General features: G+C 42.5%; 2 protein-coding genes and 1 non-coding gene across 5 annotated transcripts; 2 read left to right on the top strand and 1 right to left on the bottom strand.

Annotated features, from left to right (window-relative positions):
• Positions 1-39,266: 39,266 nt before the first annotated feature.
• Positions 39,267-39,339, bottom strand: TRNAK-UUU. Its single transcript has one exon. It is a non-coding gene; the product is annotated as a tRNA-Lys (tRNA).
• A 5,232-nt stretch (positions 39,340-44,571) lies between these two features.
• LIPT2 (lipoyl(octanoyl) transferase 2) lies at positions 44,572-48,246 on the top strand. Its single transcript, XM_032427192.1, has 2 exons — positions 44,572-45,152; positions 45,696-48,246. Exons 1-2 carry the CDS (start codon positions 44,687-44,689, stop codon positions 45,923-45,925), a joined length of 696 nt encoding a protein of 231 aa, XP_032283083.1. The 5' UTR covers positions 44,572-44,686; the 3' UTR covers positions 45,926-48,246.
• Positions 48,247-58,833: 10,587 nt separating this feature from the next.
• Positions 58,834-68,647, top strand: KCNE3 (potassium voltage-gated channel subfamily E regulatory subunit 3). 3 transcript variants are annotated; one of them, XM_032426949.1, is made up of 3 exons: positions 58,834-58,915; positions 64,710-64,862; positions 67,907-68,647. In XM_032426949.1, exon 3 carries the CDS (start codon positions 67,947-67,949, stop codon positions 68,244-68,246), a length of 300 nt encoding a protein of 99 aa, XP_032282840.1. In that variant the 5' UTR covers positions 58,834-58,915; positions 64,710-64,862; positions 67,907-67,946; the 3' UTR covers positions 68,247-68,647. The 3 variants fall into 3 exon arrangements, with proteins under 3 accessions (XP_032282840.1, XP_032282838.1, XP_032282841.1); XM_032426947.1 differs by lacking the exon at positions 58,834-58,915 and adding an exon at positions 59,024-59,144; XM_032426950.1 differs by lacking the exons at positions 58,834-58,915; positions 64,710-64,862 and adding an exon at positions 59,024-59,144.
• Positions 68,648-107,634: the final 38,987 nt, after the last annotated feature.

Here is a 107,634-nt window from a genome sequence, read left to right as displayed (position 1 = left end):
CAAATTCAACCAGTGGATGAAACCAACAAACTGTCAAAACAACCAACTAGTTACTTTTTTCTTTTGTGGCAATATTGCCTTACAGCCAATCAGTTACGTGACAAAGATGCTTATGGCAAAATTACCTACAACCAGAGGGGTGATGGTAAAAGTGAAGATAATTAGAAATTGGTTATGGGAAGTTTTGTCCTAAGTGCATCATTTCTGAATTATTAAATTGGGGGTGGGAAGGGGGCGGTGAGGGAGGCTTGGCATTCAGGGCTAGAAAGAAACATGATCCTTCTCTAGAGACCATTGCTCTCTGGCCCCCAGCACTGCTGGTTGGGAAGACTTCCTGAGGAAATGTCATGTGACCTCAGCTTTGGTATGGAGTAAAGGAGGGGCAAAGGCCATTCTAGACCCAGCGGATGTGGTAGCTGCTCTCTTTGCCTCCTTGTCTCTCTCCTGGCATCACTGCTTCTCTCTCTGCGACTATTCTGTTTGGCTTTGGCTTAATCACAGTTTCTACTCCTCATGGTTTTAGTTTGAACACAGCCATAAGTTATCAGGGCTCAACCACACCACTACCTCCAGCTTTTCCCCGAATCGTTACAGATGCTCTTGACAATTCCCATTCTATAATTCCTAAATGGTTGAGCCTGGTTTGCTCAGCTTATCTCAGGGTTTGGTCTTTTAAATCTCAGGTTATCAGGGCACCTGGGTGGTTCAGTTTGTTAAGTGTCTGACTCTTGATTTTGGCTTAGGTCATGATCTCGGGGTCATGAGATTGAGCCCCACATCGGGCTCCGCGCTGGGTGTGGAGCCTGCTTAAGATTCTCCCACTGCTCCTCCCCCCCCAAACAAACAAACAAATAAATAAATCTAGCTCAGAGTATCAGTATCTTTTTCAGGATACTGAGCAGCCGTGGACAGGTTCCTCTTGGACAGGTGCTCCTTTACTTCTTCCTCAATCACTCATTGAATTCCGTCTATGAGCCCACTATATACATGAGATATAGTAGAATACAAGATGCTCAGATGCAGAGATAGACTGGCGAGCCACAACATCTAGATGGGCCTTCAGAGGGGAGTAGATCACCCAGGGACAGAGCTGAAGGCAGAACCCTAGGGAACATCCGCAGATAAGGGACATGCAAAGAAGAAAAGGCCTGAAAAGGGAACTGAGAGAGAGGAGGAGCCCTGGGAGGGCTCAGTGTGGAAACAAAAGAAGTGAGTTTGAAGGAGGGAGTGTGCAACAGTGTCAAATGCTTCCCCGAAATGGTGTTAGGTAGGGGTTGAAAGGAAGGCATTGGATTAGGCAGTCAGGAGGCCTCTGATGATGTGGGCCCCAGGAGCAAGAGGCACAAAAGCCAGATGGCAGTGAGTTAGGAGGGAGAAAAAGTAAGAAGGAGAACTAAAGATGGAGAGTAAAGACAACTCTGGCCAATTAACTATGTGGGAATGGAGAAATGGTCGGGAGTGAGGGTGGTCATGAAACTTCACAACATATCTACCCAAGCAATAGGGGTGGGAGGTGGTAGTGGGCATTTGTCTTAGAAAAAAGTATGACAGGCATTCTGGGGTCTTTTCCATCTGGAATGTCCTCAGTAGGGATCCCTCAGAAACTTCAGGCCAGAATCTGAAGAAGAAGGGCATATGGTAGATCCTCAGTTCCCACAGAATGGAAATTTCTTAAAGCTCTTTCATCCTGGATTCCAAGCACCCAGAGTGGCCACCGCTGGCACAGGGTAGGCCCTTAGCAAATACGCATTGACTGGTAACTGAATGGTTGAATGAATCAATGGATGGATAAAACTGAATTAAATATTGTTCTGTTCTATAATCCCTTTTGTTGATCTACGGAATATTGTTTATAGAAGGTGTTGTCTACCTTCCCTTCCACCACTCAAACTATTACATAGTTTGTTATCACAGTGAGCATTGCTGATAAACTAACTGGGGAAATCCAGCTTCCTTCAAAGGACCAGTGATCAGAAATGACGCAGGGTTAGGGGTGCTTTTATGGACAAAAGTTAGGACCAAGCACAGGTCCTAAACAGGCTTGAGAGCTGCAGAGAGTACTGCTGCTGGACCCCAAACGGAGGCTTCATACATTCCTATATATATAAACTTCATACACAGGGTTTTATCTAGTAAATTTCATCTAATAAATACTCCGTGGATTGACTAACTTGAATTATCTTACCTTTCAATATTTTTTCCCAAGACTCTGGAGTAAAAACGAAATTAAGTGGTAAACTTCACCCAAACAAATTCTCATTTCCCCTTTCTCTGTCCATGAGGAGATGGCTCCATCGTACCTTTGATTTCTCTGTACCTGTCCAATTTCAGGACATCCTTATCATTGGTCTGTTTTTCTTAACTTGTTTTTCTGCTTATTAAGGAAATTCATGTTCATCTTCATCTTCTGCAGCCTCATCTCTGTTCCAATCTGCACCATGGTCCATCTTTAACACCAGTTCCAGGATGATATTTCTTTTTCTTTTCTTTTCTTTTCTTTTTTTGTTAGAAAGTGGGGAGGAGACAGGGAGAGGGAAAGAGAGAATCCCAAGCAGGCTCCACGCCCAGCTCAGAGCCCAGTGAGGGGCTCGATCTCACAACCCTGAGATCATGACCTGAGCGGAAATCAAGAGTTGGACGCTTAACCGACTGAGCCACCCAGGTGCCCCCAGGATGATGTTACCCCCTACTTAAAACAACAACCCAATATTAGAATGCTTCCATCACCCCCAAAAAATTCCCGTGTGCCTTCATTCCCCACTTACACAACCAATCCCTGTTCCCATCCCCAACTCCAGGTAACCACTCATCTGTTCTCTGTCTTTGTAATTTTGTCTTTTAATATAGATGGAACCTACAACGTATACTTATTTGTGTTTGGCTTCTGTTATGGGATGAATTGTGTCCCCCCCACCAAGCCCAACCATATATTGAAGTCCTAACCCCCAGTGCCTCAGAATGTGATTGTATTTGGAGATAAGGTTTTTAAGTTAAAATGAGGTTATTGGGGTGGACCTTAATCCAATAAGACTTGTATCTGTGTAAGAAGAGTAAATTCAGACAACATACACAATTAGAGGAGAGACCAAGTGAAAACACAGGCTCAGCAGAACAGCCTCATGGAAGCAGCCATTGTTCAGACGGGTATACTACAGATGAAAAAGTTAAAGTCCCAGCTGTTTAGTGATTTTTTCCAAGCTCACACATCAGAAAATAACTGAACTTGGGACTCACACTGGGACTTCTTAACCCCCATCCAGTCTAGGATTCCTGATAGACTCCTGGGGGGAGAAGACTGGGTGCGGGGAAGGGCATTCAGTGTCCACATGGGGACAGAGTGCCTTGTGTCTGGTCTCATTATGAAGCCAAATTTGGCTGGAGTTAATGAATGACCAAATTGAAGTTTTATAAAAATTAATCTGGTAGCATAAAGTATTACTCATTGGTGGACATTGGTAGTCCCACCCCTTCATTCTGTGGATCCCATGTCTCCCCATGTCTGTTTCTTTTCTGTCCTGTTTTCTCAAATCACTTTTTTCTCATTTTCTTACCTTAGCCCGTGCCCCATTCCTAGAGCTCTGTAACAGCCTCCAACTTCCTTTGGTATCTCCTGCTCCAAGCTTTCTCCTTTCCCCACATCCTTCTCTAGCCACACTTTGGGCTCTGTGCCAGTACATCCCTGATGCTTACCAGACGACAGATTCTATTCATGGATTTTACCCAGGAGCTGGCTAGGAGGTTTCTGGGTATTGGGAAGAAAGACCTCCCTGTGCCTCAGGCACCCATCCATAAAACAAGGGGCCCAGGACAAGGCCTTCCAGATCTGACCCTTTCAGAGGGTGGTGCTCAAACCCTAATAAAGGACTGGCGGGTATGTACGGTCAGAGTCGCCGTTCCTTCTGTCATCTCCCATTAGGAGGCGCTGGTACTCCTTCTCACGGGAAGAGTAACAATGACTATAGGATCTCAACAACACTAATTAGAAAACACTATGTGGGTCAATCTTCAAATTGAATTCATTGCCTGAATTTAAAGAACAGGGGATTTTATATTAAAAATCATATTTCAGGTCTTATTTTTAATCCAAACATCTAGCTGCTATCTTCTGCCAAGGATATTTTGCCATTGGTCAAAGTACTTGTTCTGTTATTTTTCTTAAACCTTATTGTTGTAAGTGAAATATTTCTTGGCCATGTATTCAACAGAAGGAAGAAAGAGCTAGATTGAGAGGACCACAAGTTTCAGAAAAAGAGGGGGAAAGAACCAAGTTTTTGTGAAAAGGAAGTAAGCATAGTGTTGTCTGTGTTGAAAGAATACAACCTGAAATGCCATTATGAAAATAAAGCAAAATAAGAACTAAGAAGACGGGGCACCTGGGTGGCTCAGTCGTTAAGCATCTGCCTTCGGTTCAGGTCATGATCCCAGGGTCCTGGGATTGAGCCCCGCATCGGGCTCCCTGCTCGGCGGGAAGCCCGCTTCTCCCTCTCCCACTTCCCCTGCTTGTATTCCCTCTCTCGCTGTCTTTCTCTCTGTCAAATAAATAAAATAAAATCTTAAAAAAAATTTAAAAAAAGAACTAAGAAGAATATGGAAAAGATGAAAAAGCAACAAAATGGAAGAAAGGACTAAAACATCAACAGAATTTATTCTTTTTAATGCAGATAAATGTTTCTGCTATAAACTGTAATTAAGAGGGAATAAATTATAAGTGAGTAAAATAGAACAGAATAAGTAAAACAGTAGCACCTTACAGAGGCTGTAGGCATTTGAGATTCTGTCTAATTCAATCTCTTCCCCCCAGGATGGGCTAGCTGAGGCCCAGAGACATTAGGTAAACTGTTCAAGATCACAAAGGTAGGAAGTGGCAAAGCTGGGAATAGAAATCATGTCTTTGGACTTTATATCCTCTGCTTCTTCCATATATCCTATGGCCAGAGTTTGACAAACACTTGTTGAATTGATCAAAGGAAGCATAGTATAAAGGGAAGAACTTAAATTGTGATGGGGAGTCCTAGATTCTAGTCCTAGATGTGCCAGTGACTGGCTGTGTGACCTAGGCCAAGTCACTTTCTCTCTTTGGATCTCAATATCCACTTTAAAGTATAGAGAAAGCTTAAACTCGAAACTTAGAAGGTCAGTTGGGAAGTGTGTCACAGTAGCCAACAATAACCCTTTTGTCTTGGGGCTAAGAACTTGGCCCCAAGGGAAAGGAGTAAAAACCTCATGGTTATAAAGAACAGAAATCAACTCTGGCTGATTTGAACAAGAAATAAATTTGTTAGGATGATCTATAGCTCATAGAGTCACCAGAAAGCCTGAAGAATCAGGCTCAAAAAATGGGCTGAAAATGAAAGCATATATCCACACAGATACTTGTACAAAAATGTTTATAGTGGTATTATTCATTATGGCCAAAAAGTAGAAAAGGCCCAAATGTCTATCAACTAATGACTGAATAAACAAGATCTGGAACACAGTGGAATATTATTCAGTCATAAAAAAGGAATGAATTACTAACACAAGATACAGCATAGATGAACCTTGAAAAACTGTGCTAAATGAAATAAGCCAGTCACAAATGACTATAAACTATGTGGTTCCATTCATATGAAAGGAATAGGGAAATCTATAGACAGAAAGTGGATTAGCAGTTGCTCAGGGCTGAGGAGAGGGATGGGGAGGGGGAAGCAGGAGGGGTGGGAGTGATACTTAAAGAGCACGAGGTTTCTTTTAGAGATGATAAAAATGTCCTAAAATCGTCTATGGTGATAGTTGCACATATCTATGAATAATCTAGAAAATGAATTGTATATTTTAAATGGGTGAATTGTATGGTATGTGAACTGTATCTCAATAAAGGTATTAGAACAATTGGCAGAAGCAAAGGGAGTCAGGGCAGGTACAACCTCAACCTAATCTATCATGCTACAGAACCGATTCAATAAGGACACCACTGCCACTTCTACCCCTGCCCTGAACACTGGACCCAGAGGCCACCACTCACTCTACTGGGGTTGCTGCCCTGAAACCTAGATGTTGCTGCCACTGCGCCCACCACTGCCAAACTCTCCACCATCCCTGCTTCTTTGCAATACAAGCATCTTATTCTAAGTTCCAGGAGAATGTACCTGATTGATAGGGTCTAAATCATATACGCACACCCTAGTTGTAAGGGAGGGCTGGAAAGCAAATTTCTGGCCTTTTTGACTTCTATAATAGGAGACAAGATCTGCCTTTCTCCAAGAATCCTATGGTGGAGAATTCTCCACATATAAGAAAGGGGTTTAGAGTTGGGCAAGTGAGCAAACCAACCAACCAAGGAACAAACAAAAATAAAAAATCAAGCCTCTATACATATATATAATCCCAGTTAAAATGCAGGTATTTCAGATTAATCTGTCCTTCAAATATTCATTCATGTATGCTTGCAGTCACTATAAGCACTTATTAAGTACCTAAAAACTCTTTTGCTGGCGCTATGCTAAGCTCCGTGGAATCAAATAAAACACTGACCTTGCACTCAAGCAGGGAGCAGAAGAAAAAATGGAGTGTTATGGGTCTCAGGCTAAAAGTATAAGAAGGGAAATAGGGGCACAAACAAGGGATTAGTCAATTCCCCCTTGGGGAGAAGATTAGAAAGTCTTTGTAGAGGAGAATCTTTGGGGAGAAACTCAAAAGGTGGGTTGGTAAAATAAATAAATAAATAAAATTCAATTTTTAAAAAGTGGGTTGGTGCCTTGCTAAGCAGAAGAAAGGAAATCAGGGCATGGACCAGCCAAGTGCATTAGGTGAAACCACGGACAACACTATGGTGAAGGCTTCGGGTGCGAGACCGCACAGCAAGAGAGGGCTGGACAGGTCCCCAGGGGCCAGATCATAAGGGGCCAAAGAGTTCAGACCATTATGGACTTCCCTCTTTTCCATAGAGAGCTATTGAAGGATATTTTATTTCAAAACATCATTTTGATGCTGTGTAGAGGATAAACCGGAGGAGAGAGTATTGCAAAGAGGTCAGTGAGCAGGCAGCTGCCATAGTCTAGACGTTTGATGACAGAAGAGAACTAGGGTGGTAGCGGTGGCAGTGGAGAGGGACAGAGATGGATATGAACAAGGAGAAGTTGAGTAGACCTTGTCAAAATTGCTTAAGTGATAACAGGACCCTGACAACTCAACTGTCCCACCCACACACTCACCCACTCATGCCCCAACATGTACTGATGTGTATGTGCTGGGGGTGCAGCAATGGCTCCCACTTTTAAGGGGTTCTGTCTAGAGAGAACAGGCATCTCAATAGGCAGTTATAAAGAGCGCAGTGGCTGCTGGGAGCCTGCTGGCTAGAAGATGCTGTGGGGGCATTGTGACTAGGGAGTTCAAGGAGGACTTCACCCAGATTTGAGACCTTTTTTTAAAAGATCAAAAGGAGGGGCACCTGGGTGGCTCAGTCGTTAAGCATCTGCCTTCAGCTCAGGTCATGATCCCAGGGTCCTGGGATCGAGCCCCGCATCGGGCTCCCTGCTCAGAGGGAAGCCTCCTTTTCCTTCCCATTCCCCCTGCTTGTGTTCCCTCTCTCTGTGTCTCTCTCTATCAAATAAATAAATAAAATCTTTAAAAAAATAAAAGATCAAGAGGAGTTAGCCAAAAAGAAAAAGCTGGAAAGAGGCATTGCAGCTGGAGAGAAGAGCATGTATGGGGCCATGAAAAAGTGCCTTGTAGATCTCCAACTATAGGAGTGTAATAGACCAAGGGCCCCAGGTAAAGTCCACTGCTCCGTTTGGGCTGATACCACACCTCCTTTGAGTGGCTACCAGCCAAGAACTGTGTGCAGCAGGGAGACTAAGCATGACAGCGCAACCTTTAGAAGTGGTCTAGGACACTTTCCACCCAACCTTCCCTCCCCTTCTGCTTACTTAGGGTCAGACTTGCATGGAGGATTTATGGTTCAACTAACCTCTCCCTTCTCATTTTTTTTTTTTCACATGTTGCTATATGAGTAAAATCCTTGCATGTTTAATCCCCTCTCGGCTCTGCTTCTTGGAGGATCTGGATTAACACACTGTGTAAAAGCACAAATTCTTTAAGAACTCTGGGCTTCACTCTGGATGAATTCACAACAGTTGGGATACCTTTAGTAAGGTCTATTGAGACAAAATAAAATTTAGAGTTTGGGGGTGGTTGGCCTAGAGGTGTAGAGAAAGTGGAGAAGGGTTGGGATAACAAATAGGTGTAATTGTTTTGGGCTGCTGAGTTTTGGGACCTTTTCATGTTTGGAGAGGTCCCCACCTTATGAGATAGACAGAGCCAGTTTCCCATTATAGAAACTGAAAAGGCCAGACTTGATTTCCCAGCAACCCCTGCAACTAAGGGCCGGCACATGACCTAAGCCCTGCCAGTCAGATGGACCCGCCTTAGGCCGACCGTGAATTGGAAGCTAGTGAGGCAAAGAAGCCGGGGTATATGCAGAATCAGTGTGAGCCACGGCTGGCAGCAGAGGCAGCAGCTATAGTGGTAGAGTCCGGGGTCCGGCATTGGTCATCTTGATGGTGCAGGCAGTGGAACCCACTCCCTAGAGCAGTGGCTGTCACGTGTTCACTGGGCCAGGTCTATGTAGTGAATTTGGGAGTTCATCCTGGGGTGAAAGCTTCTCTGGCCCTCCAGGAGATTCCGTGAGCTACCTAATATCCCTTCAACAATTCCTTTTCTGTTTTTTGTTTGTTTTAAAGATTTGCTTCTTTATTATTTTAGAGTGCATGTGTGTGCAAAGTGGGGGTAGGCAGAGGGAGAGGGAGAGAAAAAATTTCAAGCAGACTCCCCACTGAGTGGGGCGCCCAACACGGGGCTCAATCCCAGGACCCTGAGATCATGACCTGAGCTGAAATCAAGAGTCAGACGCTGAACCAACTGAGCCACCCAGGCGCCCTTCCTTTTCTGTTTAAATAAGCCAGAATGTGGTTCATGTTTACAGGAAAGAATCCTTCTTGATAAAGGTAAGAAGAAATAGGAGCTATCAGCAGCCTCAATGAACGAAGATGGAGAAGGGTAGTAGGACAGTGTGATATGACGTGAAAATCCTTAAGCTCTGCAGCTTAATTGGTATCCTAGCCCTTCACCTATGTATCAGCTCAGGCTGCTGTAACAAAATACTGTAGAGTGGCTAGTTTAAACAAACATTGATTTCTCACAGTTCCGGAAGCTGAGAGGTCCAGTGAGAGCTTCTCTCTAGTTTGCAGATTGCCACCTTCTTGTGGCATCCTCACATGACACAGAGAGAGAGAGAGAGAGCTCTAGTCTCTTCTTATAAGGGTACTAATCCTTTATAAGGAGCTCCACCTTTATGACCTCATCTAAACCTAATTACCTCCCAAAGGCTCCACCTCCAAAAGCCATCACAATGGGGATTAGGACTTCAACATATGAATTTGGGGAGACACATTCAGTCCATAGCAACCTATTAGCCAAGTGACCTTGAGTAAGTCACTTATCTTTCTGAGCTTCAGTTATCTTACCTGTAAAATGGGGATATTGAGTTTTACCTCCCTCATAGGGCTATTGTAAAGATTAACTGAGAAAATAGGTTTGAAAATGCTTTGTAAGTATAAAATGAGTTTTATGAATGTTTACAATTTATCTCAATAGTGCTTAATGCAAAGTATGGCAAACAGACAGTGCTCTTTAAATGTTTGAAGTAAGGGGATGCCTGGGTGGCTAAGTCAGTTAAGCATCTGACTCTTGATTATGGCTCAGTTCATGATCTCAGGGCCCTGGGATTAAGCCCCTGCCTTGAGCCCCGCCTAGGCTCCAAACTCAGCGGGGAGTCTCCTTGAGGATTCTCTTCTTCTCTCTGCCCCCCCCCCACTCTCCAGCATGCTCTCTCTCTCTAAAATAAATAAATCTTTAAAAAGAATGTTTGAGGTAAGAGAAAAGGATAACAATTACCGTAGGAGCAATTACAGCGTGCCAGCCACTTTGATAAATGCTTCATCAGCATTATCTTCCCAATAGCCCAAGGTGACCAGCCTTCCTGGTTTGCCTGGGTGGGACTCTATAGGTTTAGCACTGAAAGACCCACACGGGAATCCCGAGACATAGGTTTGAGTATCGTGCCCATTTTACCCATTAGGAAAATGAGGCTTAGAGAGACTGGGCAACATGCCCCAAATTACATTTAGTAAATGGCAAAGTCAAAATTTGAACCCAGATCTGTCCAGGAGGAAACATGGGAGGAGAAGGGTCTTCAAAGCAGATCAAAACCCTGCTCTTTAGCTGCATGACTCTATCTCAAGCCCAGTCTGGTCTTAGGGGCTGACATTGGGAGGTTGCCTAGAGAAGGCCCAAATCTGGCCCAGCCCCAGGTCACTTGTTCCTCTAGGGCAGTCCCTGGCAGGTCTTTGTTTTGCTTTTTACTTCATAGGAACTGTCCTGTTTCTATAGAGTAATTAAGCCCTCATGCCTTATCCTGTTTATATTTTGCCTTTGTGTTTTGTTTTGCTTGTGAATGAAAGAACAATCAACCTTGCTAATCCAAACCACTTGACCCCTTAAAGCAGGTGTTTTTGGGTCTTGAGCAATAGCATGACTATAAATACTGATGGAGGTGGGGATTTCTGTGCCCAGCCAGGGTCAGAAGCAAAGTGTTTCTCAGATGCTGATGAGAAAATTTTGCTTGGGGTACAGAGGAAGGGCGGTCAGGAGGGAAAGAAAGCCTGGTTAATCTCAGGATTGTACTTCCTTTCTGCTCTCTGATACGTCTGTAGTTGCCCCATTTTACCTCCCATCAGTTCATCCTATGCTGTGCCTTTGGATCTAGAGTCAGGAGGCTGGCACAAGGCCCCCAGCTCTGCCACTAGTGAAGTGTGTGACCTAGACCATCTTCCCTCTCTGAGCTTCAGTTTTCTCATCTGTCAAATGAGGGAATCAGATTAGCAGATTAGGTAGTTCCCTAGGGGTCCTTGTGGTGTTGACACTCTAGGACACTGTAATGATACATATAATTGAACTGCTTCTGAAGGCAGGTTCTGGACTGGTGGGGTGTATGTGTGTGTGTAGATGTGAACATGTGTGCATATGTGTGCATGAGAGTTGGAGTGTGAGTGAGCATGTGTGACTGTGTGAATGTGCATGTGGGTTGTTCTCAAAAACATATACTCAGGGCTTGCTTGAAATTCTAGCTCTGGTCAAAGCCCTTCATCTCACCCCTGCCTAACTTCCCTGAATTGCTTTTCCAGACTCAGCTCTCCCATATCGTGGAAGTAAAAGCATTTCTTCTGGTAGACAGCACCATGGACCAGAATGAGCACTAACTCTGGAGTCAGACTTGGGTTTGAATCCTGACTCCACCCTGTACCTGGTATGTAGCTTTCAGCAAATTATTTACCTAAGCTTAAATTTCATCAATGGTAACAAGGAGCGAATAGTTAGTCCCTAGCTCAGCACAGTTAGAGGCTGGAATGACACAAGTATGCCAAGTACCTGGCTTAGAACCTAACACATGAGACACTCTCAATCAGGACCCGTTGTGCAATTTGCGGGGCCCAGTGCAAAATGAAAACATGGACTTCTTGTTCGGAAATTATCAAGAATTTGAAGATGGCAACAGCAGAGCATTAAACCAAGCATGAGACCCTTTTAAGCATAAGCCCTGGCACCTACAAAGGTCATAATGTTAACTTTCTCCCAGGCAGGTTAGCTCAGCTGTTGGGAGAAGAGTGATGGATGGAAGGTGATGTCACAGGTAAGGATCCCCAAATAACTCAGCAAGCCAAAATTGCTTGGAAATCTCTTCCACCTCTACCCCCTCCCTGAAACTACCCTGGCCATGGGAAGGCATAGATGAAGGTCAAAGCAGGTGACTCACTTGCTTCCTTAACCACTGAGAATATTTTTCCCACTCTGTGAATTCAGCTTTCCTCCCTCCCAGACACGGAGACTTAGCTTAGGATAAGACATCACGCATCCTTTCCCAGAGAGTCAATCTTCATTTCTTATACCTCTTTTACGTCACCTAAGTCCTTCTGGATCCTCTGGAAAGGAACTGAGGGCCTGGGGCCCAATGACAAGGAAGGAGTTTCTGAGCAGAAGGGACCCTCCAGACCAGAGTATTGCTGAACACTTAGAAGCTGGGAACTCAGCCAGTGTTTCATCTTTTGTTTTTTCCTCCTGGGGCTTCCTGTCCCAGAGGTGGATGGACAGGGGTCATGGGGGACTTCCTGATCGCTACAAATAAACCTTTCCGTTGTCGTTGGTCAGGGAGCACTTCCAGTCCAGACAGACCAGAATAATGGGCAGTAGCAGAGAGGGATAGCAATGCTGCCTTCAGAGAAGGCTCAGCCCTAGTTCCATCAAAGGTCCCAGCAAGAGGAGGCTATGCTCTGCTGGGGTGGAAAGGGTGGTCATGGGGGAGGCCAGGACTGACTGCCCATGGGAGTGGGGGGGTGAATGGGAAGTGGGTGGGGGGAAAAATTAGAGAATGTGAGGGCTGGAAGGGCCCTCAGAGGCCATCTAGTTTGTTCTTTGCTGACTCCCAGTGCCCAGAACAGTTCCAGGCACATAGTAGAGGCTCAATAATCATTTACTGAATAAATGTGTGAATCTACTCCAGCATCTTCATTTAACTGACCCAGGGAAGCAAGGTCCAGAATGGAAAAGAAAGTTTCCCAACGACACAGTTAAGTCAGACTAGAGCTCAGAGTTCCTGAATCCCACACCAGTGGTCTTTCTCCTGAATAGCCATCAGTGCATGGGGCAAGGGGTATATTCTCCTCATTCCCTAAGCCAAGGGAGATAGGAGACTTCCAGAGAACCACTCAGAGAGCTTGACATGTGACTCTGGAGTTTGGGGATCATAAGACATAATTTGACACATGCTTGAGGAACTTAGTGATGAGAGACCAAATGAAACTTGTAGGACAGGGACACCTGGGTGCCTCAGTCAGTTAAGCGTCTACCTTCAGCTCAGGTCATGATCCCAGGGTCCTGGGATGGAGCCCCACACTGGGCTCCCTGCTTAGTGGGGAGTCTGCTTCTCCCTCTCCCTCTGCTCCTTCCTACCCCGCTCATACTCTCTCTTTCAAATAAATAAATATCTCTAAAAAAAAAAAAAGAAAGAAAGACACTTGTAGGACAAGGAGAGAGATGGTTGTGCTGAGAGCAAACTGTTCTCCCACTGGCCATGGGACAAAGACAGGTGTGTCCTAAGGACTGATGTTGACTTAGAAGAAGGAAGTTGACTGGGATCTTCTTAAGAGTGACCTGCCCTCAAGGAAGGAGGAGGGCACTGTGATCCCAACAAAGAGGATGGACTGCTAGAAACTCAGGAGCTAACCTAGAGGAGAGGCCTTGCTTTGTCAAGGGAAGTCCAGGTAGAGGCTCTAGGGGAGGATCTCCAAAAGACCTGCTAAAGCCTTCCAAAGAGAAAGAATTGGTTTAGGACATCTGACCCACCCTACACAGCGGCATCATACTGCAGTTGATGCCCTGTGTTCCTCATCTTCTCCCTTCCTTGGAGCCAGAGATGGATATACCTTGAAACTAACAAAGCTTGTGTCTCAAAGCCCCTCCCTTGCATGGGCCCCTTTAGGCCCCTTTATAATTTTAAATTATTTTTCTTAAAGAGTATATTCGTTTTCTATTGATGTGTAACAAATCACCCCAAATGTAGCAACTTAAAGCAACACAGATTTATTATCTCAGTTTCTGTATGCTGGAAGTCTGCACAAGGCATGATTCAATTCTCTGCTCAGGATCTCACCAGGCTAAATTCAAGGTGTTGGTCAGGTCTGGGGCTCAGGGTCCTCTTTCAAGCTCTGATTATTGGTAGAATTCAATTGCTTATAATTGTAGGACTGAGGTTCCCGTTTTCCTGCCAACTATCACCTGGAGACCACTCTGAGCTCCTAGAGGCCACTCCCAATACTTTGCCTTGTGGCCCTCTGTTATGTACTGAATGTTTGTGTCTCCCTCCCCTCCCCAAAATTCATATGTTGAAGTCCTAACCTCCAATGTGAGTTATACTTGGAAATGGAGTCTCTGGGAGGTAAAATTAAGCTTAAGTAAGGTCATAAGTGTGGGACCCTAATCCAATAGGATTAGTGTCCTTACAAGAAGAGACATCAAAGCACACTCTCTCTTTCTCTCCATGCACATGCCATGTGAGCACACAGAGAGGAAGCGGCCATCTGTAGGCTAAGAAGCTAACCATGCTGAAACCTTGATCTCAGATTTCTAGCTTCCAAATCAGTGAGGAAATAAATTTCTGTCGCTTAAGCCACCCAGTCTGTGATATTTTGTCATGGCAGCCTAAGCTGCCTAATATACCCCCTATGCAGTTTCCAACACAAATGCTTGCTTTCTCCAAACCAAACAGAGCACATCTTTCTAATCTTGTCTTCTTTTAGATATTTGAAAGCACTTGGAGAACTCTCATTACCCGAGGACCAAAACAAACAAACAAACAAACAAACAAAAAACCCCAATGGGATCTGTCCAAGGTTTCATTTAGTAGTAAGGAAAGACCTATTCAGTAAACTGGACTTTAGAGAAACTTGGTGAGAAAAAATAAGGTTTTTGTCTGCAGAAGCAGTATGAGCTCACTTTCAACAAACTAGTTCAACAAACTAGTTCAACAAACTAGTTACACTAACATTATGACAGAGGAGACATAATATAATATAATAAAACAAATACACAGCACAATAATGACAACAAAACACATAATAGTTCAGGAAGTGGCCAGAGTAGAGAAAATCCTGGACTGGAAGTTGGGAGATTGGGTTGTAGTCCTGATTCTTTATTGACTACTTTATTTTTTTATTTTTTTATTTTTTTAAAGATTTTATTTATTTATTTGAGAGAGAGAGATAATGAGAGAGAGAGAGCACATGAGAGGGGGGAGGGTCAGAGGGAGAAGCAGACTCCCTGCCGAGCAGGGAGCCCGATGCGGGACTCGATCCAGGGACTCCAGGATCATGACCTGAGCCGAAGGCAGTCGCTTAACCAACTGAGCCACCCAGGCGCCCTATTGACTACTTTAGTTGCAGTGTGGAATGTATATAAGGTGAACAACCCACAGAGAAAAATGGGTAAATGATATGAATAGGCAATTCACAGAAGAGGTGATGCAAATGGACAGGAAACCTGGAAAGATGCTCGAACCCACTAGTTGTTAGGGAAATGTAAACTTTTAAAAATAGGATGCAGTTTTACAAAACATGACTGACAAAAATTCTTTTAATTTTTGAGAACATCCGGCTGTTGTTAGAGAGTAAAGAAATAAGACACCATTATGCATTGCTGGTGAAGGTGTAACGTTATGCCATAATCTCTTTGGAAAATATTCTGGAAGAATCTATTAAAATTTAAAATGTATGTACTCTTTGGTCTATTATCTCTCTTTTTTTTTTTTTTAAGATTTTTTATTTATTTATTTGAGAGAGAGAGAATGAGAGAGAGCAAGCACATGAGAGGGGGGAGGGTCAGAGGGAGAAGCAGACTCCCTGCCGAGCAGGGAGCCCGATGCGGGACTCGATCCAGGGACTCCAGGATCATGACCTGAGCCGAAGGCAGTCGCTTAACCAACTGAGCCACCCAGACGCCCGGTCTATTATCTCTCTTTTAACACTCTGTATTATGGGAGTAAATGTATTAGTACCTAAAGAAAAAAAATACATATATATAAGGATATTTGTAGGAACATTGTTTACAGTGGCAAAAACAAAAAATTGGACATAACCTGAATGTCCAACAGTAGAGAAATGATTGAGTACATTTTTGTGCATTTATATTATATTATGGAATATGATCTAGGTATTTAAAATATGAGTTAAATTTAAGAGCACCTGGGTGGCTCAGTTGGTTGAGCATCTGACTCTTGGTTTTGTCTCAGGTCATGATCTCATGGGTCATGGAATTAAACCCTGTGTGGGGCTCCATGCTCAGCAGGGAGTCTGCTTGAAGATTCTCTCTATCCCTCCCCCCGCCTGTGTGCCACTCTGTCTAAAATAAATAAGTCTTTAAAAATAAATAAATAAAATATGAGTTAAATTTATATATACCAACCAGGAAGAATGAATATGAAATATTAAGTGAAGAAGCAAGTTGCACAGTAGTGTGTATTACATGTAACCATTTTCGTTAAGAAAAAAACTCCTTTTTTAGGTTTATATATTTGTATTAGCAAAAAGAAAGGTGTAGGAAGTTATACAGCACAGTGTTAATATTGATAATTAAGAGTGGGGTGGATGATGGTAGGGAGGGAATGGTGAAGGTATTAGAGGGAAGTAGGGGGAGATTATTAACCATGCTTTATATGTTAATTCTCCTGTTGTTTGACATATTATAAAGAGTATATATTACACCTTTTAGTTTTAAAAAATTATGTTTAGGGGCACCTGGCTGGCTCAGTCAGTAGAGCACGCAACTCTTGATCTCAGGGTTGTGGGTTCGAGCCCTGCATTGGGTGTACAGATTACTTAAAAATAAAATCTTAAAAAAAAAAGTATGTTTAGGGGAGCCTGGGTGGCTCAGTCGTTAAGCATCTGACTCTTGATTTCAGCTCAGGTCATGATGTCAGGGTTGTGAGATAGAGCCCCACATTGGGCTCTGTGCTGGTCATGGAGCCTGCTTAATGTTCTCTCCCTCCATCTCCTTTTGCTCCTCCCCCACTAAAAGAAACAAAAGCAGGCATCAGAAAATGCCTATGAGAAGCCCTACTTAGATATCAGATTTAATAGACAAAGACTTCAAAGTAGCCATTATGTTTTATACATTTAACATTCAGTATTCAAAGTTCAAAGAACTCAAAGAAAAGAGCTGAAAGAATTTTTTGCTAGCAGACCTACCTTAAAAGAAAAGCTGAAGTAAGTTCTTCAGCCTGAAAGTAACTCACCCCACATGGTAATTCAAATCCAAATGAAAAGACAAAGAACACTGGTAAAGGTAATTATGTTATTTTATAATGATAAAAGACAATATAAGTGCATAATTCTCTTTTATTCTACTAACTGATTTTAAAAGCAGTTGTATAAAGCAATATATATATTTCTTAGATATAACATGAAAAGCTAAAACAACAAAAGAAAAAATAAATGGGGCATCATCAAAATCTAAAACTTCAGTGCTTCAAAAGACATCATCAAGAAAGTGAAAACAGGGGCACCCGGCTGGCTCAGCTGGTAGAGCATGTGACTCTTGATCTCTGGGTCGTTAATTTGGGCCCCACATAGGGCACAGAGATTACTTAAAAAAAAAAAAAGAGTGAAAAGAAAGCATACCAAATGGATGCATCAGATAATTCCTTCCATGCTTTTGATTCTCTAATTTAAGTACCATTCTTGTTGATTTTTGCTTCTATTTGTTTTTATATATTTATGAATGGGTCCTGACTCCCCTCAAGGGCAGGAAGTATGTCTTAGTCATTTTAGCATAGCTCAGGGGTTACTTTGATAAATAATTTTTCGTAGCGAAGCTAGTCTGAGCACACCATTGTGGGGAAAGGAGATTTGAGCAGGGGAATGGTTACACAGGGACTTGGGAGAGCTTGCCAAGCCCTACTGTAATGTCCTGTGGGAGCCAGACGGGAGGTACCCTGGAGCCAGCTCTGGATCCATCAGTGCTAATGGATTTTTTTCCAAAAGAAAAAAAACAATCTCACAGGCTAAGGAATCTTTCTTTCCTGATAGCAATCTGTCCACTTAAGTTCCTGGTAAAATGCTCTGCAAAGTCCCGGCAGGAACAAGGGCACTGGCCCTGGGCTCCTGGGAGTTATCTGACCGCAGGTATGTCCTGGCTTCTTAGTGCTGTCATATCTGCAAGACCCCCCCCCCCCCCAACAGGCATGGCACCACTTAGGCAGGTTTGTGAAATGAATCAATGAAACTTCAAGGGAAAACAAAATAATTCAAGGCCAGAAATAGAATCTGTCAAAGAAGCTTTTCTAATAGGAATACATCAGCCTACACGAGAAAACAGTAGGAGAAAATATCATAGTCATCTTCAGGTTTTTATAGCTGGGGGCCAGTGATACTGGCAAAATGTTTATCCAATCTCTGGGGGGGAAAAAAAAGCAGATTTGCTGATTTCCATGGTGTAAATACTCCTAAATGGCCAATTTCAAACTACAACATGCACACAAGCAGCTCTGAGAGCTAGTTCCCTACCGCCTGCACTATAAAGTGTTTCTTTCTTTTTTTTTTTTTTTTTTTGGTAAAGATTTTATCCATTTATTTGACAGAGCATGAGCAGGGGGAGGGTCAGAGGCAGAGGGAGAAGCAGGCTCCCCGCTGAGCAGGGAGCTGGACACAGGGCTCGATCCCAGGACCCTGGGATCACGACCTGAGCCAAAGGCAGACGTTCAACCGACTGAGCCACCCAGGCGCCCCCATAAAGTGTTTCAACACTGGAGCACACGTATGTGGTCACATTGTTTTTCTTTTCTTACTTTGTACTTCCCCAGACGCACTCACTACTTTGCACCTTGATCTGTTTAGCCTCCAGCCTTTTTTCCAATGCTCAACTCCCCATATCTTTTAAGACAGTTCAGGAATCATGTCCTTTGAAGGAAGCCAAATTTGGACTATCCAAATGGAGGAGGTGTCTCCTCTTGCACTCCCACAATCCCCTGCTGTTCCGTTTGTCACACAGCTTGTCACACCTGTACTGTTTTGTTCGCTTGCCTCCCTTCCCAGCCTCTCCCTCCACGCCCACCATGTAGTCCTGGTGGGAGCCGCCTACTACAATATACCTTCTCCTTAGTCCAGGGGGTTACAACCCACGTTAGATGAATTTGATCCTGCCATAGGAGGTCTTGAACCGGAGATGCAGAATCAAGGCTGTGAAGTATGAGACAGGAATTTTGCTCATCAGGGGGAAGGTACTCTGAGAAAATAAATCCAATATGCAAAGTAAAGCAGAAATGGATGGATGGTTACATGATACATTAAATATAGCAAAATGAAACCATTGTAAAATCTAAGTGGTGGTGTACCTGTGTACAGGTCTTTCCACTTTTCTGTAATTGAATTTTTTTTTTTTAATATAAGTTCTATGCCCAGTGTGGGGCTTGAACTCAAGACCCAGACATCAAGAGTCACATGCGCCACTGACTGAGCCAGCCAGGCACCCCTGACATTTTTTATAATAAATTATTGAAGGAGGGAGGAAGAAACAGACAAGAGTCAGAGAGTGAGAGAACCCTGAGGAGATTCCAACCTCTGGGTCCAGTTGTCTTAAAAGGTCCAGCTGCTTTCTTGCCCTGCTCATGATTATATTGGAAAAAATTTCCCTTTATACTCTGCTCGGTCAAATTGGAATTTTGTCACTGACCATCAAGGAAATCCTAACTAAAAGGATAATGTAATGCAACTGTTTTCACACCCATCTCCTCCACTAAACTCTAACCTCTGAGAGGACGAGGGTCCTATACTACCCATTTCTGTCCTTTCACCTTCCCAAACCAGGCAATTCCGTGGAGCGCGAAGTAGCTTGGCTTCAGCCGGCAGAGGATCTGCATGTGGTCCAGGCTGCCACCTCACTGTGGGATAGTGGGCAGCTGCTTCCTTAAATCTTTCTCAGCCTCAGTTTCCTCATTTGTAAAATGGAGATAATATTTGCTGAACAGAATGTGAAGATAAAAGAGGCAGTGCACGCAGAGCTTTGAGCCAAACTTTGGGCCCACAACAAACGCTTGCTAAATGTCAGCCGTCCTCATTGTTAGCAACTGACATATTACCTCACATTCTCTTACGCTCTGTCCTTAGTTTTTAAAATTATTCAATCCCCTCCGTTCTAAACTGCCATTGATTAGAGTGTATCATAAAAATGAGAAAATAGTAACACATTGCATATATGGAAAGACAGTACAATTTGATGGTTTAAAGTGTGGGTGCTAGAGATAAACCACCTCTGCATCTGTTTGTTTGTTTTTAATTCTTTTTTATTCTTTTTTATCTTTCAAGTAATCTCTACACCCAACATGGTCTCAAACCCACAACCCTGAGATCAAGAGTCACATGTGTTCTACCAACTGAGCCAGTCAGGTGCCCCAGACTACCTTTGTTTTAAAGACCTTTGATAAATTACTTAACTTATCTAAACTCAGTTTCTCTACTCAGAAATGGCAACTGTTCCATATGTTCAGAAAGTTAAATACAAGCATGGAAGACATTAAAAAAGACACAAATCAAACTCTTAGAGATGAAAACCTCAGATGTCTGTGATGACAAATACACTGAGTGGGAGTAACAGTAGATTACACATAGAAGAAAAGATTAGTGAATTTAAAGTCACAACAATATAAACTGTATAAATGAAATACATAGATAAAATGAATTAAGAATAACAGAAAGAGGGGCACCTGGGTGACTCAGTCGGTTATGAGTTTGCCTTCAGCTCAGATCATGATCTCAGGGTCCTGGGATCAAGCCCCATAAAGGACTCCTTGTTCAGCGGGGAGCCTGTTTCTCCCTCTCCCTCTGCTGCTCCCCCTGCTTGTGCTCTCTCTCTCTCTGTCAAATAAATAAAATCTTAAAAAAAAAAAAACAACACAAAAACTGAAAAGCAGAAAAAGCATGTGTGAGCAAATGTGACTACGGTAAGTTATATTTTCAATATCCATTTTTTTCCCCTTCTCGCTAGAATTCAGGAAGATACACTACAATAAACGTAGTCTCAGGAAATGCCCTGCTCCAAGAAACTTAATCTGGCCATAGGTCTCATGTCTATGCTCTGGCTACAACTTTTAAAACATAGAATGCTAAAGATGGGTAGGACTTCACCAGGCATTCCACACACACCCACACCCCGACCCCGTTTTACAAAGTATGAGGCCCAGAAAGTTCAAATGACTTGTCCAGACTGGACACCATCATCGCGGGGCTGGGGCTGGAGCCCAAATCTCCTGGCTCCATGCAATTCCATTCAACATAACAAACACCTAAGTGAGCCCCTGGGAACCAGGCCATGGGAAAGGAGTGGTAGGGGTTTTCTGGGAAGGGGCTCTGGATGTAGGTGACTTCACTGGGTGGGGGCTCAGAGCCAGAGAACATTTGATTGTTCTAGACCCCAGATAATCTGTCCCCATCCTCCACTCCCAGTGGGCGTGTCCTGGGTAAACTGACTTTGTATAATACAAAACTAGACTAAATTCCTGCAACCCATGAGGCTAAGCAGAATGTATGAGCACACAGGAGGAGAAGAGCTTAATTCTGTTAAGAATTGTTAAAAGGCAGGAAAGATTTCTGTAGGTGGAGCTGGCAGAGTGTGAGTACTCTGGGCAATGGTCACAAGCGAAGGCCATCTGCCTGAGAGTTAGGTTTGATTCCCAATTCAGCCATTTGAGCAAATTCCTTTTACCTCTCTGAGCATGTTTCTTGAGCTATAAAATTCAGATTAAACTATCTCCATGCAAACTGGGGAAGATGAAATGAGATAAAGTAGGAAAAGTGTTCAATGTTAATGGTGGCTATTAGAACTATTACTACTGTTTCCCCAGGAGCCTGCCCAATTAATCCTCACAACAGCCCTGAGATGTAACATTTTATTAGCATAATTGTTTTATAGATTAGGGAAGTATCTATCGGAGAGGTTAAGGACTTTCCTCAAGTTGCTTACTAAATACTGCTAACGTACCAACCCCTGCAGCCTGGCTGAAGGTACATATTGTGGGGCAGGGGAAAATGGTAAAATAAATGTCAGATGTGCCTAACTCTGGAAGATGGAGTTACTTCCTAGAGGCCCTGTGCACCTTTTCTTGAACTACGTGAAAATAACCCCTTTTTGGAGGTTATTTTGACCTTAGGTGGCAGGAGGAAAGACTCCCTTCAGACTCTAAGAAGAAATTAAAAATGAGAATTGTTCACCAAGCAGCTAACAGAATGTTTCTCAAATTCAAGTAATGGATGGGCCACTATTCAAAATTCTCACAGACTATGGGCACCTGGCTGGCTCAGTCAGTAGAGCATGCGACTCTTAGTTTCGGGGTTGTGGGTTTGAGCCCCATGTTGGGTGTAGAGATTACTTAAAAATAAAATAAAATAAAAAAATTTTTTTAATTCTCATGGACTCATTCCAAAGTTGACTTATTTTTTTTTAAGATTTTTATTTATTTATTCATAAGAGAGAGGCAGAGGGAGAAGCAGGCTCCCCGCGGAGCAGGGAGCCCGATACGGGACTCAGTCCCAGGACCCTGGGATCATGACCTGAGCGGAAGGCAGACGCCTAACCATCTGAGCCACCCAGGCACCCAAAGTTGACTTATTTTTATTTTAATGCCACTTACAGATTTATAAGCACAAAACTCAGTAAACATGCCTTGTGCTTAGAGTTCTTCTACTCTAAACCAAGACAAATGGAAAATAAAACTATGATACCGATAAAATTCAAAAAAAGACTCCAGTTGAATGTGACAGAAGACGTCGTTTTGCTGAAACGAAATTGCTGTGGGAAGCCTGACTGCCTCACCCAGCTACGGCAGAGTTCTCTCAAGTCCGGCCCGCTCCCACCGCTGTGTTACTGCAGGCAGCTGCCACCATACTGCTCTGGTCAGACTCAAGGAAAATCTTCATTTTGATAGTACTCCAAGAACCCACTTGACTTTCACTTGGCACAGCAGCATCATTTACATCCAGTCCGCCTCCCTGTATTCCTGGCCAGGCTAGAACAATGAATGTAGCACTCCCGGGCACCAGAGCAATCACAAACATAAAGTCAATGTCAAAGTGACATGGCAGGTGGTGGTCTTCCAGACAACTCAGAACATGTTTATTTTAATGTATTTGGATTATCACCAGAATGAAATATAATATTTAAAGTTCTCATGGACACATTTTAGGCTTTTAGAAAAATATATCTAGGAGCTCTGAGGAGTCTATAGACTCAGGTTTGAGAAGCTCTGGTCAAATGATTTCCAAAACCCTGGGATGTCTTTACCTAAAGAACTATAAGGGAGAACATCAGTCCCCTGGGATTGGAATGACAAGGTCACTTGTGCATACACAGTTCTTCTGCTTCCCCCCTTTTATCTGCCTGGTGACCTTCTTCTTGTCCTTTGAGTGTATTCATCCTCTGGAAGCCTTTCCTGGCTTCTAGAAGCTGAGTGAGCCTTGCCCACTCTGCACCCTTCCCATACCCTATATGTTCAGTCTCCAGCCCCCTAGGCCCTGGTGGTATAATTATTCATTTATCCTTTTGCTTTACCCCCATTTCATCCCCTCCATCCTTTAGACTGCAAGCTTTGTGAAGGTAAGAACTGAGTCTGATCCATTTGTGGTCCTCACTTCCCTACACAAGGGCCAGGCACAGGGTATTGCTCAGATAGGAATACAGAATAGATGAACAGATGAATGAATGTGTGAATGAATGAGCTAGGTGACCTCTCTTCTAGCTCTAGGATATTCAGCTTTACCATCCAGCTCAGTATTTTCTTTCCTGTCTTCAACTCCCACTGTTGTTCTCTTCAAGGGCTTAAAAAGAGTATATTCTAGACTCACACTGTCAGAGATAGAAGCACCTAATGAAATGAATACAACAACTAAAATGCAGAGAGGGGAAATGATTTGCCCCAGGAAACCTAGCTAGGATGTGAAAGCACTAGATCAGAGCCATGTGCTCCGATTCTCATTTCTAGAACATTATTTATCATTTATTCCTTTATTTATTTCTGGTTAAGCCTCCCTTGGGGGAAAACCATGTTGCCTTGTGACCTCACCTCCCCCATGGCAATGTTTTGGGAACAAACTGGATTCTCACGGTTCTCCCAATGGTGGCAGGGTGCCCATGTCAGGCAACGTATTTTTCATAATGAAAAAGAAACAAAAATAGCGTCAGACCTCATTTGTAATTTCCCCATAGCAGCCAGAATCTTAAATCTCTTTGTTTCCCTTCTCAGTTTATTATGCTGCCCTTGTCCTTGGTAAAGTGGAGGAAAAAAGTGGATTTGAGAGCTTAAAAAAAAAATCTGTACTTATTTATTTACGTAATATTTACTCCCAGAAGCATTTATTTTTGCAGCATAGGCCAATACGGACATCCTGCAATTCCCACCCGCCTTTCCTCCTTAATTTGGATGTCTCACTTCTCTCCCATGGCTAAAAACACTAGTGTCATCCCTGACCCCCGGATATCCTTCTTCCTTCCAGGCAGAAAGGCAGCCTGGCTCCTAAAGCCAGGCCTTCCCAGTGGGCCCTCCTGATTTTGACTACCACCCCCCCCAACCACCAGATCCTCGTTCAACATTTAATCACTTCCTCTCTCAACACCCATCTGCTCTACCTCATCCTGCCTCTTGGCCTTGGCCCTGGAACCCAGGTGAAGATAAATCCAGAAGGAAGGAAGGAGGAAACTCAGACACAGAGATCACTCACTGTGTACCTGAGACCAGGCTTTTTTAGTGTGGGGAAAAGGGGTCTGACTTCTCTCACTCTGGATTGATTGACTGATTGGATGATATTGTGGTAAAATAACATAACATAAAATTTACCATTTTAGCCATATTTTAAGTATACAGCTCAATGGCATTAACGACATTTACTTTGTGGTACAACCACCACTATTATCTATCTCCAAAACTTTTTTTATCATCCCAGACTGAATCTCTGTACCCATAACTCCCCATTCTCCTCTCCCCAGCCCCTGGCAAACACTTCTATATACATTATTTCATTTAGTCCTCACATCTGCCTTATGAGGGAGGTACTACTATACATATCCTTGACACCTGAGAAATCTGAGGCTCAGAGAGGTTAAGTAACTTCCCCAAGGCCACTCAGCTCATAAGAGTCCAGGCTGAGATTAAATTCCAACTGACTAAGCTCTTCCATTCTTTTCATTTGTGTGCCCTTTCTCAGGCTGTGAGAGAGTGAGAAATGATGTGTAAGGAATGGTCTTTGCCATTAAAGAGCCTATTCTTTCAAGAAAAACCAGTCTATCTTGTCTAAATGTGGGGCTCAACATGTACAGAGGCTACAGAGTGAGGGTGGGGCTGTGGTAAATACCATCGGGACTGTGCATTACCACCCATTCCTTCAATGTTTACTGGAAAATTTACTCCCCTCTGCTGAGCCCGGGGAGCCACCAGACCCCACCCTAACCTGGAAGAAGCTGGGATCTGAACAGAAGTGTACAAGGCAGTATGCTCTCCTCTATATGGAGGGCCAGGGTAGGCAAAATAGGAGGCAGAAGGCCTCAGGAGGAGCAGACAAGTGAGGATGAGGAGGAAGGTAGGCAGTGGAGAAGACATGGTAGGGCATTTCAGGCAGAGGGCCTAGCATGTCCTAGAACAAGGCATGATCAGGAAGCAGCAAGAAGGCAGGGGTCCTGGCAGGGAGGTGGCAGGAGATGGAGCTGGTAAGATAGGTGGGGGCTGGATGATCAGCCTAAGGGAGTCTGGATTTGTGTTGGCAGTGGGGAGCCAACATCTCTATGTCCAGACCAGACCTCACCTCTTAATTTCTATCCGTTTATATATATTGTGTTGACATTTCCACTTGGATGTCTTATAGTCATCTCTAACTTTGTATTTCCCAGAAAGAATCCTGACTTACATGCTTCCTTGTCCAGCCCACCAGCAGAGATATTAAAAATATTTAGGGCAGAGGCACCAGCAGATTCCCAGGGTTTGGGATCAGCATCCCAAAGGCCCATAGCTGTGCCCGGCATTAACACTTTAGATGCTGGAGAGTGGGAGGGTCCCAGGGGAAAGTCCAAGCAGCTGGGGTGGCAAGGAGGCTCACAGCAGCAGTGGTTTTCCTAACAGGCACAGCCATACTGCAGTCCTGAAATGCACCAGCTGCACATCATCCCTGCCCCCACCAAATATAACCCTCCTGTGCTTTCCCCATCTCCCGTAATGGTACCATCATCTGTCCAGGGACTCTTGCTGGAAACCAAGGCATTATCTCTGGGCCCAGGCCAAAAATATAATGCCATAATGCTGAATATTTTAAAAGTTATACATCAGATTAAGTCAATTACTTATTTGTTAAGAGAAAAATCTCCTTAACTTTTTTTTTTTTTTTTAGATTTTATTTATTTATTTGAGAGAGAGAGAGCACATTAGAGGGGGGAGGGTCAGAGGGAGAAGCAGACTCCCTGCTGAGCAGGGAGCCCGATGCGGGACTCGATCCCGGGACTCCAGGATCATGACCTGAGCCGAAGGCAGTCGCTTAACCAACTGAGCCACCCAGGCGCCCTCCTTAACTTTTTTTGAGGCATTTTTTACATAGAATAAAATGCACACATTTTAAGGGCATTTTGAGGAGCTTCAACAAATACATTGTGTAACCACGACCCCAGTCAATGACCATTAGCCTAGAAAGTTCCCTTATGCCTATTTGCAGCCAATTTCCCCTCTTCTCTCTTGCAGGCAGCCACCCATCCAATTTCTATCACCATAGGTTAGTTTTGCCTATTACAGGACTTCATATAAATGGAATTAGGCAGTGTACTCTTTTGTGTCTGGCTTCTTTTGCTCAAAAGCTATGGATACTTTATGATTGAAAGCTGGCAAAATATCAAAGGTGACTGAATTTAATGGCATTCTTTTGATGGATAGTAATATATGTGTAAAAAAGAAATATGTGATTCATAAATCATTATATATTTCATAAAATTTGTTCTTGCCTTCATTTTAACAAAATCACTAATTACATTGTTATAATCAAGATTTTTCAAATAATTTTGTTTGATTGGCAATAAAGTCCAAAATTGGTGAATCACTGTGTATTTTAGACTTTTTTTTTTTACTTTTTTACTCTTTTTTACGAATTTCAATTTGGAAAAACTTTCCAGTGGTAACTGGAATTTTCAATAAACTTCTTAAGGCAATATTTTAGATTAAAAAAATGTATCATGAATTTTATATATTATATGTAGGTCAAATATTGTTATGGGAATGCATAATAAATTATATATTTCATAATAATTATATTTATATATAAAAATATAAAAAATTATATTTATATATCAAAATTAATAAAACATATGTAATAAATTATAAAACTGAGAGCTTTTTCCCTAAGGTCAGGGACAAGACAAGGATGTCCGCTCTTACCACTTTTATTCAACATAGTACTGGATGTCCTAGCCACGGCAATCAGATGACAAAAAGAAATAAAAGGCATCCAAATTGGTAGGGAGGAAATAAAAGTTTCACTATTTGCAGATGACACACTATTATATATAGAAAACCCTAAAGACTCCAGAAAAAAACTACTAGAACTGATAAATGAATTCAGTAAAGTTGCAGGATATAAAATTAATGTACAGAAATCTATTGTATTTCTATACACTAATAATGAAGCAGCAGAAAGAGAAAATAAGAAAGCAATCTCATTTATAATTGCACCAAAACTAATAAAATACCTAGAATAAACTTAACCAAAGAGGTAAAAGACCTGTACTCTGAAAAGTATAAAACACCGATGAAAGAAATTCAAGATGATACAAAGAAATGGAAAGACATTTCATGATCATGGGTTTGAAGACCAAATATTGTTAAAATGTCTATACTATTCAAAGCAATCTACAGATTTAATGTAATCCCTATAAAAATACCAACAGCATTTTCCACCAAACTAGAACAAACAATCCTAAAATTTGTATGGAACCACAAACAACCCCGAAGAGCCAAAGCAATCATGAAAAAGAAAAAACCTGGAGGCATCACAATTCTGGACTTCAAGTTATATTATAAAGCTATAATAATCAAAACAGTATGGTACTGGCACAAAATAGATCAATAGAACAGAATAGAAAACCCAGAAATGAGCCCACAACTATATGATCAATTAATCTTCAACAAAGCAGGAAATAATATGCAATGGGAAAAAGACAGTCTCTTCAACAAATGGTATTAGGAAAACTGGACAGGAACATGATGAAGAATGAAACTGGACTACTTTCTTACACGATATACAAAATAAATTCAAAATGGATTACAGAACTAAATGTGAGACCTTAAACCATAAAAATCCTTGAAGAGAGCACAGGCAGTAATTTCTATGACATCAGATGTAGTAGCATTTTTCTAGATATGTCTCTTGAGGCAAGGGAAACAAAAGTAAAAATAAACTATTGGGACTACATCAAAATAAAAAGCTTTTGTACAGCAAAGGAAACAACCAACAAAACTAAAGGCAACCTACTGAATGGGAGAAGATATTTGCAAATGACATATCTAATAAAGGGTTAATACCCAAAATAGACAAAGAACTTCTATAACTCAACAGCCAAAAAAACAAATAATCTGGTTAAATGGGCAGAAGACATGAACAGACATTTCTCCAAAGAACACATGCAGATGGCCAACAGACACATGAAAACATGTTCAACATCACTAATTATCAGAGAAACATGTTCAACATCACTAATTATCAGAGAAATTATAAATCAAAACCACAATAAGGTATCACCTTATTACACCTGTCAGAATGGCTAAAAACAAAAATGCAAGAAACAGTAAGTGTTAGAGAGGATGTGGAGAAAGGGGAACCCTCTTGCGCTGTTGGTGGGAATGCAAATTGATGCAGCCACTGTGGAAAACAGTATGGAGATTCCTCAAAAAGTTAAAAATAGAACTACCCTACAATCTAGTAATTCCACTCCTGGGTATTTACCCAAAAAATACAAAAGCATAATTCAAAGGGATACATGCAACCCTATATTTATGGCAGCATTATTTACAATAACCAAATTATGGAGGCAGTTCATGTGTCCATTGATAGATGAATGGATAAGGAAGATGTGGTATATATATATATATATACAAAGGAATATTATTCAGCCATATAAAGGAATGAAATCTTGTCATTTGCAACAACACGGATGGAACTAGAGAGCATAATGCTAAGTGAAATAAGTCAGTCAGGGAAAGACAAATACCATACGATTTCACTCGTGTGGAATTTTTTTTTTTAGAAGATTTTATTTATTTATTCATGAGAGAGAGAGAGAGGCAGAGGGAGAAGCAGGCTCCCAAGGAGCAGGGAGCCCGATGCAGGACTCGATCCCAGGACCCTGAGATCATGACCTGAGCCGAAGGCAGACGCTTAACCATCTGAGCCACCCAGGCGCCCTCACTCGTGTAGAATTTAAAAAGCAAAACAAATGAACAAAGGAAAAAAGAGAAAGACAAACCAAGAAACAGACTCTTTATTATTATTTTTTTAATTAACATGTAATGTATTATTTGTTTCAGAGGTACAGGTCTGATTCATCAGTCTTACACAATTCACAGCACTCACCATAGCACATATTCTCCCCAATGTCCATCACCTAGCCACCCCATCCCTCCCACCCACCTCCACTCCAGCAACCCTCAGTTTGTTTCCTGAGATTAAGAGTCTCTTATGGTTTGTCTCCCTCTCTGGTTTTGTCTTGTTTCATTTTTCCCTCCCTTCCCCTATGATCCTCTGTCTTGTTTCTCAAATTCCTCATATCAGTGAGATCATATGATAAATGTATTTCTCTGACTGACTTATTTCGCTTAGCATGATACCCTCTAGTTCCATCCACATCATTGCAAATGGCAAGATTTGGGGTCTTTTTGATGGCTGCATAATATTCCATTGTATATATATACCACATCCTCTTTATCCATTCATCTGTTGATGGACATCTTGGCTCTTTCCATAGTTTGGCTATTGTGGACATTGCTGCTATAAACATTGGGGAGCACGTGCCCCTTCAGATCCCTACATTTGTATCTTTGGGGTAAATACCCAGTAGTGCAATTGTTGGGTCATAGGGTAGCTCTATTTTCAACTTTTTGAGGAACCTCCACACTGTCTTCCAGAGTGGCTGCACCAGCTTGCATTCCCACCAACAGGGTAGGAGGGTTCCCCTAAGAAACAGACTCTTAACTATAGAGAACAAACAGATGGTTACCAGAGGGGAAGTGAGAGAGGGGAAAAAACTAAATTTATAAAAAGTAACATACATAATAAATTATAACAAAAAATAATCCAAAATCTTTTCATTATATAAATCATCACCAGTTATACTGTGATTTTCATCATTCCTTAAAGCAATATCTAAGTCCATAAAGAATCAGTATCATGTTCACACATGCTATAACCAGTCCATATGTTTACATATAAACAAATATAAGAGTAGTATGAATTTTTTTATGATCAAATATTTATTAGCTGCCATGTGCCACTGTTACAAATACCAAGCAACTCTTGAGTTCCTCCTAGACCATAAACCGGAACACAAAGAGAAGCAAGCACAAGGACGCTGTTCCTCTGGGAAATGATGTCTCATTATGCACTCGTGCTATTTGAGAGAAGAGATTCCACAGAACCTGTTCATGTGTTTCTCTCTTCCTCTCCCCAAGAGCTCCGCCACTCACATGCTCTGCGTACTCCGGAGCAGTGTCCATCTCTGATGTGGGCAGCAGGACAAGCCACAGAACCTCAAAGCCAAAGACCTCTTTACGGCCATGTAAAGAAAGTGGTCTATATCCATGATTGAGGGGGATGGTGGTTACACAGATGGACACATTCATCTCCTCACACTATGTACTTAAATGTGTGCATTTTATTGCATGTAAAACACACAATTTTTTGTATTGAGGATGTAAAGCAAGACAAATGAAGTGTTTCCCTGGGGCCTGAATGAGGTTAAGCACAAAAAGGAATGTTCGGTGTACAGAACATGCAGTGCCAGCACTGAGCACCAGCTCCTGAGTGTCAAGTCAACCATGCTTTCTTTACTACTGTGGGGGGTGGGGAGTGTGCATGCCAGGGAGGGAGTGGATACATAAGGCCTCTAAAGCGTGGGGCCCAGGGAAGAGACCCCCTCCTGCACTGGTCCATGGGTGGCATTGCATCTTTGATTCCTCCTTTTTCCTCACTCCCCACATATCAAATCCATCAACTGGCCCTGTGGATTCTACCTCCAGAATATATCTTTCATGTCTCTTCTTGCTCCATCTGTGCTGCCCCCCTCCAGCCCAGGCTGCCATCATCTCTCACTTGGACTACAACAGTCTCTTGGTTAACAGGCCTCTCTGCTTCCTTTCCTGCCTTCCTCCTACCTGCCCCCCGCCATAGCAACCAGCGTGATATTAAAACATAAATAGCATCAGAATTGCTATCTTGCTGAAAACCATTCAACTGCATTCCCTTTGCTCTTAAGATAAAGACCCATAACTTTAGTGACCTTTAAGGTTCTCCAGGACTGGCCCCTGTGCAGCTCTCTGGCCTCAAGCAATCCCCCTGATTTATTCTCAATCAGCACGCCCTGTTTAGTGACTTGTATGTTGCCCACAGGTTTTTCTGTCTCACCCACCCACCCAAAGCAGGCAGGGACTATCTGTTTTGTTCGTTGCACTGTTGCCTGTCACAATGAGCGCATTAATAAATATTGTTGGCCAAATAGATGAATGGATGTTTTTAAACAGGAGGATGGCACAGAAAAGTCTGAGTTTTTGGAAGGTGTCTGGATGTAGCATGGAAGGTGAGATAGATGGAAACAGGCTGGAGGGAGGTGGCTGCCATTTATGCATGGGCTTAGGATCTCACTGGACCAATCTCCACTGTTGAGAGCTAATGATAAAAAAAGAAGTGACTTAAAGGCTGAGACAGGGAGAGAGAGGCCAAGAAGCAGAAGCATTCTGCTTTATATAATGGAGATCTATGTAAAATTTCAATAGGAAGTCTCCATACTAAAAATGGATTTCAGAACCCCTAGTGTAACAGAAAGAACACTAGGCTGGTAGTCAGGACCCCAAAGTTCCAGTCTTGTTTCTTTCCCTGAATGCTCTTTTGTAAGTCCCTTGCCTTTCCTGAACCTCAGGGAGGGCAGAGATCTGAATGATTTCGGAGGTTGGTACAGCACTGACAAGCAGAGTCTACACAAGCATGGCAGAGCCCTCACAGGCCTGCTTTGGCTCGAGTCCTTGCTTCGTTTTATCTGTGACTCCTTTGAAGCTGAGAAGAGGGTCAACAGTACTAGAGATCAGGGAACCAAGAGGTGTCAGGTCTATGACATCACATGCTTAGGGTCGTACTGGGCCCCTGGCATTGCCGATTGAGAAAGGGAGGGAGCAGATGGGATCTGGCAAGCGGGCCATGGTTGGCTGTGACCCTGGAGCTAACGATTCAGGATCAATAGTCAGAATCAGGGTCCAAAGGGGTATGTCTCAATGTAGGGGCACAGTAGCCAACAAGAACACCAGGATTCAGACCACAGACAGCGCTATGGATTCTCAGGGCAAGATTGCAGCCAGCAGCTGGGAAGACAGGCTGTTCTGTCTCCAGTTACGTGGACTGAAATCAGGCAGGACCCTGGTCCAACAGGGATCTGGAGCAGATTTTTAAAACCCCAAATTGAACTTCATCCCCCTAGACTAAGAAGTGTTCCCTGACCCCGCCCAGGCAAAATTAGTGTGATTCCCTCTTTTGTGTTGCTCATGTCATTGTCTGTGGATTGTCTGTGGATACCTCCATCTCTACTTCTGTGCCAATCCACTTTGTATCACTGGCACTCACTGTGGGCTGGGGTAGGACAGTAACTATTCACTGAATTAATGTAAAGGGAGGGATGGATGAATGGACAGATGAAATAACACACTAACTCCATATGCTGAGGAAAAGCTGGGGCTCAGTAGGCAGGTGGGTTCTCAGGGGAAGTGTAGGCTCTTCAAACACCCAGCTTCTCAGTTTATTGGTTTTGTTTTATTTATTTATTCAACAAACATTTTTGCTGAGTACCTCCTATGTGCCAAACTATGAGATGCATGCTATGGGGGTATTTGAATCCTGGTTAAGGGCAAGGATTCTGTAGCCTGATTACCCAGATTTGAATCTTGTCCCTAGCACTTACTAGCAGCTTAATAGTAAGCAAAGTATTCACTTTGTGTCTCAGTGAAAATAACAGTACCTACTTTATGGGTTGTTAAGATATTAAATGCATTGATGATTTTAAAGCTTTTTGAGTCCCTAGCACATGGTAAGTGTTAGCTTTACTCTGTATTCTCAAGTCACAGGTCAAGTCAGGGATGGGAGGGTGGTCTAACCCAACACACAATAACCCAAGCAGATTATATATTCGCAGAGGTACAGACAAGTTGTTGAGGGAGGGGCCAGGGTGGCATTGTGGAAGAGGCAGTCTTTGCACTGAGGCTTATAGGTTGAGTTTAGGCTTGATTCAGCATGCTATGAGATACACACCTTTTAGGGTGATGGTAGTCAAACATTCGTCCTCATGTCCTGAAAATTTAGGGTCACTAGGGGCCTTAAGGCTACCTTGATCCACTGTTTCCTTTTAGTTTCCTTTTATGGTCAAGACCCCTGGTAAAAGGTAAAAGGTCATGGTAAAAGGTAAAAGGTCACTGTTTCCTTTTATGGTCAAGACCATAGGTAAAAGGTAAAAGGTCACTGTTTCCTTTTATGGTCAAGACCCCTGGTAAAAGGTCTCAGTTCAGGACACACAACTAGTTGTTTACTTAACAAATCATTCATTCATTCTGCAAATATTCACTAAGAACTTACTGTGTGCCAGGCACTAGGGTAGTTGGGGATCTAGGGATCAAAGTATGCATGACCTTCCCCAAAGGAGTTCGTATACTCAAACAAATAGTGATAGACACAGAACATGAACCCAGATGCCAGCCTCCCAGCCCAGAGCTCCTTCCAATTCCCACGAGGACCTTTCACAGACTAGAGCACTGAGCTCATCTTCTCCAAGAGCTGAGTCATGAGTTACTTTCCCCATCCCATACATATTTATTTATGAACTGTAGATACCCTGGGACAGGGTATGAAATTCAACCTCTATTTTTCCCTCAGAGCCTGGAGCTATCTAAACACTATGTTTATTCTTAAACAACAGCACTGTCACTGATGACTCACAATGACTTTTGTAATCTGCTCTGAAACCTACCATTGTATATGTCTGTCCATGTGATTTTGTCTCCCTTTCCAATTTCTTGGCCCTGAGCCTCATTCTGGTTGTTATTTCCTTCCCCCTACCTTCCCACTTCCTCCTCCCCCACCCCTATGGACTATTCCCCAACTACATAAGGATCCGTTGCTATGTTTGTCTAAGTGTCTATATTCCTTTAGCCCCACAACTTGCATACTGAATCTGGCCCCAAGTCCTTTGAAAGGCTAACTTCTTGTCTAGAGTAGGGACTGGGGCTGAGAGAGCTCACACCTTTCCTCTCTCAGTGGTTTCATCATCTTCAGATATCTTGTATCCTTTAGGCACCACAAGCCCAGCACCGGGAGCTAACAAGCTTCTCAAGGGCCCCCCAAAATGTTTAGGACCACCTCTCTCCCTCCCCTTTTTCTACAGAATTCAAGATACGAAACATCAAAAGCAATAAATATTTAAACAAATGTCTACAAATGTAAATTTTTATCACCTTATTGTTAGTTTTTCAATTTAATTGTGACAGTGACTGCCACATATCTCATTCTTCCTTTATTAATAGATTGTCTGAATTTTAACTAGGCATAAGATCACCCAGCAAAAGACTATACTGCCAAACCCTCTTAAAGCGAAATGTGGTCATGTGACTAAGTTCTGGACATGGGAAGTGAGTACAAGTGATACCTACTACTTTTGGTTGTGCAGTAGATGTGGGCCTATATTCATCTTCTTCATAGTCAGTGCACTTGAGACTCTTGTAAGGCACAAATTATGCTACTAATTATGGAAGATAGTTTGTCCATTTATTTTTTTAAGATTTTTATTTATTTGTCAGAGAGAGAGAGAGAGCACAAGCAGGGGGAGCAGCAGAGGGAGAGGGAGAAGCAGGCTCCCCACTGAGCAAGGAGCCCGATGTGGGACTCGATCCCAGGACCCCGGGATCATGACCTGAGCCGAAGGCAGATGCTTAATGACTGAGCCACCCAGGCGTCCCAATAGTTTGTCCATTTTAATTGCTGAGCAGCATTCCATTGTATAAATATACCACAGTATATCCATTTTCTTATTGATAGACACTTGAGCTGTTTCCAGTTTGGGAGTATGATGAATAAAGTTGTAGTGAACATTGTTATACAAATATTTTTGTGGTATAAATGTTTTCATTTATCATAGGTAAATTCCTAGGGAAAAACTGGGTCATAGGATGGGTGTATATTTAGTTTCATAAGAAATGCCAGACATTTACCAAAAGTGTTTGTACCATTTTACACTACCAACAACATTGTGTGAGATTTCTGGTTGCTCCACAATCTTTTCAACATCTACATTTTCAGTTTTTTAAATTTTATCCATTCTGGTGAGTGTGTAATATCATTTCACTGTGGTTTTAATTTACATTTCCTGACAATTAATGATGTCAAGCACAGGAAGACAGTAAAAAGAAAACAGTGAAATAATTAAAAAAAAAAGCCAGAACAAACAGAAAAATAAAACATCAGGATTAAGCCTTAATATATCAATATATCAATAATTACATTAAATCTAAATGGCCTAAATATACTAATTAAAACACAGAGATTGGTAGAGTTGGGGGGGGGAAGCATGACCCAACTATATGCTATCTATAAGAAACTCACTTTAAATATAACAATAAAGAAAAATTGAAAGTAAAAGGATGGAAAAAGATATATCATGCAAAAATAATCAAAGGAAAGCAGGAATGAGTGACCACAATAGTATCAGACAAAGTAAATTTCAGAGCAAAGAAAATTATCAGAGACAGAGAAAACATTATAAAATGATAGAAGGATCAACTCACCAAGAAGACATAGCAATCATAAATGGATATATACCAAACAACAGAGCTATGAATTATGTGAAGCAAAAAGTAATAGAACTGGGGCACCTGCGTGGCTTAGTCATTAAGCATCTGCCTTCGGCTCAGGTCATGATCCCAGGTTCCTGGTATTGAGCCCCGCATCGGGCTCCCTCCTCGCCAGGAAGCTTGCTTCTCCCTCTCCCACTCCCCCTGCTTGTGTTCCGTCTCTTGCTGTGTCTCTCTCTGTCAAAAGTAATAGAACTTAAGTGAGAAATAGGTAAATCCACAGTTACATTTGGAGACTTCAACACCCTTCTCTGAACAATTGGTAGAACAACTAGATAGAAAATCAGCAAGGATATAGAAGAACTCACCAACACCATCTACCAACAGATTCTAATTAACATTTAAAAAATACTGCACCCATTGGACAGCCACATGCAGAAGAATGAAACTGGACCATTTCCTTACACCACACACAAAAATTGACTCAAAATGGATGAAAGACCTAAATGTGAGACAGGAATCCATCAAAATCCTAGAGGAGAACACAGGCAGCAACCTCTTCGACCTCAGCAGCAGCAACTTCTTCCTAGACACATCGCCAAAGGCAAGGGAAGCAATGGCAAAAATGAACTATTGGGACTTCATCAAGATAAAAAGCTTTTGCACGGCAAAGGAAATAGTCAACAAAACCAAAAGACAACTGAAAGAATGGGAGAAGATATTTGCAAATGACATACCAGATAAAGGGCTAGTATCCAAAATCTATAAAGAACTTATCAAACTCAACACCCAAAGAACAAATAAACCAATCAAGAAATGGGCAGAAGACATGAACAGACACTTCTGCAAAGAAGATATCCAAATGGCCAACAGACACATGAAAAAGTGTTCAACATCACTCGGCATCAGGGAAATACAAATTAAAACCTCAATGAGATACCACCTCACACCAGTCAGAATGGCTAAAATTAACAAGTCAGGAAATGACAGATGTTGGCGAGGATACGGAGAAAGGGGAACCCTCCTACACTGTTGGTGGGAATGCAAGCTTGTGCATCCACTCTGGAAAACAGTATGGAGGTTCCTCAAAAAGTTGAAAATAGAGGAGAACCTGGGTGGCTCAGTCATTAGGCGTCTGCCTTCAGCTCAGGTCGTGATCCCGGGGTCCTGGGATGGAGCCCCGCATCGGGCTCCCTGCTCAGCAGGAAGCCTTCTTCTCCCTCTCCCACTCCCCCTGCTTGTGTTCCCTCTCTCGCTGTGTCTCTGTCAAATAAATAAAATCTTTAAAAAAAAAAAAAAGTTGAAAATAGAGCTACCCTATGACCCAGCAATTGCATTACTGGGTATTTACCCCAAAGATACAAATGTAGTGATCCGAGGGGGCACATGCACCCCCAATATTAATAGCAGCAATGTCCACAATAGCCAAACTATGGAAAGAGCCAAGATGTCCATCAACACATGAATGGATAAAGAAGATGTGGCATATATATACAACGGAATATTATGCAGCCATCAAAAAAACCAAAATCTTGCCATTTGCAATGACATGGATGGAACTAGAGGGTATCATGCTAAGCAAAATAAGTCAATCAGAGAAAGACAAGTATCATACGATCTCATTGATATGAGGAGTTTGAGAAACAAGACAGAGGATCATAGGGGAAGGAAGGAAAAAATGAAACAAGATGAAACCAGAGAGGGTGACAAACCATAAGAGACTCTTAATCTCAGGAAACAAACTGAGGGCTGCTGGAGTGGTGGGGGGTGGGAGGGATAGGGTGGCTGGGTGATGGACATTGGGGAGAATATGTGCTATGGTGAGCACTGTGAATTGTGTAAGACTGATGAATCCCAGACCTGTACCTCTGAAACAAATAATACATTATATGTTAAAAAAAGGAAGAAGAAGAAGAAGAAGGAAGAAGAAGAAGAAGAAGAAGAAGAAGAAGAAGAAGAAGAAGAAGAAGAAGAAGAAGAAAGAAGAAGAAGAAGAAGAAGAAGAAGAAGAAGAAGAAGAAGAAGAAGAAGAAGATAGTAGGAAGGGAAAAATGAAGGGGGGGGAAATCGGAGGGGGAGAGATAGTAGGAAGGGAAAAATGAAGGGGGGGGAAATCGGAGGGGGAGATGAACCATGAGAGACTATGGACTCTGAGAAACAAACTGAGGGTTTTAGAGGGAAGGGGGTGGGAGGATGTGTTAGCTTGGTGATGAGAGAAAGAACACAAATTACCAACACCAGGAATGACAAAATGGACATCACTACAGACCATGTAAGTATCCACAGGATAATAAGTGACTACTACAAACAATTCTACACACATAATTTGACAACTTAGATGAAATGGACGAATTCCTTGAAAAACACAAACTACTACAACTCACCCATATGGGATAGATAATTTTTATTTATTTATTTTTGAAATAGATAATTTTAATAGATCTGTAACTATTAATAAAATTGAATTTGTAATTTTAAAACTCCCCAAAAGAAATCTCCAGACCCAGATGGTTTCAAAGATTCTACCAAATGTTTAAAGAAGAATGTAGACAATCTACACAATCTCTTCCAGAAAACAGAAAAGGAAAAACACTTCACAATTTATTTTATGAATCTAGTATTACTTTACACCAAAACAAAAGCACAAAAAAGAGAAAACTTTAGACCAATATCTCTCATAAACTTAGATGCAAAAATCCTCAACAAAATATTAACAAACCAAATACAACAATGTATAAAAAGAATTATACACCATAACCAAGTAGGATTTATTCCAGCTATGCAAGGCTAGTCAACATGCAAAGATAAATCAGTGTAACCTACCACATTAACAGGTTAAAGAAAAAAATCACATGATCAAATCAATCATTGCCAAAAAAAATGCTTTTGACAAGATTCAACACCCTTCATGATAAAAACTCTCAGGAAAACAGGAATAGAGGGCAACTTTCTCAACTTAATAAAGATCATCTACAATAAGCCTACAACTAACAGTTTATTTGACAGTGAAAGACTAAATGCTTTTCCCCTAAGACTGGAAAAAGACAAGGAAGTCTGCTCTTACTACTCTTATTCAACATAGTACTGGAAGTTCTGCTCAGTACAATATGGCAAAACAAGGAAATTAAATGCATACCCAATCAGAAAGGAAGAAAATAGAACTGTTCCTTTTGCAGATGACAAGGTTATCTACATAGAAAATCGTAAGGAATCTACAAAAAAATTCTTAGGGCTAATAAGTGAGTTCAGCAAAGTATCTTGCAGAATGCAAAAATCAGTTGCATTTCTATATATTTGCAATAAACACATGGATCCAGAAATTAAAAATACAAAACCTGTATAGATTTGTATGCTGAAAACTACAAAATGCTGATGAAAGGAGTCAAAGAAGATGTAAGTAAATGGTGAGACATAACCCTGTTCATGGACTGGAACACCCAATATGTTGATTCTTCCCAAATTGATATACAGGTTCAATGCAATTCCTATCAAAATTCCATCAAGATTTTTTTAGATATAGACAAGGTTATTCTTTTCTTAAATATCTTTAATTTTTAAAAATTTTTAAATAGGCTTACACCCAATGTGGGGCTTGAACCCACGACCCTGAGATCAAAAGTCACATGCTCTACCAGCTGAGCCAGCCAGGTGCCCCCTAGACAAGATTATTTTGAAGTTTATATGGAAAGGCAAAAACCTAAGACAATTCAGAATAACTAAAACAATTTTGGAAAAAAGAAGAATAAAGTGGGAGGAATGGGAATAATTGATTTTAAGACTTATTACAGAGTTACCGCAATCAGGAATAAATGGTATTGGTATAGAGAAAGACACATAGATCAATGGAAGAGAACCCTAAAATCAGCCTATACAAATATGTCCAACTGGTTTTTGTGGGGTTTTTTTTAGCGTAAAAGTCTTTATTATAATGACTGAGGTAAATAAAACATGATCATTAAAATAATTTTTAAAATTTTTATTTATTTTTTAACAGTATAATTAACATACAGTGTTATATTAGTTTCAGATGTACAATACAGTGGTTCAACAATTCTATACATTACTTGGTGCTCATCATAATAACTGTACTCTTAGTCCCCTTGACTTGTTTCACACATCCCCCCTCCCACCTCCCTTCTAGTAATCATCGGTTTGTTCTCTATAGTTAAGAGTCTGCTTTTTGGTTTGTCTCTTTCTTTCTTTGTTTTGTTCTTAAATTCCCAAAAATTTAAGTAAAATCATATGGTATTTGTCTTTCTCTGACTGACTTATTTCACTTAGCATTATACCCTCTAGATCCATCCATGTGGTTGCAAATGACAAGACTACATTCTTATTTTTACAGCTGAGTAATATTCCATTGCATACATATACATCCTCTTTGTCCATTCATCTATCAGTGGACACTTGGATTGTTTCCATATCTCGACTATTGTAAATAATGCATATCTTTTTTTTTCAGATTTTATTTATTTGAGAGAGAGCGAGAGTGCACAAGTGGGTGGAGGGAGCGGGAGAAACAGACTGCCTGCTGAGCAGAGAATCTGACATGGGGCTTGATCCCAGGACTCTGGGATCATGACCTGAGCCAAAGGCAGACGCTTAACAAACTCAGCCACCCAGGCACACCTGCATATATCTTTTTGAATTACTGTTTTCATTTTCTTTGGGTAAATACCCAGTAGTGGAATTATTGGATCATAGGGTAATTCTGTTTTTTTAAGTTTTTGAGGAACCTCCATACTATTTTCCACAGTGGCTGCACCAGTTTGCAGTCCCATCAACAGTGCAAGAGGGTTTCTTTTTCTCCATATCCTCATCAACACTTGTTGTTTCTTGTGTTTTTGATATTAGCCATTCTGACAGGTGTGAGGTGATACCTCATTGTGGTTTTGATTTGCAGTTCCCTGATAATTAGTGATGTTGAGCATGTTTTCATGTGTCTGTTGGCCATCTGTATGTCTTTAGAAAAATGTCTGTTCATGTTCTCTGCCCATGTTTAATTAGATTACCTGTGTTTTTCTCGTGTTGAATTGTATAAGTTCTTTGTATATTTTGGGTATTTACTCCTTATTTTATTTTATTTTTTTATAGGATTATTGGAGCTTAGGTTTTTTGGGGGTTTTTTTTGTGTGTGTGTGTGTGTTTTAAGATTTTATTTACTTATTTGCCAGAGAAAGAGAGAGAGCACAAGCAGGGGGAGCAGCAGGCAGAGGAAGAGGGAGAAGCAGGCTCCCCGCCGAGCAAGGAGCCCAATGTGGGGCTCGATCCCAGGACCCTGGGATCATGACCTGAGCCGAAGGCAGACGCTTAACCGACTGAGCCACCCAGGTGCCCCTATTTACCCCTTATTGGACATATAATTTGCAATTATCTTCTCCCATTCAGTGGGTTTTTTGTTTTGTTTTGTTGATGGTCTCCTTCACTGTGCAAAATCTTTTTATTTTGCTGTAGTCCCAATAGTTTATTTTTGTTTTTGTTTCCCTTGCCTCAGGAGACGTATCTAGAAAAATGTTTCTACGGCTGATGTCATAAGAGATTACTGCCTATATTTTCTTCTTGGAATTTTATGGTTTCAGGTCTCACATTTAGGTCTTTAATATATTTTGAGTTTATTTTTGTGTACAGTGTAATAAAGTGGTGCAGTTTCATTCTTTTGCATGTAGTTGTCTAGTTTTCCAACACCATTTGTTGAAGAGACTTTTTCCCATTGCATGTTCTTGTCTCCTTTTCATAGATTAATTGTCCATATAACCATGGGTTTATTTCTGGGTTTTCTGTTCTGTTCTATTGATCTATGTGTCTATTATTGTGCCATTTCCATACTGGTTTGATTACTACAGCTTTGTAGTATATCTTGAAATCTGAGACTGTGATACCTCCAGTTTTGTTCTTCTTTTTCAAGATTGCTTTGGCTATCTGGGGTCTTTTGTGGTTTCATACATTCATAGGATTATTCATAATTCATAGGATTATTTGTTCTAGTGCTGTGAAAAATGCTCTTGGTATCTGCTAGGGATTTATGCCCAACTGGTTTTTGACAAAGATGTAAAAGCAATTAAATGAAGGAAACATGGGCTTTTGAACAAAAGGTGCTGGAGCAATAGGACATCCATAGGCAAAAAAACCAAACCAAACCAAACAAAAACAAAAACAAAAAACACCCCCCCCCAAAAAAAACTAAAAAAAATCATGACCAAAGTTTCAAAACATAGGGAAAAACACAGGAGAAACTCCTCAGAATGTAGGGCTAGGCAAAGACTTCTTAGACCAAAAGCATGATCCATGAAAGGAAAAGCAGATAAATTGGACTTTATCACAATTACAAACATTTGCTCTTCAAAAGACCTTGTTAAAAGGATGAAAATACAAGCCACAGAGTGGCTGGAACTATTTACAAACCATGTATCTGACAAAGGACTAGTACTGAGAATATATAAAGAATTCTAAAAACTGAACATTAAAAAATCACAATTAGAAAACAGGCAAAATACACGAACAGACATTTCACTGAAGAGGATATTCAGGTTGAAAATAAGCACATGAAAAATGTTCAACATCATTAGCCATTAGGGAAATACAAGTTAAAGTCACAACAAAATGTGACTCTACTACTACTAGAATGTCTAAAAAAAAATGGTGACGATGCCAAATGTTGGCAAGGATGCAGAGAAATTAGATCACTCATAGATATATTGCTGGTGGGAATGTAAAATGGACAACTACTCTGGAGAGCAGTTTGGCAATTTTTTAAAAAACTAAACATGCAAGCACCATATGACCTAGCAATTGTACTCATCAGCATTTATTCCAGATAAATGAAAACTTATGTTCACACAGAAAAACCCTGTATATAAATATTTGTAAGCAGTTTTATTCAGGATATCTGAAAACTGGAAAGAACCTAGCTATTTTTCAGTGGGAGAATGGATAAACAAAATGTGGTACATCCCTACCATGGAACACTACACATCAATAAAAAGAAATGAACTATTGTTACATGCAACAACCTGGATGAGTCTCCAGAAAATTATGCTGAGGAAAAAAAGTAAATTCCAAAAGTTTACATATTGTGTCATTCCATTTATATAACACAGATTTGTGTTTGCCAAGAGTTAAATAGCAGTATAGATATAAAAGAAGAACATAATGGAGGGGCGCCTGGGTGGCTCAGTCATTAAGTGTCTGCCTTCGGCTCGGGTCATGATCCAGGGTCCTGGGATCGAGCCCCAAATCGGGATCCCTGCTCTGTGGGAAGCCTGCTTCTCCCTCTCCCACTCCCCCTGCTTGTGTTCCCTCTTTGGCTGTCTCTCTGTCAAATAAATAAATAAAATCTTAAAAAAAAAAAAAAAGAAGAAGAACATGATGGATCCTTGTGCTTATGGAAATGTTCTGTATCCTGACTATATCAATGTCAATATCCTAACTGTAACCTTGGCAAGACATTATCATTAGGGAAAACTGGGTAAAGGGTACACAAGATCTCTCTGTATTATTCCTCACAACTGCATGTGAGTCTACAATTTTCTCAAAATAAAAAAAATTAAGATTTTACCTTTGTGGTCTCTCTTGTCCGAACCCTGATTGATACAATACCATTCATCAGACTGGAGAATTTCTCTTCTCTTCCTAGTTTGCTCCAGTTTGCCAGGAGTTTTAGTCAGGATAGGTGTTGATTTTTGCCAACTGCTTTTTTTTTTGCACCTACTGAAAATAATCATGTGGTTTTTCAAATTATATTGTTTGATTTTATAACGTTAAACCAACCTTGCATTCCTGGGATAAACATTACTTCATCATGATGTATTAATCCTTTTGTACATTCCTGGATTCAACTTGCTAATATTTGCTAAAGATTTTTATGTCTATATTAGGAAATGTCTTTCAGATACCTAAGGGAGTGAAGTTATTAGTTTCTATAATTAAAAAAGACCTAAGCAAAAATAGTAAAATATTAAATTTTGACAAGGCTGGATGGTGGGTAAACTGCAATTTGTTGCATTATCGTCCACACTTTCCTGCTTTCTTATTTTTGTTTTTCTTTCTTTTCAATTGAACAATCCTTACCTTTAACTTGGAAGATAGATTCAAAGAACAGATTGAGGACATAATAACCGGGTTCTTTATGCTACTAGAACTACAGGGGTGGGATAGCCTTATGTATCCTCTTCACCTAGAAATAGGCCTAACAACACATAGTTGGTACTCAGTGAAAGTTTATTGAATCAGTTGATTTCTTTGAATGACAATCCAATACAACATAATGGATAGTGTGCTCCAGATCCACCCTCAGGACCTAGCGTCATTCCCCCAGCTTCTGGGACTAGGCTGGTTTATGGCTCATAATTCTCTGGGAATTGCCTTCCATAGAAGGAAGCAGCCTTGCCGAGAGTTACAGATAGAGCCTCTATCACTGCTCAGTGATAGGACAAAAACTTCTGGCCCCTGTTCTTTAATTTGAAATAACTCTTAAAGGTCATCCCCGGCTCAGAGCATTCTTTGAGATAGGCTGAGGTCTCTGCCGCGATTGTTTCAGTTTAACTTCTCCCGCTGCGAATCCTGCTTCCATCACTCTTACAGCTCCCCGCCATATTTCTGCACGTTCACCTCCTTTTCGCTCTCTTCCTCGGGTAATTCCACCCAGGACACACATTACCCTATTTTATATTCTTTTCTTAGCAGTTAGCCGTATGTGAAATAACCTTATTTATTTAACGCTTTAACACTTGGCTTATTGTCTGCAGTAAGACTGTAAGCTTCCCAGGACAGACTCTTTTCCCCATACACGGTGCACCACTGTATCAAACGCCTACTGGTTGTTGAAATGAATGAGTGGAAAAGACACACCTGATACTGGGTCTTGGGCTCACAATCTCTAGAGCCTGCGACCAGCACTTTGGAGCAGCTGCTGGGGACGTGCCTCCGAGTCCCCGCCCCTCCTGTCACGCCCCCAGGCCAAGGCAGGGGGCGGACCCCGCAGACGCCCCGGCTGAAGCTATGCGGCAGCCGACAGTACGGCTGGTGCGGCTAAGCCGGATACCCTACACCGAGCTGCTGGCCCTGCAGGAGCGCTGGCTGCGGCGGCTGCAGGCCGAGCCAAGCACTGAGGTCCTGTCGGGGACTGAGGCGGGCGCGCTCCTGCTCTGCGAGCCCGCGGGGCCCGTGTACACGTCCGGGCTGCGCGGCGGCCTGACGCCGGAGGAGACGGCGCGGCTGCGGGCCTTGGGCGCCGAGGTACGCACCACAGGCCGCGGTGGCCTGGCCACCTTCCACGGCCCAGGCCAGCTGCTCTGCCACCCGGTCCTAGACCTGCGACGCCTGGGCCTGCGCCTGCGCACGCACGTAGCGGCGCTGGAGGCGTGCGCCGTGCGCCTGTGCGAGTTCCAGGGCTTGTCCGGTGCTCGCGCGCGGCCCCCGCCCTACACTGGCGTCTGGCTCGGGGAGCGCAAGGTCTGCGCGATAGGTTAGTGCGGAGGGCCGAGGCGGGGCCGGAGGGCGGGACTGGGCGGGGCTGGACCAATGGAGGTGAGAGCAAGCTCCGGCTGGGCGGAAGTGTACCTGACGCGGGCTTTGAATCAGAACTACCCGCTGCGTTTGAGGTGTTAAGCCTTCTCACTGATCTCATATTCACAGCTCTCAGGAGGGCCCTCAGTGGTCATCTCATCCAATATTCATATTTTTGAGAAGTGAATTGCCAGGTTACTAACAATGAATCACAATGTCTGGACAATAATGGAGCTTAGTAATTTTCAAACTTTTTTTTTTAAAGCAACAGAATCTCTGTTAAAGACATTTTCTGGAATCTCCGTAATAAGTGCAGGAGCTGTGGAGCCACACACCCCTCCCCAGCCATGTCCCCCTTCCCCGATCTATGCACAACCCCTTGGGTGCTCAGAAACAGCTGGAAAACCGGTGATGGAGTCCAGTTCCTTCATCACACTGAGGGAGATCATGAAGCCTGGGGAGGGAGGATATCTACTCTAAGACCCTTTTTCTTGCCTTGCAGGAGTCCGCTGTGGAAGGCACATCACGTCCCACGGCCTGGCTCTGAACTGTTCTACAGACCTTTTGTGGTTTGATCACATTGTCCCCTGCGGGCTGGTTGGGACAGGTGTCACCTCTCTGAGTGAGGAGCTCCAAAGGAACGTCACTGTGGATGAAGTAATACCACCTTTCCTTGAGGCCTTTAAAGAGACCTACAAGTGCACGTTGATATCAGAGGACAGCTCCAACTGAAGAGTGTTCATGTTATCACAGCTGGGAGGTCCTGCTTGAAAAGCACCAAGACTGACTTGGGAGTCACTGAAACCCAGATTCTAGACTTGGCTCTGTCATTCACTCACCATGAGACTATGAGCAAAGTATGAGCTCTTAGCCATTGTTTCCATATGTTTGCTGGTTTATTTATATCTTCTCACCTACCTCAGGTACGGTAGATGTGAAAACGTTATGAAAAGCAACACCTGCTATATAAATGTAACATTAGCACTACTATCGACGCCCCATTTTCTTAGCTTAGAGAAACTCAGATATAGAGAATCAGTTCTCAAATATTTATTACCTCCTAAATACTGTATTTAATTGGGCAATTCTGGGCTCCAATTCCTTTGATTTTGTGGGAATCATATCTCTAGATAGCCCAGGTGAGGATGATATGTGGGGAGCTTTCTGCAATAAAAGGGAAAGGAATCTTTAAAGAATAAAATGAGATCTTGACTTCCTGCATTGGATTGCCAAGCCTGATAACTATTTTTAGTTAGGTAACCTGAGTTAGACCAGAGCCCAGGAAAAGACAAGAATAATTTCTCACACTGTACAAATGCCAAAGGTAGAAGTATGTTTTCCTTAAATGAGATCTCTAAATTTATGAGGCTGTGTATTAACTATTCATTGCTATCTAACAGATCACCCCAAAACTTAATGACTTAAAACAATAAACATTATCTCGTATATATTCTGTGGGTCAAGAATTTGGGAAAAGCTTAGCTGGGTGATTTTGGGTTGAGATCTCTCATGAGGTATAGTCAAAATGTCTGCTGGATCAGCTGTCATCTGAAGGTTTGGCATGGAGGATCCATTTCCAAGATGGTTCACTCTGCTTCGTTGGTACTGGTTGTTGATGGGGCCTGCATTCCTCACCGTGTAGGCCACTCCACAGAGCTACTTGTTCCCCTGGGGCAAGTGATGCCAGAAAGAGACAAGGTGGAAGCCACAGGTATTATGACCCAGCCTTGGAAATTACACAGTCATTTCTACCATTTCCTAATAGATGAATCTGACTCAGTGTGGAAGGGACTGCACTGGGTGAGGGGAAGTGAAGATCATTAGGGACCATCTTGGAGACTGGCTACCATAAGCAGTTAGGGTGGAAAGATCCTTGAATGAGAAGTCAGATGACCCAGGTTGCAGTCCCAGCTCTTTGGGCAAGTCATTTACCTCTCTGGGCTTCAGTTTCCCCTATATAAGCACTATCCAATAGGAATACAATGTGAGCCACACTGTAATTTTACTTTTCCAGTAGCCACATTAAAAAAGGAAAAATAAACAGGTGGCATTAATAATACTTTAATTAACCTAATATAAAAATGTTTTACATTCCTTTTCTCCATGCTATATCCAGAAATTCAGTGTGTATTTTCCACTTGTAGCACATCTCATTTTGGAGTTGTCACACTTCAGAAATTCAGTAGCCACAAGTGGCTACCATATTGCAAAGTACAGCCTTAGGTAATATGGTATCCAAAGTCCTTTTTGAGCTTCCAGGGTCCTGTGGCCCCACTGGCTTCTAGAAGAAAGGTGAGTCTTCCCACCTCTAAGGTTTGATGTTTAACTCTGCACACAGTTTTTATCAGTTATTCAAGCTGGAATGGACTTTGGTGGTATGTTCCTGCCTCCTCATTGTACAGAGATGGAACCAAGACTTCGGAAGAAACTTGCTCAAGGCACACAGTAAGTTAATCACAAAGCCACGCCCGGGTGCCAGATATAAGCTCCGTTCTCACGCTCTTTTCCTACTGTGCGCACTGACTTAGAGCTCAGGACAGTATGCTTGACAAGTCATGGACATTTGGTCAATATTAGTTGATTGGTGGTTTGTGCACCCATTATTTACCCATATCTCTTCTAGGCCTTTTGTTTTCCCTCATGGAGCCAACAGTGCTGTTGTAGGAATATGCGGGGTGGATAGTAGTTGATAATTACTTTGCAGTATTATTGCCAAGAAGGGAAATAATTATTCCAGGAAAAGTAGAGTTAGATTGTCATGGTTGGAAGGCTATGCACAGTGTTGCTCCCCATCTAGTACTTGATTACCCTCTCTAGCAACCGTAATAAAGTGACCATTCAGCCTGGTCTTGAATACCTCCAGAGACTGGGAAAGAAACATTTACTCAAAACTTATTTTTAGTACCACTGTGTTAGCCCTCTTAAGTACATTCTCTCAATCAGCAGCCTGTCCCATGTTTCTGGATCACTGGGAATCATTCTGCATGGTGTAATGACTGAGTTACCTGACCTTCCTGAGCCTCCGTTTCATTAGGTTCAAGGCTTGGCACAGAATAAACAGCAGAAAATATATAGTAGTTATTAGTGTTGTTCACCAACTATTTCAGGCAGGACTGTACTGTGTGGCTCCCTTGTCATTGGTCGGGGCCAAGCAACTGTTCTGATCAATGAGTTATGAATGGAGGTGACATGCCACTTCTGAGCTGGAGCATTGAATTGCCGGTGTCAGAGCCCTTGTGGTTTCTCTTTCCTTCTGGAAGAGTGACCAACATTCAAGACGGGTGGCTGCTTTCTGAGGGACTGCATAAGCAGAGGCCCCTGCTGCTGCGGGACATGTGGTGGAGTTAAGCCACTGAAATGTGGGCGTTGTCCATTACCATCGCATAACCTAACCTCTTCTGACTGAGGCAATATGTTTATATTAATTAGGACTCTTATATTTGCAAATGTAGAAACCTCACTCTAACTTATGCAAAAAAACAAATTAAAGAGTGACAGTGAGGGCATTATTGGAAAAGGTCCTGGGGGTCTCATAAAATCCAAGGTTAGGGCTGCAGCCGGGCTCAAGAGCAAAACCAGAGCATGTAGCCCTTTAGGAACCCAGATAGTCTTTTCTCTCCTCCCTGGCAGGCTTCTTGGTGTGTCTGTTTCACACTCGCTTGCTTTAGTCCAGCTTTCTCTGTTTCCCAGGCTGCATGCCAGCTGCTGTTATCCATGATTATTGGAGTCGAGTCGAGGCAAATCCCTAGGTGTCTGGCTTGAGCAACCAGGTGGATGCTAGAGGTATTGCTGGGATGGGAAACACTGGGTGAAGACCAAGTTTGGAGAGAAAGAGAATGAGTTCAGTGTTAGGTAAATCAAGTTTGAAACACGTGGGAGATGCAAGTAGAGAGGGCCAAGGGGCAGTGGGTGTGTGGATCTAGAACATGGGTGTGATGAGTTATGGTTTAGGTCTGGAGACAGAAGAGGAGGGCAGAGGACTGATAAACGTGAGGTATGGGACGAGGAGGGGCAGGCCAAGGAAGGGGGAGGCAATAGGCAGAGAAATATTTGAGGGCACAGAATGAGACAACAGGACAATGTCATCCACTCTTCCAGCAGCCTGGGATTGCCAGGCATCCTGGAAGAGCCAAGCCTCCAAGAACAGGTGGACTGTGGGTTGTTAGAGCCAGGAGGCCAGGGTTTGGCGGAGGCCAGCCCCATGAGATCAGATCAAGCCACTGCTATGGGTTCCTGGCTCTTCTTCCTGCCTGGACAGAGCCCACCCCCAGTTTCCCACAGGGGCCCTTCCTCAAGGTAGGAAGCTGAGCATGTGAAGAAAGATATTTAACACCCTGGCTTTCCTACCACCAGAAGGCCTCTTCTTGTTTGTGCAGAATCTTCTCCCCATAAATAAACAGACTGTCCAGGGTCTGGTGAATAAGTGCTAAACGTAAGGATGTGACTGGTTTGGCATCTTGTTCCTCCTTGCCAGCTCTGGCAGCGTGACTAGATACACCCTACTTCTTGGGAAAAATCCTCTCTCCGAAAGTCCTATGGAAATCAGATTTTTGCAATCTAAATTGCATTTTTCTTTTTACCAAATTATAATTTACCATACATATAATCATACCATATTATAGTATCTATAAAATTTAAAAATAAAACGCTTGTACTCCCACCTGACCACACATCCCCTACATTTGTGTGTCTTTAGTACTTGATCATGAACAGACATATTTTATGTACTTGTCATTATTATGTGGATAAAATTATGTATACTCTTCTAAGCTAAACCTAGTATTACATAAATTTTCCCACATTGCTATATAATCTTTACAATTATATTTTTGAATGCCTTAATTTTGTTTTTATTTCTTTTAAAACTGAGAATTCAAGATTTTTTTAAATATAGGTAATGCAAATTAAAAAAGTACAAAATGGTGGCTTTGAAATGTAAGTCTTGCTCCTATTCTTTTCCTCTGTAAACTCAGTTTTTTTCCTGGAGGCCTAATGATGGTAAATTCTTTTTTATATACTTCAGAGATATTTTATGCATATATAAGTGTGCATGATTATATACTTTTTTTTCATATAGTAACATACTATACCCACAGCATTACACTTTGGAGATTGTTTCAGATTAGTATATAAAGAGCATCCTCATTTTATTTTTTTTTTAGATTTTATTTATTTATTAGAGAGAGAGAGCACACAAGCAGGGGGAGAGGCAGAGGAAGAGGGAGAAGAGCACACAAGCAGGACACCCTGCTCAGCAGGGATGTGGGGCTCGATCCCAGGACCCTGGGATCATGACCCGAGCCAAAGGTAGATGCCCAACCAACTGAACAACCCAGGCGCCCCAGGATCCTCATTTTAAAAAATGACTAGAGTATTCTATTCAGTGGATTTCTTATGATTTATTTAGCTAGTACCTTATTGAGAACATTTAGGTTATTACTAACCTTTTGCTTTTACAAGCAAGGCTGCAATGAAAATTCTTGTGTGTGTGTGTGTGTGTCTGTCTGTCTGTGTGTTACATTGCACATGATGAGTACAAAGGTTGCATCTTTAGAAGTGATTTTCTGAGTCAAAGGATATGTGCATTTTTAATAGATATTGTCATATTGCCTTCCATTAAAGTTACCAATTTATATTCCCATCAATAATGTACAAGGGAGATGCCTGAATTTTAAATGTTCTAGCATCTTAGATTTTTTTTTTCATTTTTAAAGTTTTTTGGTATAAAATCTTTTTAACAAACAACAATGAACCCCATGTATCCATCATGCAGCTAAAACAATCATCAACTCAAGGCCAGCCCTAGTTTGTTTAAAGTGGGACCTACTTCTGGCTTCCTCCCTGGATTATTGTGAAGCAAATCATAGATACCATATTATTTCATCCATAAATATTTCAGTATGTATTCCCCAAAGATAAGGACTCAAAAAAAACCACTTCAATATCAACAAATATTCAGTTAGTATTCCCCAGATTTTTCCAATTGTTTGCTTGTTCCTTTTTTTCACAGTTGGTTTGTTCAAATCAGGATTCAAATACTGGATTTGGTTTACATGTCTCACAAATGTCTCCTTAGTCTCTTTTCACCTAGATTCCTCCCACAACTTTTTTTTTTAAGCTTTTTCTCCTGTGTTTCCTGAAGCTTGAAAGATAAAGCCTGATGCTTGATATGATTTGGCAAGTCAGCTTCATAAGTGGTGGTGTGTAATTGAGGCATGCAATATCTTTCTTTTTTTCTCTTTTTCATGATGATTATTCCCTCGATCCATTATTTTGTTAGGGGTTTACAAAATGTGATATCCTTTTTTTTTTTTTAAGATTTTATTTATTTATTTGACAGAGAGACACAGCAAGAAAGGGAACACAAGCAGGGGGAGTGGGAGGGGGAGAAGCAGGCTTTCGGCTGAGCAGGGAGCCCAACATGGGGCTCGATCCCAGGACCCTGGGATTATGACCTGAGCCAAAGGCAGATGCTTAATGACTGAGCCACCCAGGTGCCCCACAAAATGTGATATTCTGATTCTGTCATGCCTTTTTCACTTACTAGCTGGAGAATGTTTACAGAATTCAACAAGACCAGTGGCATTAGTGTTATTGGTACTTTATTCGTTTTTTAGTTTTGTTCATATTCAATAAAAGTTTGTACTGAATAAAAAATTACCTGTATAAAAGATATGCTTTTATAGTTGCATTAGAATTTATACTGAGTTTAAATTTGAACATATTTGGATTGCCAGCACTGAGTAACTCAATAATTTTTGAGGAATCCATACATTATTCAAATCCAAGAGACACTGGTCTAAGGCTAAAGTGTTACATTTTTGCAATATCTAAATTGCGAGGTTTTCTAAGCCAGAGACTGTTTGTTTGTGTTTGTATCCTAGTACCTAGCATGTAAAAGGAAGCAAGTTTCATATCTATGTTGTTACGAAGAATTTCCTATCGCCTCCACATTGGTTCTTTTGTGGACAGACATCAATATCCAGTCTGTGAAGTGTTCATTATGGCCGTGCTCAGTCAGCCTTCCATCCCTACAGAATTCTGATTGTTAGACAGGTATTCCTCCTTCTACACTGAAACCCACCTCCAACACAGTCATAACTCTACCCTCCTGCAAGGCCTCCTCTAAGAGTCCTTTCCTGGCCATGTCTACCGACATCCCCCTCTAATGGCAGTGGCCACACTGTGTTATAGTTACTTCATTCCACATCTGACCCTGTCAGACTGTGGTCTCTCCAGGCAGGGACTGTGGCTGCATCCTCTGTGGCCTCCTCAGGCCCAGCCCAGGGCCTCACACAGAAGAAGTACCCAGAAATGGCCTGTTGGGTCAGCAAATGTGGTCTCTTCTTCAAGTTTAACTTTCCTGATTCTTCTGTTCTTCCCAGAACATGGTTTCCAGACTCCACACCTCTGCCCTCATATCAATAGGCTCTAATTGGCTAAGGTGCCTTTAATCTGTGTTACTTGGAACTGAAGATAGCATGACTGGTATGGGATGGCCAGTGTGAGGTGTGTCAGCTTGTGCTGGGCCCTGAGGACACAGGGAAGGATCCGACTTCGTCCCTGTCTTCAGGGAACTCACAGCTTTGTGGAGGAGACATACCTGTAAATAAAATTCATAATAAACTGTTAAAAGTATCATGAGAGAAGTTTACACAGAGTACTATGGAAACATAAAAGAAGAGGTGAGAAATCATAAAAGAGAGGGGCAGAAAAGGCTCAAGGTGACATTGAATTAGAATTCTAGGTTGTAAATAAGAAAAAAAAAAAAAAAACCACCTCAAACTAGCTCAAATGAAAAGAGAGTATCTCAGAACTCAAACTAAAAAGTCTGGGGCTTGACTTCAGGCACAGATTGATCCAGGAGAAGGTAGCAGGTAAGGGTGAGTTAGCCAGCTCCAGCAAGAAGGTGCTCAGGCAGAGAGAATAGCACAGCAAAGGCCTGGAGGGGATAGAGAGCATGTGGGTGTTTGAGGAACTGTGAATTGTCCTCCTGCCTCTTTCTAGGGTGAACAGCCTGGGTTCACAGCCTCCTCCCATATTCCTTCATTCTCCTGCTCCTCTCTCCTTCTCCTTGCCCAGAGAAGGATAAAGAGGAATGGGGAAGGCCCCCACCCATCAGACCGTTGCCCCTCCTGCTTGCCCCTCCAGATGCTCACCACCCTTCTCCACCCACCACAGGCCTCCTTGCTCCCATCTGGGTTGGGGCAAAGGGAGATAGTGGTAGAAGACCATAAAGAAGGGAAGGAGTAGAGGGAGAGAAGGGTACTTATTTCCTCAGCTCTTTCCCTGTGGGGTCAGCACGGGTTGGGTTGGGTTGGGCTGGGTTGGGTGCAGTCTCTACCAAAAGCCACAGCTCCAGCCTGCTGGCCTCTGCAGTTTCTAGTAACCCCTTCCTCCCCTGCCCTTGGAGCCTCGCTATGGTGTCCCTCCTCACCGTTGCACCATTCCTTGCTGGCTTCCTGAACCCTCCTCATACTCTCTTCAAATTACCCAGTTTCAAGGAGCCATCTGTTTCCTGCCAGAAACCTGCTTGACACACGGCCCTCACCTGCACCAGAGGTGAGTGGGGGGCATGCTGGGCCCTGTGAAGTGCTGGGTGCCTGCGAGGGGATAGTGTTATTCAGCTCAACTCGATTCCACCACACTCACCTCTCTCCAGCCTGACCCACAAGGGCCCAGGGCTGTTCTAAGCACTTTACACACTTTATGTAATCTTCACAGCAAATAACAAACCCACAAAGTTGAATTACTGGCTGTGTTTTAAGAAGAGGAAAGCGGCTCAGCTGAAGATTTGCCCAAGTTCATATAGTTAGAGGCAGGTCTGCGGTTTGAACTCAAGTCTGGACTCCCAGAAGCTGTGCATTAAACTGCACCCCTATGACTCCCACTCTGCTCTCCTCACAGGTCAAGTAAAAGGACCAAATGGGACAGCTGGTGCTTTTCAGACTCTAAAGAGCCAACACACCTCATTGGCCTGAGAACTGTGGTATGTCCCATCCCTCCCAGAAGACCGGACCACTGGAAGGTCAGAGCTGACAGAGGCCCTAGAGATCAGACACCCTCACTCCCTCCTGTGCCCAGGAAGAAACAGCCCAAGGGGTTCCCCTTAGGTCCCACATTCCTGCAGGAACCAGAATTAGAATCTAGAATGTTTGCAGACACCCCGTAAACATATCAGCAAGAAGGATGTAGCATTCCCCTCAGAGAAGAGTTTAGAAGAGAGAGAAGGGGTGGGGATCAGGATGGGGGCTGGGACAATAGGATTTCAGATTTGGGGAATGAAAGGCATGTCGGAGCCCATCTAGAAGACTTCTCCCATAGCAACTCTGACAAGGCAGCTCTGCTTGCACAGCTCTCCCATGATGAGAAGCCCACTCTGGCCCAACGCAGCCTGTTCCATGCTCCCCATGAGCGGAGATCTAGGTCCCGTGACTCCCCTGTCCCCAAGCACACTTGTTCTGCATCTTCTCTCTGGGATCCATAGTACATGTCTGCTCCCTCTGCCCCAGAGGTGGGAGACATGCTCACAGCATACTTAAGACCCTCTTCTCACTTTCCCTTGGCTATGAATCTCTGGGTGCCCTCCTCCCTCCTCTCTGTCACCCAAATCAGGGCTGTTCTCCAAGGCCCACGTGTTTCAGCCTGTAAAACCATTTACCCTACTTCCACTAATAATATCCATATTTTCCTTAGGGAATCATACCCCCATCAACTTTAAGTTTATGCATTATTTTTTATTAAGGTATAACTGGCATATAACATTATATTAATTACAGGCATACAACATAATGATTCAATATTTACATACATTGCAATGTGATCACCACAATAAGTCTAGTTAACACCTTACATAGTTACAAAAATTTTTTTTTTGTGATGAGAACTTTTTTTGGAATAAAATAACTGGATGTGGGGCGCCTGGGTGGCTCAGTCGTTAAGCGTCTGCTTTCTGCTCAGGTCATGATCCCAGGGTCCTGGGATCGGCCACATCGGGCTCCCTGCTCAGCGGGAAGCCTACTTCTCCCTCTCCCACTCCCCCTGCTTGTGTTCTCTCTTTGCTGTGTCTCTCTCTGTCAAATAAATAAATAAAACCTTTAAAATAAAATAAAATAAAATAAAAATAAAATAAAATAACTGGATGTGACTATTAAGCTTTCTCTGTGTTTCATGCTGTATTTTCCTTGGTGACCCAGGTTTTTAACACTATTGACAGACACAATCCGTGCTCATCCAACCCTTCTCCCCCAACTTACTAGACAGACATGGAGTTACATCCTGTGTATTCTATGGTGAAAAAGACACATGGTCTGTGCTCTTGGAGTGCTCACAGTCTGATGGGAAAGGCAGACCCCAAGTCAATACACAGGTAAACAGAAGACCAGGTGGAGTTCTCTGAAGAAAACAAACAGGAAACTTGAGAGGTGATGGTTCCATTTAACTGAGAGAATGAAGACTGAGGGAAGCCGGGGAAAGAAGTCAAGGGTCCCAGTCCCAATGTATCATTCAGAGATGTTAAGTAGGTAGTCAGATATAGAAATCTAATGCTCAGAGGAGAGGTGTCTGGCCTAGAGGTTGAAAAAGCATCCTGTTAGCCTTCCAGGCCCTCAGGTTCTTTTTTTTTTAAGATTTATTTATTTATTTGAGAGAGAGAGCATGTGGGGTGGGGTGAGGAGGAAGGGTAGTGGAAAAGAGAGAGAGAGAATCTTAAGCAGACTCCCTGCTAAGCACAGAGCACGGAGCTCAGAGTTGATGCAGGGCTCGATCTCACCACCCTGAGATCAGACCTGAGCTGAAACCAAGACTCAAGACGCTTTAACTCACTGTGCCACCCAGGCGGCCCCCAGGCTCTCTCAGGTTCCATCTCTTCTTGGAAGTTTTCCCTGATAACATAATTCCTAGTGATCTCCATTTCATGCCACTCATTCATTCATTCCTTCAACACATTCTCAGTAAGGTCTACTCTGCAGACTTCGTGTTGCCCTAGTGCCCTCCAGGAGCTGATCTTCTAGGTGTGGAGTCAACAAATAAAGTAGACAGTTATAACACAGACTGGTAAGTGCTGTGTTCAAGAGAAGTGCAAGGGGCCCTAGGAGGATGTATCAGTCCGGGCCTGCAGGAAGCAGACGACCATCTCAGGACGGTAATTTTGAGGAGGCTCGATTCACAGAGGTGGGCAGAGAGTAGGGAAACCACAAGGGATTGATCACGAAGTACCCTGGAGCTGGAAACATTTGGGCATCATTAAGTCCCCAGGCCTGTAGGGGAGAGGGAAGGGGGTGATCACAGGGACACGGAAACAGGGAGCGCTCTGAGATGGGGCTGACAGTCGGAAGCTGGGAGCTTCGGTTGAGGGATGCAGCAAGAGAAACAACAGCAAAAGTTTTTTTTTTTTTTTAAGCTAACTATATCAGATGATGTTAGGTGTTACTGAAAAACAAGGCAGAAAAGGGAGTTAGGGAGGGCAGCGGAAGGGAGGGATTAGAATTTGTAAATGGAATGGTCGGGGAAGACCTCAGCAAGAAGGTGGCACTTAAGTAAAGACTTGAAGGAGGTGTATCTCCAGTTGAATCTTCCTCTGACCCCTTCAGTCAGCCCACCTCACTCCCCTGCCCAACCTGTCCTAAGGTCAGGGCCTTGTCTCCAACTTCTTTGTATTAGAGTTCCTTGAAGATCGTTCTCAAACTATGGTCTTCCTAGGACAGGAATCCTGTTCCATCCTTTCTTTTCTCATCTAGTAACAATAGCAGCTGCCATTTATGAAGCACATGCGTCACGCTGGGCTCAGCTCTGGGCCCCTTACACACATTGGGTCATCTAAGCCTCGTAGCAAAACCTGCAAGGCATAGATAAAATGAGGCAGCTCAAGTCCACTTTCTAAGAACCCCTTAGCCAGCTGGTTTCCCTAACAGAGTTCCTGCTCCATCCTCACCCTAGAGAAAGGGAAGTAGAGGACAGCCCTTAAGTTTCTGAAGGACCAAAAAAGGGAACAGAAATTAGGCATATACTTTGTGTCTCCAGTGGGCACAAGGACCAAAGGGTAGAAGTAACTAGGAGGCAGTTTTTGTTAAAACATGAAAACGTCCTAACTATCAGAGCCTTGGCTGCCTTGGAGGCAATGAGCTCCTTGTCACTAAAGGTGTACAAGAGAAGCTGGACAATCTCATGTCAAAAATGGAATATAGGGGAGGTTTAGGTAAGGGATTTGACCAGATAACTCCAAGAGTCCTTCCAACTCAGGTTCTATCACTAAATGATTCTAGAACTCTAAGATGGTGTGATTCTAAGACTATGATTCTAAAACCCTATCTTCAGAGAACTCACAATCTAGTAGATGAGGTGGGCAAATAGTTACTTTTGATAACTGTAATAAATAGTCCTATAGAGTAAATGCAAGGCCCTGGGCAGAATGGGGGAAGGAGCCCTACCTGAGCCGGGGCTGGTGCCTCACGGCTGATCTTAAGAACCATTGGCATCAGAATCATTTGGGAACCTCTTTTTTTTTTTTTTTTTTAATGCTAATTTCTGGATCCTCTGGAGCAGGACCCAAAAGTCTACTTTACCACAATGAGCTCTGAGGTGATTCCTAGGCAGACTGAAATTTAACACTTCATGCCCAGGGTCAGGATGACTTCCTTGAGAGGTGATTAATCAGACTGAGAAAAAGGAGTAGATGGGTCAAAATATGCAACCACAGAAACAACAGGGAAGTAATGTGTTTTGATAAAGAATTGCAATCTTGTACAGCATTCTCTCCACGCGGTGGGTCTTTTGAAAAGGACAGCACTTCTTAAATACAATCTGAGATTCCGTGATAAGGGTATGCGCCTCAGATATCCTGGAACAGATCTTGCTTTGCAAGGGAGAAAGAGCTGGTCGCGGTTTATTACTAATTATGCCCAGGCGGGAAGCTGTTAAAGAGGGCTCTGATAAGGACGCCCACAGAGTCCCCGAGAGGCTGCTCCCAGTCACTGTCTACTCCTCTGCCCGTAGCCAACCCCCCCACCCCGACCCCCACCCCCGCCCTCATTTCCCAGCTGTCCCTGCTGCTTCTCTTTTCTGGAGCCTGCAGTGTCACCAGCAAGCAAGCAATAGTGTGAGGGGCCAGAAAGGGCACGGTGTTCTGGGGCAGGGACCAGCGAGGTATGACCGGACAACAATGGTCGGGGCCTGTGAGGAGCTGTTGAGACTTGGAAGGAGGGGCCATCCGCTGGGGTGAAGGAGAGAAAGTGGCACAGGGAATTCTGAGTCCGAGGTCCGCCGCTGACTTCTGTGGGGAGCCTGGGCAAGTCCCTTCCCCAGACTGGGCCTCTGCATTCCTGTCTGGAAAAGATGGTTTGTGTGAGAAGCCCATGATTTCTCCAGGGACCATCGGCTTTACTATCTTGGATTCTACACTCTCATCTGACCCAACCCACCACCGTGCGAAGCAGGCATGCAGGAACTTGACCCATTTTACAGCGAGGACGCTACGGCCCGGTGAGGAGCAGTGACTTGCCCACCACCACACAGCCACTTAGGAGCGAAGCCTGATTCCAGCAGCACCCAACGCTCAGGCTGGCATTTGGGAGATCAGCCTCAGGCTGGGCAAGCTGAAGCAAAGTGAGAGGCACTCGGTCTCCGGTCCAGGAAGCAGGCGCTGCAGGGGACGGAAGGGTCGGAGCCTAAGCCGCGTGAGGCCAAGGAGCTGGGCGGAGGCGCCCGAAGCCAGCCTGGGGAGAAGTGGGTGTGCTGGAGGCCGGGCGGGGCCGGGCGGGGCCGGGGGAGGAGGCGCCCTGGGGAAGGTTAAAGGGAGCAGAGCGCGCGGGTGGGGCGCAGAGCCGAGGGGGCGCGCCGGTTGTGCGGACCGGTAGCCGGAGCGCGGAGGGCAGCTGTGCGGGGGCACCGAGGAGCACAGGGTGCGGGGTCCTACCGAGAGCCCGGCGCCCCTCGGAGTCTTCCCGAGAGGCAGGTAAGGCGCACTCGCAGGGTCGGGAAGGCTGCGCTGCAGCCGGCGGTAGAAGTGAGGGGTGGGTCTTCCCGCCTCCCTTGAGAACGCCGACCGGAGGTGGGGGGCGGCTCACATACCGAGCTGGACCTCCCCGAACCGAGCTGCAGGGATCCCGGGGCCCCACGTGGGAGTGCGGAGCTGGGCCCCTGGCACTCCCAGCCTGAAAACCACGGGGGCTTGCAGCAGCACCCACGGGCGCCGGGACGGCGGCTCGAAAGCTCTTTCCAGGTCCACAGACAAGGCGAACACCGGCGGGGCCGCAGCGAACGCATACGCAGAAATGGCCCTCGGGGGCCCCGCGCGGTCTTCTTATTTGGCCGGAGCTGCTTGCTCCGCGGAGCCCACTTGCCCATTCGCTACTGCATTGTGCCCCGCGCCTGGGGACTCCCAAAGACACCTTCTGTTGCTTATAACGGAGGTCTAGGCTGGGAGTCAGGAGACTGGGTTCTACTTTAGAGGCTGTGTAAACCTGTGCAAGTCCCCTACCCGCTGTATGCCTTGTACTTTCTTTTCCTGGGTCACCACCTGTAAAATAGGCCTCTCGGTCCTGTTGTCAGCACACTCCATGTGACATGAGGGGAAAGGGGTCTGGACCTGGGATTCTCTTATCCAGAAAATAGATGAGTTCAGACAGACCCTTGTGTGAGGGCCCATGAAGAATATCTCCTCGTATCCCTCCTCCCCACTCTTGTGGGGAAACTGAGGCCCAGAGGGGAGATAGGTTGCCCAGGGACATACCAGGAACCAGAGAGAAGCAGAACGAACCCAAGTCTCCTCACTTCTAGTCCAGGGTTCTCTCCACTTCACCTACAAAGGTGCATCGTAAATGTGTAAGCCCCTCATTATCTCCTGGTATCCATCCACTTTGCTGGTTTCCAAATGGAGGAGCCCCTTGCTTGAGGCATGGAAACTGCTTTCAGATTTTCTTGACTCCTTAAGATGATAACCCACAACCTTTATCCCTCACTCACTCCACACATCTCAAAACGCATTTCTATCCATAAACTGAATAGGTGGATGCTCCAAATACCTACCAAGAGGGAGGTTAGACAAAACCCCCAACTTACTGATGGGGAACATGAGGCCCAGAGTGGAGACGTGACTTAACCAAGACACATGGCTAGACATGGCCTAATAGGGGCCTGTCTCTTGATTCCAATTCTGGTGTGTTCTCCATCAACGACAGGACTACTGAATGGTACCCCTAAATGGAAAGGGACTATAGGGCTGATCAGAGTATGAGAAACAAGGAAGGCTTTTTTTTTTTAAGATTTATTTATTTTAGAGAGAGAGAGCATGAGCAGGAGGGGCAGAGGGAGAGGGAGAAAGAATCTAAAGCAACTGTTCTGTGTGCGGAGCGCGAGGTGGGGGCTCATCTCACGACGCTGAGGTCAGGACTTGAGCTGAAACCAAGAGTCAGATGCTTAACCTACTGCGCCACTGTGCCCCAAAGAAAGCTTTTGAAGGAGGAAAATGTGTCTGAGAATCAAGAAGAGTCATAAGAACCTGCTGACTTCTCCCAAGGAAAGAGAACCAAAGGGAGGAGGGAGGGGCAACATAGGGATGGCTGTTCTTGGTAATCTGGAGGTGGGGCAGGGAAATAGAAAAGGAAATCGGATTGCCCAATAATTCTCTCTTATGCTTCTATAATACTTGGCGATTTCTAAAACACCTTCCCCTCTGTTGTCTCCCCCAGTCCTCATGTAAGGTAAACAGGGCAGGGATAATTATCCCCATCTCATATATGAGCTTCAGAGGAAATAAATGCAGTGCTCAAGGTCACAGAGCCAAGATTGAAACCATCAAAGGCACACATGAAAGGCAAGATCATAGGCTGGGTGACTGGGAATTGGACTGTGTGTGTGCAATGGGTGGGTATGTGTCGCCACACCCTGGGTAGGTACACAGGGAAGAGGGTGGCAAAACCACTGCTAGTGTTTTGGGGCCAAGAATGTCTGCCCTTTGGATTGAATGGGGTTCGGGTACAGGGAATGTCTGGGCTTCCAAAGAAGGCTTAGAATTCCTCCTCCCCTGAGTCACTTCTCCACCTGACCAAGATGGCTTCTTTTCTTTGAGCCCCGCCCCTTTCCCAAACCAAATGGTGTATGTTTCTGCACTTGAGTTGCTTTTTAAGTACTCACTGTAAACTGTTTTCATGAATGTGTATGTGTGTGCTGAATGGGGGATGGTCTAATAAGAAGAGGCACTGATTCATATATTCTTGAGTGCCTACTATGTGCTCAGGCCCAGGGAATAAAGAAATGTATGAGGTACAGGTCCTTGCCCTCACACCTCACAGCACATAGTTTAGCATACATATTTATAGGTATCGATACCTACACACATATATACACTTTCAGTACAGCACAGTCCTCAAATAGGGTTTTATGCAAAGCACTTTAGGAACAGACAAGAGGGAGAGACTAACTGTCTAGGGAGTGGGGAAGGGGGGGTGTCTCAGGAGAGGGTGTACAGAGGTGACATTGGAGCTGGGTCTTGAAGGATGAAAAGGAGTTCACCAGGAAGATAAAAAGAGGAAGGGAACTTCTCTGCCTAAGAAAACAGCATAAACAAAGGCAAGAAGTGTGCAAGTGCAAGGAATGTTTGGAAAATGGCCTGCAGTTCAGTATCATGTGGCACAGCGTACTGGGGAGAGCTATGGTGAGATGGGGCTAGAGGCAGGGTCACATCCAAAGAGGCTTAAATGATGATCTGAGGAGGTTAGATTGTCCTACAGGCAACAGGGAACTAAAAGTAGAAAGGTCTGTGGACAGGATACCTATTTGTGGTCCCAGCTCTACCCCTGGACTGAGACCTTGCGCAGGTGATTTCTCAGGGAGGGGGTGCTCTACTTTCCTCTGGTTGAATGGGGTTTGTACCAACAACATGATTATTAAGATCCCTTCCAGCTCAGTTTTTATTCCTGTGTCTTCTTCCAACTCTTTGTTAGGGTCCAGTCCTTTAACTCCTCTCCCACTCAACTGGCTCCCCAGTCAATGGTAGTGATAAGACCACCTGAAGGACCAATGGCAAAACTGTGTGGTCCCAGGGGTTGTCTTTGGATCCCCTCCCTATCTTCTTTTTGTGACTTTTCCCCGCCTTGCCTCTCTTTACTACATTCCCAGGCACTTAAAACATTCATTCTGAAAGAGTAGCTGAAACAGAGCAGTGGGGAACCCAAAAGAACCAATGGTGGAGTTTCTCTTTTCCCCAGAGAAACCTGAAAGAAAACCTAAGATGCCCAGTTCATCCTTCAGATCACAGCTTTACACCTCCACCCCCAACTTAGACACCTGTGAGTTCAAGTCAAGAACATTTAGGGATGGGGCACCTGGCTGGCTCAGTTGGTAAAGCATTCGACTCTTGATCTCAGGGTGATGAGTTCAAGCCCCACGTCGGGCACAGAACTTACTTTAAAAAAAAAAAAAAAAAGAACATTCAGGAAGAACCTATTAACGTGCAGGAAATAGCAACAGAGTGTAGAGGAAGAGAGTTCTCCTGGCTTGTTTGGGGGAACAGGAGTACGTCTGGAGCAGAAAGGACCACAGGAGATGAGATTATAAAGGAAGGTTAACTCCTCCTCCAAAACATGCCAACTTCCCCCCCTTACCAGATCCTTGATTGGTGAGAATCTGCAGTGCAGGAAAAAGCAATAATATGGAGTTAGAGGACCTGATACCTCAGAATACGAGGAGACTGTGTTTGGTGTGATGCACAACTCAGATGCCAGGGAATGTTGCCATTGGTAGTGGAAAGAGCACCCGAACAGCACATGCCCCTAAAGACCCCGGTTCTCATCAGAGTTCTGCCCTTCACTTGTCCTGCCATTTTGGGCAAGTCACCTTCCCTCCTGGAGCTTTAGTTTCCCCGTCTACAAAATGCAGGAGTTGGCCTAGAATCTAGATTCTAAATAATCTTTAAAATCTCTTTCCACGTGGTCAGTCACTATTCACCTTCCTTCTTAACTGGTCTATCTTCTGTTTCAAGTTAAGAACCCTCCAGAGCAGAGCTCCATCTCCCCCCCGCCCCACTATGAACTTTATAATCAGTGACTTATCTTGATGAGTGCAGCCAAGGAGCTCAGAAGGAGGAACAAAATTCTCAGTGATGCCAACGGCCAATCCTTGGATCTAGAAGCCGTGCGAAGAGAATCAACCTGTCCCTTTATCAGCTCTCTGTCTCTCCTGACCCAGCAGGATGCCCTTGCACCCAGGCCCTCCTTCCTACCCCAACCCAGCACCTAAAGATATGTAACAGTTGCTTCTTTGCCTCTCCTGTTAGAACCACAAACATCAGGGTCTATCCTGAGAGGTTCCTGAAGGAGGATGTGAGGGATGAACGGTTTCATGAATCTTTACTCCACTCACTGAACCCCACCTCAGAGCCCACCCTGTCCCCCACACTATCCCTCCACCCCCACTTTCTGCACAGAGTCTGCCTCCTTCCCTGGCTAGATCACCTGGGCAGATTGGCTGTTAAGAGGAAAAACAAACAAGTCAACCGATTTGGCTCTCCGTTTATCTAGGCAGGAATGTTCAGTGTAACTCAGTCCTGGGGCTCAGTTACATCTTAATCTGTGAGAACGAGGTCCGCAGCCTTCTCTATCTTGTGATTTAGGGGCTCTAGAAAGACCCCAAAATGCCTCTTCCACCAACCTATCCAACTTCCTGTAATCTCACAATGTGGTTTTGTGACCTGTACCCTCGTGGGATGTTAGAGCTGACCTTACCAGATTATGTAGATAGAACCCCTTCATTTTACAGATGCGGACAGAAGCCGAGGCCCAGAAAAGGGAAGTCACATGCCCTAAGTCACACAGGTAGCAGCTGAACCAAGACAGCTCCTCGGGTTTCCATTTCCTTCACTGTGAGCTGAAAGCGGTTAACTAGAGGTTAGACCAGATGGACTCTGAAGGTCCAGCCAGCCCCTGCGCTGCAAAAATAAAACTGCCACCACATCTGTGCCCTTTTCTTCTCTGTCACAAGGAGCTGTGCTACAGATAGCGCTGCCGCTGTGACCGTGTTCTACCCAGTCTACCCAAATAGGTTCATTGGGAAGAACATCATTTGTTCCTATGTCAAATATCGACCCCACTGCCAGTTGCCATTCTGCCCACACGCATCATTCCCTTGGGTCTCAGGCTCTTTCAGCCTTTTAGAGGCTTCTGCTAAGATACCTGTACCCTTGGGAAAGGGAATATTTGAGTCTGCACTATTAGCTGGTACCTGAGCGGGAGTCCACACGTAGAGAGGCTCTCATAAAGTCACCCAATAGAGACATTGCGGGCCTGGAGTTGAGGGACAGCAATCAGATGTCCCTTGGCCACGGCACGGTTCCTGTAACTGCAACCCTAGACTGGCCTGACCCAGCTGCTGCAGGAAGGGGAGGGGAAGAGGAAGGGGGTTAGCACCCACAGCAAGGCTATTGCACAACCCTTGGGGCCCCAGCCTCGGGGGATCCACCCTGGTTCTGAAGTTTTCTGGGTGTCTGATTCTTTCCTTTCCTGCCTCGTCCCCTGCTTTCCAGCTCTGGGCCTTCCCAGCCCCCCAATGTCAATACTGAGACCCCAGATGTGTCCAGAGACACCCTGAAGAGGCTGAGGGGCTGAGGAGCCCGAGGGCACCCACAGGGAGATTCCTGAAGCTGACTCAGAGCCACAGAGGATTTGCCTGTTCTTTGGTGAGTCTTCCAGATTCAGGTTGCCCTTTCTCTGCCCTGTCAGTTAAAACTACCTTGTAAGGATATCTAAGAAAACTGTGTAACTAAGTAACAGTGACTGCTCTGGGAGAGAGTCCTGGACCCCTGAGAACAGGAAGACTTCATCTTCATTGTATGTACTGTGTCTATGTATTTACTTCTCAAAAATGGAGAATAGATTTTAAACATTTTTTTTACCATAATAAAACTGTATGCTCAAGCAAGCCTGGAGGGAGGCAGGGCAGGGATGATGTTGTTTTTAATTGTGGTAAAAAAAATACATAAAATTTACCCTATTGACATTTTTAAGTGTACAGCTCAGCAGTATTAACTGTATTCACACTGTTGTGCAACAGATCTCTAGAACTTTTTCATCTTGCAAAACTAAAACTCTGTATCCGTTGAATAACTCCCGATGATAATTGTTTTGACAGATGAGGAAACTGTCTGGACTCTGTGTCTTCTACCTGAACTATTTCAAGACCCTTGTCACTAGGCTCCCTGTCTTAATTCTTGCCCCCTCCAGTCCACACAACAGCCAAAGTGTCCTTTCAAAGCACAAATCTCTTATCATTGTATCCCCTTTTAAAATACTGTTCCATGGCTCTACCCCAACTGCAGGATAAAGTTCCAACTCTGCAGCCTGGCAGTCAAGGCTGTCCATGAGACTTGTTCAGGGCAGCCTCTCTATCCCATGTCCTATCTTATCCTTCCACACATCTTACACTCCAACCCCTTTATGCCACTTTCTATTCTAAACATTCTTTTTGTCATGCTTGTTCACCTCTTTCTTACCTTCTCTACTTCCAAAAAACCTTTCAAGGTCTAACTCAGATGTCTCCATTACTGTGAAACTCTCTGAGCCCTGATCAGAATTTGTCCCTTCTTTCTCTAAGCCCCAGTAGTCCCTGGCTTGTCCCCTGCATTATAGATAAGCTGACAATGTGTCCCTAAGTGCAGGGACTGACTGGGTCTGAGCCTACCCAAACTCCCGGCATGAGGCCTGCCCAAGAGTGGGCCTTCATAAATGATGACTGGCTGAATGATTAGTTGGGCCATTAATTCATTGTGCTGCTGCTACTTTCCATTGGCCAATATGAGGGAAGCAGAAGGCAGAAATTTCTTACCTGACAAGTGGGATAGCAGATGAAAACCTCTGCCTCCTGGATCTTAAGTCCATGAGCCCTTGTTCTCTTCCCTTCCTCCATCCAGACAGGGTAGTCCAAGCACCACGGAGCAGGGAGCCCCAAAGGCCTTGCATGAAATGTAGGCCAGTCCTGGGTGACTACTCTATTTTTTAGATTCCCCTCCCCCAACTTCTGCATTCATAGAGTTGTTCATAAATATTGATCATGGTCATAACTGTCATCTTTTCTGGGGAAGAGGCCATTTGGGTAATAGTCAAGTTTGTTAACTTCGATTGGTTGACAACTCTACCTAGATAAAGGAGGGCTTTGGAACCAGTCTATGAACTCTGAGTGTTTGGCCTATGGAGAAGTCCCTAAAGTAGCCATCTTTACTGGAGACCACTGAGGGAAGAACACACAGCCAGTCACAAGGTAGACCCTGAGGAAGCACAACACCCAGCCAGTCTCAGGGCAGTCCCCTAGACTTAAGGAAGAGACACAGCCCTGCTGACCAGGAGCATGTGGACTGCTGATACCCTTATCAATCACAAGAGAAAAGCCACACATTGCCTTATATGTAAGTGCTGGCCAAAAGGGAAGGCTGTGCTAATAAAGCTTGTGGAGTATGGTTAAGGGGTAGGGAGCACTCGGGGCACCTGGGTGGCTCAGTTGGTTAAGCATTCATGATCTCACAGTCCTGGAATCAAGCCCCGTGTTGGGCTCCCTGCTTCTCCCTCTGTTTCTTGCCCCCTCTCATGCTTTCTCTCTCTCTCTCTCAAATAAATAAATAAAATCTTTAAAAAGCGGGGGGGGAGGTAGGGAGCACTCAATGAAGTCTTCCCAAAAGAAGTGAGTGTGGAGCCTTGTTTAAAGGGAATGACATGGTTTTTCAGAGACTAGGATACAAGGCTGTCTTTGGATATTTTTCTATATTATAGAAGTCTATATTATAGACTAAGAATCTCTGAGAGGAAGGAGAAGGAACATTTATTATATACCAGGTATCCAGTGACTTTTTGTCACAAGGCAGGATAGTTGAGATGCCTGTGTCTTCTCTCTCTGGGGTAGGTAAAACCCCAAACCAGACTGAGTGATCCTTTCCCTCCCCTGCCCTCCAGCCCAACCCTGTTCTTCTTTTCCCTGGTGTCTGCAGTGATTATCAGCCTCTCCCTGCTTTCCCCACCACTTCATTTCCAACAGAATTTCCCCCCAATAGCTAGGAATACCTAGAGTGTTTGGCACATAGGATGCTTGAAAGATCAAATGACCCAGCCTCTGGCCTCCAGGTAGAGTGAAATCTATGCCATCCCCAAACATCTTGTAAAAGCTGCCTGTGGAATATAAAAAAGAACTGTGTTGAAGGAGGGTTCTGGGGAATGTCTTCTGATGGTGCCACACAGTCCTGCCGGGAGCTGGTCTGGGAGCCAAAGGAGCTCTAAGCTGGCCATCACAGAGAGGGACACTGTCTTGGCTCTCCTTCCAGTATTCTCTGATCATGGACAGGCCACTTAGTTCTCTCTGGGTCTCAGTTTCCCTGTGCATAAAATGGAAGGAGTTAGAGTAAATAAGCCCGAATGTCCTGGTAGCCTAAATCTCAGTAATTTATAGAATCCAAAAAAAAGATTAATATGGGTTACAAAGGTCAAGGAAGGCTTTATTCCACAAGTATATACTGAGCGGCTATTGAGTATTGTCTTAGGTGCTCGTATCTAGCAGTCAGTAAAACAGATATGGTCCCTGCCTGCATTGACCTTACAGTCTAATGGAGAAGACAGACAAGTAAACAGGTAGCTAGAATAAACTGTGATGTTGGGATTTTAGCTAGGGTCTGAAGGGGTCAGGAGGGAATTCAAGCCGCAGGTGACAGAAGCTATCCCCTCTCTTTTCTGTCACCAACAGAACATCCTCCAGTTCCTTGCCCCCTTGGATCCCTGTTGCTATGGAGACCACCAACGGGACTGAGACCTGGTATGAGAGCCTGCATGCAGTGCTGAAGGCTCTAAATGCCACTCTTCACAGCAACTTGCTCTGCCGGGCAGGGCCTGAAAACCTGCCTAAGGAGCGGCAGGCCAGCCTACCTGGCCGTGATGACAACTCCTACATGTACATTCTCTTCGTCATGTTTCTATTTGCTGTGACCGTGGGCAGCCTCATCCTGGGATATACCCGCTCCCGCAAAGTGGACAAGCGCAGTGACCCCTATCACGTGTACATCAAGAACCGTGTGTCTATGATCTGACCCTAGGGGGCCAGGAATGGCAGCATATCAAGACACCAGAACTCAGTTATGGACCACACCAGGCCTCAGTGTCCCCATCTGTAGGAGCAACAAGAAACAGTCCTAAGGGAGGTCATCATTAGGGTGGGAGGAGAAGGGCTGGCAGACCAGGGCCTTGTGGATGAAGATTTTTTTTTCCAGTAAAGGTAGACTTTCTAGACAGTGGGAGCCCCATGAACAAATATATAGAAGTAGCAAAAGATAATAACCAATGACTGGCCCAGTGGCTGGAGTACTGGGGGCTAGAGGCTGGAGGAAAGAGAAAAGGAAGTTGTAGCAGAGAGAGATGAAACAGGAAGATGCCCTGAGGACACATGTCTTTTAAAGATTTTATTTATTTATTTGAAAGAAAGAGAGAGAGAGTACGCATGAGCACAAGCAGGGGGAGAGGCAGAGAGAGAGGAAGAATCAGACTCTCCACTGAGCAGGGAGCCTGACATAGGCTGGATCCCAGGACTCTGGGATCATGACCTGAGCCAAAGGCAGACGTTTACCCAACTGAGCCACCCAGGCGCTCCTGAGGACACATTTTTTGATGTGTTATCTTCAACGACCATGAAAAGCAGCAATGATTGCCGTATCACAGATAAGAATCTGAGTAAGGTGACTTATTTATATTTGTTCACATTTTATGTGTTCCAAGACATTTTAACGTTTGTGATTTTACTCCCTGTGAGGGAAGCAAAGTAAGTACCATTCTGGCCATTTGGGCCAGAGCAGGGCCATAACTAGAACCTAGGAACTCTGGTTTCCATGCCTAGTGCTTTTCAAATCTGCACCACACAGGACAGGATCCAGGCCTGAAATGTCTACAATTCTGTGGGCCCTCCTTAAGAAAAAGAATTCAAAAACTGCCTGCTTTTGCAAATATGATAAACACATATTACCATGTGAATACATTACTAGGACCCCTCCTATGATGCTAAGGAGCCATGCAAGTGCAGGGCCCTGAATGGTGACCTGTTTTAGCTCCATGGGTCACGTGCCTCTCCAGCTGTGTCACCGTGCCCCTCCCAGCCACATCTCCAGCCATTCCCTCTAACACAGCCTCTTCTGATTTGATGAAATTCTGGGAGAAGTTTTCTGATACCAAATTGAAACCTGCTTCTAGAAGATTACTATCACACCTAGAAGGTTATCAAATTAAAAGGAGGAGAGTATGAAAGGCAGGTACCTGATTCAGTGGAAGGATTCTGGTACGTGAACCGGCTGGTTACTTCTCTCTCTCATCCTTTTCCCTTGTCAGCACAATGAAATAGTTAGACTTGAAACTCTCTAAGGGCTGTACCAGTTCTGACATTCTGGGCTTCACAGACATTGGGTTAAATCATAAAATTGTGTTTGTAGGTCAAAAAGCAGCTGACTATCAGTAGTTTTCATATGGTTCAGTCTAATACGTGCAATGCGGCGAGTGAATACCTTACAAGCTACAAATCCCAGGCTGGAACCTCCCATTGTTCTGTCCAGAAGGCCCTATTGAAACATACATATTTGTATATAGCAAAAACTCTGAAAGAATATTTTAATTGCTCTTATCTCGGAAGGGAAGTATTGTGGGTGATCTTCCCTTCCTACTTAAAAAATCTATGTAATATTTGATTTATTTGACCATAAGTATGTTGCTTTTATAATAAGGGGAGGGGGAAGCTACTTCCACTTTGAAAAAATAAAAATAAATGCCTATGTGTTTCTTGAATGATCACAGAACACATTCACTCCCATGAGCAGTTAGTTGTGTTCACTCCCTACAAATCTGTGCTGAGCCCCCTGTGTGCTCAAGCCTTTCCTTAGCTCTTCTTGAAGGAGAAGGCGAAGACCTACTTTAGAAGATTTGACATATGGGAAGACAACAGATTCAGAAATCTGCAGTTGAATGGGACTTTAGAGACCACCCAGCCCAAACTCCCAAATAAAATAGGAAATGCAATCAAGTATAGGAATGGTCAGGCTAGAAGGATTTTAAGAAATGAGATTGAGTAGATTTAGAGGACTCAGAGAAAGGTAGAATTTGAACTGGGTTTTGAAAGATAGGACTGATCTAAATGAGCAAAGTGAAAGAAGAGAACAAGACAAAGGAAGCTTGCGGGTAGAAATGTGGTGAAACCACACTCTTAAAGACAGTGGTTGGCTGAGAAATTGAGCAGGAAGCAGGCCCAGTGTGGCATCTCTGGGACTTCAGTGTCCCTACCCATGGAAGTGGCTCCCCTCCGCACAGTCCTTACACTTATAGAGATTAATAAGAGAATATAAATTCTTTTGCTTGCAAGTTGCAGAAACCCAATGTATATTAGCATTAACACAAAAGGGGATTTATTGAGGGGAGCATGGAGTGGTCAGTCACAAGTTCAAAAGAAGAGCTACAGACACCAGGGCAACTTCCAGGCCCAGAGCTACTTATTGGTCTGAATTCACAAAGTAGGGGCTCAATCTACCTCAGTACTCCCCTTCCCCCAGCTCTACCCCCCCACCCCAACTGTCTGGAGTTCAATGGCACTTCCTCCTCAGTGCACAGGATATTTTATCTGCACTGGTTCTGCCCTCTGCTGGCCAGATCCCAGCACATCAGTTGAGCCAATAAGCGCTCATTCAACAGGGCCTACTATGTGCCAAGCACACATCTTGGCACTCTTGGGATTCATAAGTAAAAAAGATCAAAGAAACCCCTGCCCTAACACTTAAGAGCATTTACTATATGTGAGCTGGTGGTCTAAGCATTTTATACACATTAACTCATTTAGCTCTTAATACCTTCATAACAACCCTAATTAGTAGGTATTCCTTATAATTACTTAAGTAGAGCCCACCAGTTCTTCCTCTAACTGCTGCACCACCTTCAACCCAATTTTGGCACCATGGCACAGCCAACCCAGGGTGTGGATCCGAATAGTCCCCAGAAGTGAATGGGAAAGTGATCTGGGGAAATGATAGCAGAGCACTGGTGCCTTAGCTTGAGGTTGGGTTCCCTAGAAACAGTCTGAGACAGGCATTTATTGATGGGGCACTTTTCAGGGAAAACCTGCAAGGGATAAAGAACAAAGTGTGTCTCCGGTCATGTCTAGCCCTGGCCTGATCCACAGGGAACTAGTCTACATGACTGGGGCACAAACCGCACAGCAGGATTACCCCCCGCTGAGGCCAGGGGGCTGGTCTTTTATGCCCCCGTATCAGTGAGGCATTTGTTGTGGGCCACTCAGGTGGGGAAGGCAGACAAGAGGAGGATTGTAAGTAGGATCTCATCAGCTGAGGGCAATTCTCTGGAGACAGGTGGCACGTGAGAGCTACGGCAGGCTAGCACAGTGGAAGAAAGCTAAACAAGGAAGTTGTCTTGGTCGGAGGTTTGCAACAGCCTGGCTCCTCAGGAAGGTTCTGAAGCTCAGTAGTCATCACAGAATTGCCCCACCTTTTGTGGCTATCATTTTCTGCCCCGTGTCACACATCATTGGCTGCTGGCTGCTACGGAGGGTACTTAACCTCCCAGAGGTGCTCACATTTGGCTGAGGCCAAATCTCTGGAGAAGGGAGCAGCTCCAAACTGATGGCAGCCAACACCCGCAGCAGCTGGGGAAGGGGGGCTCTTTGGGCTCCGTCAGTGTCCACTATAGATGTGCTATTAGGGAAACGGGAGCAGAGGCAAAGGATCACATCTTAGGATCTCCTTCTGTTTAACAGACAAGAGGCACACATCAATAAAGAACCAAACAGAACCACATAGGAAACAATGTAGTTAAGTACCAGAAAATGGGGGGAACAGATATTACAAGTGATGGTCAAGAAGAGGAGAGAGAAGTATTAGTGGACGTTTCCTGGAGATTTGAAGAAGGATTTGAAGAACTTTAAGGATTTGACTAGGAGGTCCAATTCAGTATGGTCTAAAGCAGCATTTCAAGTAGGTGGATGGCTCTGCTCTACTCAGTCATTCAGGGACTAAGGATAATGACTGCCATCTTCAACATGTAGCTTCCAAGTTCACTCTGCTTGGGGCATTTCTAGATAGTGAGGAGAGAGAAAGAACAGAATTCCAGGGCCACAGATTTACTCTTAAACAAGCAAGGCAAAAGATGCACATCCCTTGTGCTCACATCCACTGACAAGGGCTTAGTAACGTGACCACAACTGGCTGCAAGGCAAGCCAGCAAATGAGGTTCCTATCTGGGCAGTCACATCCCAGCCAAATCCCTATTACTATGGAAGGGACGAATGGATTTTGGAGGACAGCTAATAGTCTTCACCCTCCCCTCCTCACTCTTTCCCCCAGGACTGGCCTTGAGCAACAACAAAAAAACATACCGCCTTGTCAAGGAGAAAGAAGTGCTGTTACTCTGATTTGATCATGTTTTGGGGAGGTGGGGTGGGGGTTGGAGACTTGTGGGTATAACTAAGCCTGTCCTGGCAGTGTGACTTTTGCTTCATTTTTTTTCTGGCATTGGTGAGTCTTGTCTCATCTCTCCCTGGCATGGTAATGTCCAAGATATTGGTTTAGGCATATGGGAAATAGGCTTTCAGCCAACCTCGTGTAGGAAAAAGAATCCTCTTTCAGGTGCCAATAAGAAACCAAGAATATGATCTGCCTGGATGAAATCAGAGAACCCATCTGTGGCAGTGGTTAAACACTGACAGAAAATGAGCTCGTGGGGAGCAGGAAAGTCAGAAGTTAGTGATCAGGAAAGAAAAAGGGAAGAAAAACTAGTTTTTGATGAGCAACCAACCTCTGCTAGGCACTGTGCTGGGAATTTGCATGTTACCTTATTTCACCTTTTCAAAAGCTCTTAACTTTTTTTAATCGCCATTTTATTTTATTTATTTTATTTTATTTTATTTATTTATTTGACAGAGACACAGCAAAAGAGGGAACACAAGCAGGGGAAGTGGGGGAGGGAGAAGCAGGCTTCCCACAGAGTAGGGATGCGGGGCTCAGGGCTCAATCCCAGGACCCTGGGATCATGACCTGAGCTGAAGGCAGACGCTTAACAACTGAGCCACCCAGGCGCCCCTAATCGCCATTTTATAGATGAAGAAACAGAAGCTCAGAGGCGAAATAACTTATTTAACATTCACTTAATATATGAGGCTGTCTAGATGTTAACACAGATTTGCCTGCATTCAAAGCCCATGTTTTTCCCCACTGTAGCTGGTTCCTTTGAGAGTCACGTTAGATGCTTTCTTAAATCTAAACCCTCCTAATCTCCCAAAAGACTGTGGCTGGCCTCTCTGTTCCCCTTCAGGGGACATCTCATGCCTGCCCAGCTCCTTCTATCCCCAAGATGCCACAAAGAGAGGACATTGTCACAATTCTATGGGAATAGTAAGCCAATTGGGATAGCTCTTGGGTGAGGGTCCCTGATTCCCTACAGCACTGACTCAAAACACTGGAGACAAGGGGAACAGAGAGACCAGCCACAGAATCTGCTGGGAGATTAGAAGCGTTTAATCTCAAGAAAGCATCTAATGTGAATCATTGCTGTACCTCCCTTAGACGGAAAAAGGGTGGGATTATTAATTTATTTTTTTTAAAGATTTTATTTATTTATTTGACAGATAGAAACATAGCAAGAGAGGGAACACAAGCAGGGGGAGTGGGAGAAGGAGAAGCAGGCTTCCTGCCGAGCAGGGAGCCCGGTGGGGCTCCATCCCAGGACCCTGGGCTCATGACCTGAGCAGAAGGCAGATGCTTAACGACTGAGCCACCCAGGCGCCCCAGGATGGGATTATTTAAATAACATCTGAAAAGAGCTCTGTGGGACAGCTACAGGCTTACAGGTCTGCTCTTGGTTCATTCGTTCAACAAATATTTATTAAGTACCTAGATGTAGGCAACGTGTTTGGTACTAAGAACACAGGAGCAAATACGGTAGGTACAGTCCCTGCCTTTGTGGGGGCAAGGATTAGCTCACCCGCTTCAGTTTTTCTACCTATAAAAACGTTCTATTTCTATGAAGCTTTACATTGACCCCATCTATGCCCCTCCTCCACATAAACTGAGGCTTCTTTCACTCATCATACTGCCCTGTTTATGATTCTATAATTTTTACCACATTGTACTCTCTTGGCATGTCTTTTCCCCTCCTAGAAATAATGCAAAGGCACAGGCAGGGACCATGCCTAATGTATCTCTATGCCTCCATCAACTAGGAGAAAGCTTGGCACAAAGTAGATGCTCAATAAATTGGAAAACAAATCAACATTATGATGAGTATTGTGCTACATAATCTCTCACATGTGTATGGTGCTTCCAATCTTTCAAACTCTTTCTGTCTCCATTATCTCATTTGGTTTAGAGAGTTTGGTCCAGTGGATTCAATTAAAAGTGAATGTGAGAGGGGCGCCTGGGTGGCTCAGCTGGTTAAGCGGCTGCCTTCGGCTCAGGTCATGATCCCGGGGTCCTGGGATCGAGCCCCACATCGGGCTCCCTGCTCCACAGGAAGCCTGCTTCTCCCTCTCCCTCTGCCTGCCTCTCTGCCTACTTGTGCTCTCTCTCTCTGTCAAATAAATAAAATCTTTTTTAAAAAAAAAGGGAACGTGAGAGCACTTTGTAAAATTTAAATGGTGAAGCATTGTTATTGAACTCTCTTCCAGGCCCTGAGGCCACAATAATTTAGGGGACATCCTCAAGGTCATGCAGCAGGAGTCTGTGCTACAATCTATGACTCCTGACTTTTATTTCTGGGCTTTTCGGCCCCGTGTCAAAGGAAAACTGACAAAAGAGAGGAACAAAGTGCTCAGAGAGCCCATGAATGTGAACGCAAACTCCCAGGAGTGGATATGGCGGTGCTCTGCCCAGATCTTTCACATAACCCAGCTACTGGGAGAGTGGCTGACAGCAACCAGCTGCGTCCCTCATTGTATGCTGCCCCGAGTCACAGGTAACTGTTTCACCCAAGACTAGGACCCCTCCTGGAGGGGGCTCACAACCAATGACACTGATGCAGGGATACAAAGGTCTGGTTCCATGGCATCAATTTGGGACAACTCAGGTGCCATGTCAACTCCAGAACTCCCCGTTAGGATCAGCTGAGGCTTCAGCTGCAACCACGCTGTGAGTTAGCTTCTCTCTCTGTCCACTCCTGCTTCCTCACTTCCTTACTGGGGAACTCCCCTCAAAACCCGCATGCCACTCTCCATCTCAGTCTGTTTCCAAAGGAACCAATCTTTCCCTCAAGATCTGTGCCCTAGCTCTGAGCCAGTAATGATCTATATTCTGTCACATATAGATGGAGGCAGTTAGTGGTTCTAACAAAACCAAAGAGAAGACAAGACAGTGATGGAGACTGGCAGTTCACTGAGTAAGAACTAGAGAGCTAGAGAAAACAGCGTTATGTTCATTGAATATGAACTAGCCACTAGAGGGCCCAGCACGACAGGTCTATAGCTCTGTTGCTACGTTAGAGCAAAATTATAATTTTGCTCTTCACTTGGCAGACACCTAGCATAACTGTGTGCACTAGGGGATAACGTTGTTTTCCCAATGACCCAGCACTTCCTGTCCTTTTACCTGTTTCGTGGACATCAGGTCCATCCTAACCTGTTGCAGTACCCTATTACCAAGCCCTCTGTGCCATTACATACAGATGTACTCCCATAAATCAAGGTTTCCAAAGCCGGTGTTTTTTCCACCCACTGCTCATTGTTCCCAAGGGTTCAGAAGATCTGAAATGTGGAATTCCAAACAGTTGGTTGTGAAAATTCACCCAGGAATAGGTAGAATCAGCAACATAATCTGTCTAGTGCTATCCTTTCCCCAAACCCCTCTACTTCCCCAGTTTGCAGTAAAGGTAAGACATGCAGGCTTCAATGTGAAATATAGTGGCCAAGGGAGAAACAGGTGACAGGAGTCTTCACAGAAGATGAAAAAGTTTGAGAACATGGTATAATTGAATGAATTAATCAATTAATTTTTTTTCTGCTGTGGGCTTAGTAAAAAGACATAGGAAATTTTCCTCTGTACCCTTTTTGGAAGGACGGTTAGTCCTTTGTAGGTCGGGAGGCTTTCTTTACCTCAGGGGAACACATTTAGAGGTCTCTGTTTCCAACCTATACATTCTTGAAGGGAATGTTTGGGAGGGGGAAGCAAAGCCAGGAGGATGGAGGGGTGGTGGGGACCCACACTTGGCTCTCTCCCAGTATCTCTGGCAGTGACGACTACAAGGACACCTGGGGAATGAACACAAGCCATGGCTTTGGGAGCCATGCAGGAGCTCTTAGTGGCCAGGTATAGAATAGGAATAGATGCCTTGAGCAACCGGGCCAGATACCTCTGACTGCAACACACCTGCTTGCACCGTGAGCTACGACTACAACGGGCTGAAGACACTTGCCCAGGTTTCCCGGGTTGGGTAAGCCCTGAGGTCTCTGCATCCCCATAAAAGCTCTGAAATTTTATGTCCCACCAACCTGGTAGGTGAGAGTGAACCTAAATTTAATTTGGTTTGAATTAGAGAAATTAAAACTTGATTTGATTTAGAAAAAAGTAAAGAAATCTAATGTTCTTGCATTTGTTATTGAACAAGTCAAATGAGTTCTAATAGTTGGTGTTCTGATATCACAACAGGCAGTCTAGTGTGGTTAATAAAAAGGTTAATAAAGGGGCGCCTGGGTGGCTCAGTCGGTTAAGCGGCTGCCTTCGGCTCAGGTCATGATCCCAGGGTCCTGGGATTGAGCCCCGCATCGGGCTCCCTGCTCGGCGGGAAGCCTGCTTCTCCCTCTCCCACTCCCCCTACTTGTGTTCCCTCTCTCCTGTCTCTCTCTCTCTCTGTCAGATAAATAAATAAAATCTTTAAAAAAAAAAAAAAGGTTAATAAAAAGATAGTAATAATCTTTTGAGAGATTACCATGTGTTAAGCAATGCATTATTTCATTGAATCCTCACAATAACTTATGAGGTGGGCTGAGACAGAGAAGTACAGCCCTAGGTCACATGGCTAGTAAATGGTAGAACCAGGTTTGTTGGACTCCATGTCTATCCAACTTCTATAGCCACTCATTCCCTGCCACCTAGCCACGTGTTCACTGACATCTGGTCCATCACTCCCTAATTCAGTTAGCCAGATAGTCACTCAGACAACAAATGGTATTAATGCAGTTCTTCTGTTACTGGAAGAGTGAGATAGATCTACTAGTAGTTGGAAGAACAAAAGAATCTTAGAATTACAGAATGTTTGCACTGGCAGCTGGTCTAGTGGGAAAAGCAAGAGCTTTAGAGTCCAGTGGACTAGCCTGGAATCCTGGCTCTGCTATTCACTCCCCATGTGAACCTGAGTAATTTATTTGACCTCTTTCAACCTCAGCTTCCATATCTGTGTATCACAAATAATAATACACACACATTCTCACTAGACTGATGTGAAGATGAGAGATAATATTAGAGATAATCTCTCTCTCTCTCTCTAAACACACATACACACACTCATGGGATCAGCTACATAATTTATGGGGCCTAGTGCAGAATGAAAATGCAGAGCTCCTTGTTTAAATATTATGACGAATTTCAAGATGGTGATAGCAGATGGTGACGGCTGATTAAACCAAGCATGGGGCCCTTCTAAGGTCAGGACCCTGATGGCATGCCAGGGCATGGCACAGAGTCAGTGTGCAATAAATCATAGTCCTTTGTTTCTCTCTAGATCATTGATTTCAAATCTCTCCTTTTGCAGAGGAGGAAACTGAAGTCCAAAGATGATGAAAAATGCAAATTAGTGGCAGAGCCGGGACCACAACCCAGACTTCCTCTATTACCAGTCAGTAGTCTTTCCCTCAGCATTTCCCAAGTGTGTTCTGTACAGTAATAGATATTCCATGGATAAAAGTTTCTATCAGGAAGCAAGTTTACATCCCATTGATCGCCAGGGTTGATTCGGCTGATCTGGCTGGCTAGGCGGGTGTCCCCTTCCTCCCTCACCGCTCCATGTGCGTCCCTCCCGAAGCTGCGTGCTCGGTCGAAGAGGACGACCTTCCCCGATAGAGGAGGACCGTTCTTCGGTCAAGGGTATACGAGTAGCTGCGCTCCCCTGCTAGAACCTCCAAACAAGCTCTCAAGGAAGCAGGTTTACAAAACATTGGATTAAGGTTAAATAGACATCTTTTTCAGAGCTCTTCAGAGACTCTTCTATGAGCAACGTCCGTCTCCAAGACAAGGATATAATATGGAACATTCCCCCAAAGTACTGATATGGAATCCCTTCTCAAGAGCATGTTAGAACTCTTTTGGAAATGCTGTTCAACACAGTGCTGCAGAGCAGTGGAAGTTTCCATGGATTTTGATCTGTGGGGTGTGGTCATTCTTATTCTAAATTAGAAACAAATATATTCCTTCCATTAGGTCTTTCTGTCGGCATCTCTGCCCTGGCTGATTTGTGAGCCTGAGGATATAAAAATAATGAGAACCACACACTCCAGGAAGAGCATACTTGTTTAGAGTCACCCAGTTGCATTCAAAAGGCACATCCACTCTGCCCCTCTCCCAGGAGCAGGAACATACAGACAAAACATACACCATGACCCCAAAATTCTTTCCATTCTGAGTAATCTGCTCACAGCCACCACATTATAAAAGTAACAGCTAACGTCCCATATGACCATACACAAGAAGCCAGGAAGTCATGATTTTCATCTTAGCTCCTCCAGCTATTAGCCATTTGACCTAGATGGCTAATTCATCTGCTCATCCCGTTACTTTTATTGAAAACCTTCTTGAGTCAAATCAATTTCTCCCTTCTTTGACCTACCACACATTTATATTTTGTCTGTAGCATTCTCTCCCCCTCCCCAGGCCTTTGAGAATGTCTCTGAAACACAGTTTGAGAATTAGCAGACTAGATGATCTCTATAGTTCCTCTCAGCTCTGTTACTCTGTGATTCAAATTTGTATATAGTTTTGCAAGCTCTTGCCTCTACCTCTTGACAAAGTTATCCTAGCTCCTTGAGAAATGTTCCTCTTAATTTCTGGAAGACCCAGAGAATGATTCTCACATGCTGTGTTGTTGAGATGTCAGGTGACATTGATCCTTCAGGAGTCCACAGTACAGAGAACCCATTATACGGATCGTGCAGAGGAAAGACTACCTTTCTCCCCTGATCATGCTATACTTTGTCACATGGGCTTTCAATAAGTATTATTTATGCCCTTTGACTCGGAGTTTTTAGTGAAGCAGCTTTTCTATATTTTGCTGATTCCTCCTCACCCCCACTCCCTTCCACAAATTACTAAGCATGTGCCAACAGTGGGGGGTAGAGGTAGGGCTGCATCGAGGCCAGGAAACCAGTCTATGATATGTTGAACTTAGACTCACTCCTCTTTGATTTTGAAAAGTCTATTCTGGACCCACATTGCCTATCTCCTCACTTTCCTTAGGATAAATTCCCTCTCAGGAGAGACCTAAAGCCCTCATGAAAAATAGACTTACGGTAAGTTGGACCAACTAGCAGACCCCCCGCTGAGCTGGGAGCCCAACGCGGGGCTCAGGTCAGGACCCTGGGACCATGACCTGGGCCAAAGGCAGACGCCCAATTGACTGAGCCACCCAGGTGCCCCTCCAACAGGCATGTTTTAATAGCCTCTATTGTATATTAATACTGTGTCAAGCTTAGTACAATAGAGAAAAATCCTTAGGGAGCTCAAGGCAGGTTAGCAATAAAATATCCCTCACCCTTGGGTAGCTCAGAGGAGACTTGAAGACTTTTCTCATGCTAATCACTGGATTCTCCAAGGACAAGGGAGGTTTTAGTAGAATTGGCCTTGGAAGTTACCAGAGAGACCTTGAAATTGATCTGGTAGCCTATCAGGTGGCAAAAGGGCATGCTCCACCCCCAGGAGCCTGCCAGCCAAGATTCAGGATTCACCAAGAGGCAGGCCCAACACCTGTTGCGGCTCCTGGATCAGACTCAAAATTTGAGAGACAAGGGAGGGAAGAGGAAGGACTGGGAAAAAGGGATTTATAGCTAGAAAGGTAAGACAGTGGGCTTTTCAGAACCATGCCAAAATTCATCCCAACCTAATCACCTAGCAAGAGAGATAGTGTCAGTGGTGGAAAGAACACCAGGCCTGACATCTAAGCTCTGTCTCTAACTCCCTGGCTGACCTTTGTCATTCAATGCCCCCCTGGGCCTGTGCTCCTTAGCTATGATCTGCAGAACTAGGCCAGACATTCTTTAATGTTCTTCCATTTGAACAGTCTAAGATTTTAACAGCTTCCCTAAATTAATCTTGGAAGAGTCTGCAGAGAGGCATGAAAGGGAGAGGGTGTAGAATGAAAAGAATTTCCAGTAAACCCAGGAATAACATAATATAATATACATAAAATAACAACATAACATAACACAATACAACAAGCATTATGATAAGCAGTAGAGTGTAGGAATGGGGACTAGTAACATCTCAAAAGTGGAGCTAAATTCATGATCAAGACATCCAGGGCATCGAAATGTGACTCTGTTCTATCTTTATATATAGGTGCAGATGATCTGGGAAGGAAAATAGCTCCCCTGTCAGCTGGTTCTAAAATATCTAATATTCATATACATTCCAGCAACACATGAACCCCCCATGTTACCAAAGCCAGTAAGATGGAGCTGTCCGTGTCCTTTACTGAACCCTTCCGTTTTCTCTTACAAAACCAAGCCCTTTCTACTCCCTTTTAAGTCTGCCTTTGCTGTTTATGTTCACTTAGATAAAAATGCTGGGTGGGGGAGCATACCATGGGATTTCTCTCAGGTCTGATATTTTAGGATTCTCAGAGCAGCAGGGTTCCATGCTCCCTTCTCATTTATTTCTCCTATTGAGCTAAGCACCACAGTTAAAAATCAAAAACAAAAACCTGCAGTCAAGGGGATGCCATAACTAGCAGCCAATGAGAAGAAGGCTCCATAATCCGCAGGCCTTCAGATACTGTACCCTCCAGGCTAACCCCTCCCAGAGAGGATCAGGTTTTCTCTTGGGGTTTCTTCCTTTTCGAATTAAGCGCCACTGAGGGCTACGGTCCAGAAACACAAACTCTTCACCTAGTCTCTGGAAGACAAACAGGTCTGGGGAGATTGTATGACCTGCAGGGAGACCTGCAGGGAGAGTGCTCTGGGTTCCCTGGGAGAGCAGGCTAAAGCGAAGGGAAAGGGTGCAGTGTCTACGAGGACACAAGAGCAGCCACAGGAGGGCCGTGCAGCCTAAAGAAATAACTCTGTTTGGCAGCGGACCCAATTCCAGGACATGCCACGGGCCTATAGGTAGGGAGTCTGCTAACTCGCTTTTGCCCTTTAGATTTCAGCTTAAACATTCTTTCCTCTGGGAAGCAGGGTGCCACACACAGCTGTGCAGGTTGCATACTGCACATAACTAGGGTGTGCCAATTGCAGCATAGATATTACAGATTTATATATTTTTATTACAATTTTCTGGCAGTTGGCAGTTAAGTATTTTGAGGAAAGGGCACCTTTTTTCCTGATTCACAGACAGGTACCATATAGGCCGGCAGTGACCCTGCTGTGGAGCTTTTCCTAACTCAGATCGGGTTTACTCTCACCTGCTTCAGAAGGACCCTATACTCCCCCTGTGTTTGCATTTACCACACTTTATTCTAATTGCCTGTTTACTGGTCTGTTTTCACACTGTTTTATCAGTTTCATGACAGAGAGACTGTGTCTTGTTCCACACTGTACCCTGGGCCCGAGAATGGTGCTTGGCTCTAGCACCATCTTATTTATTGATTGGTATTTATTGAACATCCTGGATTCAAGACCTTGCTCTACCTCTTACATACTATGTGTCTTTAGTTGGTCTTGTAAGAGAAAACGGAAGGGTTCAGTAAAGGACACGGACAGCTCCATCTTACTGGCTTTGGTAACTTAATAACAGGTCACTTCACCCTGTTATCCTTGATACAAAACATCATGTCTACCATAAAGGATCATTGTAAGAAGCAATTTTTTTTTTTTTTTTAAGAGAGACAGCACGTGCATGCAAGTGTGCGTGGGGGCGGGCAGAAGGAGAGGGAGAGGGAGAATCTTAAGCAGGCTCCACGCCCAGCATGGAGCCTGATGTGGGGCTCAATCTGATGACCCTGAGATCATGACCTGAGCTGAAATCAAGAGTCGGATGCTTAACTGACTGAGCCACCCAGGTGCCCCATGAAAAGCAATTTAAAAGTACCACTTAGTAAAAATACTAAGCAGCAGAAGTTAAGGGGCTGGTTCAGGAGAGCTGGACCTATGAGGAGCCCAGGACCAGGAGTAGCCTTATCTCTGAACACAGTAAGGAGTCACTGCCAACAGAAAACGATTTCTGCGTCAAGCAATACTTTTTCATTATGCAGCAAAGGCCATGGCTACCACTAGCTTCTGACTCCATCTCAGTTTTGCTATCTGAGAAGGACTGAACCCCTTCTTCTTAATCCCAATTTGCAAAATCTCCCTTTGCCCTGGCTTGAGTGACACATTACTTCTGTGCCAAGGGTGAGGAATACTATGATTTCTAGCCCCTATGGGAACCACATGATTAGAGTGGGGGAATCAGGGTTCAAACAGAAGGGAGGTTACTGTCCCAAGATGAAAAGATGGGGTGTCAGCCACCCAAAACAATAGATGTCCACTACAGTTTTCTAAAGATCATTCCCACACTGAGACCTGAAATGCGAACATTTGCATTCACTAGGCTTTGGTTTGGGTTCTGCTCCTCTAGGCTCATTTTTTCATATACCTTCTCTGAGTTCCTTATAACAGCAGAAGGATGAGAAGAGCAGGGAGAGAGACAGGCAACGAAGTAAAAATCATAGTCCACTTTCCTCCACAAACATTCAACAAATAATCAGAGGAGCGAGCTCTAAGTCTAGAAAGCTTAGTTCCCTTTAGAGAACTGGTAATACTGACTTCACCTGCTCAACATCAGATCTGAAAATCCTCTGTGCTTTGGCCAGGTTGGGGCTCAAATGACAATGTTACCGAATTGGAATACTATTCAGCTAGTCCGACCACTTTCACTTTCTGTTCTGTAGCATTCCTTTCTGGTCTCCTTTCTTTTTTTTTTTAAAGATTTTATTTATTTATTAGAGAGAGAATGAGAGGGAGCACATGAGAGGGGGGAGGGTCAGAGGGAGAAGCAGACTCCCTGCCGAGCAGGGAGCCCGATGCGGGACTCGATCCAGGGACTCCAGGATCATGACCTGAGCCGAAGGCAGTTGCTTAACCAACTGAGCCACCCAGGCGCCCTCTGGTCTCCTTTCAAATACAGTTGACCCTTGAACAACACAGGGGTTAGGGGCACTCACACCCTACCCCGTCAAAAATCTGAGTATAACTTTGATTTCCCCAAAACCTAACTACTAAAAGCCTATTGTTGACCAGAAGCCTTACTGATAACATAAACAGTCAATTAGCACATTGTTAGTACATTATATGTATTATATACTGTATTCTTACAATAAAGTAAGCTACAAAAAAGAAAAAATGTTATTAAGAAAATCGTAAGGAAGAAAAAATACATTTATAGTACTGTACTGTATTTACTGAAGAAAATCTGCATATAAGTTGGACCCATGCTTGTTCATACCCGTGTTGTTCGAGTCAACTGTAGTCTAACACATACAGGTTGGAGATGGAGAAATCAGTCTCAGAGAGGGACTATTTCTAAATAACACCATATACTAAAAGGCAGTTAATGGTCAAACCAAGATCAGACTTCATGTCATCTGACACTTGTTTTTCCCATTAATACCACTTTGTTTATCTGAACATTTACAACCTGAAATATGAGCTATCCTTTAATCTCACCCTTTTTCCATTCTTTTGTCTCTCTGGGTCACCTATTCAAATGCTTTCTCTAGGTCAGTTTTATTATATCACTGTTCAGTCACCTCTAGGTCCCAGTCAACTGCCGTCATCTTATCCTTAGCTGTTAGGAATAAAATTCTAAGACCAGAGGGAACCCTTCACCTCTCCCAACTACGCAGCATTCCCTACACTACTCCTCAAGGTGAACACACCATTTAAACAAACTAGACTTGTGGCAAATTTTCAGGCATCATCTTGGCTAACTTCTACTTATCTCTTAGCTATCCATTTAGGTCACTTTATTTCAGGAAGTGAAATATATTTTATTTGGTCTCTCTCCTCAGTCTGGGTCAGAAGTACCTCCTACAAGCACCCACTGTATCCCAAACTTTCCCCAACAAAATATTCATCCCCCTGGACAGTAACTGCCTCCTTACTTTGTCTCAAATTCCCCATTCCACTGTAATTTCAGTGAGAGCAAAAACCATCCTGGTTTCCCTGTACTATTATTTTCCCCAGGGCCCAGCAAAGAGCCTAGCACATGGCAAATGCTGCATTAATATTTACTGAATTAATGACTAGAACTCTGACTCCATGATTCCTAATTATTTTCATAATAGTGATCAGATAGACAAAAAGTTGTGAATACTTTATAGTTGAACATATTATGTATATGTTAAAGACTTATGTTAAAAGAAGTCCTTATACCAGCTATCATTATAATGAAAATTTTCTCTGCTCCTAACATGGAGATGCAAAAAAAAAAAAAAAAAATCAGCAGTCCATCCACAAAAGTTTCCAAGATTCTTAAATATTTAGAAGGGTCCTGCTATTGCCACAGGCAAGCATTATCACCAGAGTCAAACACTGCCTTTTTGACATTACCCTCACCTCAAGGGCAGGCTGGACTCTCTGCTTCTGGTGTCTTCCTTAGTCTACTTGGTGTCCACATATTGAGTTCTCACTGTGAGTCAGTACCTGTTCTAAATTAGTACATACATTATCTCATTAAATTCTTACAACAACCCTAGGAGGAAGGTTCTATTTTCATTACCTTTTCACAATGGGAATGCCAAGACACAGGGAGGTTCTGTGACTTGCCCAAAGCTACTGAGAGGTGAACCTAGGATTCAAACCCAGCTTTTGCTCTTAATCATTATACTATAAGATTTTCTTTCTAGTACCTCTTTGACGATAACCTTCTTACTTAGACTGGCCTCCGCCTGCTCTCCAAACACATCTTGGATTTCCCAACTCCATGCATCTAGAATATCATTCTATTAAGAATTCAAAGGAGCCTTATAGATTATCTTATCAAATACTCCTATGTTATCAATAACAAAGTAGTAATATGTGTCATGGAAAGAATACCAGCATTGGAACAAGAAAAGCCTAAAGCCAAAGCTTGGCTGTTTCAGTTATCTAGGGCTGTGTAACAAATCACTTCATAACACAGCAGTTGGAACAATAGCAATTTACTACTTCTCACATTTATGTGGGTCAGCTGGGCAGTTCCTCTTCTGGTTTCACCCGAGCTCACTCATAGGGCTGCATTCAGCTGGAGAGTCTATGGGGGCTAGAAAGCTTTTCATGACCTCACTTACATGTCTGGCTTTGCTTGGGCGCTTTCCATGTGGCCTTTCAACCTCCAGATATATGGTGGTCTTGGTGACAGGAGCTGAAAATAATTTGTGGCCATATTTAATCTACCTCACTTCCTCGTTGGTTGACCTTGGGCAATTTACTTTTTCTCTCCTGAGATCAGTTTCCTATCTGGGAAACTGTGAAAGTAATCCCAATTGTCTCAGGTTCTCCTAAGTATTAGATGAAATGATACATGCCAAGTATCTAACAAACTCCTTGTCATATGACAACTATTTATCCAATGTTAGTTTCCCTTGCTCTAAATCATAGTTACTTGACATATCTAGGGCCTGGAGTGAACCCTTCCTCCCACTCCCCACAGTCTCTGTATAGTCTGCTTAAATCCTATAGTTCAATCAAAATGCAATTCTACTCTCATTTTCTTTACAAAAATTTCCAAAATCACTAGCCTTCAATAACTGTCTATATTAGGAAATTCCAAAGTTCTGTGTATAAATGAACGGTTCTCAGCCTTTTGTTCATATCCCCATAGAAACACTTAGTAAAGTTACATGTTAAATGACTTATTGTTATGCACAATTTATCATTTCTGGCTAGCTGGATATAATTCTACCCCTCTCTCCCCAGCTTAAGAAAGCATATGGAAATGTGGATATCTTTATTATCCTTATAATCTGCTCAAATATATTTTATAAAGGCAAATCATTTACAAAATTTGCTTCATTATCAACAAATTACTTGCAATTACTGGTCTAAATCACTCATTTGACACTAAGCACATGCTCCTTGTGTTTAAATCTTTTTAAGGATATATCCTGTCTTCCTAACTAGATTTAAAACACTAATAAAATGAAAGACCTTGATATATATACATACACACTTATAAATATATGCATATATATATTTATCTTGTGGTTCTATCATAGTGTACTAAACATAACGGAAGGGCAATACATATTTCCCATATACTCCCTGTTGAGGTTTATGTCAACAATGAGCATGAAGCAGCTTGGAACAGTGGGAAAGAAAACTGTATAGAAACACAGGCTCCAAGTTTATGTGCTGGCTCTAGGGTTCTGGACCAAGAAGTTACTTATCCCTTGAGCTTCTGTGCTATAATGGGAGAAAACACTGGATGAAGAGAATGGGGGCTCTCAGGTACGCAAAACTCACTCTCTTAGACCAGTGGGTCTCAAAGTGTGTTTGGGGGTCACTTTTTATCAAACTGCACAGGCCTGATCCTTCCCTTCCCTCACTCACTGATATATCCTGGAATGGGAAGGCAAGAGAGAAATTTGGGAATGTTCTCCTGGTGAGAACTGCTACAGCATCAGACTTTGAGTTTATTCAGTGTAGTTAACTCTAATAGTTTTATGCAGTTGCAGGGAGAAAGAATCTTTCTCCATATCTCCACAATTATTCTGCGTACTGAGAGTATTTTTATTAAATTGAACCAAGTTACTGTTTTCTCAAAGTAGGTTTCTCATCTCTAGGGGCCTGGAGAGGGAAACAGATTCACAGGTATCATTCAGTCTACAGCCTACGTAAAAAACCAACCTTGCCAAATTCCTAACCATATAATCATTTCCTTCAGTGCTTTTCTTTCTTATCACAGTCAACTCAAAAAAGTCCTTACATTGATATGAGTTTGCTTAATGCCTGGAAGACAGCACAATGTTTGCTGTTTAACTAATCTCCAGCTGCATTGAGAGCTGTTCTCTCTGTGATAATTCACACTAACAGGTTGTTATGGTTATATTTATACCTACCACAGTAGGAGACACCAGAAGGTGCTGAATAAGTGCTTTTGGATTGACTAGAATGACCTGTACACATCTTGGTTGTTTTCCAGAGCAGTGGAGAAAACCGGATAATTTACTCCACCTCTGGCTCTTAGCAGCTCAGAGAGGTCTCTTATGAAAAAGAAAGAGGGTAAAACCTTAGGGAGGTTGTTAGCAATTTAGCATTTCTGAGCCAGGTGGGAGCGTCTAATTTCTCACTAAAGAGAGCAGCTTGATCTCCAGGGTGTGGCAACAACAAAGCTACTGCTAATAAAGGGCCCTCACATTTGTTTAGCCTTTTATAGGTTACAAGATGCTTTCATATCTCCCATCTCGCTGGAGCTCCGAGCAACCTTGTCAGGCAGATGTTATTAACCTTCATTTTATAGAAGCAGCAGCTAAGGCATAGGTGGCTTATATGACATGACCAAAGTCACACAACTAGAAAATGGCACAGCCAGAACAAGTACCAAGATACTCCTCATTGAATTAATCATTAATCATTTTCAAGACAGGAAAGAAACTTCACATAAAATAGTTTAAGCAGGAGGGGCGCCTGAGTGGCTCAGTCGTTAAGCGTCTGCCTTCGGCTCAGGTCATGATCTCAGGGTCCTGGGGTCGAGCCCCACATCGGGCTCCCTGCTCCGCGGGAAGCCTGCTTCTCCCTCTCCCACTCCCCCCTGCTTTTGTTCCCTCTCTCGCTATATCTCTGTCAAATAAATAATTAAAATCTTAAAAAAAAAATAGTTTAAGCAGGAAATAAACTTTTGACTTACATATAGCTAGGAAAGCATAGAAGATATTGTGGTTATCTCCCCAAGATCTGTTCCCTTTGCTCTTGGTATCTCCCCTATTTCCTTCCTCATTATCCAGGCTCCCCCTCCATCCCAACTGTGGCACCATGTGCTTTTGGGGAAACTGACCTACTCCTGATCGGAAGAGAAAGGTTTATGCTCAGGTTTACACTTGTCAGCATAATCCTACTTCCTGGCCATAGTTATTGGTTCAAGGATGGGCATGTGATACTATATGGCCCAATGAGAAGCAAGGAGAGGTTTGTTGAGAGTTTCAGGAAAAGAAATTTACTGAATTTTCTGAGAAAGTACCTGGAAGCAACTGCCTCCCACCAGATGTTAGGGAATGGATACAACTGCCTTTTTATAACTATGTAGAAATCCAGACCCTAAAATGAAGCTGACACTGTGTATGGCAAACAGGGTCTATGATACATTATTCAACTACTAGATCAACTAATTCTGAAGCACAACCTATCTCGGGACTTCGCAGTTTCGTAGGCCATGGGCTACCTTAGTATACTTCGTGGCAAGTAACAGAAAACTCAACTCAAATTGGTCTAGACATGAATGGGCTTCCTGTTACTTGCCTGTTTGCCATGGAGTATACTAAGGTAATGAAGGAATGGAAGGGGGAGCTTGAGAAACAAGGGCTTTGGAGGCTGGAATTCAGATCTCCATGGCATCGGGACTTTCCCTCTTCATCTTGCACTCTCTCTCTCATTCTCTTCTACGGCAAACATGCCTCTTCCACCATGTTGCAAGTAAATGATCATCTGCCACTTCAGTGTATCAACTGGTGTGCTAACAGGAAAGAGGCCTTTCAGATTTAATAATCTGAGGAGAGTCTAATAAAGAGATTATATACAAAAATATGGGTAGAGGGGCGCCTGGGTGGCTCAGTCGTTAAGCGTCTGCCTTCAGCTCAGGTCATGATCCCAGGGTCCTGGGCTCCAGCCCCACATCAGGCTCTCTGCTTGGCGGGAGGCCTGCTTCTCCCTCTCCCACTACCCCCTGCTGTGTTCCCTCTCTAGCTATCTCTCTGTCAAATAAATAAATAAAATCTTTAAATTAAAAAAAATATATATATGGGTAGAAATACCACAAAGGATAATGTAGGGCCTCAGAGCTAGACACACTTGATGAGGAGATGTTACCTCTCTGAATGAGGGATGAGGGAAAGGTAGCAGCTACTAGAATCAGAAACCAAAAGGCCTTTGTGGAGAGAATCACCTGACATCAATTATGTCAAAGGATCAATCAGATTGCCTTCCAACCTCAATCTCTTCCTTCTTTCAGTTACCTGCTCGTGTTCCCCAATGACCAACCAGACTGAAATCGGAAGAGAAGGAAGCCTGTGGAAGCACTCCATACAGGTCAGCCTTCTGAGGCACAGTGGGCTGTAGACGAGTGGAGGATAGATTTAGAAGGGCATAAGGAAGACATCCAGTACAATAAAGTTAGCAACCTCTGCAGAATGACAGCATTTTTTAAAATTAAGTAATCTCTATGCCCAACATGGGGCTTCAACTCACACCTCCAAGGTCAAGAGTTGCATGCTCTACCAACTGAGCCAGCCAGGTGCCCCTAGAGCATTTATTTTTAAGTTATCTGAATGTCAATACCAGTAAAAGGAGTCTGGCCCTATTTGGGGCAGTGGCTGACTTCTTGGGCCAACTGAATGAACATACAAATAATTCCTTACTCTCAACAAATACTCTGTAGAAGAGTGTATCAAGGAGAGTTTTATTATAAAACATAATATCACCATGAATGAGCAGAATATTTAGATCTTACCTGGTTTTCCACTGACATTTTATTTTATTTTAATTCAATTAATTAACATATAGTGTATTATTAGTTTCAAAGGCAGAATTCAGTGATTCATCAGTCGTATATAACACCCAGTGCTCATTACATCAGGTGCCCTCCTTAATGCCCATCACCCAGCTACCCCAGCTCCCCACCCACCTCCCCTCCAGCAACTCTGTTTGTTTCCTATAGCTAAGAGTCTCTTATGGCTTGTTTCCCTCTCTGATTTCATCTTATTTTGTTTTCCCCCCCCTTCCTCTGTGGTCTTCTGTTTTGTGTCTTAAATTCCACATATGAGTGAAATCATATAATTGTCTTTCTCTGATTGGCTTATTTTGCTTAGCATAATACCCTCTAGTTCCATTCCACTGACCTTTTTAATTGATGCAAGTTAAATACAAGGCTAGGGCTGTCATAAAGCATCTCAGATCAGTGTAGCAGTGTTATGATGGGCAATCACATTATTATTGTCATTGCTATTATTATCATTATAGATTATAGCAGTATCTTTATTGCTGCTAAAACAAAGTATTATTATTATTACTAAATTATAGCTTAATGGTTAGAAAAAAGGACTTTTGCTCATAACAGCAAAAGCTGAAAACTTAAATTTTCTTGTTATGTTCTCACAATGGAATATTAACCAAGAATGAAAGTAGTGACAGCAAAGTTTTAATAACATAGAAAATCCCAGAAGATAATATAGATTATTAAAATCTTTTTATAAAAATAAGAAATAAGTAAAACAGTGTGATAAAACACCTTCTCCCCAAAAGCAATTATAAAAACAAAATATAGGTGTCTTTGGGGCACCTGGGTGCCTCAGTCAGTTAAGCATCTGACTCTTGATCTCAGCTCAGGTCTTGATCTCAGGGTCATGAGTTCAAGCCTTGGGTTTGGGTTCCACGCTGGATGTGGAGCCTACTTAAAAAAAAAAAGAAGGTGGGTGTCTTAAGGGGGAAGCAAGGGGATGGGATAGGGATAGAAAACATAAAAAAATGTAAGTTGTCTGTTCTTAGTTTAGGAGGTAGGTTCATGATGTTCATTTTATTAGTAATGATAGATAATTAAATAAATAAATGAATATGATTAGGGCTCTGCGCTGGACCAATGATGAGAGTGTTTCTATCATAAACTGATGATTATATTTAATTCAGTACTCTCTACTTAGGAACAACAACATTCTTCACCAAGAATAATGTTCATAACAGCTTTATCTTTAACAGCAAAAAAAACCCCTGAAAATAACACAAATGTCTAACCCAAATAACATTAACTGAAGTCGGTGAATGATTAAACAAAACTGGCACATCTGTATAGTGGAATACTACTCAGCAATGAAAAGAAACAAACTAGTAATAAACACAATAATCTGGATGGATGTCAAGGGCATTTTGCTCAGTGAAAAAAATACTAGTTTCAAAAGGCTACTCACTGCATGATTCCATTTAATAACATTCTCAAAAATGACAAAACTATAAGATGTGGATGCCAAGGGGCAGATACATAAAGGAGTAGCATTAGGGAGTTCCTTTGTGGTTATGGAACAGTTTTGCATCTTGAATGTGGTGGTGGTTACACAAATATACACATAAGATAAAACTGCATAAAACTACACACACACACACCAAAAAACCAAGTATATTATAAAGATATAGTACTCTAAGTATGGTGGTACAGACACATGAATGGACAAAAAAGATCAATGGAATGGAAAAGAGAGACCAGTTATGGATCCAAATACAAACAGAAATTAAGTATCTAATAAGATGACATTTCTAATCAGTGACAAAGAAAAAAAAAGATGGGTTTATTTAATAAAAATTATCTGACCTAAATAGATCAGAGATATTATAAGTAAAAAAAAAAAAAAAAGGAAAATGATTAAAGTGCTACAAGAAAGCATGAGATAACTTTTCTTAAATAATCAAGGAGAGCGGCTCAGTCAGTTAAGCATCTGCCTTTGGCTCAGGTCATGATCCCGGTCCTGGGATTGAGTCCCATGTCGGGCTCCCTGCTCAGCGAGGAGTCTGCTTCTCCCTCTCCCTCTGCCCCTCCCCACTGCTTGTGTTCTCTCTCTCTTGTGCATTCTCTCAAATAAATAAAATTAAAAAAAAATAATCAAGGAGAAATTCAGAAAACATAAAATATTTATATAGATGACTACATAAAAATTAAAAATACCACACATGAAATAATACAATAAACAAAGTAAAAAAGATAAATGACAAGCTGGAAAATACGCTTGCAAAACATACAACAGACAAAAAATTGATTTCCTTGAGATATAAAGAGCTCCTACAATAAGAGAAAACCAATATAAAAATGGGAAAAGACATGAACGAAAGTTAATAACAATAACAAACTAAAACACAGCTGCAAAATATATAATGTGATATGAAATCTCATTCACAATTTTATTTTTTAAAGATTTTATTTATTTATTTATTTATTTGACACAGAGAGAGAGAGAGAGAGTGTGCACAAGCAGGCAGAGGGAGGGGGAGAAGCAGGCTCCCCACTGAGTGGAGAGGCCGATGACCTGAGCCAAAGGCAGATGCTTAACCAACTGAGCTACCCAGGTGCCCCTCATTCACAATTTTAAAGATATAAATTCTCTCTGTCAAATGGATAGATAAAATCTTTTTTAAAAAAAGATAATAAATTTTAAAACTTTAAAAAAGTTTTACAATAAATTTTATCGACCAAGGTTTATTGAGAAAAAAAAGGAAATAATTAACAGCTTAGAAGGTCAGAGACCCTAAAGCTTACAGGTAATTATCATCTCATTCCTATGTTTATTCATTCAAAAACTCACAATACTTAGCATCTGTACATGCCAGGCATTATTGGTGCTGAATATGCAGCAGTGAACAAAATAGATAAAAACCCCTGTGCTCATAAAGCTCATATGCATTCAGGTAAGGAATAGAGAGGCATGCTGAGAGCCAGCTTTGGGTGAAGACAGGAGTAAGATGAGAGAGACAAAGGTAAAATTTACCTATTTCACATCTCTACATACAAATCTCCTCATTCTCAACTGCCTGGCAATATCCTACCCATCTATCTCTGAGTTCATCTCTAATGAATCCTACTTCCTCCCTGACTTCTTCCCACTCACCCTACATTGTAAAAAAATATTTTTACAAATTCTAAAACAGTATATAATATGGTGACAGTTTTTCATTTCCTGCAATGTGTACAATTGTGCCTTGGATGTATCGGATGTTTGGTATATGAATAAATGAATTTTTGTCAAAGGCAGCATGTGGACTATGTAAGCAGTAGAGCTGTTATAAGAGAAAGCAGATGGCTTAGAGGGAGGGGGCAGGAGAACAGATGACCAGGTTGCTGCTGCTCCAAGATGCAAAATATACCTCTAATTAACTGTAATAAATGTGAATCATCAATACCATGTCAGCAAATATGAAATCATTTTCAATAGGCCATAATGTAGCTAAAGGAAATAATGAAATACAGTAAAGAGAGTCATGCACATCCATTTTTGTTTGACTATTTGAAAGCAAAGTATTAATAGGTAAGGCTATAAACACAATGGAAATATATTTAATTAATGGCTAAATGAAAATACTTTATGGTCAAAGAATTGCTTTTTAGGCTTTTCACCACCTTAACTTTAATTAAGTAAAACTCTTTTGAAGTAGAACTTAGTCTTTTTGAAATGAAATATGTCCCCCAGTGCTATTATTATAAAGCTGAAACACAACATCCTTGCCTTGGCATGTCATAAAAGCCACTTCTTTGTGTATACTTGTAATTCAAGCATGCAGTAAAGAGAGATTGCAGAACATTCAGGAATAAAAACCAAGAACAAGTGGGAAAGAAACATAATAAAAAGCCAGGATTATAATGTTCAAATACATGGTGCTGACAGCCTTAATGAATGTACTTTTCAAAGATTACGCATCACCAAAATCCCTTTTCACCAACAGGAGGCCAGGGAAACAGAGGAAGTAACACAAAAGGCAGATTTAGAATAAAGATGTAACATTAATTCAAGTCAGTGATAAATTAGAAAATAGTTCTTGAGAGTTAAATGACTCATAATCAATTTTAAGTGGTAAAATTTTCCAATTCTTATGTAGGGGAACGCACACTGCTCTACCCCTACTTGGAATCAGCAACAAATAAAAAATAATAAATAAAAACATATTTTAAAAATAGAAAAAATATTTTTAAAATGTTTTAAATAAAAAATGGAGTGGTTCTGCATTTGTGATGGGTAAAAACCAGAATCAATTCTTTTTTTATTTTAATTTTAATTAAAAAAATTTTTTTTAAATAGGCTCCATGCCTAGCATGGAGCCCAATGCAGGGCTCAAACTCACGACCCTGAGATCAAGACATGAGCTGAGATCAAGAATTGGACACTTAACCAACTGAGCCACCCAGACGTCCCAAAACTGAAATCAATTCTGAAACTGTCCCTGCGGCAGCTGGAATCCAAGAGGTGGCTGTGCCAGGGTGGAGGTGGACAGAATGAACTGCCAGAAAGGGCATCCTATGTGAGGACCAGTCTTTACCAATGTGTACCAAATTAGGCCAGTTCCAAATCATCAGGCCAGGTCCAACTTGGGCACTTAATCTCAGCTTACCAGTGACCAGGGTCACCTTAGGAGATATGTTCCACAACATCCCTTGGCTGCTCCATGAGCTGGGGACTTGGTAGCTTCTGTACTCTGGAGAGGTCCTGTCAAAGACAGCTGCTAGTCTGTCACCAAATCCCTTCCTCTGAGGTCACCTCAGCAAGATAGGCTCAAGCTGGCTGTGTTCTTCTACTCAAGATATCCTGATAATAGGGAGTGTGGCCAGGGGAGATTTTTATTTAGCTATTAGTTAGATATATTTTCATCATGTTACTTGCCTGCATGATGGATTGGGTGGATCAGTCACTTACTCAGGGGTGGACGAGGGCACCAAACCTGTGCAGTGTGAGAGAGCAAGGGACATTGTGGCTACATAAAACTTTTCTGCCCCACTGGCCTTTAAGTTCTCCATGTCTTACTCTTATACTCCTCATTGTTACACTATTCAGCATCAGGCCTGTATTCCCTACAAAATAACCTAAAATCCTCAGCATATACACATCCACAGAGCCCCCAACTCTCATTGTTCCCTGACCTGAATCCATGTTTCTACACCTGTCTCAACTCTTCCTCCTAGTCTCAGTGCAACAGTCAAAACAATCTCTCCTCCCCATGAGCTCTCCAGTTGTCATGGTAACCAAAAGACAAGTGCAAAGAAAATAATCACATAACAAGGCTAGATACAAAAGTTGAGCTATCTCCAGGGGACTTGTTGAGAACTACTTCTTTTCATCTTGAATGCATGTAACAAATAAACTACAGTCTGTGTGGTTCTTTTTAACTGTTCACCTTGATTAGTTAAAGAAAGTGTACGTGTTGGGGGGACTAGCTCAACCTGTTTTAAAGAGGTTTGTTGTCAACCTCTTAAGGCAACTTGCTTTAATTGCCTTAGGTTTTTTTAAATGTCATGAAAAAGCTTCAGAAGTGACTCAAATGTAATTCACTTCAGACAAAAAATACCCCATTTCTTGACAATAAAGAATGCTTTAAGTAAAAGCAGGTTGTACAGCTCCATCCTTGCTTATTTTGCCTTGATTGAGATCAAGCATAGAAACAATTTCTCTAAGTGTTCCACGAGCATATATCATAGGGAAAACAGACTGCTCTTGGGATAGATTTGATACCAAATATTTGAAAAAGTACTTCATGAGATCAATTATTATTTCCTCTGATGTAAAACTCTATGCACTCAAAAATAAGAATTGAGCAACTACTAATTATCATATTAACTCATCTCTCTCAACGTTGATAAATGATGTTTTGATGCCCTCCCCCAGGAAATTTTGATGCCACAGTGCGGCATTCAAGAACCCTAAGAGAGTATGTATGGCCTCTCTGTCTCTTGCTCTCTCTTTTGGTATGTAACACACACACATTCTCTCTCTTTTTCTCTCTCCTTCTAATTTTTCCATTTCTCCCTATCTTTAGCAGATATTGTTGGAGCTTCTCCATATGCCAATTCTTCCTATTCTCATGCTGGTAGAGTTCCACTTTTGAGTAGATCCCATCTTCCTGCCCAAGGCTCTCTAGCTCCAGCTCACCGCAGGAGGGAATTATGACTGATCTAAGGCACTCATATGGTCTCATTCTCCTTGCCAGGAATTGGTTAGGTAGGTATATAATTTGGAAAATTAGTTGTGAGCAGAAAGCTGCCAAAAACCTCTGTGTTTTTAATTTCAAATTCCATTTGTTCATTATGGGTATATAGGAATGCAACTGAATTTTGTATATTAGCCTTATATCCTGCAACCTTGCTGTAATTGCTTATTAGTTCCAGGAGGTTTTTTTTTTCTCTTCTCAATTCTCTTGGATTTTCTACATAGATATTCATGTCATTTGCAATCACAGACAGTTTTATGTCTTCCTTACCTATCAGTATACCTTTTATTTCCTTTTGTTATGTTATTGCATTAGCTACGATTTCCAGTACGATGTTGAAAAGGAGTGGTGAAAGGAGACATCCTTGCCTTGTTCCTCATGCTAGGGGGAAAAATTCAAGTTTATCACCATTAAGTATGATGTTAGCTGTAGGTTTTTATAGATATTACCAAATTGAGAAGTTCCCCTCTATTCCTAAGTTTACTGAGAGTTTTTATTATGAATGGGTGTTGGGTTTTGCACAATGTTTTTCCTGCATCTATTTCTATGATCATGTGATCTCTCTTCTTTATCCTGTTGATGTGATGGATTACATTAAATGAATGTTGAACCAGCCTTGCATACCTGGGATAAATCCCACTTGGTTACGGTGTCATGGTGTATAATTTTTTTATATACTGTTGGATTTTATTTGCTAATGCTTTGTTGAAGATTTTCATATCTATGCTCATGAAAGATATTGGTCTCCAGTTTTCTTTTCTTGTAATGTCTTTGTCTGGTTTTCGTAATAGGGTAATGCTGGCCTCACAGAATGAGTTAGGAAGTATTCCCTCTGCTTCTATCTTCTGAAATAAATTGTGGAGAACTGGTATAATTTCTTCTTTAAATGTCTGGGAGAACTCACCAGTGAACCCATTTGGGCTTGGTGCTTTCTGTATTGGAAAGTTATTAATTACTGCTTCAATTTCAATTTCCCTAACAGATACAGGGCTTTCAGATTGTCTATACCTTCTTGTGTGACTTCGGCAGATTTTGTCTTTCTAATATATGCATTTAATGCTATAAAATTTCTTCTAAGGACTGTTTACACTGTATCCTACAAATTTTGATAACTTGTATTTTCATTTAGTTCAAAACATTTTTAAATTTACCTTGACAAAACCACAATGAGATACCACCTCACACCAGTCAGAATGGCTAAAATTAACAAGTCGCAAAACAACAGATGTTGGCAAGGATGCAGAGAAAGGGGAACCCTCCTACACTGCTGGTGGGAATGGAAGCTGGTGCAGCCACTCTGGAAAACAGTATGCAGGTTCCTCAAAAAGTTGAAAATAGAGCTACTCTACGATCCAGCAATTGCACCACTGGGTATTTGCCCCAAAGATACAAATGTAGTGATCCGAAGGGGTACCAGCACCCCCAATGTTAATAGCAGCAATGTCCACAATAGCCGAACTATGGAAAGAGCCCATATATCCATCAACAGATGAATGGATAAAGAAGATGTGGTATATATATACAATGGAATATTATGCAGCTATCAAAAAATTGAAATCTTGCCATTTGCAATGACGTGGATGGAACTAGAGAGTATTATGCTAAGCAAAATAATAAGTCAATCAGAGAAGGACAATTACCTCACTGATATGTGGAATTTAAGAAACAAGGCAGAGGATCATAGGAGAAGAGAGGAAAAAAATGAAACAAGATGAAACCAGAGAGGGAGATAAACCATAAAAGACTCTTAATCTTAGGAAACAAACTGAGGGTTGCTGGAGGGGAGGGGGATGGAGGGCTGGGGTAACTGGATGATGGACATTGGGGAGGGTATGTGTTGTAATGAACACTGGGTATTATATAAGGCTGATGAATCACAGACCTGTACCCCTGAAATCAATAATATATGTTAATTGAATTTAAATTAAACAATTACAATAAAAATAATAAATTTACCTTGAGATTTCTTCTTTGACCCATGTGTTATAAGGAAGAATGTTGTTTAATCTCCAAATATTTTGGGATTTTCCAATTATCTTTCTGTTGTTGATATCTAGTTTAATTCCACTGTGGTCTGAGAGCAGACATTCTTTTAAATGTGTTAAAGTGTGTTTTATGGCCCAGAATATGGTCTATCTTGGTGAATGTTCCATATGGGCTTAAGAAGAATGTATAATTTGCTGTTAGATTAAGAAGTCTATGGATGTTCATTATATCCAGTTGATTGATGGTACTGTTGAGTTCAACTATTTCCTTACTGATTTTCTGCTTCCTGGATATATCCATTTCTGATAGAAGGGTGCTGAAATCTCCAAATGTAATAGTGAATTCATCTATTTCTCCTTGCAGTTCTATCAGTTTTGGCCTTACATAGTTTGGTGCTCTGTATACACAGTAAGGATTGTGACGTCTTGAAGAATTAAACCCTTTATCATTATGTAATGTCCCACTTCATTTCTGATAACTTTCCTTGCTCTTAAGTCTGTTCTGTCTCTCTAGTTTTTTTTTTTTTTTTTTGCCACTCAATATGTCTTATAACTTTTTCATGATACTTGGACATGATGTACAGGGTAAAAGAACTGCTATAAATAGGTCTTTAGTAATGTGGTAAGGTGTGAGGGGAGTAGAAGTATTCTGTAGTCCTATGATTAGTATTAGTCTTTTAAGGAGCCTGTACCTCCTTAAATTGTGAAATTCACAAGTACCTTTCAGTCTTCTCCCCAACTTAGAAGGGACAGGATGGCTAGAGTGGGCTTAGGTTGGGTATTTCCCTTTCCCTAGGTCAGTTAACCTCTGATAAAAACCCAGCAGATTAGGCTCTGGTTAAGCAGTTTCTTCTGAGGGCAGGCCTTGTTAAGAACAGATGCTCTGGCATATTCAAAATGGCTACTTACCCCCTTGCCCTGCCAGAAGCATGAGGGATTTTTCTCCAGTATTCACTATGAGAACCTAGTCAAGGTCCTGGAGGTAAAACTGACAATAGTATATACCCCCATATGACTGGGTCTTCTTGGAGTCTGATTCTCAGACTTGGCCACATTGAGCCTCCAGTAATTCATCAATTGCAGTTTTGGTTTTTCAAACTTTGCACTGGTCCCTGAGGTTTCTGCTTGTGGGTTTCTGCTACAGTAAATTTCAATTTATATGAAATAAGCCTGTGTCTCCAGTTTGGGGGCAGCAGTTTGCATTGTAACCTCACTTCTCTGATGGACCCAAGAAAGCTGTTGATTTTTCAGTTTGTTAAGCTCTTTATTTTTTGTTAGGATGCAATGACAACTTCCAAATTCCTTACATGCCTGACTGGAAGACGGAAGTCAGTAGTCATCTTTTGACCATAAGGCTGAAAACCACACATTTAGGATGACAGAGCAGAAAGATAAAAAGGAGACTGGTCATTATTGATGTCTCTGACTTGCTGCACTTGGATTGCCTTCCTTGGGACTTCTTGTTATTTGGAAAACATAATACACCTCTCTTTGATTAAACCATTCTAGTTTGGTTTTCTACATGTAGCTAAATGCAATCATAACTGATACATACTTGGCCATTTCACTCCTGATATTCCTAACTAAAGGGTGGGCAGAAAAATATGAGAGAGAGAGAGAGTGTGTGTGTATGTGTATGTGTATTGCTCATTCCAGCTTGTGATTTATATAGAATTTTTTTAAACAATGAAATCCACAAAAATAATAACTTTTAGTCCTCCCTTTGCCATATAATATCGAGTTATGTTCTCCTGTTGCTTTGAGTCCAAAATCTTTAATTTTCTTCTAATCCTAGAAATTTCTAGGATATATCAGGCTGTGGACATCTCATCATTGTAAAGTCAGTTTCCCTCCCAGAGCCCAGAGCTAACTCCAACAGATTCAATTTCCCTTCATCCACAATATGCATATTATAATAGAAGGTGAATCTTGTAGTTCATCAGGAAATGTAACATTGTTAGAGACAGAAAACTGACTACATACTACCAGTTCTTCCATTAAATAAATAGAAGATCTCTATAGAAAATAGGAAACCATAAAAAGTGCTATACCAAATTTGCACAAGAATCTAAAAGAATTAAATATATATCCACAAAATACAATAACTGAAATTAAAACTGCAAAGATGGAGCTTCCAGGTTGGTGGACACATCCAGATACTAGGAGGGTAGCACGCCCTGAGGACATCAGAGCTCCATGCTACCCCATGCCCCCATATTTTGCCCTATGCATCTGTTCGTTTGCTGTTTTTGAGCTGGAGGAGAAGGCCATGTGAAGACAGAGGCACAGACTGGAGTCATGCAGCCACAAGCTAAGGAAAAGTTATAGCCATCAGAAGCTGAGTGGCAAGGAAAGATTCTCCACTAGAGCCTTCAGAGGGAGCATGGCCCTACTGACACTTCAACTCAGACTTCAGGCCTCAAACTCTGAGATAATAAATTTCTGTTGTTTTAAGCCAAGAACAAACAAACAAAAAAACCCACGGTCAGATCCCTGCTCTGAAAAGATGGTTCTCAGACTTGGCTGCACATTGGAAACACCTGAGAAAGCTTAAAACAAAAAACAAACAAGCAAAGAAAAAAACACTCCATGCTCCAACCCAGATCACTTGAGGCATAATCTCAGGGGGTGAGGTCCAGGAATCAGTTCCTTAAAATGCTATGCATCCAGGGTTAGGAACTATTACTCTGGATCAGGGGTGAGCAAACTGTGGCCCTTGGGCCAAATCTGGCCTGCTGCCTGCTTTTGTAAATAAAGTTTTCTTGGAATACATGCATACACACAAAACCTAAGGCCCAGTTCAGTAAATTAGATTCTGAAGAAAAGAGAATTAGGAAACTGGAGAAGAGAAACAATACAGATTAGAGTGGAAATTAATGAAACAAAGAATAGAAAAAGCAATAGAGAAAATCAATGAAACTAAGTTCTTTGAAACGAGCAACAAAAATGACAAACCTTTAGCTAAACTAACCTCTCCCCCCTCAAAAAAACACTCAAATTACTAGAATCAGAAGTAAAAGAGGGGACATTATTGCTCACCTTATGGGGGGAAAAGGGGATTATAAAGAAATATCATAAACAACTGTATGCCAACAAATTAGAGAACCTTGATGAAATGGACAGATTCCTACAAAGAAACAAACTAATGAAATTTACTCAAGAAGCAGACAAGTGAACAGACCTATAAAAAATGAAGAGATTGAGTTAATAATCAGAAAACTACTCACAAAGCCCAAATCCACATGGTTTCACCATTGAATTCTCTACTAAAAATTAAAGGAAAATATATGTCAATTCTTTACAAACTCTTCCAAAAGTTAGAAGAGATGAGAACACTCATTTTATAAGGCCAGTATTACTCTGATACCAAAACCAGAAAAATATATCACAAGAAAACTACAGACCAATATCTATTATGAATATGAATAGATTAATCCTCAACAAAATACTAGCAAAACAAATGCAGAAACATATAAAAACAGTGCTATACCATGAACAAGTAGGATGCAAGTTTGGCCTAACTTCTAAAAATCAATTAATGTAATAATTATAATAATGTAATCAACATAATAAAAAAGCTTACATGTACACCTCATTAAATACAGAAAAGCATTTGACAAAATCCAACACTCTTTCATGATAAAAACACTCAACAAACTAGAAACAGAAGAGAATTTCACCAATATGAAAAAAGCATCTACCAAAAACCCACAGTTAACATTATATTTAATGGTGAAAGAATGCTTTCCTCTAAGGTCAGGAACAAGACAAGGATGTCCACTCTTGCCACTTCAATTCAACATTGTACTGGAGGTTCTAGCCAAAGCAAACAGGCAAGAAAAAGAAGCAAAAGACATCCAGATTAGAAAGGAAAAAGTAAAACTATCTATTCACAGATGACATGATCTTGTATACAGAAAATCCTAAGAAGTTAAATAAAAAACTATTAGAACTAACAAATGAATTCGGTGGTTTCAGGATGCAATTGATGTACAAAAGCCAACTGTATTTACATATATATGCAATGAGCTATCCAAAAATGAAATTAAGACAATTCCATTTATAATGACATCAAAAAGAATAAAATACTTAGAAATAAATTTAACAAAAAAGTCTAAAACTTACACTCTGAAAACTATAAAATATTGTTGAAAGATATTAAAGAAGATCTACAATTAGAAAAAAATCCCGTGTTCACAGATTGGAAGACTTAACATTGTTAAGATGGTGATATTCCCCAATCTGATCTATAGATTCAGTGCATCCAAATAGAATCCCCAGCTGACTTCTTTGCAGAAATTGACAAGCTAACTGTAAAATTTATTTAGAATTGTGAGGGACTTAGAATAGTCAAAACAATCTTGAAAAAGAACAAAGTAGGACTCATACTTCCTGATTTCAAAACTTACTACAAAGTAACAGTAATCTAGACCTTGCGGTACTAGCACAAGGATAGACATATAGATCAGTGGAATATAATTGAGAGTCCAGAATTAAATCTGTATGTCCGTAGTCAACTAATTTTCTACATGAATGCCAAGGCCATCCAGTAGGGAAAGAGTAGTCTTTTCAACAAATGGAGCTCATATAGCTACATGCAGAAGAATGAGGTTAGATCCCTTCCTCACACCATATATGAAAATTAATTCAAGGTAGACTGAGAACCTAAACATAAGAACTAGAACTATAAAACTCTTAGAAGACAACAAAGAGGGGATGGCTGGGTGGCTCAGTCAGTTAAGCGTCTGCCTTCAGCTCAGGTCATGATCTCAGGGTCCTGGGATTGAGCCCCGAGCCCCCTGTCATCATTGGGCTCTCTGCTCAGTGGGGAACCTGCTTCTCCCTCTCTCTCTGCCCCTCCCTGCCCCCCTCCACTCGTGTTCTCTCTCTCTCTCTCTCAAATACATAAGTAAAAACTTAAAAAAAAAAAAAAAAAAAGAAGACAACAAAGGGAAAATCTCCTTAGATTTGGCAAAGGATTCTTTTTTTTTTTTTTTAAGATTTTTTATTTATTCATTTGAGAGAGAGAGCACGCAAGAGCACAAGCAGCGGGGAGGGTCAGAGGGGAGGGAGAAGCAGACTCCCCCCTGACCATGGAGCCCAACTCAGGGCTCGATCCCAGGACTGCAGGATCATGACCTGAGCCAAAGGCAGACACTTAATGGAATGAGCCATCCAGGCGCCCCTTGGCAAAGGATTCTTAGATATAAGCAACAAAAGAAAAAAAAAAAAAGATAAATCAGACTTCTTCAAAACTAAAAAGTTTTCTGCTTCAGACAACACCATCAAGACTGTGAAAAGACAGGGGGTAAGGGGATGGGTGAAATAGGGGATTAAGAGTTGCAAACTTTCAGTTATAAAATAAGCTACAGAGATGAAAATTATAGCACAGGGAATATTGTCAATAACATTGCAATGATTTTGTATGGTGACAGATGGTGACTGCATTTATTGTGGTGAGCACTGAGTAATGCATGAAACTGTCACATCACTATGTTGTACCCCTGAAACTAATATAACACTGAATGTCAACTGTACTTCTGTAATAAATAAAGGAATGCAAAAAGACAGCCCACAGAATGAGGGGAAATATTTGTAAATCATTTATCTGATTTGTATCAGGAACTTACATCAAGAAATACAAATAAATCTTACAACTCAAAAATTAAAAAAAAAAAAAATTTAAAAAATGGGCAAAAGATGTGAATAGTTCTCCAAGGATGATATACAAATAGCCAATAAACATATGAAAAGATGTTCAAGTCACTAGTCATCAGGGAAATGCAAATCAAAACCACAATAAGATACCACTTCACAGTCACTAAAATGGCTAGAATCTGGGGGGCCTGGGTGGCACAGTCAGTTAAGTGTCTGACTCTTGATTTCGGGTCAGGTCGTGATCTCAGGGTGGTGAGACTGAACCCCGAGTTGGGCTCCACGCTGAGCGCGGAGCCTGCTTGATTCTCTCTCTCCCTCTCCCTCTGTCCGACCCCCTCCCCCATGCACTCTCTTTCTCTCCCCCCAAAAAATAATTTTAAAAATGGCTAGAATCAAAAAGTAAGATAATAACAAGAGTTAGAAAATCTGTGGGAAAACCCTCACACACTGCTGGTAGGAATTTAAATGGTGCAGCTGCCTTGGAAAACAGTCTGGCTGGTCCAAATGATTAAACAGAGCGTTACTACATGGCCCACCTAATCCATTCCCAGGTATAGAGAAATGAAAACCTATTCCACACATAAACTGTACATGAATATTTGTAGCAGCATTATTCATAATAGCAAAAGACAGAAACAACCCAAACGTCATCAATGGACAAACAGATCAACAAACTGTAGTATACTCATACACTGGAGTATTATTCAACCATAATTCTACAAAGATAGAAAGCAGATTAGTGGTTGCTTAGGCCTGGGAGTGGGATAGGGTGATAGGTGGCTCAGAGCTAAAGGGCTTGAGGTTTCTTTTTGAGGTAATGAAAATATTCTAAAATTGACTATAGTGATGTTTGTGTATAACTATGAATATAACAAAAAAAACCAGAACTGTACACTTTAAATGGGTGAATTGTTTGCTATGTGAATTATATCTCAATAAAGCTGTTTAAAAAAATGTAATAAGGGCGCCTGGGTGGCTCAGTTGGTTAAGTGACTGCCTTCGGCTTAGGTCATGATCCTGGAGTCCCGGGATTGAGTCCCGCATCGGGCTCCCTGCTCGGCAGGGAGTCTGCTTCTCCCTCTGACCCTCCCCCCTCTCATGCTCTCTCTATCTCATTCTCTCTCTCAAATAAATAAATAAAATCTTTAAAAAAAATAAAAAATAAAAAAATAAAAAAATGTAGTAAGGCACTCACTCTCAGGCACCAATCCTGTACTTCCACAAACCTGAAAGGGAACGCCTCCTTAGATTTTGCACCCTAGGTTCTTTGCCTTGCTTCACCCTAATCCCAGGTGTGCTCTGCATCCTTCCCCCTACCTTATACAAAGAGAGCCACTTTTTTTTGTTGTTGTTTTGTCCCTTTGGAGTTTTATGTAATAGGGCTAAAAGTAGAAAATAGAAAATTGTTTACAAGATACTTCCTTTATTGACTCTATTTTTTTTTTTTTTAATACAGAGTTCACTAGAGTTTAGGTCAAGTATCTTGATGAGCAACAAGAAAATACTTACCTTTTCAGAGAAATCACACAGCAGAATGATAGATTTCCTCAAGACTTAAAGTCTTAAAATAGGAGGGTGATGAGAGAGCAAGAGAGTCCCTAAAGATTGCTTGGTAGCAATACTTCAAATAATTGGCAAGATGCTTGAGGGGATGACCATATACCATACCTAGACAGACGCTTTGGGGTTCATAGCCTTAAAACCAAGTTTCCTGACCACAGCTTATGAATGGTACGCAAGGAGAAAGCTGTCAGACTTCCAGAGACTACTATGACCCTAGACAATACAGATGTTAGCAGAAACCTTGATGAATTAGAGCTGTCGACTCTGTTTCCCTGGTATCATATAAAGCCTGGATGAGAGGGGAGCCTCTGATATTGATGAAAATTTAATTTCTTGCTACCCTGACAGAATGAGAGCTTTGAGTCTCTTAATTTGATTTTTTAAAACAATAAATAAATGTGTATTTCTTATACACTTGAGGTTTCTCTTTTAAATTTTTTAATTTGGAAATAATTTCTTTTTTTTTTAAGATTTTATTTATTTGACAGAGAGAGACATAGCGAGAGAGGGAACACAAGCAGGGGGAGTGGGAGAGGGAGAAGCAAGCTTCCCACGGAGCAGGGAGCCTGATGCGGGGCTCAATCCTAGAACCCTGGGATCATGACCTGAGCCGAAGGCACACGCTTAATAACTAAGCCACCCAGGCGCCCCTGGAAATAATTTCAAATGAAGTTGCAAAAATTAAAATAGTACAAAGATTATCTAGCTATCCTTTACCCAGATTCCCCTATTTAAAATTTCCCCCATTTGATTTATTTCCTATTTATCTAACTATATGTTTGTATATATGTTTATATATGTGTATATATAAATACATTTGTGTGTGTGTGTGTATACACAGTATTTTTTTCTGAACCATTTGAGGGTAAGTTATATATATATCATGATCCTAAAATATTAGGTCATATATATATTAGGACCAAGAGAGATATTCTCTTTTATAACCACAGTTAGGGCTGTCAGATTTAGAGAACCGTGGGCAAATTCCCATAAAAAAAGGATGAAATCTTGCCATTTGTAAAAACATGGATGGAGCTAGAGAGTATTATGCTAAGTGAAGTCAGTCAGAGAAAGACAAATACCATTATGATTTCACTCATATGTGGAATTTAAGAAACAAAACTAGTGAACAAAAGAAAAAAGAGAGAGGCAAACCAAGAAACAGATTCTTAACTATAAAGAACAAACTAATGGTTACCAGAAGGGAGGTGGGTGGGGGGATGGGTGAAATAGGTGATGGGGATTAAGGAGTGCACTTGTTGTGTTGAGCAGGGGGTGATATATGGAAATGTTGAATCACTATGCTGTACACCTGAAACTAATATTACACTGTATGTTAATTAACTGAAATTTAAATAAAAACTTAAAAAAAAAAAAAGAACTCTGGGCAAATTCCAACAGAAATTAAAGCTTCTGAACTTTCCCTGACTAGGAAAACTATTATACTCCCTCTTCTGGACACACTTACACACTATTCTTTGATCTGATGAGTTCTGGGTCTCTTTGGTCACCCCTCAATTCCTAAGCAATAACCCAAAGATGCTGGGCAAGGTTTCTGGTAACCATTGTATGTCGTAATCCTGTTGATGAAATTGAGGACTGGTTGACTCTAGTATTGAATTAAAACTTGTATTTCTCCAGTCTTTTATGCTTGCCTTATATAATTCCATCTCTTGGAAGTTGTTGATTTAGTAGTGTTTCTCAGAATTGAATTAAATTTAAGAATTGGCCTATAAAACCACTGCTTATCAAATTTAATATGTGTAGAAATCATCATTGGATCTTGTTAAAATATAGATTCTGACTCAGTAGAATTGGGATGGGGCCTGAAATTTTGTATTTTCCGGAAGACCTTATGAGAGGACCTGCTCTGTGTAGCAAGGTTATGGCCATTTATGCCACAATCAATAGTATTTGTTAAATATGTAGGGACCTAGGCCCTATCCCAATGTACTGATTCAGAATCTCTGGGGCAGTGACCAGGAATACACATTTTAAATGAACTCCTAGGTAGATTTGAGAACCAGTGGTTTATGGGTTTGAAATGCCCTCCACCTTTTTCTCTACTTATTTTTTGTCTCTCAAAGCCTAGTGCTTGTCGCTCCTGCTGCTTGTTGCTTCCATTGACCACCTCAGACTCTGAATTCTTTAACAGTTGTCTGCAGCAAGCATTTGCTGTTTATCACGGGCTATCTTTTC

The sequence above is a fragment of the Phoca vitulina genome, unplaced genomic scaffold (assembly GCF_004348235.1).
Source record: "Phoca vitulina isolate PV1807 unplaced genomic scaffold, GSC_HSeal_1.0 scaffold36, whole genome shotgun sequence".
NCBI classification, from domain to species: domain Eukaryota; kingdom Metazoa; phylum Chordata; class Mammalia; order Carnivora; family Phocidae; genus Phoca; species Phoca vitulina.
Note: the sequence above shows the minus strand (reverse complement) of the source record. Positions and strands in the feature narration are given on the sequence as shown.

Excerpts from the sequence above, each read along its gene's own strand:
- KCNE3 (XM_032426949.1), top strand. The coding sequence starts at position 67,947 with ATGGAGACCACCAACGGGACTGAGACCTGGTATGAGAGCCTGCATGCA.
- LIPT2 (XM_032427192.1), top strand. The coding sequence starts at position 44,687 with ATGCGGCAGCCGACAGTACGGCTGGTGCGGCTAAGCCGGATACCCTAC. Across the intron at positions 45,153-45,695 it reads GCGCAAGGTCTGCGCGATAG|GAGTCCGCTGTGGAAGGCAC; the intron begins GTTAGTGCGGAG and ends CTTGCCTTGCAG.